General features: G+C 41.9%; 4 protein-coding genes across 12 annotated transcripts in view; 3 read left to right on the top strand and 1 right to left on the bottom strand.

The window, feature by feature from the left end:
• Nucleotides 1-29,317, top strand: part of kdm4ab (lysine (K)-specific demethylase 4A, genome duplicate b) — a 30,207-nt gene extending 890 nt beyond the window's left edge. Inside the window, exons 2-23 of one of the 2 annotated variants that reach the window (XM_028593151.1) lie at nucleotides 347-508; nucleotides 900-1,075; nucleotides 1,184-1,298; nucleotides 1,485-1,678; nucleotides 2,485-2,534; nucleotides 2,631-2,734; nucleotides 3,649-3,786; nucleotides 4,000-4,220; nucleotides 4,955-5,112; nucleotides 5,791-6,464; nucleotides 7,672-7,779; nucleotides 7,975-8,089; nucleotides 8,295-8,470; nucleotides 8,808-9,021; nucleotides 10,344-10,423; nucleotides 17,575-17,630; nucleotides 21,993-22,101; nucleotides 23,150-23,341; nucleotides 26,639-26,809; nucleotides 27,179-27,298; nucleotides 27,640-27,732; nucleotides 27,892-29,317. In XM_028593151.1, coding sequence (XP_028448952.1) covers nucleotides 368-508; nucleotides 900-1,075; nucleotides 1,184-1,298; nucleotides 1,485-1,678; nucleotides 2,485-2,534; nucleotides 2,631-2,734; nucleotides 3,649-3,786; nucleotides 4,000-4,220; nucleotides 4,955-5,112; nucleotides 5,791-6,464; nucleotides 7,672-7,779; nucleotides 7,975-8,089; nucleotides 8,295-8,470; nucleotides 8,808-9,021; nucleotides 10,344-10,423; nucleotides 17,575-17,630; nucleotides 21,993-22,101; nucleotides 23,150-23,341; nucleotides 26,639-26,809; nucleotides 27,179-27,298; nucleotides 27,640-27,732; nucleotides 27,892-28,029 — 3,543 coding nt within the window. In that variant the 5' untranslated portion in view covers nucleotides 347-367 and the 3' untranslated portion in view covers nucleotides 28,030-29,317. Of the gene's footprint in view, nucleotides 1-346; nucleotides 509-899; nucleotides 1,076-1,183; nucleotides 1,299-1,484; nucleotides 1,679-2,484; nucleotides 2,535-2,630; nucleotides 2,735-3,648; nucleotides 3,787-3,999; nucleotides 4,221-4,954; nucleotides 5,113-5,790; nucleotides 6,465-7,671; nucleotides 7,780-7,971; nucleotides 8,090-8,294; nucleotides 8,471-8,807; nucleotides 9,022-10,343; nucleotides 10,424-17,574; nucleotides 17,631-21,992; nucleotides 22,102-23,149; nucleotides 23,342-26,638; nucleotides 26,810-27,178; nucleotides 27,299-27,639; nucleotides 27,733-27,891 lie in introns of both variants that reach the window. The other variant, XM_028593150.1, reaches the window with a different exon arrangement.
• A 19,673-nt stretch (nucleotides 29,318-48,990) lies between these two features.
• Nucleotides 48,991-95,838, top strand: st3gal3b (ST3 beta-galactoside alpha-2,3-sialyltransferase 3b). 6 transcript variants are annotated; one of them, XM_028594074.1, is made up of 14 exons: nucleotides 48,991-49,312; nucleotides 53,804-53,953; nucleotides 56,744-56,806; nucleotides 58,221-58,283; nucleotides 58,776-58,817; nucleotides 60,132-60,174; nucleotides 61,752-61,844; nucleotides 65,458-65,567; nucleotides 72,456-72,519; nucleotides 72,610-72,705; nucleotides 73,503-73,689; nucleotides 88,198-88,344; nucleotides 90,014-90,163; nucleotides 94,826-95,838. In XM_028594074.1, exons 2-14 carry the CDS (start codon nucleotides 53,845-53,847, stop codon nucleotides 94,913-94,915), a joined length of 1,257 nt encoding a protein of 418 aa, XP_028449875.1. In that variant the 5' UTR covers nucleotides 48,991-49,312; nucleotides 53,804-53,844; the 3' UTR covers nucleotides 94,916-95,838. The 6 variants fall into 6 exon arrangements, with proteins under 6 accessions (XP_028449875.1, XP_028449877.1, XP_028449878.1 ...); XM_028594075.1 differs by lacking the exon at nucleotides 48,991-49,312 and adding an exon at nucleotides 49,486-49,802; XM_028594076.1 differs by lacking the exon at nucleotides 56,744-56,806.
• Nucleotides 95,839-103,555: 7,717 nt separating this feature from the next.
• On the top strand, nucleotides 103,556-135,764 carry artnb (artemin b). 3 transcript variants are annotated; one of them, XM_028594006.1, is made up of 5 exons: nucleotides 103,556-103,595; nucleotides 113,248-113,563; nucleotides 131,911-131,981; nucleotides 134,170-134,383; nucleotides 134,660-135,764. In XM_028594006.1, the coding sequence occupies exons 2-5, from the start codon at nucleotides 113,449-113,451 to the stop codon at nucleotides 135,169-135,171; spliced, it is 912 nt and encodes a 303-aa protein (XP_028449807.1). In that variant the 5' UTR covers nucleotides 103,556-103,595; nucleotides 113,248-113,448; the 3' UTR covers nucleotides 135,172-135,764. The 3 variants fall into 3 exon arrangements, with proteins under 3 accessions (XP_028449807.1, XP_028449806.1, XP_028449805.1); XM_028594005.1 differs by lacking the exon at nucleotides 103,556-103,595 and adding an exon at nucleotides 112,140-112,200; XM_028594004.1 differs by lacking the exon at nucleotides 103,556-103,595 and adding an exon at nucleotides 112,490-112,571.
• Nucleotides 135,765-140,056: 4,292 nt separating this feature from the next.
• Nucleotides 140,057-142,238, bottom strand: ptger4c (prostaglandin E receptor 4 (subtype EP4) c). Its single transcript, XM_028593195.1, has 2 exons — nucleotides 141,378-142,238; nucleotides 140,057-140,644 (listed from the first exon to the last, which is right to left on the bottom strand). The coding sequence occupies exons 1-2, from the start codon at nucleotides 142,236-142,238 to the stop codon at nucleotides 140,057-140,059; spliced, it is 1,449 nt and encodes a 482-aa protein (XP_028448996.1).
• Nucleotides 142,239-144,179: the final 1,941 nt, after the last annotated feature.

Raw genomic sequence — 144,179 nt, 5'->3', positions numbered from 1 at the left:
AGCGGCTGGTTTAACCAATCAGGGGCGGTTCTAGCTTTTCCCAGCCCTGTCGGTCCAAGCTAGCTTGTCATCCGCCATAGTAAAGAAACGTATACACACCGTTCTCTTAACACATTTATGATACACACACGTTACATACGACAGTGACATATTTAAGTTATGTTATGCATCGAGCAGTTGTCACTCAGGTTACCAAGCAGTTGGTATGTTGAAATGTTAATACTGTAAGCAACCAGTTTGGTAAATCTTGAAAAATAAATGTGCCGAAATATAAAATGTCAAGATCCTAATCCTAAATCGACATATCCCATCATAAAATCACAATTTCCACATTTATAACCTGCAGGAACTGCCATTGAGTTTTGGGATGGCGTCAGACGTAGTTTCCCAAACCCATGGTTCCAAGGGGATCATGACTTTTTACCCCACTGTTGAGGAGTTTAAGAACTTCAGCCGCTACATTGCATATGTTGAATCCCAGGGAGCACATAAAGCAGGCCTGGCTAAAGTAAGTACTGACATACTGCATGTGTTCACACAGGCCATATTCACAGCCATTGCAATGTTATGGGATCATTTTTATTTGCAGTAAAAAATGGTGAGCAAATGTAAAAATTAAAAACTAGCAATGGTACAATCATCAGTGACACAGTTCTGATGGCTACCAGACAATTGTGATGTCTTTAATAACATGTTTTTTTTCTATGAAATTATTTAGACGAGGCCATCTATTGTATACATTTGCTCTGATGTAACATACATATGTTCATACCAGCTTGCCAGAAAAAAGAAATACATTTATACCTCCCAAGCTTTGCTTGTGAATAATTTTGATAATAAAAAGAATGTAAAATAAAAAAATGTAAAAAATAAATCAATGTCCACTTTCCTCCTCCAAGATTGTGCCACCAAAGGAATGGAAGCCGCGAAGCTCTTATGACGATATAGATGACTTGGTGATCCCTGCACCCATTCAGCAGGTGGTGACAGGCCAGTCGGGCCTTTTCACACAATACAACATTCAGAAGAAGTCCATGACTGTGAAAGAGTTTCGCAAAATGGCCAACAGTGATAAGTGAGAAGTGCAGAAATTAAAGACATTTAAGTTTTTGTTCAGTTATATGATGGTGAAAGTAAATTTTTGGTGCTGGTACTAACTAACTATGTGAATGCCTTTTTATAGGTTCTGTAGTCCACATTATGATGACTTTGAGGAGCTGGAAAGGAAGTACTGGAAGAATGTGACATTTAACCCTCCCATATATGGGGCAGATGTTAATGGATCTCTATATGGCCCTGTGAGTTGACATTTCTTGGATGTTGTTGCTGTAGTGAATATTCATCATCAGTATTGATGGGCTTTCCTAAAGCTGTCTGTGTACCTGTTGACCTGATAGATAACGGATGCTGATAACATTACTTATTATTATCTCCGCTTCCAGTCTCATCTGTTTGCTCTTATGTCATCTGCTCTACTCCTGCAGGAAGTCAAAGAGTGGAACATTCGCCGACTGAACACCATTTTGGATACTGTTGAATGTGAAGGCGGCATCACTATTGAGGGTGTTAATACACCCTACTTGTATTTTGGCATGTGGAAGACCACTTTTGCATGGCATACTGAGGACATGGACCTCTACAGTATCAACTATTTGCACTTTGGAGAGCCCAAATCGTGGTAAGGACACAAACAATATTTTTATTTTTTTGTAGATCAGATGCAGAAACAAAGCTTTCGATTCTCACACATTCTTATATAGTTTTTATATTAATCTAAAATTGTTATGAATTAGGGCTGGGTTATATGGAGAAAATCAAATATCACGATATTTTTGACCTCTATCGATACCGCAACGATATTGTAGTGTTGACGATTGGTGCTTTCACAAAATATTTACACAATGAGATTTTTGATGAATAATCATCAGTAATATGGATAGAATAAACAAGTGGGCAAATGCAAATAATAGAACAGTCTGGTAAGTTCAGAAAATGACATCATTTTACTGTAATGCAGCCTTTAAAACCAGGAAAAGGCAACACTTATGCGACTAGATATTAGACGATATCTAGTCTCATATCACGATATCTATATACTATCGATATATTGCACAGCTCTATTATGAATTACCACTTCTGATTGAAACCCAGAGGAAACGTGGTTAGGGATATGTGTGCTGTTAGATCTGGATGTTTATACACAAGCTTCTATGTCACATGGAAATTAGTGTCAATTACATAAGTAAGGGCCCTTTTGACACAGAAAATGCAGGCTTCCTGTTTCATATTAGTGACACTACAGCACTGATGCAGCGGGGTGTCCTGTCCCAGAATACTTTGGTTTAAAAAGAAAAGTGGGATATGAGTTGAAAAATTTGGCTCTCATTCTTTTTCAATGGAGTGGTGCAACACACTGCATATTCTATACATAAATGTATAATATCCGTTTACTGTGACTAATGAGACTTAATTGAATATGTGCAGGTACTGTGTTCCTCCAGAGCATGGGAAAAGATTGGAGCGTTTGGCTAAAGGTAAGAAACAAATGCAATATTTTCTGTAGATGTATGTAGTATAAAGCTAATCACTTTCATGGACTTTTAACATTGGTGTGCTCTCCTTTCTTCTAGGGTTTTTTCCTGGTAGTTCCCAAAATTGTGAGGCCTTTTTGAGGCACAAGATGACTCTCATATCTCCCTCTATACTGAAGAAGTATGGCATTCCGTTTGATAAGGTATGTGTAGAGTATTATTTGTTTGTTGATAATTCATTCAGATGACCTTTTTTCTTTTCTTTTTTATTTCTTGCTTGTTTTTTTTTTTTTTTTTTTACTGATGCATTTAGTTATTGCACCATCCCTTTTGCTGCTGTTACAATTAGGTCTGCACGATATGAGGGAAATATCTAATTGCGATTAATTTGACTGACATTGCGATATGATTCACGATATTGAAGGGAATGATCATGTTTGTATCATTATTCTCATTTTCATTGACTAATATTAAATCTTAAAAAATTAAAATGATTATATGTAGGGTTGGGTACCGAAACCTGGTTCCACTATGGAACCAGTTCCTACGCAACCGGTAGGAATCGGATCGGATTAGAACGCAAATTTCGGTTCCTCATCTTCCACTTAATGTGTCGACTGAAATATTTTCCCTCTGTTGCTCCGAAACGGACGTAAAAATATAGTATCAGTTTTTCAAGAATCGGTTTAGGAATCTGAATCGTTTTTAAAAGTACCGGTTCGGCATCGGAATCGTAAAAATCCAAACGATACCCAACCCTAATTATGTCATTTTTGCGAGGCCCTGTACCAAACAAGAATGTTTTCTGTAGGATAGGATTTGTAGGCCGGGACGTCTCTGCAGCACCACAATACTTCATTCACAATGGTTTGACACATACTTTGCCTTTTAACAAATATTGCGTCCCTCTGCGATTTGGATATTGCACTAGTTCATATTGCGAATTCGATAAAATTGCGATTAATTGTGCAGCCCTAGTTACAATGCAAATGTCCCCACTGTGAGACCAATAATGGATCATCTTATCTTTTCTTCATACCCACTGAACAAACTAATGTATAAACTGCAGTTACTGATTTTTTTTTTTTTTTTTTTTTTTTTTTTACCTCTCCTTAAGATTACTCAGGAGGCTGGTGAGTTCATGGTAACTTTCCCTTATGCATATCATGCTGGTTTCAACCATGGTTTCAACTGTGCAGAATCCACCAACTTTGCAACAGAGAGATGGATTGAGTACGGCAAGCAAGCGGTTTTGGTGAGGATCGCCAAATGACGACATAGAAAACCATACTTCACCTAATTTAAATCAGATTTATTATTTTAAAAAAGAAAAAAAAAAAAAGTAAATGTCTAAATTCATAGAATCAACTATATGTTTATAGATGTACATGCAACAATATCACCTGCAATATTCGCCATTTGAATCAGTCTTTTTGTGCCCTTCGTCTGACGCCCTTCTTTCCTTTAGTGCTCATGCCGTAAAGACATGGTGAAGATTTCTATGGATGTATTTGTTAAAAAATACCAGCCAGATCGTTATGAACAGTGGCTGGCAGGGCGAGATGTGTCACCCATTGACCACACGCGGCCCACCCCAGAGGCGAGGGAGTTCCTGGGGGAGTCCTTTAATGACATCACCAGCAACAGTAACTCCGTGGAGAGCTGTGGGGAGGATGGAGAGCGGAAGAGGTGGGTCATTTACTACAGAAAAGAATGTCCTTCTGTATATGTGTGTTTTTTTTCTAAACGGTTTATATTGTAAAATGTTTAGTACATGCTTAGGGTGATTTTATTACTCATGGTTATTTTGCGCTCTCTGTTGGGAACACCCATGGGAATGTCAGCCTACCAGTTACTATTGGATTAAGGACCCAATTAGAGCAAAGCAAATCAGTACTTATTAGTCTAGACAAAACAAATCACTGCTTTTATATATTAAGAATGACTGAGATATGCTAATGCCATGCTTCACACTCATACAGTTAGTCCAATCTGAGTTTTCTCTCGCACGACTATTTTGCAGCGGCTCTGTCCGCCCATGATGATTCTGATTTGGTTTAAAGAAAACCCTTAAACCAGAGCACGTTTTCCTCCCATCCCTGAATGCTGTGTGGAGTAGCCGGACCCTCCTTCATCGCGCTTTGGAGGAGGGTCTGGCAAAGCGAGACTAGACACAGTTGCACCTAAAAGACTGCTTAGTACGACAGCCTTCTTCGTTGGTTTGCTAAAGGTCACTCAAAACGATCTAGCACTATCCTCATTTTTAAGGCTGTCTTTTTTTGTGTTTTATTGAATTCTAGTATTGACATTTTGTTGAGAGGCATACACCAAGGTTTCATCTCACAGCAACAGAAAAAAAACGAATGGGGCTCTGTTCTCTACTGTTTCCAATCCTCTGGCCTGTGTCTCTGTTTGGTCCACAGCACTACACAGAGGATAGAGACCAAGAGACACCGAGTGTGCCTGGAGGTGCCTAAGGAGGTTGTTCCCAAAGATGAAGATGTGGAGCAGTATGGGAAGCGTCCCAGGCTCAGCCTTATACCTCCACGCGCCATGTCACAAGAGGGCAAAAGAAATAAAGGTATGATCACCTGTGTATTGTCTTTGTCTTCTAGTTTCCTGTTGGGCAACAAAGCCTCTAATAACCGTTGTGTTATGGTGAAAGAAAATGAAGTGGAATGAAATGGCGCTTACCCACTGCTAGTACCAGCTCGGCTCGGCCGCGGTGCCCCGTCCTCCTTTTTCCAAAGCAGATTTATTACTGCCTCATGCGTGAGGCGAGTGACTGGTCGTCATAGCGACGCGGCAGGAAACTGCCGCGACACACACACACACACACACACACACACACACACACTCACACTCACACACACACACAGAACGTCAAATATGTGTTGTTTTTGATTCTCGGCATGTGGCTGTTGCCACAGCAAGAAGACACCGCTGGCTAAACTATTTAAAAATGGCAGGTTTGTTCAGGACACCCCCTTCTCTCGCTTAGCAATGATGACGCAGTGATTAGTAATGATTTTCTCCGACCAATCAGTAGTCTGCAGGTTTTCACGTCACCTTTTGGTATCGCTTCAGCTCGCTTGGAACCTCGACGGAGGTGATGCTTAAAAAAAAAGTACCTGTTAGCAGGTACCAGGGACTTTTTTTTTCCAAGTAGAGTCGAGCAGGTACCATGTAGTGGAAAAACACCAAAAGTGTATTTCCCCCCCCTCACCTACTAAACCGAGATCTCTCATTTAATTTACAGGCCCACCAAAGTTGGTTGTCACACCAACCAAGCTCACTTTATTGGATCCATTTCATAGGGGCTTGACCCAAAGTGTCAGTGATGCAGGACGCCCCCCACATTATACTAAGACTCGCGCCCCTGCGATCTCGTCTCAGTCCCTGCCCAGAAACGGACATCTATCAGTTTCCGCTGCACCTTCGTGGATGGAAATCAAGGCTCAGCCTGTCCGCAAAATGGGGGTAGCCAGCCTGCTCTTCCACAGGACCCTGAGCCCAAAAGACACTCTTCAAGTGCACAGCTACACGCTAGAAAGGCAGCAGCAGCCTCGCACACAGCTGCAGGTGCACAGCTATGCTAGAGAGCATCAACCCCGTCATCTCCAGCACAAAACCTGTACACCATCACACACACAGGCTCAGTCCTCGCCTCAGGCCCCAAGCTGTGAAAGGACGGAGCCACAGCCACAATCCAAGGTTACCAAAGCAGCACCGATTGAGTCCGAAGCACCGAGTCTTGTGGAACAGGACCAAAAGATGGACAAACCTAAAATGTCTATGCCTGTTGAGGCTCAGGCAGAAGTGCAGGAGCCTGAAGTTAAGCCCACCATCACGTCTGCTTCCTCTCAGACTCAAACACAACTCAAAGAGATGAGCAAAACCCAGATGGAGGCCCCCAAGAACAACAAGCGAAAGGTCTGTTTTTTTTTTTTTTTTTTTTTTTAATAGAACATACATTGGCAGAACACTCATACCAAAGATGCAACAAGTGTAATGTTAAAATGTTAGTCATTGTTTGCTCTCAGTACACTGTGTCACACACGTTTGTGCACAGGTTATGTTATATGCTGCATGCATTGTCTCTTTACGGTCTTTAACTTACCGTAACACCAACCTATCCAAAATGGCTTGTCACTTCTACATGTACCTTGCTCATAAAGGTCTTTTACACTTTACTCACACCAAGGACGTTTTTTTTTTTTTTTTTTTTTTTGTCTTCGTTCGATTAATTCGCACATCAATATATTTTTTTCGAACCATTCTTTTTGTCACGAGTACTTTCACAAAGAATGCAAATGTTACGCGGCGATAAAGCAACATAACTTTTTCCCCGAAACAAGGTCAATTTTTATTTACTTTTTTCTGAGCTTTCGTCACTTTCTCTCTCGTTTCACCGACATTGTAGATGAGCTGGCATGAATGTTTGAAACTTTTTAGAAAACTGTCGCAAATTCGAATCACTGCTGGTATGAATCTATGAACTCCTATGAACTCCGGACAATGTCTGGAGAATCAGGTATTGACGCACATTTGACGCACAACAGAATTGTTCATGTCAGCGTTCTCACTTACTGGAAATACTGGTTTAGGTGAGGTGTGGCGCCTGGTTAGAGCGTGCAGGAGGCAGGACATGACGCGGAATACACTATTTCTGCGTCTGCATTTAATGACCAAAGTTCCAGAAACTTGTCATCCCTCCATTGAGACATCTTTGTGTGATCTGCGTAAAAAATGACCCTTCTTATTTACCCTTTCTAGGATGTTTTCTTCTGATTTTGCGCGAGCCACACAATAGAAACGTCATCCACAAGCCCACTCGCTCGCTTTGCATTCTCCAGACAATGACCTGTTCTATTCACACATGGGCTTAATGGGACATTACACAGACTTTGAACTGGGGATCTGGCAGGTTAAAGTCTGTGTAAAGTCCGGTCCAACTGATTCAGGCATTTGTTTTCACTCATACAGCTCCTCTGAGCAATGTCTAGATCATTTCAGGGTTGCAGTGCATGTGTGAGAAGGGCTTAACTCTACTAACACAACAATTCTTGATCACTTTATCAGGCATTATTCCAAAATCTGCCCTAAATGTTCCATGTTATCCATGCTTTTCAAACTACAGAATAAGCCATCCCCCCTTTTGGATAGTGGCATCATCATCCTGAATGACACCGTTCCTGCTGCAAAACCGATCCATCATGAGGTGAAAGTGATCGCTCAGAATCATCACGTAAGTAGTTACTAGCTGTGACCAAATTCTCAGAGGGATCTATGGACCAAATGTTTATCTTTAAGATGTATGCATACCACTACAGAGCTCCCAATATGCCTCATTATTGTGAGACCTGTCAACTTATCATTTCAATTTGCTACAGATGCAGTATAATCCTTGTTTTGTCTTGCTATACACTTCTTGCTCCAGCAGGTGTCAGAAGAGCAGTCGTATTGCAAGTCAGTCGTGAAGAAGCAACAGAAGCAGGCACAGCTCTGTACGCTGCCCCGTCATCACCCTCTAATCAGAGAGGTGCACAGTGACGATGGTAAACGCGCTTGTTTAGTTGATCTGCAAAATGTAGTAGTATGTTGTGTGGTGCCAGTTTACCAAATGCAGTCATAATATTAAGGCTTGTTCTAATTATTTTCACTCCATTTTTTTCCTAAATCCAATTGCTTCCACCACCACCATCTGCCTCCTTCGTTCACACTTTAAAAACTCTGTCCCTCGTCCCATCATCCTATGTGTAGATGTGAACGTAGATGTGGAGTTTGAGCAAGAGGAGAAAGAGGAGTGGGCGAAGCCGCTGACCCAGCTGTGGCAGTGTCGGCCACATGACCCTCAGGCAGAGAGGAAGTACAACAAGAGCATGGGCCTGCAGGCCCCCTACTGCTCCATCTGCCTGCTCTTCCACACTTACCATCAGGTGACAAGCATGTTCTGCTTTTATGGAATTAGTTATTTAACGTTGTCATAGTTTTCAGCATTTCTTAAATAATTGTCATTCATGGCAAACCACCTCTGGAGCAGACACAAATTTAAGACATTTCAGAGAAAATGGACTGTGCAGAGCATGTGAGCACAGTGGAGCGGTGAGAATGTCCGCTCCTCGCACACGGAGCCCCCGCTCAAAGCTGCTCCGCTCGTGCGTTAATTTATCACTTGACGGGTTTGAATGTGTCTCAGCCAGTTCTGACTGGGGATTGGATCCGAAAGATGTTCATATGACAAGCTTCTGAACTTTTCTTTTTCCTCCCCTCAAGTCTGAGTCCAGTAGCGGGAGTTCCAGCGTCACGTTGTTGAACCGTAAAGGGGGCCGCCAGTGGTCCAAGCCGCTCATCCCTGAAGTGTGTTTCAACACCCAGTCCAGCAAGACGAATGATAACGGGGAGGGACAGCTGTCCAACCCTCACGTAGCAGAGGACGGGACCAGCCGGCTGGTGAGCTGTGCTCAGTGCTGCGTCCGCGTACATACCAGTAAGCCCCTTCTCTGTGATGAACAGCTATCTGTTAAAGTATTCATTCAAGGATTGTTGGATGAAATGTATATCTTGCATACAGCTCATTCAGATTTTTCGTTATTCTTTAGGAAACCACTACTCAATGGTTATTCTTAATCCTCTATTGCCTGAATTATTTTTTAAACGTGGTAAAAATGCTGTGATGTGTTTTTATGACTCTAGGTTGCTTAAATAATGCAAATGTAAAAAATTAATTAAAAATTAAGGGGGGATAGTTGGTAATTTGTTGCCATATGGCAACAACACACATTTGTGGAAAGTGCCAAAAATATTCATTATTTCTTTAAAAACATGCTTTTATTGAAAAAAATACCAAACAAATTAAACTTATATTTATTAAAATGTATAGCCCAATGTGTTTACAGTGAAATTAGTTTAGTTTTAATTGTAGTTCGCGATGATTATTAACACTGTAATAAGACCGCTATGTAAATATGTGCAATTCATTTACATTAGTGTGTAATTAATAACTCAGATAATATATTAATTACAAATTGGCTGGAATAACATAATAGAAATAAATAAAATTTTTGAATTGCAAAAAGTGTCAGAGTAGCTTAAAGTTATGTAACTCAATCTAAGCCCATTAGGCTGAATGGACACATTTCACTTCAATATTTGCACAATGTTGCCATATGGCAACAAATAAATTTAAGCCTTTTACAGAAAGAATATCGCATTTAACTGGTTTAAATGATGAAAATGTAAAGTTTACTTACCCCAGATAAGTTTTTTTTTTTTTTTCTCCTCAAAGAAATGCTTCCAAAATAAAAAAATCTACATTTTGGCTGATACTGGGAAGTGAGCTTCAGTGTGGCACAAATGCGGAAAATGGGCGTGCAAACAGGATTTCCTGCTTAGGGGATGTCATCAAATAAATAAATATTTACACAATTAAACAGAAAACAATGCATTTCATGTAGTTTATTGTGAAAAAAAAACTAAGAAAAAACACCATGCAATAGAGGGCTAAAACGGCTGTTACAGACAGTTATGTCAAACAGCCATCACTAAAGACCATAAATAGATTGTGGATGAATATGCAAACACACATGTGCCACACTCTTGTCACACATTATTCAACCAGTAACACCAAGAGCTCTTAAACAGCATTTACTTAAAGAGCTAATTTATGTCTTTTCCAATAGTCTGTGTTGGTCGTTCTATAGCCTGAACCCTTATTTATTTCTCTGAAGTAACCAGCCAAATATGAGCAATAACCATGCTGTGAAAGAAAGCATGTGAATGTGTGCCATGTTCTTTTCTGTTCCTGTTCAGGTTGCTATGGGGTGTCAGCGGATGAAGCAGAGCTACACGACTGGCTGTGTGCCCGCTGTGAGGCTAATGCCATCACCGAGGTTAGTTAATTGGGCTACTTTTAAAGCTATAGTGCGCAACGATTCTATATTAATGAACGTCCGTTACATTCAAGTCATTGCCAAATGAGTTGATACAAGGCTAATTAAGCCCATCAGCTCCACAAAACACTTTTCATGTTTTCTCAGTATGGCTATGTTTACTAAATGGTGTAGTCAGGCGACTTTCGCGCGCAGCAGCAGCAGCTCGCGTGAAGCATTTTATGTCCCTGCTGAGACGAGATAACTTCCTCTTCTGAAGAGTCCATGGTGTTTTTTAATCCTCCTTTTTTGTCCTCCTTGATTTGACGGGATAAATGCTACTAGCACTGCGTGGAGTGCGATCACCCAAGGCTTGCATTGTTGTCATTACTAAGAATTTCTCATGGGGGAGACAAACTACGCACTACAGCTTTAAAGTAGATATAAAATGACAATCCTACTAATAACAGACAAACTCCAAATAAACAGCTGCAGACTTGTTGTAAATTGAAATGTGATAAGTGCACCAATCTTTTATTTACAGTGATGAAATAAAGTATTTGAACACCCTGCTATTTTGCAAGTTCTCCCACTTAGAAATCATGGAGGGGTCTGAAATTGTCATCGTAGGTGCATGTCCACTGTGAGAGACATAATCTTAAAAAAAAAAAAAAAATCACAATGTATGGATTATTAACGATTTATTTGTATGATACAGCTGCAAATAAGTATTTGAACACCTGAGAAAATCAATGTTAATATTTGGTACAGTAGCCTTTGTTTGCAAGTACAGAGGTCAAACATTTCCTGTAGTTTTTCACCAGGTTTGCACATACTGCAGGAGGGATTTTGGCCCACTCGTCCACACAGATCTTCTCTAGATCAGTCAGGTTTCTGGGCTGTCGCTGAGAAACACGGAGTTAGAGCTCCCTCCAAAGATTCTCTATTGGGTTTAGGTCTGGAGACTGGCTAGGCCACGCCAGAACCTTGATATGCTTCTTACAGAGCCACTCCTTGGTTATCCTGGCTGTGTGCTTCAGGTCATTGTCATGTTGGAAGACCCAGCCTCGACCCTTCTTCAATGCTCTAACTGAGGGAAGGAGGTTGTTCCCCAAAATCTCGCAATACATGGCCCCGGTCATCCTCTCCTTAAAGTGCAGTCGCCCTGTCCCATGTGCAGAAAAACACCCCCAAAGCATGATGCTACCAATCCCATGCTTCACAGTAGGGATGGTGTTCTTGGGATGGTACTGATCATTCTTCTTCCTCCAAACACGGTTAGTGGAATTATGACCAAAAAGTTCTATTTTGGTCTCATCTGACCACATGACTTGGCAAACTTAAGACGGGCCTTGACATGTGCTGGTTTAAGCAGGGGAACCTTCCATGCCATGCATGATTTCAAACCATGACGTCTTAGTGTATTACCAACAGTAACCTTGGAAACGGTGGTCCCAGCTCTTTTCAGGTCATTGACCAGCTCCTCCCGTGTAGTTCTGGGCTGATTTCTCACCTTTCTTAGGATCATTGAGACCCCACGAGGTGAGATTTGCATGGAGCCCCAGTCCGAGGGAGATTGACAGTCATGTTTAGCTTCTTCCATTTTCTAATGATTGCTCCAACAGTGGACCTTTTTTTCACCAAGCTGCTTGGCAATTTCCAGCCTTATGGAGGTGTACAATTTTGTCTCTAGTGTCTTTGGACAGCTCTTTGGTCTTGGCCATGTTAGTAGTTGGATTCTTACTGATTGTATGGGGTGGACAGGTGTCTTTATGCAGCTAACGACCTCAAACAGGTGCATCTAATTTAGGATAATAAATGGAGTGGAGGTGGACATTTTAAAGGCAGACTAACAGGACTTTGAGGGTCAGAATTCTAGCTGATAGACAGGTGTTCAAATACTGATTTGCAGCTGTATCATACAAATAAATAGTTAAAAAAATCATACATTGTGATTTCTGGAATTTTTTTTTTTCGATTATGTCTCTCACAGTGGACATGCACCTACGATGACAATTTCAGACCCCTCCATGATTTCCAAGTGGGAGAACTTGCAAAATAGCAGGGTGTTCAAATACTTATTTTCCTCACTGTATGTATCAGTAAAAAAAAGAAATGTAATGCACTGGCCTTACATGTTTCATTACTGTCATATGTGCAGGTGTTTGTTTGTCTGATTAAGCGTGCCTACTAGTGAAACCAGCTGGTCTAGGAACAGCTTAGAGTGAAAACCACATGGTGGCACACGGTCCAACATCAAGAGTTTATTATAGAAGAAACGGCTGTATTCACAGCTCACTTCCTCAGATGACACACCAGTGCCATTGGTTGACGGTCACTGTCACCTCCATGTAATAACCTAAGATACACTTTTATTATCCCACGCAGGGAAATTTAAGTTTTTTAAATTGATGTGAATTGCAGCTGCTACAGCTGAAACCAATGTCCGTATCATGACTCATCTTTGTTTTATTGCAGCTCTGTACATAATGTACATAAAACGCAAATGTATCCGCACCATCTTATGAGGCTTATCTGTTCTATTAAAGTCGGTCCTTCATTTATCTAAAAGCACAATACAAACCGTTAAGGGTGTGACGAGATCTCGTTTTACGAGATCTCGCGAGATTAAAACGTGACGAGATTTCTCGTCGAGGTGAAAAGTTGTCTCGTGAGGCGATGTGATGTCAGCGTGATGGAGCGTGAAATTACTATTGAAGATCCCCCTGCAACTTTTAAATCATTTGTGTGCAAACATTTTGGTTTTCCTGCGGAAATAATAAACGGCGAAAGAGTGACAGACAAGACGAACACAATATGTAAACATTGTAAGAAAAAAATGCCGTATACCGCGGCTAACACGAGCACTATGCAAAAACACTTACAGCACCACCACAGCTCTCTACTAACTACTGCACCCGCGACGAAAACATTAAAAGGGCAAACAACTCTAAAAGCCTTTGCATCTCTGCAAATAATTGCCGTGCAAGAGCCACGGCAATAACAAGGGACATAGGTGTTTTCATTGCAGCTGATATGAGGCCATTTTCTGTGGTGGAAAATGTCGGATTTCGGCAACTCCTAAATATCCTTTGCTGTCTCCACTTGCCAAAGCATACCTTTCCATCCCTGCTACCTCTGTTCCAAGTGAGTGTGTTTTTTTCTACTGCAGGAGACATAGTTACTGCCCAAAGGTCTCAACTGCTGCCAGAAATAGTCGACATGCTTATATTCTTGAAAAAGAACATGACCATATCTTAGGCTGTTCTGTGTAGTTTATCTTATAGAAAAAATTGTTTCTGTTTGCACTTGTAGTTTTGAGAGAGCAGTACTTTGGTTATTGATACACTTACTGTTTGCATTTAAAGTTTTTCTGTTATTTACACATTTATTTTATTTACACATACTGTTTATTTTTTTTGTTCGATTTGTGGAAAGGAGTTAGATTTCTCATGTGAAATTGTACAAGGCAGAAGCCAGTTGGTAGAGTTTATACAAAACATTTTGCAGTGTTTGCACGTCCTTTACTGCATATGATTCATTAAAATAGTAAAAAAAAGTTAAATAACATTCATCATTAATAGTTGATTTCAAAATGCACACAAATTGTTTTGCATTTTGTGATTTTTCAGTTGAATAAAAAAACTATTTTCCATTCATATATTCATTGAGGATTTCTTTAAAAAAAATTTAAAATCTCGTCTCGTTCTCGTGAACCCAATCTCGTGATGTGTCTCGTCTCGGGGAGTAAGCGTCTCGTCACACCCCTACAAACCGTACCTTTTTACTAGAGATGGCCCGATACCATTTTTTGCTTACTGACGATACCTGAACTTGCGTATTGGCCGATACCGAGGACCGATCCGATTCCAGTGTGTCATATATTTTATGTTTTAACCCCTGTATACTAGGGTTAGGCGGTAATACGGTTTACCGCGGGGTCTTAAAAATAACAACGGTATCAGTTTCAATACCATCATAAAAAAAAAATGCAATGCACTTATATAGGAGACAAGGATTAAATATTAAATATAATTTATGTAATTATGTGTGGTTGTCATCACGTGACCGTATGGAGGAGAAAGTCGTTTCTTTATTATTTTTTAAGTTATGTTATTATTATTTCAGTATTAGTGTTTGGTATTCAGTTTCTGAACAGTGCACAAGCCAACAGTTTGGTGACGCCGTCTGAGCCTTACGTCATCATTTTTAATTAGTCACGGTAATACCGTATACCGCGGTAAAATAGGGAGGAGGTTTGACGGTATCAAAATTTGGATACCACCCAACCCTATACTATCTATCTACTATCTAGTATACTACTATCTATCTGTCTGGATGTGATATGATTTCTATCTTTGTTGTCGGTCTGGCTCAGGTTCAACTCTTTGTGAAACAGGAACAAACGCAAACCATGAACACCACAGAACTTTCTTTTATTCTCCTGTTTGACAGTCAGTTATAACGGAAAAAGAACGTAAATAAACTACTTTAACGTAGATTTTCTTTAGGGCTTTATTACGTGGTATCAGATCGGTGCATAAACTCTAGTACTTACTGATACCAATACAAGCGTTTTAGGCAGTATCAGAGCCGATACCGATCGGTACTGGTATCAGTATCGGACCATCTCTACCTTTTTACTGAACTAATAGTTTAACACAGACAACAACCGCAGCTTTTGTCACACTTGCATAATCTCCCACTTCCTCTGTTCTGAGACTGTGAGAGGGTTAACTGTTATTGTGTGCTATTGTTTGGGGGTTTGTTTGTAGAATGTATCTTTTAAATTTCCGTTGCTTCTTAGCATTCCTATCTGCTCAGAACAATAGCTTGTTGTGAAACATTCTGGGAATGTGGCCCAACTTTAGCACAAACCCCTTTGACCACCAGTGGGCAATGCTTCACTTTATATTTTCATTGTGACTTTTGCTTCACACTGTGTCTTTAGTAGGATGAAGGCTTCTCATGTTTCCTTATAACTATATTAAGAATTATAATTTATTTTATTGAAATATTGGAACATCGAGAGTTGTAGATTTCCGCCAAGGACTTGTAGCCATTCCTGATGTTATTAACGTGGCTAAGAACTTCATCGGGGCTCAGGATGCCCTCATCAAGTAGTTTTTTCCTCCCTGACAACAGAGCCAATTGGCTTGCTTTACAGGGTATCCTGTAATTTTTGTATAGTTTAAGCATCAACTAGTTAGCCTGGGTAAACCCTGACGAACTTCTGGCAAATTTGAGATTTGCTCTGCAAGTCAGTCAGGCGAAGAGCCCATTCAAACCCATTTCCAATGTCCTCAAAATTGATTGAGGCACCAATCACAATCGCTGAGGCGGGCTTTACACCAATCACAACCGTTGAGGCGGGCTTTACGCGAGGAGGATAGCGCAGCGACGGCGAGCAGCTTTTTGTTTACATTCAACACGACTGCTACCGAAGCCGTGCTTCACGTGCTCGGCCATGACTGGCGACGGGCAGGTCAGTCTGACATATGCCGGTCAATGCTACAATTAACTGACAACATAAGATATACGAGTTACAGTTCTCAAGGACGCACACACACACGGACAGAGACACAGCCTCTTTTTCGGTGTGAAGCGCGTATCTGTGCTATTCTCGCACATGTAGGGAACCTCGGGATTTTTAACCTGCAACATGTCAGCTGTTTGAAAATTCTTCAGCGTGTGTGCAGAAGATAACAAGTTTTGCAATATGCAAAGGAAAAAGTAGGGCGTGGAGGGACAACACACCGAAAACCAAAATCAAATTTTTTGTTTTAGTGGTATTTCTTTCCATGTACCCAAATCAGTTCATCAGTCAATATGGAGAATCACAACAAAACATGTCTCAGTTTTCATACAGCTACTACAGTAGTGTGCATAACACTGTTGGCTCCGCAAACAGACAGACATACAATACTGTATCCGGTACAGGTTACAATTACAGTTAAATACAATATAGGAAATACTAGACTTACCTGCTGCATTTGTATAGTGCTTAAACCTGAATGGTGTGTTTAATGTGTTTGTTTACCTGATGGCTGTGTTTCACATCATGATATACGTCTGTGTCTAATGTATACAAGTGTGTTTTGAAAATCACTGTGTGCTTTTTTTTGCAGAAAGTGTGAGGCTGACGTGCTTATAGTGGTGCACATCTGGGCCAATGTTTTGCTCCTTTAGTGTCAGGTTTTGATAATTATGTAATACTTTTAATTTCAGTGCGTAAGCAATGAGCAAAAACTGTAAAGCTCGGACCGATAACAAGGAGAGTTAAGTGTAACGATTGCGCGAGAGTTTAACTGCTGTATTTCCAGACTTTGACATTTGATGATATATGCACAGTATTAAAGACAGATATTTAGTTATTTACACTGTGTTCTGCAGTTATCTAATGCTAGGGTATTTGATGCTTTCCTGTATTCCATGCAGTTGGGCCGTCTCCTCCTCCTGCTCTCCGTAGCGGACAATGTGACGTTGAGACAGCGCCGATTAAATATTAAGAACAAGTTTTGATTAAAGATTTGAGTAGGATTTTACAAGGTGTTTATGAACAAGTATCACTCGGTACAAGCGCGAAAAGCACTGCTGGATTTAATCTTCATGGTAACGTGGATGATATGGAGGGAAGAAATGTACGTGAGGCATCAATACTTGAACATATTACGAGTAATCGTTCTTTCCACACTTACTTTACTTTCTGCCGTCTTGACTTCAGTTCACCACCTCACCATCTGCGTCGCCAACTCCCATTGTCTCCAAAATGTTTTTGTTTTTTTTATAAATCGCAACCATTTTCAGCCCTGTTTTGTGCGTACGCCACGTTTATAAATGAGACCCGTGGTCTCTTCACTTCAATTCCTGACAGAGTCCTCCTTATTGAACCTGTCAGCTTCTCTTTATATATTAGTGCCACTCGGAAGTTCGCTGATCTGCAGTGTTGTACGTTGGAAGGTTTTAAGAAAGCTGCCACACCAGGTACACTGTGGATTTGAGAGAAACAAAGGAATAGATTGAGCTTTAATTGCTAATGCTTATCCATGTTATCCAGTAGAGGAGACTGGGGTATCCCATCATATATTCAAACATCAGGATTTAGATGTGATGAAGATAAAAGAATGTGTTGCCAAATTTAGCATTGTTGTGTGTTTCTTCCTCTTCCTCAGGACTGCTGTCTGTGTTCCTTGAGAGGCGGCGCTCTGCAGAGAGCCAACAATGACAAGTAAGTCCTACCAGCAGACGAGCATCAAGCTTTAATCTGTGGATCACCAACTTTAAAGTGATATCATATGTATAGTACAGTAGTCATGGTAATCTGAGCTGGTCCCTAATTTACAACAGTAACATTTAAAGGTCCCATGACATGCTGCTCTTTGGATGCTTGTATATAGACCTTAGTGGTCCCCTAATTCTGTATCTGAAGTCTCTTTCCTGAAATTCAGCCTTGGTGCAGAATTACAGCCACTAGAGCCAGTCCCACAATGAGCTTTCCTTAGTATATGCCATTTCTGTGTCTGTAGCTATTGAGGAGGAGAGGGGGGGGCAAGGTGGAGGGTGGGGGTGTGGCCTTGATCAACTGCCACCTTTCTCGTTTGAAAGCCATGATACCAAATTCTCTGGGCGGGCAAAGCAGAGAAAGGGGAAGTAACCTTGCTCCTTATGACCTCATCAGGAGAAGATTCCAGATCGGCCCATCTGAGCTTTAATTTTCTCAAAGGCAGAGCAGGATACCCAGGGCTCGGTTTACACCTATCGCCATTTCTATCCACTGGAGGACCATAGGCAGGCTGGGGGAACGCATAGTAATGTTAAAAAACCTCAAAGTGAAATTGTCAAACCATGGGACCTTTTTTAAGGTGAAAGTTTAAGAATACTGATATACATCTGCAATGAAATAATGTTGTGATAAAATGTCATTTTTGAAAAAGGATGTAGAGGACATTAGACAGTGAGTGGTCGGTCTTATGTGGAACCCAAAGAGCTATTAGTTATAGGGAGAAGTGGAGTTTGGTTTAATGGGACAGGCAGTAAAGTGGACAGTTGGTTTGACTTTTTAGTTCTACCCACTAATGCAGCATGAGGGCACCACTGAAGATAGTGACAAGAAAAAGTGCTCAGGAAGGATTTATGTTTACTAAACAGCCCAGACATGGTCAGACCGGTTGGTATATAACAGATTGCTACCCATGCATACCATTCACTCTGCTTTGACCGCATTAAATGCACAAACACAAACTCACACCAACACACACAGTATCTGTGTGTACGTGCAGTTACGACACACCCCCAGCCCGTGGTTGCACTTTGCACACAGTAAGTGAACGTCAGTTTAAATGGCAGAAAATGCATTTCGACAGAAGCAACGTTTGCCAACATCATCTTGAATGGCTTATGACCGTGAGGGATTTTTTTGTGATTTTCTTTTTTTTTTTTTTTTTTTTTGTGCCGATACTCCACTATATCACGATTTCTTTTTACCTTTTTATTTATTCAGGGAAGGTTCACTAAGCACTTTATATTTTACTATATCTCATATATATTTTTACATAAATATTTTTTTCTACTACTATGGGCTAACAGTTAACATAGAAAAGATCAGACATACATTTAAATGCCCTCTGTAAATGCTAGTAGGGACAGTTTTTTACAACTTGATCTACTTTCACTTAAAGGGGTGATAGAATGCAAAACCGATTTTACTCTGTCATAGTTGAATAACGACAGTTCGGTGGGTAAATAGGACATACATAGAAGCTCAAAATCCCATTGACACCCCTTTACTATGAAAATCTCATATTTTGAAACTGCCGCTGAAAAGGGCGAATCTCAACAAAGCTGGAAGTTAACGTCAACCTCCCAAGACCTGTAACTTTGTCACTCCCATGGGTGTATTAAGAGAACAGTCACGCCCCTGAGATCAGGTAGTCACGCAGATCTCTGCTATTCCATTACAAAATTCACTTCTGAAACTTTTTTATGCGAGAAATCAACTATGTAAATCTCAAATATGGGTCGCTTTACGAAAATGGATGGCTAATTGCAAATTTTGTCCGACTGTGTGTCGGAGTTCAGCGCCGGTGCTGCCTGGGTTGTTGCCTCGCCGCCCGGCCTGCCTTCCTTCACAGACCCCGGCCTGCTGTGAGCTTGATTGAGCTCAGTTAGGCTGGCAGCCCACAGCACTCCATACCTGCGCAAAGTCGCCGTTTTTGGGCTAATGGACTACCAAACGCCACTGCTCTGACAGAGCTCCAGGGCCTGCAACTCCCCTCTTCCTGCTAGCTAAATGCCCGGTGTATGTGAGTGAGAGCACGGTCAGCAAGCTTGTTACGCCAGCAATCTCTTACCACAGGTTTCAGTTAAACTTATGTGTGTAATTATAATGTTTTGAGTTATTTAAACAAACGATTGGGGAAATAAACGCTGCTTGTCCCTGAGTCTCATTGATAGAGCCTGCGGCTGGATGTAGCTCTATCAATGAGAACTAGCTAGCCTACTCTCAGAATTCCTCTGAAATTCACTAATATTCATTAACTTGAAAACAAAACATTTAGCTAGGTAGATGTTGTATAAGTGGCGTGACGAAATTCAATCTGTAAATATACTCGAATTACGCCGAAAATGAAGCTAACTATCCGTGATTTGTAGCTAGCTACACATAGCTAGCTAGGATTGAAGGGACAGCCGCAGCTAACGAAACACCTAGTATTCACAAATATTCATTAATTTGAAATCGGACACCGTTGTTAGCTTTATAAGACATTTAGGTAGATGTTGTTTAAGTGGCGTGACATGTGTGTAACATGTGGTAAGAGATTGCTGGTGTAACAAGTTCGCTGACCGCGCTCTCACTCTCCCACACGGGCCATTTAGCTAGCAGGAAGAGGGGAGTTGCAGGCCCTGGAGCTCTGTCAAGGCAGCGGCATTTGTTTGTCCATTAGCCCAAAAGACGGGGACTTCCGGGGGAGCATGCCCCCAGACCCCCCAGAGAGGTAATATCCTTCTCTCCTTTTTCACCCCTGACCCGTTTTCATGCCTGAGTTATTTAAACACAACAGCCTTGTCCAAGAGTTTATGAAAAGCTAAACAATGCAAATGTGTGATTGTGACGTGTAATGTAAGGAATGTACCCTTCCAAAAAAGCTTCAGGCTCAGGATTTCTTTTCACTTTAAGCCCTGCCACTGTGTCCAACGTTACTAGCAGGTAGAGCGAGCTACAACTGACAGGGAGAGAGAGAGAGAGAGAGAGAATGTATTACTATAGCCAATCCAGTCTGCTCAAAGCGATGGTCTTTTTCACAAATAGGTTGCACCTAAGGGTGGAAAAAGTAGCTTCCACTTAAGGGGCCCTATCTTGCACCCTGTACAGTGCAAAGCCTGACGCAAGTGTCTTTGCTAGTTTAAGACTGACGCATTTGTCTATTTCCCATCCAGCGCCCGCGACTAGGATATTAGGGTGTGTGTCTTACAGGGTGGGGGGCGTGGCGTCACGATGGTGGCTCTCCATCGTGATGTCGGCCAGCCATCACGATGGAGGGATAACCCTACTGCCCCCTATTTATCAATTAGTGTCTCCTTTTTATAAATGGGTTACTACAGACTGGACCAAAATAAACAATTGTTTAACTATGCTGGATGTTGAGTAGTTGGTGTTCATCTTAGGGCTGCACGATATTTTGTTTCATTGTCTACATCGCCATGTGTGCATGCGCGATAATCACATCGCAGGACGTTGCGATGTTGACGCTACAACTTCTTTGCTGCTTGATCAAAAAGTCAGCTTTCACCGTTCTCCTTTTTTTACACGATTGTTACCGGCCGAGCCTTCCCCTTTAAGACCGGTAGCCATGTGGACAACGTGTGTATGTGCTACCGTGGACATTGACTAGTTTTCTTTTTGTCAAATAATTCTTTTATGCTCAAGTTGAAATCTTGTTTATTCATTTGTTATACTGATATTTTGGTCACATTTATCAATTCTTGAACTGGACACAATCTTAATATTAAAGATGTATCAATCATTTAATCTCTGAATATGTATTTGTCAATTTGTTATAATCCCATATTGTAAGTTTTGGTCTTTTATTTAGAAAAGCACGTTTTATATAAATGAATTTAGTAGAAGTCATAGTTACTACAAGAAGTTGTGGTAGTTGTAGTATTTTTCTAATGGATCATATGCAGACATTATAGTTGGGCTGAGATTTACTCCTTAGGTATTGAAATTGGGTATTGAATGACAAGGCATTTTTTGATACTCAATACTTCAGAGGCAATTCGGTCGGTGCCTAAAAAGTATTGACTTTGGTACCCAGCCCTAGTGATTGGCCAAGTCTCCTGTTGTGAGCTACGTTTTCTCATGTCTGGAAACGGTGCCAAGAAGAGGTGCAGAAGTCGATTATTATGGAATTTTTGCCCAATGACTAAAAAACTGCCTCCCCTAGCTTTAACTTGTAGGCCCAACTACAAGTCAGTGCCTGCACGCTATGTTTATTGTGTAACCACATTTCTTAATACATGCTCAACATTGCGCCCTGGACATTGAATTGTTTGTCCTAAATGTACTTTGTGTTTGCCTTTCACACAGGTGGGTTCATGTGCTGTGTGCCATCACCGTGCTGGAAGCTCGCTTTGTCAACGTCACTGAGCGAGGCCCCGTTGACCTCTCTGCAATCCCTCTGCCGCGCTTCAGACTGGTAAGACTCCCTACAGCTACAGCGCTCTGCTCTACTAGTTGCCCCGCCTCTTTGCTGAGTTTGTCTTATTCAAAAGCATCTTTAAATACTTTGATATAACTATTCATTGACGAACAGTAACTTTCTCACTAATACCATGACACCTATCTATGTATTCATGTGGCATGTTGAGTCAGGTCTATTTTTTTCACTTCCAAAGACTTTAAACCCGCACACAGATTGGATTCTTGGTAAACAGAGTTGTACTCTGATGGTGGCATCTGTTTGTGGCTCTCACTGAGAACACACATATAACACTAGTGAAACTGCTGTGGCGCCTGTTGGCTGTCCTTACTCTGTTTCACTTCTCACTCTAGCCCCTGTGTGTTTCTGAAAAATGCTTTCTGCCCACATTAGGGATGACACTTCCCATCGGTTATTAATCTCATGACCACACTGGTGTTACCGAACACCCCAGACATTTTACAAGAATACATATTCATTGATATCGCTCAATATCTGTAGAGTGCTTACTTTGATGTTTACTTTGTATGCCCGACCATCGGGTAACACCGCAAATGACGTCTACCGTGGCAAGCCTAGCCCACATTTTGATTTAGAAAAAAAACATGGCCATGTTACTTGCTTACTTGAAAATAATGTGAAAGGCAGACAGTACATGCTTGTGTATGAGTCACATACAAGCAGTCTGGGAATATTGCTGGACTTTCTTCACAAAGGTTGGCCTTGTCTCCATTGTTCTAGTCCTTGATCTCAATGGATTTACTCCTAAATAAGCCCATATGATGTCATAACGCCATGAAATGATCGAAAGGAAGTTGTGTAATTTCCCTCTTAACTTGTCTGTGTTCCAGTTCGTGTCTGGGTCTGCCTGCCTTGAACTTCCTTTGATAACAGTTTTTTTTTTTATGTGTCTCCCTCCCTCCCATCCTCCCCACTTGGCTTGTTTCCTCTCTCCTCCTGTTCTTCCTCTGCTTTAACCCGCCACTCGTGACTTTTCCTCTCGACCGCTGTTCCCTCTCCTCGCTTGTCTTTGTCACTCTGGTAGAAGTGTGCGTACTGCAGGAAACGGATGAAGAGGGAGGTGAATGGCTGCTGTGTCCAGTGCTCCCACGGGCGCTGCTCAACAGCATTCCACCCCACCTGCGCTCAGGCAGCTGGTATCCTCATGCACCCGGATGACTGGCCGTTCATAGTCTTCATCACCTGCCACAGACACAGAGCGCCCCTCTTACCTGAGGTAACCGTGCAGAAACAGTAATGTAAGACTCAGAATCAGTTTTATTGACCACGTATACTTACATACACAAGGAACTTGACTTTGGTAGGTGTTAACTCTCCATACATTCAACAAATAGACATCTAGTAGTAAACATTCAGTAGACAATAGTAATATACTGTACAATAGAGACACAGAGTACAATATACATATTGGCACATGTCAACATAATATACAAAAATTCATTTACACAAATGAGACATAATATCAAGACAAGTTCACGTGGAGGGGGATGTAAAGTGCAAAAAGTAATAGTGCAGAGTAGTGTGCAAAGCCTCTTTCCGACCAAGTAGTTAGGAACCAAGGAGTTATAAGAACAGTCCACTTCTAAACAGTTCTACTAACTACTCTCCCCCAAAACCAATTTTTCCCATTAGCATTCTCACTGGCCAAGTGGCCATAGGAACTGACCTTTTGTTATTATAATCACAGCCATCTAATCACCACATGAAGGAAAAGCGAAAAGACCCTGCCCTGAAGTAGGAGCTGAAAGAGTTACAGGAACTGCGGCCAGAGGAATTTAATAATCCCCAAATTGGTCCAGTCGGAACGCGGGAAAAAAAGGGTTCTAGGAACTAGAGGTGTTGAAATTAATCAAATAATCGATGCATCGAATCGCGGACATGGACGATGCTCGATAATCGGCAGGCTCATAATTGATTATTTCAGTTTACAATTTAATGTAAGCCTAACAACATTTCTGTTTACACATTTAGGAAGTGCCGTGTGCTTGGTGCTGTTTAATGTATCCAATTTATTTAATATTGGAGCACGGCAGAATGTTTTGTTTTTGAAGCTTGAGAAGCTATGAATTAAATATCCTATATGGCTTGAATAGAAAAATCGATTGGATGGAGATATCGAATTGAATCGCTGACATGATAATCATGAATCAAGATCAGTGAAGATTCACACCTCTACTAGGAACGTTATGTTCTAGGAACTGCAAAAATCCCTCTGGTCGGAATGCGGCTCAAGATCCATATTGGAATGATAAGCATGTAATGTGTAGAGAAGTGGGTGAGTGGAGGTTAAAGAGAGTGTGTGTGCGGGATGAATGAAATAGGTGTGGAAGGTCACATCATTTCTACATGCGTTACCTCGCAAAGCGGTTTAGATTTTGGGGTTTTCTTTTTGTGAGAAAGAAACCGTTGCTCTGTGTCTGATTTCACTGGTTAGTGCGGATAAGGTTATTTAGCTGAGAGGAAAGCCGCAAATTCAGAACTGAAATGACTATTTCTCTGATTTGAGAACTGACATGCATGTTGAAAAACAAGATGAAAAAGACAAGTTAACCCTGTCTTAACCTTTTGATAGTGTATTTTTTTGATCGCCTCTGGAATTCCCCCATGCTATTCTATTCCCCAAATGTTGAAAAAAATCTCGGTTCCTTATTGTAAAGAAAGTTCCCTTCCATGGAATCAGAGTTTGGTGATTTCTGCCACAGTGGCATAATGAGCAGGCCCAAACAAGAAGCTTAGTTATGCTGAATATGATTTGGATTCTGACTGAGTTTGAGAGTGTTACATCTTCTAAGGATCAGATTCACACACACTTTAAGTATGTCGGAGGTTTTGTTGATTATGCAATAAGGTTTATAATACATAGTTTTTCCAGGTGTTTGTGTTCAGTGACAGTTTGACTGTCATAATTGAAGCTTGTTTACACTACTGCTAAGAACTGCTATTTGTTATCGTGCTTTCCAGAATGTGACATGTACAGTGTTGCCCACATACATTCTCAATCTAACACTTTAAATTTCAAATCCACATGAAGCACTCTTCACATTGGCATGAATTGGATCCGGTGCACAGCACTTGTTGACAAAGAAATATACGTCCCTTTTAAAGCTGGTTCTCCCGTTATTTCCTTACAAGTGATGTAAAATGTAAAAGGCTCTTTGTTTTAAACGGTAGTGCTTACTCCACATAAAACCCTACGTTACATCACTTCCAGCCAACTTGACGGAGCAATATGAGCATCATTGAGAACGGCATCATCCAACTGTTTAAACCAGATATTCTCTAGGCCAGCTCAGCTGACTACACATACACCAAATCCGTCAGCATGCTAGCGTGTCGTTCATTACAGAGCCTGTTTGTAGCAGTTAGGCTACCGACAACGTTATCTTTGCTTCACCTGTTCTATCTACTGACTTTAGCATTTTGGACACGCTAGCTGTTACAGACGTGAACTAATCACAGACTGTTGCCCAAAACCCCAAAGTCCACCCCAAAGGGACTTACCATCTCCAACAGAAAACGCTGTTCACAAACTGCTCCAAACAGCTCTATTGTGGTCCAGCCTTTACTTCAGAGACAAACGTGCGTCACTTTGTAACACACGTTATAATGCTCGCCTAGCTGCTAGCGTGGCACGCCCTCATACTCTGCTTCTGACTGGCTAGTAGTCCTTACCTAGCTACTGAGCATGTGTGACTCCCAACAAAGATGGAACCGAAGTGCGATGCCTCACTCTGTAGCTAAAACAGAGAGCTCAACACACAGGGTGAAAAGAGGAGCTGCAGCAATGTGCAGTACGACATAAATATGGTGTTTTTTTGAAAATGAAACCATGTAAACATTTAACCTCTGAATACAATTATGAACCTGAAAATGAGAGTAATGAGCACTTTAAGTTGAATATAAATCTTTTTTTTTTCCCTCCATTTCATAAGATGAATAAACGCACCTAACTTCTCTCTGTATTATTGTAGATTTTTGACAAAGAGGGTCTTTGTGAAGGCAGTCTAATTAACCTTGCGTCTAAACTTCCAGCACTGCTTTGATCAGCCGTGCAGCACCGTAATAGTTTTAGGTTTTTGTACATGTTCATGCTGCTTGGATTCACTAATTGGGGGAGACAGACATCTGTTTGGTCCTGTCGAGAGCTGAGCAGTGACCAAATGAATGTTCACTGAATCTAAATGAACTTGCTGCAGAGTTGTTGTTTTTTTTCCATGCTCTTGTGGTATTAAGTTATGTGACTACAAGGCTGGGCTTGTCCGTGTAAAATCCTCAGCTGTAATGTTCAATTGAATATTGTACAATGATCACAGAGCAGCACAATTACTTGGGTACACATTACTGACCACATGTTGATTTAGTCATTACAATAGTTTGTAGCAGGGTTATCTTTATAGACTGTGTTGTTGATTCATTTTTTTTTTTTTACTACAACCACTTATCTTTCATGTGTCTTTTATTGCAGCGGAGTGATAAGCTTCTGTAAGCAATGCTCTGTTTCTGTTCCCCCTAGCGCAACGCGGCTTCCTTGCGCGAGCTGGCAGTCGGGCAGAGGGTGATCTCGAAACACAAAAACGCCCGCTACTACCAATGCGACGTGGTGGAGCTGACCACGGCAACCTTCTACGAAGTCGTGTTCGACGACGGCTCCTACAGCGACAACCTCTTCCCAGAGGACATCGAGGTCAATAGAATAGCTTCCATTCACAATTTACTGAAATGATATGTCAAGGGGTGAAGCGTAGTAAAATACATAGATACACTTAGTGAGACTTAAGATAAGATAAGATAAACCTTTATTGATCTCCAGAGGGAAATTCAGGTGTTGCTGCAGCACGTGACAGACAGAGAAGTACACGTACAAAATGAAAAGAAAAAAAAAAAAAAAAAAAAGGAATAAATATATACAACAAGTAAAAGTAAATTAACTCTACAAGAGCAAGTAAAGATGAGATACAGTACGTGACAAGTTAAAGTAAACATTATTCCCTGTTTTAGAGACGTTTCCTCATCCAGTACACAGCCCGAGTTCACCTTTTGGCTCTCTTTTCAGAACCGCGACTGCGTCCGGCTCGGTCCACCCGCCGAAGGTGATGCTGTTCAAGTGCGATGGACAGACGGGTTGATATATGGAGCCAAGTTTAAGGCGTCGCACTCAATTCTTATGTACCTGGTAAACCCCCACCCCCACTAATCTGCTCCTCTTTTTGTGTCTCACTGGCACTGTATCTGAAAGTGAAGTGCCTTTAATTATGTAGTGTCTTCTCTTATTATGTTAAGTGGTCTTTTAGAGCGAAATGATGCGGGACACAGCAGTCTGCTTATTATTGTTGTTTTCCCAGTTAAACACCTATATATGAGGTGATTAATTGCAGCATGTGTGTAAAGTGCTTAAATTGCAATCAGAATTCATGAAAACGCATGGTGAAGGGAATTTTCATTCACGTTATGTGTGTATTAGTGGCTTCAAGTGTGTGTGTGTGTGTGCGTGTGTGCGTGCGTGCGTGCGTTCAGGTGGAGTTTGAGGACGGATCACAAATCAGTGTCAAGCGAGACGACATCTACACTCTAGACGAGAATCTGCCCAAACGAGTCAAGTCACGAATGGTAATTTTCAGTTTTCTCCGAAGGTCTCTGAACCTTCTTTTTATTCAAATAAAACGTGTCATGAAGTATGCAAGGGGCGACTTCTAACCCGTACTGTCCATTAGAGATCTGTAGCACCGGCACGCACTAATTTCTCTGTCCGATGTTTTTGGTCCTCAGTCGGTGGCGTCAGACATGCGCTTCGAGCTCTTCACGCAGAACGACGTCAAACAGAACTCCAAAAGGCAACGAGTCATCAACTCCCGATACAGAGAGGACTACATTGAGCCCATCATTTACCGAGCCATCATGGAGTGACGTCCCGTTTCCGTTTCTGTCTCCTCCTGCTTTCCACCTCTCCTCTCCAAATCGTCAACCTGCGGCGGAGATAAGCAGCTCCAGATCTGTACTGCTGATAGGAACGACCAGCTTCCTCCTCATTTCTTCTTCTTCTTCCTCTTCTTCTTCCTCTTCCTCTTCCTCCACGGCCTGTCAGGCTACATATTTATGAAATACGGCTGGGACTTACAATGACTTTTGTGTGCATTGAATAATGTTCTTTGACCTCGGTTAACCATCACGCTCTGTAGATTGTGTTTTCTTCCTTCATGTCCTTATTTGATTTAGTTTCTCAGGAAGAAGCCATCAGTGAATTATTAAATATGGAAAAGGTTGGACTATCTTTAACAGGTTTTTTTATTTATTTTTTTCTCTACCGCCACATTTAGCAGCTTGTCACTTTTAGTGACATTTCTTCTATAAATTACCCTTTGCTCGTACAGATGTTATTTTCATAATTTATGAAATTTTTGCAGTGAAGACAAATTGTGCTTGAGAATAAGGTTTTTAAAGGAAGCATTAACTTGGATAAGCTTTTCGCTCACAAGGTTTAACGAAGGCAGAATTGGAAACTCTTAGCCAATCAGCTGTTGACTACAAAAACTATTTGATTAATCAAGAACTGTGTGAAGTCGCAACCCCAAAGAAATGAAATAATATTAGGTAACCTTTTGACAAATTTGACAATTGAGATTGTACCTATCACTCCCTCTGCACCATAAGTATCTCTTCCCATAGGTGTGTCTACGTGCGTCTACTGTGAAGATGGAAGGAAATTAGATCTGTTTTCAAGGCCCAAGCCTTACGTTTTAAAGGGCCAAGCATACTTTGGTTTTTCCAAGCGCTTAAGGTTTATTATAATAGTTGTAAGTAATGTTATTAATACACTTTATTTATGCAGTGAATGAGTTATGAGTGCATTGAGTTTGAAAAGAAAGCTATTTTTGTCACGTCCTTTTCACAATCTGTAGAAAACCTAAGATGTATTTTATATTTATTATATTGATTGGTTTTCAGACATCCTGTTTTAAATTTTGAGATATCGGGATTGGAGGGTGTGAATGCCAATCTGGCTCAGCTCCCTCCTTAGCAAAAAAAAAGCACTTTTTCCTTTTTATCTCCCGCCACAGGACATTTACCATTTTGTCAAAACATTGGCCTTCACTAAGATTTTTTTTTTTTTTTTTTTTGATGAAAGCTAGCTCTAGAGGCAAACATTGTAACCAGATACTAGTTTGATCCCAAATAAACGATACAGTGCTAAGAGGATCATTTTCAGACTTTGCTTTGTTTCTGCTTTTTGTGCAGAGGAATTGTTTCGGAGTTCTCAGAAGGACCTAGGCAAGTTTTTTTTTTTTTTTTAACTTGTTGAACTTGTTTCAACTGTTGGCCTCCTTAGGTTTCATTTGGGCCTTTTGTCTAAGGCAGCCTCAAACCTGTACACTCTTTGTGAACATCAACTGTTTGAGTAAAGACTGGTTAAGAAAAATAACTTTCAATTTACTTTATCTCACTTGAAATGAGCAGATCAAAGTGCTGAGACAGGCAGTGTTTATATTAGAAGCAGTCCTCCTGCATTTCTTTTTCTTGTATTTTTGAACTAGTGGTGTTGGATGTCTCAGCCAAAGGGCCTGTAGCTGTGCCAAAGCAGGACAAGTCTTGTTAGGTGGATGGCTACTGGCTCTCCGTATCACTGCAGTCGGTTAGAAGACATGTCAGATTTATTATAGCTGTATTGGAGTCTTACAAAAATGCGTTAAAAGGACAATTCCGGCACAAAATGAACCTAGGGGTTAATAACACGTGTTATGCTAATCGAATGTGACCAGTTTTAGCGCAAACTGCTAATTAGCTTGTAACGCTAGTCGTCGAGACGTGCGAAAGTAAAAAGAAATCCCTATTTCTATACCACTCGACTAACCAGTAACATAGCTCAAGCGCGCCGTTCGTCGTTCGACTGTTCATGACTGTTTTTGCAAGATGGCGCCCGCTTGTATAGTGAACACTACGGTCTTTCTAAACTATCTTTTTAATAAACTCTCTGTACACTTGCAAAGTTCTCAACACTTCGGTTTACATGTAGGGACCCTCATTATGCTACCGTGGAAGTGTGGTGCTATTTTGAGTCTTGTTAGTGGTATAGAAATAGCGATTTCTTTTTACTTTCGCATGGCCCCGACGGCTAGCATTACAAGCTAGTTAGCGGTTTGCGCTAAAACTGGTCACATTCGATTAGCATGAAAACGTATACCAGAGAACGGTCGACTCGGTTATTAACCCCTAGGTTAATTTTGCGCCGGGATTGTCCTTTAAGTTTTTATTTATTGACTGTAACCGGGCAGTTATCCTGTACATAGCCTCCAATACTTTTTGTGGTACTCCTCAAAAACGAAACAAAAGGGTTTACAGTTAAGCATGATAGATGGTGTTCATCTCAACCAGTTCAAAGGAACAGTTCACCCCAAAATCAAAAATACGTATTTTTCCTCTTAACCTGTAGTGCTATCCATCAACCAGGACTGTTTTGGTGCTAGTTGCCCAGCGTCAGAGATATCGGCCTTCTCTGGAACATAATGGAACTAGATGGCACTCAGCTTGTGAGGCTCAGAGCGCCAAAAAAAAAATGCATTTGAAAAACTCTACAGCGATGTCCCTTTCCAGAAATCTTGAGTGTCAAAGAAACTTTCACCCAGGACATCCGGGTGTGTCCTGTTTAAATATAAATATATAATCTACGAATTTTGTGGAACAAACTTATGACCGTGTAATACAGCCAACCAAATGGGGATGAATGGTGGCTTTTCCAGTAACGTACCAGCAGCCACAGTAATAACTAACTAAAAGCCATAATTTGTCAGTTGGTTGACTTTCAACTGCGAGGTCTCCAGGTCCAGGTCCCCCCCCCAAGGTATGTGTCCACTCACCACTTTTATTTAGGTAGTATTCATGGGAGTGTCAGTGTCATTGTAAGGGCAGACATATCAAGTCTGTGAATGATTCCTTTATTGTGCCCGTGCTCCGTAATAAGGAAACTGACAGTGGTGGATGAATTTAGTAACTGGTGCCAACACAAATAAAGGGATGATATTTCACTTTATTAAAGGAACACGCCGACTTATTGGGACTTAAGAAGCCTCCCTCTACTTGCCACAATTATTGATGGTAACGTAACCTTTGAACCTAATAGGAATACCGTTTGTATCGTGTCAGTGCATGCGCTTTTATCGCAAGCTCAGAAGTTTTAATGTTGACACCACCTTCTTATGAGAATGTTTCCCCTGGTTTTGATTGAGTCCATCCAAACATTCTCTTTTGTTTGTTGGTCGGGGGCACTTACTTACCTTTTTTAAAAAAAAAAAAAAAAAAAAACGAGCAGGTTGGAAAGTATTTTACAGGCACAAATCTAACTGACCTCTCCTAAGTCTACAAAGTCCGAGTCCTAAAGAAGGCCCCAGTCAATCCGCATCGACCTTAGTCAGCATTTGTTCAGTGAGTTCACGCTGCTTCCATTTATTTGCAGATAAGATTCATTGGATTTATCCGTCCCTGTTGTCATTTGTGTGATTGATTACTGTATGTGATGCCTGTATTACTGCTGGCTGTACAACAAAAAGATCTTCCCTCACAACTACATCAGTGTGTTAGAAATTGGTTGTTAATGTTAATGCTAAATAAGAGGGGTTTCTTTTGTAATATATGTTTTGTGTACACACGTGTATATCTGTTTTTCATATTTGCACAGACAATTTGCATAATGCAAAGTTGAAATCTGATCTTTACGGTGATCCCCTCTCTTGACTAGATCAGGCATGGGCTGATGCTTACATACTGTTTACAGCATCCAGCAGACAAGAAAGTCCAAGTCACGTCTCAAGTCTCTGAGCTCGACTCCAAGTCAAGTCTCAAGTCTTAAAGTCACTAGAGACCACATATTTAGCATTCAGGTTTACTTTTGTTCGGGCCTAGTTGTCTGAAGTTTTAAAGCCAAAGCTTCTGATGAATGGCACAGCAGCTGCCGGTGCGGTCAACCTGTTTGTTGTCTTCTCTCAGGTGTGGCCGAGCGCAGCAGATACGTTACGGGTTAGGGGTTACGTAGGTAGGTTATGCAGAGAGGGGTCATCCGACTTTTCCTAAAAGTAAAGATTGTTCATGAGTCCTGCATCTGGAGTCCAAAGTGTTTTGAGGACGAGTCTCAAGTCACGTCTGAAGTCACTGTGTGCGCGACTTAAGTGACTCAAGTCCGAGTCTCAAACTCGAGTCCCCATCTCTGGTATCCAGTGTACGTATCTCTACACAGTGTCTGAAAGACAAATAGTTTTCTTTTCTTTCACACGTTTGGTTAATTAATGCTTTGTGTGCACTGACGAAGTTAATAGTTCTTCGAAAATGTATTGAGGGAAATCACGTTTCCACCCTCAACTCTGAAATTCAACGAAATGCCTCTAAGGGAATTTTTGAACTGACTTGACTTTAAAGGAAATGCCCCAAAAGTGGCATTTCAGTTGTCTTGGTGTAAACTCCGTTGGTGTAACCTTACAATTCTGCTTACGGTTTGAAGGAAGTGTGTAGACAGGTTGGTTGTGGTCATTCACTTGTGGGCTGGTAGTGAGAAATGAGTACCGACATCCTGCCATCTTCACTTTATTGCAATACTTGCAGTACTCTCACTTTACTTCTTCCAAATCACTTATGACGGGAAAGAAAAGCCTCTGTGATGCTTCAGAGCAGTTAATCCCCCTGCTTTGATTTCAAGCCTTGTTGGTTGGCATTTTCTGGTTATTCTTTTCTCTCAGTCTCAGTTCTGGTCATGGTATCTGATGGGCTGATAAGTAGTTCCTTGGTTCCTCCTCTGGGGCAGGAGAGAGAGAGAGAGAGAGAGACACAGACACACAGACAGACAGACAGACAGAAAAGTTTGGACACAACTTCTCATTCAATTCATTTCCTTTATTTTCATGACCATTTACATTGTAGATTCTCACTAAAGGTATCATAACTATGAATGAACACATGGAATTATGTAACAAAAAAGTGTGAAATAACTGAAAACATGTCTTATATATTATATTCTAGTTTCTTCAAAGTAGCCACCCTTTGCTCCGATTACTGCTTTGCACACTCTTGGCATTCTCTTGATGAGCTTCAAGAGGTAGTCACCTGAAATGGTTTTCCAACAGTCTTGAAGGAGTTCCCAGAGATGCTTAGCACTTGTTGGCCCTTTTGCCTTCACTCTGCGGTCCAGCTCACCCCAAACCATCTCGATTGGGTTCAGGTCCGGTGACTGTGGAGGCCAGGTCATCTGGTGCAGCACTCCATCACTCTCCTTCTTGGTCAAATAGCCCTTACACAGCCTGGAGGTGTGTTTGGGGTCATTGTCCTGTTGAAAAATAAACGATGGTCCAACTAAACGCAAACCGGATGGGATGGCATGTCGCTGCAGGATGCTGTGGTAGCCATGCTGGTTCAGTATGCCTTCAATTTTGAATAAATCCCCAACAGTGTCACCAGCAAAGCAGCCCCACACCATCACACCTCCTCCTCCATGCTTCACGGTGGGAACCAGGCATGTAGAATCCATCCGTTCACCTTTTCTGCGTCGCACAAAGACACGGTGGTTGGAACCAAAGATCTCAAATTTGGACTCATCAGACCAAAGCACAGATTTCCACTGGTCTAATGTCCATGGTTTTTGCGACTGCACTTGGGGACACATTCAAAGTTTTCGCAATTTTCCAGACTGACTGACCTTCATTTGTTAAAGTAATGATGGCCACTCGTTTCTCTTTACTTAGCTGATTGGTTCTTGCCATAATATGAATTCTAACAGTTGTCCAATAGGGCTGTCGGCTGTGTATCAACCTGACTTCTGCACAACACAACTGACGGCCCCAACCCCATTAATAAGGGAAGAAATTCCACTAATTAACCCTGACAAGGCACACCTGTGAAGTGAAAACCATTTCAGGTGACTACCTCATGAAGCTCATTGAGAGAACACCAAGAGTTTGCAGCGCTATCAAAAAAGCAAAGGGTGGCTACTTTGAGGAATCTAAAATATAAGACATGTTTTCAGTTATTTCACACTTTTTTGATAAGTACATAATTCCATATGTGTTCGTTCATAGTTTAGATGCCTTCAGTGAGAATCTACAATGTAAATAGTCATGAAAATAAAGGAAACACATTGAATGAGAAGGTGTGTCCAAACTTTTGGTGTGTGTGTGTGTGTGTGTGTGTGTGTGTGTGTGTGTGTGTGTGTGTGTGTGTGTGTGTGTGTGTGTGTGTGTGTGTGTGTGTGTGTGTGTGTGTGTGTGTGTGTGTGTGTGTGTGTGTGTGTGTGTGTGTGTGTGTGTGTGTGTGTGTGTGTGTGTGTGTGTGTGTGTGTGTGTGTGTGTGTGTGGTTCGCTCCCTTTCACGGTTTTCGGTTCTGTAAAGTTCTTGTTATTTTTTCTTTTAATCTTTAACACTCCAGAAATATACTTCAGCATATGATATTTAGCTTAATTATCCACAATGTAGGATACAGTATTAAAAATAGTTATATTATCTAATCATGCACAAACTGAATTTGACTTGACTTTAAGCACATTATTGGGACATCTCTGAGGAAAGCTAGGTGAGATTTTGATACAGCAAGATGGAAGACATTGATGATTTCAACAAGCTTTTCATTTATTTGGCAAATGGTAAATGTACTTAGTTACATTCCACCACTGCACATACAGTAGGTACACGGCACAAACACCAACAACATGAGAGTAAATTTCATGGCTAATAGTTTTTTACACCAGCACTCCATCTCTGTGCAGCTGTGGCTCCCTCTAGTCCCTCTGTTAGGGGGGGATTATGGTCTGCAGCCGCCCCCCTGACCAGTCACATGCTAGTCAAGTGACAGAGCTCAAATCACTTTGTGCTGTAGATGTTGGATTCTCAGACAGTGGCGTTAACCAACACATTGCTGAGCTTGTTTCCTTAAAGCAGCAAATAGGGGTGTCTTTGACACACACACACACACACACACACACACACGTGGAGTTAATGTAATTATCATATACATCAACATATACAGTGCTGCTCATGACTATTGGAACCCCTGCTACAGTTGACCAAAAAGAGGAATAAAAAAAAAAAATCCTCTTTTTGGAAATTGATCTTAATGCCTTAATTGAAAAAAATAGGAAAATCCAACCTTTGAGAACACAAATTTTCTTTGTGAATGAAGAAAGTATCGTACATAAGCAGGCAGGCCAGTTATTTCATGGATCCAGGATACTATGCATCCAGATAAAGTTCCCTTGGCCTTTGGAATTAAAATAGCCCCACATCATCACATACCCTTCACCATACCTACAGATGGGCATGGTTTTATTTCAGTTAGCCTAATAGCTGGTTTGATTTGCATTGAGAGATGATCTTATGGAAAGTACCCCATGCCAATCTCTAAGTATGGTGATTTTGGCATTTTTTATATATACATCTATATCCTATTGTTAATCATTCATTATCTGTTTTACAGATTCATTATCACTTATGGATACTTGTTTATATACGGCTCATACATGCTAAATAGGGGGGTTATTAGTTTTATAAAGCTGAGCGGTGCAAATATGCAACCAGCATAATGGGTTTTGCACTCTTCTGCTCCAGCGCAATATAATTCAACTTCCCCACCAACATGTGACGTATAAGCCACATAAGAGCAGCAGAAACCTCACATGACATAAAACCACTTCGTTCAAACCACTTCCTTCTTCCTCCTCTTACTTTTCTCAAAAAGTGAGGCTATATAAATAGAAAGGGAAATCCAAGAATTAATCGATTAATTAAGTGAATAAATCGTCACGATTCCGTGAAACACTACCTCAGGTAACTAACAGTCAGGTAGATACAGGTCTAAGGTCCAACACTGGACCATGACAGTAATCAAAATATGATAAGACATGAGCAGAGAACTTTAAAAAAGACATGTCTCAACACCAGAGTTCATTGCTTTGTACAGTATTCTTCACGTGTGGCGTGTGGATAATCGCACGCCTGTGATTATCCACTCAATCTTAACTATTTGTTGATCAACAATTTCAGCTTTTTTTTTAACTAAAATATTAGGTAGGCCATCATTTCATATAAATGAGGTTTTGTTGTCCGTGAATTCCAAAAATAAGTGTAAAACTAATGGTAATAAATTGATGTTAGTGGTGAATCCGGTGGGGAAAAAGCGAAACAAATGTGAAAAAGAAAATAGCAACAACAACTTTATAAAAAAGAAAAAAGGGTTGATTTTCATTGTTTAACCGGTAGGACAACAAGTTGCATAGTCGACAGGAAGACAACCCAAGAGTTAAAAGGATATGACAAAGGATGGAAGGAGTGTCTAGCTTGTATGTGTTGGTTTGCAGCAGCCATGTGTCCTCAGTGACACAGAGTTTGCAGGCTGTCTGTCAGTAGAGAGATTTGGCTCCCTGCTGACCGCAGCATGTCTGTAAAGATGTGTCTGCACGTTGTTCATGAAAGGCGACGATGGATGAGGTTAGAGCGAAACACCTCCACCCACTGTTTCACTTTCAAACACCTCACTTCCTCTCTAAACTTTAACCTTATTTTCCTTCTCATGTTGGAAAGTCATACGACACAACCCCCAGGTTTTCCTCGCAGCAAAAGTCACAGAAAGGACATAAAATATAACTGAACGCACCAATAAATAATACAATTCAACTGGAGTGTAAAAACCTCCCAAATGTGTGGCTAACGGCTAGCTATCTTACCTGAAAACACAAACACACACTGTGTGTCCAGTATTGCATACTGTATTATTTTACCGTAAATAGTATGCAATTCACATACTATTGGTTTCATAAGAAGGTTTTGGACATGTACTAAAAAAAATCGTACGTACTGTTTTAGCCTACTGAATAGCACGTTAGTATGGAATTTTGGACGCAGCCTTTTCATCTAGCTACCTAGCTAGCTTTAGCCAAGTTAGCTCATGAATTAGGCAAGTTAGCGTTAGCCTGCTGTTTAAAATGTGTCAGCTACAGTTGCAAGTGCTTTTGTTTTGAATGACTCCTAGAAAAAAGTCTATCTTCAGGTTTATCAATATTTCGTTTCGCCCCCAGATTTTCTTGGCAGCAAAAGTCACAGAAAGGACATCAGATATAACTGAACACACCAATAAATAATACTGATTCAATTGGAGTGTAAAAACCTCCCAAATGTGTGGCTAACGGCTAGCTATCTTACCTGAAAACACAAACACACACTGTGTGTACAGTATTGCATACTGTATTATTTTACCGTAAATAGTATGCAATTCACATACTATTGGTTTCATAAGAAGGTTTTGGACGTACTAAAAAAAAATCGTACGTACTGTTTTAGCCTACTGAATAGCACTTTAGTATGGAATTTCGGACGCAGCCTTTTCATCTAGCTACCTAGCTAGCTTTAGCCAAGTTAGCTCATGAATTAGGCAAGTTAGTGTTAGCCTGCTGTTTAAAATGTGTCAGCTACAGTTGCAAGTGCTTTTGTTTTGAATGACTCCTAGAAAAAAGTCTATCTTCAGGTTTATCAATATTTCGTTTCGCCCCCAGATTTTCTTGGCAGCAAAAGTCACAGAAAGGACATCAAATATAACTGAACGCACCAATAAATAATACTGATTCAACTGGAGTGTAAAAACCTCCCAAATGTGTGGCTAACGGCTAGCTATCTTACCTGAAAACACAAACACACACTGTGTGTCCAGTATTGCATACTGTATTATTTTACCGTAAATAGTATGCAATTCACATACTATTGGTTTCATAAGAAGGTTTTGGACATGTACTAAAAAAAATCTTACGTACTGTTTTAGCCTACTGAATAACACGTTAGTATGGAATTTCGGACGCAGCCTTTTCATCTAGCTACCTAGCTAGCTTTAGCCAAGTTAGCTCATGAATTAGGCAAGTTAGCGTTAGCCTGCTGTTTAAAATGTGTCAGCTACAGTTGCAAGTGCTTTTGTTTTGAATGACTCCTAGAAAAAAGTCTATCTTCAGGTTTATCAATATTTAGCTACAGTTGCAAGTGCTTTTGTTTTATTATGATAAACTCCAAAGTTAAGTGTAGCTAGCTTGTGCTCAGTGTGTGACATAGATATATATGAGTGGGTGAAGCATACTGAGAAAAGAAGTGTGGAAAAAAGAGAGGCATAGACTACTGTAGAGAAAAATACAGCGGATGAACTAGCCTATTTGTGACAAAAAAGTGGGACACAGCAGCAACACAAGTAACGTTAACCTCTTCAAACATTACATAACAATACTTGTTGGAAGTTGCTCTAGAAAAACTAATGGACTATATTATACTTGTGTTTATTTAATCATTTAATCATAGTATTTCTCTAAAATACTGTAGCCTACTATTGTTTACACTTATTACCACAACCAGTTTTATTTAATTGTACTCATATTTGCTTTTGTAATTAATTTGTTTTTAATTGCCAGTATGTGTCATGTGATTTGCCGTTAAGTGTAATGATCTTTTTTTCTAAAAGACCATTGTTTTTGAAAAGTCACATACCCATTGAAGAAATGATCAGTATCGTTGAAATTGTAATAAAAAGTATCGGTATCGAATTGAAAAATTTTGTATCGCCCGATCCTTAGCGTAGGTCCATATGTGTTTGTGTTATGTGGTGAATGTGAAAATGAACTGCTACCTCCTCTGTCCGCTCTAGCCACTGAAAAGAAATAAGCAGAGAAATCAGGCCAATTACAAAAGCTGGTCAGTCTGACATTGTGTTAGTTACTATACGATTACTATTCATGAGCTCGCCCAGTTGCGCTGGGTAAAGGATGCTGATAGCCAGGCTCTCATTGGCTAGCTGTTAGCCAATCAGAGTCAAGCAGCTTAGCTCGTTAATATTAATGAGAACTGGCACATACTGAGCTGAGTCTTCCTGCAGGCTTTCTATACCACGCTAGAATGGCTTGAAACAAGGTAACCAAGGCACTTTTTTTCCACAAAAAAATGTTACAGAGTCCATGGTAGGCCTTCAGACATTACCACAAAGTCATGAAATACGTGTGGCAGGGCACCTTTAAAGAAGAAAATCTTTCTAAATGACTGGGATATTAACTCATTAGCTAGTTACTGTAGTTGCAGCTGCTGGGTGAAGCTACTGTAATTGTACTAATCTGTTTACAACATAAATAGAGAGTTTTTTTGTGCTGAGGCTAATGCACGGGTGTCATGGGGTGTGTTACTTGCAAAACAGGAACCATTATCCTTCCTCAGTGAAACTACTTTAAAGAAGAGCTGCCTTTTAGCTGGTGTTAGACAACAATCACTGCCTGTAGTCCAGTTACAAAGCAATGATTTTGTATATCTTTAATCAAACATGTGATTACTGAAAACAGAAAATTGACTGTAAACTCTCTTAATTCAAGTGGTTGGTTTCACTGATTTATAATAGGCCAACATTTTACTCGGAAGATGATTTTGGGAACTACTTTACATCAAAAAGTAAGGTAGTTCCTGGTATCATTTGCATTCCTTTTACTTTGTCTCCCTGCTTTCCCTGGTTAAAGATACTGTCAAGGTTGGAGGAATAGCACATCTGGACCCATGTTAAGACCAAGAGGCGGCAGGATGATCTTTGAGAGTTATTGAGAAAAACGGTTTAACACCAAAAGTGTCCAGAGGCAGGCAATAGAAATCTGATAACAAGTAGCAGGAAGACACTGGGGAAACTAAACACTAACAAAATTCACTAAGACACTACAGGAACAATACAAAGTGGGAGGGACAACAAACTGACAATGGACAAAGGGAGAACACAGACTTAACAGGGGGGTTAAGGGAGACAGGTGACATGAAGGCTGTAAAGCATTGAATAAACTCGCCATTCCCGACCTGTTGCGTGACAGTGTGACATCATGGGAGCACCGTAACTATTTATACTTGCGCGTGGTGGTCGCGACACTAGCTGCAGTCGTCTCCTGAACAGAGGAGTCGTCAGAGATCGACGTCATTTTGGCGTCACATTGTCGCGCGACAGGTAGGGAACGGCGACTGTAAAGAGGCCTTTACAAGGCGCAACATCAGGGCAGGACAGTCGATCCCCCCCAAAAAAGGTGGGAGAACGCACAAGGCAGAAAGTGAAGTATCTGAAACGAGACAAGAGGTGAGAATACAAAACATATCAGAAGTTACGGCTGCATTTGCACTCACATTAATCATTAGCACATCAGAGGCGGGGCGGACTTTTCTACCGAAAGCCCCTCAAGAGGTGAAAAGCAGTGACTGGGGGGACTTGGTTACATAACCCCACAGTCTGACAGCAGCACTCCAGGTCGGAGCAAACTGGAATTACTGCCAACCTCAGTGAGTAAACGTATGTGTCTCAATTCCTTCATTCCTTCCTGGGCTGATAGTGTTTGCTTTTAGTCTGGCTCAAATTGTATTAAGCCTGCATCAATCAAGAAAGCAAGGAGTATTACAAGATTAGTGAACCTAAGTAACCTAAGTTCCCAAATGTATTTCAGTCTTTTAGACAAGTGTATCCGCCCCCCCCGTCACATAAACTTTGCAGCATTTGTGGCTGCGTTGCTGACCTCCTGCAGTCCTACAGAGACATCAAGTATGTGCATGTAGGATACACACGCGCACACATGAGGATCTAAAAGTGTGCGTGTGTGTGTGCATGTGTGTACTGAGCGACAGAGACCGAAAGTCTAGATGCGCAAGGGTGTGAAAGCATGATTTTATGATATGATTTGACACATTGACAGTAGACTGTGTACGACTAGTTTTCCCATATTGTCTCATGAGCTCTTTTTTTTACTTTGCTGTTCATGGCATCGTATTTCGTGTGCTGTATAATTCAAGTATATTCTGTTGTGTTACTTATTCGCCCGGCTTTATTATAGCACATTAGTTTTGATCTTTCCTACATCATTACTTATGATGCTGATCTCGAAGCTAATGAAGGAATGAACTTGATGTGTCCTGTTGGAAAATAATTTGATTTTATTCCATACAAACTATATGTATGTATGTAGGCTATGTACTGTGCTGCTTTTGAGATCATGTACAGCACTATCTCTGTTTCATAATGGGACTTCCTGTTGTTGCCAGCTCATTAAGCAGCAGACGGCAGCAATCTAAGCCTATAGGTTTCCCCCAGGCCCTACTTTACCACATGATGGATCGAGCCCATAATCGTCTGAGATATCTTGTGTCTGCAAGCACGCAGTCTTTCCCTGCTAGAAATATATTGTGTGATACTGTTGCTACCACAAATAAAATGCCAAAGTGGCCACATTTTTAAGGTGATGGGGTTTTTGAGAAAGATAGGCTGTTACAAGAGTTTTTATTCAGATGATAAATTGATGTTGAAACCTAATCTGGTTAACACGTGGGCTGCATGCCCCAGATATTTGACCTGATGTTGCTGTTTCACTTTGTGGTGTGTTGTGTTATGGCTGGAAGGTCAAATAGTTTCCATGTTGCAAATGTCATGATAATCAGGATTTGTTGTTTTTTTGCTTCAACAAACACACTACTCTTATGCCTCACGCTCAGTGTAATGAAAGCGTGAGTAGTATGACTGGTGTGTGTATTTCATATTTTCAACAGTTTGACTTTTGATACAGACTCTTTTAAACATTTCTATATTCAGTAGACAGTTAAATGCACGTTCGCCTTTCCGCGCATCAAAAGTTCAATATACTGCATGCAAAATACTATAGTAAATAATAAAAAAATAATGTATATGCATGTATTTATACACCCATTTAAAAGACTACTATCTGAAGTTAAGCACACAATCTAGTCGTTGCCAGTAATTGTACAACGGTTTAAAATCTCACAAAATATCGGTCCAACGTTGTGTTCATTTTCAGGTTCATACTTGTATTTTGGGTTTCTACGAGAACAGGTTCACGTGCTTTAATGTTAAAAAAAAAAAAAAAAAAAAAAAAAATACTGTCTGTCTCAGTATACCTGTATTGACCCTCTGCAGGGGCGTAGCACAAAATTCTGGGCCCTGTAGAAAGGCATTTTCTATGGGCCCCTCCCCCGCATACACAGCTATTCATTCTAGCATCTTTTTTGGCCCTCCTCACATGAGGGCCCTGGGTACTCCAGTTGAGCGTTTTGATACTTTTACATTATTTATATAGCACCTCGACCTGCTTTATAATCAAAAAATACAAAGACCATGGAAAAATCACTTTTTACAACATCGGATCGCCAACATCGCCACATCCGATCCCCAGACATGTTATGAAATGGATAGCGAGACAGCAAGTATTTCTTCATGTGACATGTCAGAATAGTTTACCATGCCTTTAAAGAGTAACAGACCAAATCGATTTTCCTAACTGTCTTGTCATTGATTAACAAATGTTTGTAGATAGTCCTTGCTGCTTGTGGTTACATGGGGAACATCTGTGATGGGATCATTTCTGTTATTTAAATCCTCCCTGTTATTGATTACTTATTGTTTGCAGAGAGTGCTAAAAGGACAGTGGCCACATCAAATTGTCTCTTCGGCTTTCCTCTCTCTGAAGAGACTGCTCTGTGTGAGTGTTTGATTATTTATTCTGTCATTCAGCGGTAGCCTACTTCTGTCAGTCTGTTTGATACTAATACTCTCGATTAAGGACTTGACAGCCACAGAAAAAAGGTAATGTGTGTTTCTACCTTTGGGTATTTAAGGTCATAAACCACAGAGACATATTTCATTAGTAGGAATTGTTTTTCAGTGTGTAAAAATAATTAAAGGTGTCACACAAATTCATATATAAAAGCAGGGCAATATCTGTGTTAAAGGAAGACATCTGAATGCCACATTCTCACCCCAGAGGCACTGCTCAGCTGATCATATGCCGATAGTCTTACCGACAGTCTTATCAGACATGAGAAGGGTGAAAACATTTTAAATGGCCTTTCAAGTATTTATGTCACATTATATCATCCTAAAACATATTTCCAGCATATAGACAGAATGTTTATTTTTTCTGTTTGCGTGGGAATGTAATCTTTCTCCTAAGATACAGTATCGCCACGGGATAAGCTCGAAACAAAAACAGGAATTATTCATGGGCCAAGAATGAATCCATGACCTTGGCCAAATGGGTCTTAAAATAAGCTCTGTGGTGACTCTGTAAACATTACAGTCCTTAAGAAAGCCATGGAAAGTCTATTTTATATGTCCAGTAACTTAGTATTTTACAATTTGCAAATATTTCAGTCATAGACTTAACACGACTTAACATACACACTTTTTTGCAGGAGTTTAAGCAAGCGGGTGAAATTGTGTTATTTATTGTGAGCTTCAGAGGAGCTGGTAGTTCTCCCGGCTGTTGCTTCACAATCAACATATGTACGTGAGAGGGGTGATCTCCAATTCTCATCCAGTTGATTCCCAAAAATGTCAAACTATTGCTTATAACATTTTCCCATGAAGGATAAAGTATCTATAAACAGCACAGAGACCTAAAAAAAAAAAAAAAAAAAAAAAAGTCTGGTACGGCTGTCTCTGACTTTATCTGTTGATTCATTACTGAATAACCAAGACCTTTGCTTTCACTTGAATAGACATTACTGGTGTTTAATGAAGTCATGCATGGGAGAGAAAGAGAGAGAGAGAGTGGGTGTAATTGTTTGAATGGAAAAGAACAGATAAACCATGAGGAAGATAAACAGAGAGGGAGTAAAGAATGTGAATGAGAATATCTCCTAGGGTTGGCATTTTTAAGTGTCCAAACTTGAAAGGTGACTATTGCTTTGCACAGTACATGCTCATCTCGTTGACTGCCATTTAAAGGTGCCTTTGGTTAATTATTAGGATCATTAGACACAATGGCCAACTTCTCTAATCGTGCTATATTGCCATATTGCCCTTTCATTTCATTGGGTAATCTGTATTACTCTCATGTCTGTATGCCAAATATGAAGCTAGAGCTAGCTTATCATCAAGAATGCAAGCTGGAGGAAACGGCTAGGTCTGGTAACAAAATCTGCCTACCGGCACTAATGGTATATTATATCTGGTTTGTTAATGCTTTATAAAACCAAAATGTATAAACGTCAAGTTGTGATTATACTGCACTATACTACGCAACCAAAACTTGACTTTTTCTTACATTTTACAGAACCAGGCTAGCTGTTTTCTCCTGCTGCTAGTGTTTATGCTAAGCAAAGCTAACCACCTCATCAGCTAGCTCGGCTCTAGCTTCATATTTAGCATACGGACATTAGAGTGATGTAAATCTTTTCTTTTTATTACTTTTGGCAAGAAAGCAAATATGCGTATTTCCTAACAATATCTGTGTCTAAATTAAATTAATTTGCAGTTACTTAATATATATAATAACTTACTAGTCAGTTCCATTACAGTTGTGTTAAAACAGTCCATATTTCTGGACATGTTGATCACTGAGTATGAAAATAAATAAGTGACTGTGTTAACAGAAATAGCAGAAGTCCATTTAAAGAAACGCAAACCAAATGTTTGTTTTCTATGAAGTGCCATTACCTAATTTTTTTTTTTGCAAAATTAAAAGGGACTTTTGTTCCTTCTGATTGAAGAAGAGTGACAATTATCTGTACATGTCTAAGTGTGTCTTTAGCTAAATAAAAGGCTGTAGTCAAGATGGCGCCTGGAATAGTAAATATATAGAATAAATGGGAAGCGAAAGTGCTGTCCTTACGGGCAGTATTTGTTCAGATATATCAGATTCCCATTAGCACTTGTTTATTTCCTGCTGCCGATACTTCATCTATGATTCAGGCGACAACGATCAATTATTTACTTTGCCACAGTAACGTCTGGCTCTACTCGTGTAGGACTTTCACTCAGACAGATTGAATGATCAAACATTAAACTAGTCTGTTTAAAGATGTCAGTTATTCTGTTCAGCAGTGAGTACATTCTAGATGCTATTCTTGATGTACTGTACTAGTAATGAATACACTTGTTAGTGGTATGGCTCAGTGGAATTTGTCTGCATGTTAAGTAAGTAAATATAATGTGATGTAGCTTGCAACAGAGGTGAAAGAGGTGAAAATGCAGATTAAGTTCCATTAAAGAGGGATTATTTACTCAGCCTTGTGGATTGTAGGGGTAACAGGTGACTGTAGGCGCAGATTTTATCAAGGGGTTTACAATATCTGGTGAGCTTACTTTCTGCAATTGAGCTTTTGCACAACTGTTGTCTCCCAGTATTATCACTTACAGGTCAACTACACAGTATTATTAGAGCTCGAAGGACAGAAATTGCCACAGTTAACCCTTGTGTTGTCTTCCCGTCGACCAGGAAGCTTTCTGTTTTTCTGGGTCAAAATTTAAATTTACAAACTTATTTTCAACGTTTTGGTCGTCTTTATCGACACTTGTCACTTTTCTCAATGTTTTTGAAGATTTTTCCGACGTTTTTTGTCATTTTTTCCCCCATTTTTTACTCACTGTTTCCAAAGGTTTTGTCAATTTATATCTGCGCTTTGGCGTCCCCCCCGCACGTTTTTGAATCTTTTTCCGACATTTTTATCACTTTTTTCAACGTTCTTTTATCGTTTATTTTTTCAAACGCTATGAAATTGAATCAAAAACCCAAATTCAATGAAAGTAGTGAACTGATCATTTATTTTACTTGTGAAGAGCGTTGTATGGAACCATCCAAGTTTAACCATCCCAAATTTCTGATATAGAAGCTTTTTGAAAATGGGTCAAATTTGACCCGAGGACAACAGAAGGGTTAATACAAGCACATGAAAGGCATTACATTTTCCTAAACATTGTTTCACTTGTTTCCATCACCTGCTGATATATTGTACATTTAAGCTCCTGGAGTGGGCTTAAGTGGAAGCTTTGACACAGCAGAAACCGTCTGACTACACTCTGAGATGAAATGCCACTGAGGTCTACACTTGTTTGTGATTTGCCAGTTCGATAATAATTAGAGAATTAGAAGAACCATCGTAAAATGACTGAGTCACGTTTCAAACCCAGAGAGATCAAATGAATTTGGATGTGGCTTCATCTTGGCAACTAGACTCAGGATGTACAGTGAAGCGAATGCATTACAATTTGTGGAAGTGTAAAAAAAAAATAAAATAAAAAACTCAGTGCTTTTCCCTTCAGGGGTCCATCTCTTTACTAGGAGACCAACAAATAACTGTGGGCTTTCCAGACGTGGTTAGGGAATGGAAAATTTCGGCTCCTTGCATTGTTTTCTGTAAACATTCTTCGAATTGTGAGGTAAACAATTGATTGAATCTGTGTGCCAAAGGCCATGAAGTGCAGCCAACTCACCAGGAGTCCCATGCCAGCTTTGAAAAAACATGACAAGCCTATGATCCTGGAAAAACTTCAATAGGCTTATGTGTCTGTGCGTATATCTCAGAGTTTGTTTGTGTATGTATTTTATTCTCCAGGATCGTGCTAATCTCCTGACCCCAGATGGAGAACAGTGGGTGAGCAGATTGTATATCCTGCTTGATTTAATATTCATAGATCGGTATGCTACTCTGCCACACAAAAATGGAAGACTGCACCCCCCCCACACACACACACCCCCTCTTGTACCTTGGCTCTCAGCCTAACAACTGCTTATGTAGGATACAAGGCCTTGTGAATGTCAGGGCACAAATAAAACCATAAGATCCGAGAGGAAAACTGAATTAGCAGAGTAACCCGAGCAGGTGTGACGAACAGGACTATGGATCTGCTGCCATACAACAATCTGCTCTGAGCAGCCACATGATACTGTAGGTCCCACCTGCGCTAAAGGATGACATACAGGGTGTGCAACATCTTATCAGAGCAGAGTATAAGTCATACTTTGGATATCATAATATGGCTTAAGTTTGTTGTCATTTCCTGTTTTTAAAGGCTGCATTATGGTAAAATTATGTAACTTCCCAGACTGTTTTAGCTGTTCTATTATTTGCATTTAACCATTTAGCCATTATGTCCACATTATTGATGATTAAAAATAAAAATAAAAAATCTATTGCAATATCAAAAAAAAAAATCATTGCAATATCAAAATCGATGTATTTGGTCAAGAATATCTGATTTTCTCCATATCGCCCAGCCCTACTTATATTCTTAGAAGCTTGGTAAACACAGGCAGTATTCAGCAGTGATTGTGTGTGTGACTATACCTGGGTTTCTCTGACTTCATGATGACCGAAACTGTAGAAACCGCCTCCTTGGATACAAGCTATTTAAATACACTCAACAAGAGTCCAAATAACAGGATGTGACAAACAGCTTATGGCTTGTGGATAAAAACACTATCATCCTGGAAAGTATCAGAATGAATCATGTAGCAAAAGGGCTTACACTGTAATGATTATTTGTAGTCCTCGAAGGGATAATTAGAGCTTGAAACATTTCAGGAAAAGCACTCCAAACTGGTGCAGAGCCACCAAAGACAGTCACTGGTTGTATGTGTTTTCTATAGTTAAGACTATATAATGGTATATATGGTCTGTTGGATGTTGATATCAGTGGTGGAAGAAGTATTCAGATCCTTTACTTAAAGGACAATTCCGACAATTCAAAATGAACCTAGGGGTTAATAACACATGGGTAGCCTACCGAGTCGACCGTTCTCTGGGATATGTTTTCATGCTAATCGAATGTGACCAGTCTTAGCGTGAATTGCTAATTAGCTTGTAACGCTAAGACTGGCCACCGAACAGCAATGATGTTGTAGGGTTGACAACTGGTGCTTTAACAAAATATTTTCACAACTAGATTTTTTTTATTTTTTTTTAATCAATAATGTGGACATAATGGCTAAATGGTTAAAGGCAAATAATAGAACAGCTAAAACAGTCTGGGAAGTTACATCATTTTACCATAATGCAGCCTTTAAAAACAGGAAATGACAACAAACTTAAGCCATATTATGATATCCAAAGTATGACTTATACTCTGCTCTGATAAGATGTTGCACACCTTGTATGTCATCCTCAAGCGCAGGTGGGACCTACAGTATCATGTGGCTGCTCACAGCAGATTGTTGTATGGCAGCAGATCCATAGATCTGCGTGTTATAAGAGTTACGACTACTAGCGTTACAAGCTAATTAGCGGTTTGTGCTAAAACTGGTCACATTCGATTAGCATGAAAATATCTGAGCACGGTCGACTCGGTAGGCTACCCATGTGTTACTAACCCCTAGGTTCATATTGCGCCGGAATTGTCCTTTAAGTAAAAGTACTGATACCACACTGTAAAAATACTGCATTGAAAATATTACTTAAGTAAAAGTGTATCATCAGGAAAATGTAGGCTACTTTAAGTTTTAAAAGTAGAAGTACTCAATGCAGAAAACGTCTCACCTTTTAGAAACTGAAAACGATAAATACAGTTCTGCCAATCATTTCAGCTGGACTGGTAGGCCTTAAATATATTGGTAGTTTAATTTTATAATAAAACATTGTATTGTGTTAACTACATGTGTGTTGTGTGCAACAATCGTATTTGTAAAGTAACTAAGTAACTAAAACTGTCAGATGTAGTGGAGTAAAAAGTACAAGGTTAGAGTAGAAGTAGAAAGTGGCATGACAAGAAAAGACTACAAGTAGCTCAAATTTGTACTTAGTAGGCCTACAGTATTTGAGTAAATGAACTCAGTGACATTTCACCACTGGTTGATTTAAAGACCTTTGAGAATTTCAGAAAATGCAACCATTAAAGCATGCCATTTGTGCAGCTTTCAATCAAAAAAGAAAAAATAGTTCTGAGACCACATACCGGCAGTGCAACCTGCTCTACTACATTTTTGCATCCAGTAGACTATATAAATGCTACAGTGCCAAATACCATGCAAACTACATTGCGATGCTTATCAGCCGACGTGGGGTGAGGAAACACGCGAAGAACCAGGTTAAAAGGTGTATTCATTGAAGCTCTGTTAAATCGGGATGGAGCATCAGAATTCAGGGAGATACCTCATGTGACTGCCGCTGACAGAAACTGTATCGCTGTACACTGGTGACATTGTTGATGGAGGGTGTGTGCTTTTCCTTCTGTCAGTCTTGATTTGACTGGAGCTGGTGGAAACCACGCAGTCAGACTGGTCGTGGCAAACGCGCAGTCAGACTGGTCGTCTTGTGCTTCCAGAGCCAGGGCACTTTCACAGATTCATTACGATGGCTTGGAGAAGAGGGAGAACGCGGTTCTTTTATCGACCGATCCATCATTTCAACTAAGGTTGGGATTGTTTCTGAACCGAGGACTCAAGAAGAAAAGGAATAAAAGGTGATGTCTATAATTAGCCTAATCAATTTGGAGATGACAATGAAACGTTGCTACGCCGTGTTTCAGTCGACAGTGATGGTGGTGGTTCATTTTGGCAAACCGGGGGTCCGTGATTGTAACCTCCGCTGGATTACCAGAGCATTGTTATCTTGTCAGACTTGGACACACTCCGCTGTTACATACTGTCATTTATCCCACATGTGTGGACTGTTTCGGCCATGGATTGCGCTCGGTGCTGTACCTAAGCTTGACTGGCCAGAACATTTGTTGGTAACGCTGCGGGCCTGCCGACTGGATCAAGGCAAATTCTCCACTATGCCAACGTAGCGTTGTTAGCATAGCGACTGGCTAAGCTAACGGTTCACCGTAGCCGCTTGATATTCGCTCTCGTCTTTTCTACAGTTAACGTACCTGTTTGTAATTTATCTGGTTATGTCCGTATTACAACTTAAGCGTAAACAGAACCTTTCGAAGTAAGATAAACCCTCAGGTAAGCTTTAAGTAACGTTATACGTTGTAACTGGATAGACTGAGGTAACGTTAAAGTTATAGCGTTGATTTATGGGACCTCAGAGTTCCGTTACGTTTGTCTTGCTAGCTGCTGAACTTCCTTTGCCATAAACTTAACGCGTAGCAAAATTGGTTAACTAGCTAGCTAACGTACACGATTAGTTACAAGAAGTAGAGACCTTCGACATGGCCTGAAAAAAAAAAATATATATATATATATATATAATGCTTTTGTAACCGTGCATAAGAACTCGCGACCGAAACCCGTCACAACCACTGATGTTGTGAGTCAAAACCAAAACGCTAAAGTTATACGGTGGGACTATTGCCAACGGTCGTAGTTTTAGCATTTTTTCTGCTGCCTAATTACATTATTTACTCTTTTTTTCTGTTCTTGGATAAATATACGTTTGTAATTTCCATTTCGTTTTGTAACGTTAATGTTGGACAATGTTCTGTCGCAACTTAAGTAACGTTAGTTGATTTAGAAATGCAATATGGAAATGAACCCTATGTTTTGACTTGACTCCCAGGAGTTGCAACTGGTCTTAGCTGCATGCTAGTGCACGTTTGGATACATTGTAGTGTACTACACAGAAAATACTGTAGAATGTATTCCACAGGTGTCTATTTTTCGTTTGATTTGTTTTCCAAGCCAAGTCAAAAAGAATGATCGATCTGACCGGATGGCAGTTTGTCAGTTAACTTTTAGATTATTAACAATTTTCATTTTTATTTTTTTTTAGTTAACTTTTTTAGAGTAATTGGTTTATAAATTGTAGGCCATTGTATGTAAGATAAGTCATATACTATTAACCGGTTGCATTTTATGTGAGGGGATAAATAGAGTATTAACAAGTTGCATTTTTACAGTTTTTTTACAATCACTTTGCTACTAATTTCAGAACCTTGATGTGATTTTTCAAAAACTTTAGACACAAAACTCAAAACAGTCATCACTTGTAACACAGACTGTCCAATGTTCAAAACATTAGATTGTGCATTCATATCTCTAAAGAAGTCTTGCACTTGGACAATTACTGGTTCAAAAAACAAATATATTGTGAAATACAATTGAAACATTACTTTAGATCACCCACACACAAGCTACCCATAGTTTCAATGGGTCATCGTTTGTACAGTCATTAAATATTGTAGTACAAAATAGGTGATACATGTTTAATTATGGTACTACAAGTAAATACATCCCTGTAAAAGTACTGCAGTAGTAGAGAGAATACTACAGACCAATGTGGCATAAGTGTATATATATATATATATATATATATACAAATTCTCATTTGCAAGGACAACACACACACAAAAAAAAAAAAAAATATATATATATATACCATACCATACCATACCTAGAGATTGGCATGGTTTTATTTCAGTTAGTCTAATAGATGGTTTCATTTGCATATAGAGATGATTTTATGGAAAGTACTCCATGCCAATCTCTAGGTATGGTGAAGGGTATGTGATGAAGTGGGGGGGCTATTTTAATGCCAAAGGCCAAGGGAACTTTATCAGGATGCATAGTATCCTGGATCCATGAAATAACTGGCCTTTAAAAATAAAAATCTGCCGGCCTTTATGGGAATTTAACATAGGGGTGTACTTATTTATGCCCCCTGTATTTTAAGGAAGAACATTTATTTATTTACGATACATTATTCATTCACAAAGAAAATTGGTGTCCTTAAAGATTGGATTTTCCCTCATTTTTTTAATTAAGGCATTAAGATCAATTTGCAATAGATGGTTTTTTTATTCCTCTTTTCAGTCAACTTTAGCATGGGTGTCCTAATTTTTTCACATAACTGTAAATTATATATCTCAATCATCAGTAACAAGTTGGCAGAATTGGACAAGCAATTCCAAGGGCCTGAATCCATACAGTGCAGTACTGTAAATACTGTAAAGAGTCTGAAAAGTTGGTACATGGTACTATAGAAACAGTGTCTGATAAACAGTAGTATATTACAGTAAAGAATGATGATGAAATATTACATCCATAGATGATGTAGTCTAATTGGTTCATGATCCACGCTAATTGGTGACATGTGAATCTCGTTATCTTGAAACTTTCATGATCTAAACATGGAATATTGTTTGTCTGTTTCCATACAATTATGCATTAAGAGTAATGCAACAGTTGCTTATCATTTTGAGTAGTTGTATCGATTGATAGTTAGATGATTGTAATGGAATGAATAGACAATTCTCTAAAATGTAATGTGTGAATTGCTTTTTGAAATAGTAGTACTTTGATGTTAAGTTGTGTCATATTGAACAGGTGATCTTTGTTAAATGAACAAATGATATTTGGTTTATGTGCATTGTATCCAAGCAATTGAAAAAAGTGTGAGAGTTTTGAAAAATGTGCATTTTGATCATTGGTTGTGAGTTTTGTGTCTAGAGTTTTGAAAAATGACATCAAGGTTCTGAAATTAGTAGCAAAGTGATTGTAAAAAACTGTAACTTGGTGGACAGCATGAACCGCTCATTTGAAATGCATGGTTTTGCAGATGTATTATCTGAGCTCAACTCTGCTCACACGCTATTTGCACTCGCCTCTATCAGTTCTAAAGATGGCACAAAGATGCCCCAGATGGAAATGCTGTGTTTCCCAAAGCCCAAGATGACTACCTCAAATGTCTTGTTTTGTCCAAAAACAGAAACCAGGAAATACTCCCATTTAAGAAGCTGGAATCAAGAGAATTTTGACTTTTTTCTTTTTCTTTCTCTCCTAAAAATTACTCAAACTGATTTATCGATTACTCTTTGCAGCTCTAATTAGGTCGATCATCTTTTAACTGCCACCCAATTGTTGCTTGCAAATTATTCTTGGATGACTTGGGTTGTGTGCAATGAGATTTTTCTGCTATGTCTGTTCTAATTCTGTACAGAAGAATATGCCTGCACGTTGTGTTCTTGCATGTCAGACTCCAGCCCCAATCAGATCACATCTGAGACATTCTGTCCAGCATTTTGTGTTCCAAACGGGCCTGTTTTTTTAATGAAAGCTGTTGACTCAAGATAAGATAAAAAAAAAAAAAACATATCTGGGGTTGAAAGCAATTGCACGGTGCTAGGTTACAGTTCCTAAAGACGGTAGAGGATTCGAGCTAATTCGCAGAGTTTGTTCAAAACAGAAGCCAGGCCACACAGACACACAGATGACCAATGGGTTGTCTTTCCTACTGTCAGGCGACATGTAGACTTGACAAGATTACTGTGTGTAGCACGACTTGTTTTTTTTTTTTTTTTGCCTGAAGCAGGTTAACTGAGAGGTGAAATTAAGTGAACGTGGCAGTCATTTTTGTGTCACCGTTAACTGAACTAACAACAATGAAAGGGGAACTTCAACCCCCATCTTATATCTGCCATGCTGTCTGCAGTAGTGAGGGTGTGGTTTCCTGTCAACTACTGAAAACATTTGGAGATGGCGGTTTTTTTAACGGATGCTTTGGACCACTGATAAGTAGCAGTGTGTAGCCATCCTCACCACTGAAAATATCAAACACCACAAAAACTGACTTTCTGCTCCCCCTACTGATAAAGTTTGTGTAATTTTTTTTTGAGTTGATTCTTAGCAAAAATCCCTTTTTGTTCTTTCACAAATATGTGCTGGTGTATACCCAAAGGGAAGATATTTCCGATTTAACCTTGTTGGAGTCAGTCTTTATGAAACTACCTTCCATGACATTTACCTACATTATATTTTCTCTCTTTTTCTTTTCTTTTTTTTTTTACATACCTCTCTTAAATCATCCTAGTTCATCCAACCTGTCTTCCATGTAGACTCCACCTCTACTTCTCTCAACAATCCCTCCCTGTGCGTGTTTTTCTTTGCTCTTACTGTATGTTATCGCCTTGCTGGTTTTGTCAGTTATCTTTCCCTGCTGCAGACAGATGAGTTTCTGTTGCGGGATGTGTAACCGCTATGTCCCTGACTGTACCCTCTTGTCATTTCAGGTGCTGGCCTGGATGGTGTGCCATGTGAATGACTGAAGACCATGAAGCCCCCACACAAGCGGCTGCTGTTCATCTTTTGCGGCATAATGGTCCTGGTCTTTATTTACTACTCTTCCTGGAAGCTACGTCTAGTATGGGGCCTGAAGCCTCGTAAGTGACATCTTCAGTCCGACTGTTTTGCATCGTTGAATAATCCCCTGATCATCCATCTGTCACAGCACCCTTGAAACCTACTCGTTATTGAGCAAACGTATTCAAAACCTGTCTGTGTTTTGCCTCTGTGTGCTGACTGCCAGTTTAACAGTCTGTCTATTTCAATCTGTTTTCTTTGGGTTTTATTCTACATTCTCTCTGCTGAACCGTTAGTATATCAAGCTGTGTGTCGGTGTCTCAAAACCTGTCTTGTCTCTGATACTAAATTAGTTTTTCACTCCCTTCACCAGAGCACCGGATGTGGTGGGGAAGAGCTTAATCAGATTTCCGGGTCCAGGCAGTGTTAGTTGCAATGGCATTTTAAGATTTCCACGCTTGGATGATGAAACAGTTCCTCGAACTGAAAATTCAGTTTTGCAATACCCTTATCTGCACACTGTGAAGGCACGTCTTCCACTTTCCACTTACTGTAAACATACCATTATACCGTAGGTCATACTGTGTGGGCACCGTGAAACAGCTGTTAAAATCCAGCAGAGGGGGCTAAAAGATTTCTCAATTTTTTAACTTTTCTTTTTTGCCTGGGCATCCTACAGAGTATATTTTCTAGGAAAACATTCTCAGGGAGCCACCTTTGGCACAGAAAATGGTACAAATGTCAGTATTTTTTTTATTTCAAAGGTTCTCCTTGGGGCTTTTTATTCCTTCTTATAAGATAGTATACAGGAAAAGGGCGAGTGAGAGGGGACAATATCATTTAGACATGTGTCTCACGCCTTAAATGTTCCGAAACTCTTACATGGTGATGTCAAGTTACAATTTGCCTACACTGGGCCCAGTACTATTTCTGTAAATTCCTCCTTGGCTCAAATGTGAGGATGGTGTCTAAAGATCTGAATATACACTGTGCATTATGAAATTGATGAGAACATGTATTATTGATGCTTAAACAACCGATGGGCTTCTGAAGCAGTCAAGTTGAGGAGCTGAACATTATAAAAAAAAAAAAAAAGAAAAAAGGAATCTCTGTGAGAGAACTTATTGTGTAAAAGTCGGAACAAAATGTCTTATTGGATCAGAAGGATTATGCAATGTTACCTTGTGAAAGGGCTAGTGAGTCAGCACGGAGTAAGCTTCAAATGTGATAAGTCATTTCTGATGAAGTTTGCTTGAATATAGAGAAGTCTTTGAGTAAGACATCCGTCCAGTTTTGATGCCGGGAAATTATGTTACACCGTAGGTGCCCTGAAACGGCTGTTGACGTCCCGTTCTCCACACACCGCAACTTAGTTTCTGTCAACCTTGGCATTTCAAACAGTCTGTATTGTTGAACTTGCTCTGCTCCTCTACCATACAGTATTTGATGTACTGTTGCGGTATTAGGGCTGGGTATCGTTCCAAAATATTTGATACCAATACCAATACCATGACTTTGATACCGATTCCTGAACGATACCTTTTTTCAATACCAATTTTCTGAAACAAAAAGAAATGACTGCATTACACGTTACACAAATCTTATTTTTCAGCTCCTATTCCGTGAGCTCTCTCTCATTACCGTCTCTGTGTAACGTAGAGTTTTTCCTGCCTGCCGTGTAACGTTAGACAGCCAATATATAAGATCTTGGTAGAAGCATGCTGCGTGCTTATTGGCTCACTGGCGCTGGTGAGATTAAGGCTGAATCTCATTTCTCATTTTACCCCTTATCCTTACCCCTGCCCCATTGTAGCAGTTCCACTGCTGTAGACCTCTGTTCACAGACAACGACAAACACACAGGGAGGAATATTTGCCACCGCCAGCCACAGGCCAGGGCCAGCCGGCCTGACCTACTTAGTTGAACACTTGGTTTTACATGTAAATGGTGATTTCAGATGTATTATGTAATGTGGACGTGACTTGCATCTAACCTATTTTACACATTACTTTTTAAGTTTGTGTTTTGAGTAACCAAGCTGTTCCAGATAGATTGGCCTACACGTGTGGTGGGCGACTTGTCCTCTTCGACATTTGTCAATGTGGTGTACAACAGTTGCGACACACTTCAATTCAGTTTCCCAACAGCGTCGTCACTTATAATAGCTCACTTTGTTGCTTGTAACAGGAACATAACCCAAGGGTTTTAATCACACTTATAAACACACCAAACTGCTAACATTTGTGCCAACAAGCCATACCTTTCAACCCTGATTTCTTTCAACTTTTTAAATATAAACCACTGAAACATAATTTTGTTGTTGTGACACACATCAAGCTGTGGTCTCTGTGTATGTCTTTCAAAAACAATAAAATGAAGAATGTTGTTACACTGCTCATAAATCTATAAAGATATACATGAGCTTTCTAAGTGGGATTCCTATTCCCCCAGTCATTTTCACTGCTTGATTAGCAGTAAAGTCAGCAGTCGCTCAAGTAGCGTGCTCTAAATGTTCCGGACCACAGCTTGGTTTTTAACATTAGGGATTGCCTTCTCTTGTGGTCATCAGTGATACTCCTATTCCAGTTTCAGCTGTAATGGAGTTTGACGCTTACTAATTGGGGAATTGGAGCTGCCAGAAGCCCTCCCATGGAGACGCTGTGTTGTGCTTGCAGCCCATTCTAAAAGAACTTCACAGAGTTTTACATTTGCAGACAGGGTTCAAAATTAGTACCATCTACCAAGTCAAATGCTGGTAAAATATGTAAGTGGCTGGTCTATACACTCACCAGCCAAAAAAATCCAATGGTAATCTATTGAGTGGCTGTGATTTTTTTTTTTCCAGTGTCTTAACCCCCTTTTGTTTTCAGAGCGTGATGCAGCAGAGACAACTGTAGGCCTGACTACAGGGGCTGATGTGAAAAGAATTACAGGTAGAGGCCATCTGCCTATTTATCCTGGGTGTCCACTATTGTCAAGCGGGTGATTTCTTCTTTTTTTTTTTTTTTTACGCTGGGCTTTTGAGGTTTGTCTTCATGGACTATAAATCTCTGCTAACAACAATACAAGCTTTCCATTTCTTACCGCTTACATCTACCTAACACCATTGTTTGATCACCAAAAATGTTTGTGCTTATTCCCTCATTCAGTTCTCATAGGCAACTTTCAATATACCACTGCCATGATGACCTCAAAAACACAATGGGGGGTGAGGGGGTGCGTGGCCGGGTTGGCTCAGTGGGTAGAGCAGGCGCACATATACTGAAAGGTTTATGCCTCGACGCAGAGGTCCAGGGTTCGAATCCGACCTGTGACAATTTCCTGTGTGTCTTTCTCCCCCCGCCTCTCTCACCCCTTTCTCACGTAGCTGTCTTGTCAAAATTAAAGGCGGAAAAGCCCCCAAAAAAAAAATCTTTCATCTTTTATATAAAAAATAAAACACACAATGGGGGTTTTTTTTTCAGTTCATTTTCCACCTCATTGGGCTTTCCGCCATTTCCATTTAAGATTGAGATTCAGCCAAAAAAAAAAAAAAAAAATAAACCATGAAAACCTTTTGAGTGGCTAGTAAAATTTGAACATCCACAAGCCATTTGGCTGGTGGACAAAAAAGTTAATTTTGGACCGTGTTTGCAGAATTCGATGCAGCCTTTTCGTCACAAGGCCCATTCGTCCTCGTTCTGTCTTTGAAGAGGGCTTTGTAGTCTTCGCCGTGATAAATCATCAGCGTCGGGATGAAACGGCACGGCAGCTGTGCTCTTGATTGTTTCAATAGAACTGAGAGGGACCTGTTGATATTTTTCTCTCTGAAACCTGTGTGGGGTTTTTCTTTGAAGCTAACCCCTCTTCCTGATCTAAAGTCCTCCCGCTTTTTTTGTTTTTTTGTTCAGTAAAACAATGTGAATGATTAATCTGAAAGGAGATGTGGAATAGAAATGTGCAGCAGTTGCTGAAATCTTAATCGAGCTTAATAAACGCGGCTTTACGCACGCTCGCACATCATTTTACTGGAAGAGTGAGAATCTCTTCCATTGTTCGGTAAATCTGTAATAAGACAGCCTTGTGTGATATTGTTACTATATGAATGGCACTGCTGTAATGGTAGAAATTAGAGGATCAGCATTCAACCTTTGTGATCTTTTGTTTCTTTCTGTCTCTGTCTGCCTTTTGTGTGCATCTGTTATTGTGCGTAGCCACCAGCCGCAATCTGGGTTTATGCCGAAGCTGATGTTGAAAACGTATATATTTTCCAAAGATTCTGAGTACTTTGGTCTTGGTTTATAGTTGCTTCCACAGCTCCACAGTGCTTTTTTTTTTTCCAGTGTCTCAACCCCCGTTTGTTTTCAGAGAGTGATGCAGCAGAGACAACTGTATGCCTGACTAAAGGGGCTGAAGTGAAAAGAATTACAGGTAGAGGCCCTCTGCCTATTTATCCTGGGTGTCCACTATTGTCAAGCGGGTGATTTTTTTTTTTAATTTATTTTTTTTACGCTGGGCTTTTGAGGTTTTTCTTCCTGGCCTATAAATCTCTGCTAACAACAATACAAGCTTTCCATTTCTTACTGCTTACATCTACCTAACACCATTGTTTTATCACCAAAAAATGTTTGTGCTCATTCCCCCCCACCCCCATTCAGTTCTCATAGGCAACTTTCAATATGCCACTGCCATGATAACCTCAAAAACACAATGGGTGCTTTCTGCAGTTAATTTTCCACCTCATTGGGCTTTCCGCCTTTCATTTAAGATTGAGATTTAGTCGGTTTTAATCCCTGGATTTTAATTCTAACTTCTCCTCGTTCTCCCTTCTCTTACTCAGTCATTTCTGACCTTTCCAGTTGGCCAAATTCTGACACAACAGACTGAGCTCAAACAGGGATAACTGACCATTTTGTGTTTCAGAGTTGGGAACGGACATCCCCGTGGGACGAATAGTAGGCCAAGGTACATCTGCAGCACCCACCTGTCGAACCCCCCTCACCCATCCTTGTTGTCCTTCCGCCATTTAAAATGACATTTAAACACCTTATTTGTATTTTTTTATTTTTATTTTTTTTAAACCCAACAATACTTCAGCAGCCACATTTGGGTTCAGAAATTAGACATGTTTCCAAAAAAAAAAGGTCAGTAACACATCTGGTTGACAAAGTTGGCCAACAGAGAGAGCGACATGTTTTCAAAGTTAATTCAAGTTGCTGTAGTAATAAAGTACAGAATTTGGTACCCATGGCAACTTGAGGAGGAATTGCACACGTGCTCAGTCATGAAGTGGCAGTGTGATCCAACACTGCCCTCTGTTGTCATGGCCCGGTAACAAACTAGTTGGCAAGAGAAGCAGTCTGCAGGAGTTTTGGTGCATTACACAGTACAGTAAGGTTCCACGGACCAACAGTTGTCTTACTGGTAGGAACCTGCCGCTTTGATTTCTCCCAAACTGTTGCCTCAAATTGGCCTTTATGCTTTATGCACACACACACACACACACACACACACACACACACACACACACACACACACACACACACACACACACACACACTCTCGCTCGCTCATCTTGGCTGCCTTGGCAATGTCCCCATTCTCCCAAGCAGTGCTCAGATCCTCCCCTAACCAGCCATCGCGCATTCCCACTGTCCATTTCTTTATCTTTCTCCTCCAGCTTCTCTGTGAAGACGAGATCCGCAACCACAGGAGTAATGCCACGCTCTTCCTACTTTCAACTAACGCTCATGTTAAACGTAGTCCTCCGTCACTCTTAATTTCAGCATTTTACTGACAGAAATTGAAATATGTTAACCATTTGTTAGTCTGTAAGTGCTATTATAGAATATAAGACATAGATATCATTAAATGAAGCTTCAAATTTCTCCATAAATATTTACCTCTGTGCTTCTCTGTCTTCTGCCTCAACGCTTCACCAGGCACCTATTGGCTGCCCCTCTGGTTGTCCATAGGTGATCTCTAACTTCTTTTCTAACTTAATTTTTTTTAATTTTTTTTAACTGAACAGATTGTTTTGGCTGGCTTCTCCCTAATCTCGCTTGTTTGTCACAAATGCTTAATTCTAATGCTTTCTTTTTCTTTCCCATTTGTCATTTTGTTTTCCCTGTGGCGCGCAGGTTGTTTACAACTACAGCCGATGAGCTGCTAGTTGAAATCATGTACATTGGACGAACAGCACTAATGACCCGGTTATATAAAGTGCCCACCATGCCGTACTGTCCGTACTCCATTTCTCTTCTTGTCTTTCTTTTCCAGTGTATGATGAGCAGGGCTTTCTGCTGAAGCTGGACAAAAAACTGTGAGTACATTTCTGTCATTAAATGTAACCTGTGTTTAGCAATTCTCGACCATGTACTGCGTGGGGGTATTTTCTAACTTGTTATGTTTAGAACAGCTGAATTCCCAGTTTGACTTTGGCTCCATTAGTTTAGATATGTTTTCCAGCTTGTTCCACTGCGTGCATATCCACGCAGGTTCTTGTTGACCAATTGGGGAAACGTGAAAACGTAAACCTTGGACCAATTAACCTCATTTGATTCTTTGTTTTCTTTTTTTAAATAAACCCATTGCATCTCGTTGGAGTCCTGAGAAAAACCTGGCGACAAATGCGCAGATTGAATTGGCGGTCTGAGTAATACATTAAGAGATTTGTGTGAATTTAGATGTAGTTGGTGTTCTCCCCCCCTCCCCTCTCCAGAGCAGCTGTAGTTTGTCAGGGAGAGAACATGCTACATTGAGTCATTACGCAGCTGTCATTGTGTCAGCGTGTCCGTTGAGATGTGTATAATTCCCTGAATTGGTTTGACACTCTTGCTCTAAACTGCCACGATAACGCTCCCTTCTCCGGGCCCTTCCATTACCATGCAGGCAACAATCATACGCTCCCATCACCCCCCCCCCCCCGCCCCCAGATCTCACAGGACACGTCTGTCGGCACTCTGCGCGCACACTGTAAGCACCGTGTCAGCACAAACTTTAAGGTGGTTTTCACATGGGCTCAGTTGATCTAATATAGCTCCTTTTTTTTAATGATATCTGCGGTGTCATTAATTACTCCATGAGAGCACTTGCATACAATAGTGCAATTCATCTTAAAGCTAGTAATTAGTTGTAATTTCTTCCCGCTGGTAGTCTGATGGGAAAGTGCCCCCTCTAGGTTTAATTCCCACCAAATCACTTGCATCTTGAGGCCAATTAAGGCCAAGCTGCAAGTGGACAGCATTCTAGCATACTGAAATACAATCAGGTTCAGGTTACTTTATTTGTACCCGTAGGTAGATTTGTTCTGCAGCGAGAGTGTGACGTCCATCACGACACGATACTGCCAAAACACACCAAAAACTGACGAAAGTACTCAAAATCTGATACAAATACTCAAGGTCCCGCCAATCTGCACATAAGAGAGAGAGCGAGAGAGAAATAAATAAAGGAAATAAAATAAAATCAAGATAATATATCGGCATAGGAGCTTCAAATTGTGTACAAGCAGGCCCCAGTCAAGCTCCTTCTCCTGCCAAATGTGATTTCAGGCCTCACACAGTGAGTGTTTATTTGAGCTAGATTCATGGCGTACATAAGGTTATTAATGACCATGCTAGTAATCGGGAGGTTCTAGTTTTAGAACTGCCAGTGTGATTATTTGAACAAGGCCCCTCTGCTTTGTCTTGCCACACGTAGGCGATCCGCTGAGCTGTTGCTGAGCTCTCCCACTTCCTAAGCCAACCCGTTTCTTCTTCTTTTTTTTTCTCTGTATCTCTCCATCAGATTGTTTGACAAGCTCAGTTTTTTTGAGGCTTTGAAATGTGTCAGTGTAATTGATAATCGGTTATCCCAATGTGTCTGGTTAATGGCTCCCTCCGTTCTTTTCATGTACAGGCCACCAGAGTGGGTAAACAAGTATGGCAACCTCAGCGAAGGAGTGTGCAAGCCAGGATACGCAGCAGCCAAGATGACAGACATCTATCCTAAGTGAGAAGGATTGCCCTTTCTTTGAATTTCACATAACTGTGGAGGTTTTTTTTTTTTTTTTATTTGAACTTGCTTCAAGAACTTCATATACAAAATTGCGAGCTTCACAAACAAATCATTTTTAATTGGGATGTCAGCGGGAGAAAAGCTAAAACTGTCACTCTTGCATACCGAGACGCATGATGTCACCCCTCAGGCCAACTTGGCCGTAAGGGTTTTGAGTCAGAAACAGAGAAGCCCCCACATTCCTCTCCAATCTTCCCCAGTTTGCAATCATGTTTCTATCATCTTCTCCCCCACCACAAAACCCGGACTGTGTCCTTGTGATCCCTGTGTTACACAAAAGAACCTCTGTCGCCCGAGTACAAGATCTCCCGTCTTTCTCCTATCGCATCCAAGAGCCTCGCAGGCTTTCTCTGTGAATGACACCAACCCAGCTTCCTGTCCTGACTCATCACAAGCCCCGTGGTACCCAGCCCACACAGTGCCCACGATCCGCCGCAGCCCTGTTCTGATGTCAGTGGCTCTTTTGATTTTTCTGTTTGCCGCCCATCTCGGCTCAATCTATAGGGCATTGTCCCAGCAGCATTCTCGAGCTAAGCTAATAGAGGGGCAATTTACCGCATTGCGGAACAATAGCCAGTGGCCCTCCAATGCAGTACTTGAGCTAGTTATGGAATAAATTTGCCAACCCATTTCAAACGAATAAGTATTGAACCCAATGTATCTATTGCCTATTGTGTCCTTGGGTCAGATCTGACCCATTTTCAAAAAGTTTCTGTATCAAAATACATTGTATTTATATTTTAAAACAAAATAACGTGGATTGATAATAGAACGTTGAAAAACGTATGAAGAAACTGTCAAAAAAGTGACAAAAACATTGGAAAAAGTGACAAAAACGTTGGGAAAAATGTTGGGAAAAGTGACAAAAACTTCCGGAAAATCTTAGAAAACGGCAGGAAACGTGACGACAACACGGGAAAAGTTTAAAAAAAACGGCAAAGTGCAGAAAAATTCAAAAAAAGTGACATAAGACGACCAAATCGTTGATTTTTTTTTTTTTTTTACATTTTGACCGAGAAAAACCAAAAGTTGCATGGTTGACAGGGAAGACAACACAAAGCTATCCAAACCATATGGAATTATTTTTTATATATATAATGAATAAACACGCCGCACTGTCCGCTGTAAATTGCAACGCTGCTTAACAAGACAGACGAAGCAGTTTTTGTGAAATTTCCCTCTGCCCATCTGAGAGGCTACGTGTGACTATGTCTGCCCTCTTAATGACTTCCACTAATCAGCCGCACGTGTCGGATCAAAGTGCTGCACCACACGGAATACCCAGCGGGAGCCCACTGATTGCTGCCACCTTCAACCCAGTCACACACAGGTCAATGAGCACAATTAACGCCGCACTTTCTGTAAGCTTGTGTGTACACCTATGTGTTTGTCTAGACAATCTTGCAGTCTGTGATTTATCACGTCCTGTGTGACAAGGAGTCCACCAGTTGACATCTTGTTTGTCACCCCGGTCTGTGTTGTTTACCAGGCAAAAAACAAACCGATATTAAAAGTCCTCGTTAGCATTTAGTTTGAATAGGTGTGGCCTACAGTTCAGCTGTTAGAGAAAACCTACTTAACCCCTAGCAGTGAGGTCCTCTCGTGGCTCTCCCTCTAATCATCGCCTGCTTCCTCCGTGTTTGTCTTCTGTGGAGCCCCCTGCCCTGCAGAATCCAATTTATTTTACTCCCCTCCGCTTTACCCAAAACTGTTTGTATTACAGTCCTAAATCAAGTGTTGGCAGTGAACTTGAAGCGGCACGGTTATGAAAATATTGCCCATGAGAGATGGACCTAGCGAAGGAAATGAGCACAATGCATCCCTGCCTGTTGGCTGTTTTGGGAGCCCTCACTTTTTATTTAACAACAAGCAGCCCCCTGTCTCTCCGCTTTGTCAGGATGTCAGTGACGGACTGTCGGTCAGGGCTCAGTGACTTGCAATGGTCCGGTGTTATTTATAGTCCCTTCTGGCCTCCGAAGTCCTGTCTTTAGTGTGTGTGTGTGTGTGTGTGTGTGTGTGTGTGTGTGTGTGTGTGTGTGTGTGTGTGTGTGTGTGTGTGTGTGTGTGTGTGTGTGTGTGTGTGTGTGTGTGTGTGTGTGTGTGTGTGTGTGTGTGTGTGTGTGTGTGTGTGTGTGTGTGTGTGTGTGTGTGTGTGTGTGTGTGTGTGTGTGTGTGTGTGTGTGTGTGTGTGTGTGTGTGTGTGTGTGTGTGGTACATAACTGCCTCTCCTCTCGAGCCCTCTCTCTGCCTTCATGTTTTAAACCTGGAGGATAACGAGTGTATCCAAGACTGATTAGGTCGCTTGGAAGAGGTTTAGGCTAACCGGAAGGCCTCCCAATAATGTCAGCCATGTTTGGTCATTGCGCCTCAGAGCTCCACATATCTCTTGTGAACCAATGGCAGTGTTATGGGAACAAGCTATCCAAGATTCCTGCTGAGAAACAAGGGAGTGTGGCGCAGCTTGTGTGTGTGTCCTCTCCTGGTTCTAGTTACTGTAGGCTGTGGGAGCCATAACTTATGGTTGGTGTGTGTGTGTGTGTGTGTGTGTGTGTGTGTGTGTGTGTGTGTGTGTGTGTGTGTGTGTGTGTGTGTGTGTGTGTGTGTGTGTGTGCCAACCATCAGCCCCTCAGCAAGATGCAATAGTTATGTTGCTGGTGGTCTGGTTTCCGCTAATCTCTGTAACTGTCTTCTATTATAAACAAAAATAATACACAGCAGCTCAATAGTTCTCTCCAAGGCGCCGTGTGTGTGGAGTTCCATGCATGTTAATGCCAAAAAAGACACACACACACACACTTGACAGCAGGTCATAAAAACACACATTCATCCTGGAGCCACACTTGCAGAAGTGGCACGTAGCCCAGCACTTTGGGTCACAGGCGTGACTAAGAGGAAATGGATTCTTTTGATTTTAGAGCTGCAATTAATCAAAGGAAGAAAAAAAAAAGGACACACTCATACAGGCACACCAGATAAGGAAGAGTCAATGCTGGAAGTAGTAGTTCATGGGGCATTAAAAACACTGGTCACAGACATGTTTTTGAATATCAAACTCAATTTGTTTTTAATGTTGCACGATGACTTGCTTCACACTGGAGCAGTTTAACATGTGCTCTGTTATGGGCGTAAAACAGAGTTCATCTTTTAGGCTCCCGTTTTTAAAAAAAACGGTGTGTCAGCTGTGATTTAGGCCCGGGTGGAGAGGTTGTGTTGATGGGTTATGCACTGCAGCCGCCTTCTGTGTCACTCCCTGCCTCTTAGACTTTATCATCCGCTTAGTTTTTAGCTTCCTTTGCTTGTTTTGGGAGGCTTTAGCAGGGGAAGTAGGGATTCTTGTCCGGTTAACGAAAGTGGAAAAAGTGATCTATTTATTTATTTATTTATTTTTTAATCACTTTGCGGCTTAAACTTTTCCCCTGAAGCAGGGATTAGGGGAAGCCACAGGGTCTCTCTTTGGAGAAGAGAAAAGGTGTGGTGGGGGAGAATGCACAGCAAAATAAATAATTTCTCTTCCTCCTTTCTGTTTCTTTCCTGCGTCTTGTTGCAGGTTCATGAACCCAGCACCCATGTTTCTTGATCGGAACTTCTTCAAAACTCCTTCAAAACTTCTTTCAAAAGTCAGCAAGTACTTACCTCCGTTTGGATTCAGAACGCAAGGTAAGAACGGTTCATTCTGTTACCTTCCACCAGTGATGTCTGCTCCACATTTCTTAAACCACGTGGTCAAGGATGGGGTCCATCAAAACATAAATACTACAATTAGGGCTGGGTCATATAGAGAAAAATCAAATATCACGATATTTTTTGCCCAAATACCTTGATATTGATACCGCAACGATATTGTAGTGTCGACTATTGGTGCTTTCACAAAATATTTACACAATGAGATTTTTGATAAATAATCCACAATAATGTGGATATAATGACTAAGTGGGTAAAGGCAAATAATAGAACAGGTACAACAGTCTGGTAAATTCAGAACATGATATAACATTACTGTAATGCAACCTTTAAAACCAGGAAAAGACAACACTTATGTCATATTACGATATTCAAAATCTAAGACGATATCTAGTCTGATATCATGATATCGATATTATATGTGCGCAAGCTGCAGATCCGAAACCATAAATAAAATGATAATATGCCAGTATTTGCCATAATTCTTACTAGGCCTGTCACGATAGTCAATAATGGACTTATTGCACGATTATATGGAAATGAGCTCGGTAGCTTTTGGTGATGCAATATATTGCAATTGATAATTTTTTATAATTGAACATAAAGAGTATATTTATTTTTGACATCCAAATGAATTGTTCCCAACATTTTAGCCGATCGCGCCACCTTTGTCACCTCATCTGCTTTCTGTGTCGGAGGCAGAGCTCAGGCAGCGTCTCTACACACACACACACAAACACACACACACACACACACACACACACACACACACACACACATATGTGTGTGTGTGTGTGTGTGTATGTATGTATATATATATATATATATATATATATATATATATATATATATATATATATATATATATATATATATATATATATATATATATATATATATACACACACACACAAACACACAGTGTTGACTTTGTTTAAAACCAGTGGCAGCGAAAAGAGGCAACGCAACAAACCTAAAATCTCACCTAAAACATAACCATCCCACCCAGTTTTTCAACCTGGGAACAACAGCCGCAGCTGGAGGTGGAGAGGGGTCTTCCAGACAGTTATCGGTTACAGATGCTTTTTCCCCGGCAGCGCAAATGTAAACCTGACCGCACAAAATGGTGCCCCCTCACAGATTGTGTATCTCGCCATATAGCCAAGAATGCCAGTGTTCTGCCACTTTTCATCTTTTGTTATTATTGCAAGGCTGATGTCTATGGCAGAATATATTCTGCCTCAGTGTGTGTGTTGCTCTTCCTTGACCTGAGTTGAGAGGAAGTGTGATACAGGTGATCATCACAGTGCACATTTAGTCACCTTTAGTGTTTGCCAAAATGATGCCATCATAATAAGCAATCACATGCTGCTTGCAATGTAATGCAATCAGGAATTGAAAACGGCTGCTATCCTCTGCTGTCCCACACTGAAGATTTTAGAACCCATGGCTGAACGGCAGATTTTTTTGACACAGTGGTTTAGGGAGTCCATCAGGACGGGTTGGGATGGGTTCCATTTTGGATCTGGTTCCTGGTTGGCCAAGTGCTCAGGTTCATTAAGCTATTTGTTAAGATATCGCTCCTCGCTCTTTCCTGTTAGCAAAGAGCAATGGAAAACACACAGGCACATTAAAGGTGCTGGGTGACCCTACTTCTTGTTGACGTTCAAAGTATTGTCAAATAAGCTCGCCCCTCCCTCATCCTCATCCCGTCCCATCCCCCTCCCTTCCGCGCACTAATACATCCATGGCACTGACCCCCCAACCCCCACCCCCAAATCCTTCTTGTCGGTTATTGGCTGGAACTCTGTTTATGTTTCGTGGTGCAGGTTGGCGCACTTTGTTCTTGTTGCTGTTTGTGGAGCTTGGGCTGTCTACAGCTTTTTTTTTGTTGACCGTGTATTCAGTGGACAGGCAGCTAGCGGACAGTGAGGAGATGTTTGCTGTATGTGACAAAAAAATGTTGTCACATAGAGCACCTTTTAATTATGTAATGGTTTAAATGAGCTTTGGCTGTTCGGTTAATGTGATTTTTGCAGCTGGTGTCTGTAAGGGAAAGGACACATCGTGCTGTAACACAGCTGGACGCAGGTGTGACTTTTGAAGTTCAATACTTTCTCTAGAGAAACCCTACAGCTGATCCCCACATCAAGTTAAGATTCCCCCAGTTAACGCTTGAATTGATACATCAAGGGATTAATCTGATCAACTAAAGATTTAGAATCTTCGATATTTGGAGTAAGTCGCAGGTGAAGAACAGTCAGCTACAGCTTGTTCATTGATTGATCAATTAATGAACATTTCAGATATATATGCTGCTCATCTACTAACCTGCTATATGGATTATTAAATACATTTTTACCCCTTGCCAGTTTTTAGCCCCAAACTCTGGCTCAGCCAGTGTTCTAACCTTCTGACCAGGCTGAAAACAAGGTTATTATTTTAAGTATATAATACTCGTATTGTAACATGCCCATAGCTCAGAATATATGAATATTTTCTAGTCATTTTTTTAATTTATTTACAATGTAGGCACTGTAGGCTTCCGTGTTTGTCATAGTAACAACCTTATCAGTGATGTCCATTTGTCTTGCGGGATGAATTCTAGCTTGGGACCAGGGAACCCGTATGTCTCCCAACGCTCCGACTTTAATGTTTCCACACACAGTGCTTGTACTTGTTCCCTGACCTTAACACACTCCAGCACTTCAGATATCAGACAAGTACACAATGCCACGGGAACTGAAGAGATAACATTACAGTTGGCTTCAGTGACGTGCTCTGTCACATATTTTCCAATACTCGGTAGCAGAAGGTACAGTCAATGTTACCTTTTGTGCTCTGGCGAGCTCTCCGCTGTCATACGAACACACACACACACACACACACACACACACACACACACACACACACACACACACACCACACACACACTGTCTCAGCCGCTATCAAAAGAGCACTCCCTGTGCGAGTGTTACACCTGGTTTCTGTTTTCTCCACGGACTGCGATGGCAGTGGGGTTTCCCTTTTAGTGCTACTCATGTGGAGAGATGATACGTGTGGAACTTGAATAGAATGTCACAAAGGATTCCAAATTGGGAACACGGAGTGGCGGTGATGAGCGGCAGGTTTATTTTTACTTTACTTTTTATTCTGCCAAGAGGTATCTTTGGCACACATCAACCACAGCAGCGAACAGTAAAGCTGTGTTGATTCGGTCTCAGAGAAAGAAAACTGTGTGTGTGTGTATATGTGTATATATATATATATATATATATATATATATATATATATATATATATATATATATATATATATATATATATATATATATTTGAGTAATATACTATATTTTGAGTAATATACTATATTTTGAGTAATATACTATATTTTGCATCAATTAATAGCCTATAGCCTATATTTTGCATCAATTGTTAAATATTATTCTCACTGTATATTATGATGTTCTCTCTAAATGATATCGTTCTGCAGTCCAAAGTTATTTTAGGTAAGCTGCTTACACGATGTTGTTCAGCAGCCAGAGGTTTATATACAGTTAAAAGAGGCATTTTATTTTTATTCACTCAGTTTGACAAATTAGGAGAAAATTTCAACATTTTCACAGTGCTTTGAATTTGTTGGCTAAAGGAATTTAGCTAACCGAAAAAGAGGCCTTCATTCAATATTTCCCAGCAGTTTATGACAGATAATTGACATTTAATTTAGCACAGTGCAGATTGCACTAATGTTTTATTTACTTGGCTTATGTTGACGCAATTATGTTCATAATCCGAGCATGATGTTTACACAAGCGCTGCCTCAGTCACATGGTCACACTGTTGATGGGAGCGCTAATTCACAGCTTTATCTTCTTTGTAACACGAGGCAAGCGCAGATGCACAAGTGTATGCATGAGTACATAAATATAACCATTATATAATTTGTGTAAACCATTTGTAAAATATAACCTCAGTCTTATAGAGCTTTGCCACAACATGGTGGATACGTATTAAAACTGTAACTTGTATCACTTTTTACAGCCACCTTGGTCCCTAGATAAATTAGTCAGTAACACTTTACTTGAAGGTGTCTACATAAGAGTGACATGACACTGTCATGAACACATGACGCTGTCATGACACATGAACCCTAACCCTAACCATAACTTGTCATGACAAAAAACTGAATGACACTTACTAAAAGAAGCATTATGTCATAAACGTTTATGACTTCTTAATAATGTTTATGACCGTGTCATGTCACTCTTATGTAGATACCTTCAAGTAAAGTGTAACCCATTATTCATACTGTAACGAATATTTTTTTTTTTCCTTTTTCCCGTGGCACTTGAATGCTGATTCAAAATCCTATTAAAGTACAGGCCTGACAAATACCATTCTCTCATCGCATTGATTCTTTTGGATTGTTTAGGCTACACGTTTCCCAACAATGCGTCTGTGTTTATGCGTTGCGTGATGCTTCCGACCTTCCTCTGTGCTAGCGGTGAAGATTTTTTGTCAGTTCATGAGTTCCATGTCGGACCAATGTCTGGACCTCCAGCCGTTCGTCTTCGGCTCTACCACGAGACATACTTTGCTGAAATGTTTATACCGGGTACTTATAACAATTAGCTTCCATGTCGTCTTCTGGAAGAGAGTCGTGCCCGTTGTGATTTTTCACCCGCTTGGATGCAGGTGTGGTCCTCGGCCTTGTGTTTATGCTGCTCGGGGTGATGCTTGACGCCAGACATCGACACCACATCCAAACAATGGGCTGTTGCTCTGCTCGCCTCTCCTCAGCAGGTTAATCATTAGGATCGTTAGCCAGGGTGCACAGGGCTGCAATATGTCTCACAGACGGCTCTGAGGCCCCCAGTCTAAACTCTCTTGTTCTCACTCTCCCTTTACTCTCACTTTGGCTGTTGCTTTGGCCCCCCTTTGCAGACTATGTGCTATATGGTGATTATATTAAGTTAAGTAGAGAGGGCAATGAAAATGTCTTATATTTTTTTAAACGTATGACGCAGGAACTTTTGTTTCTTTTCTGTGTCAGGGTTCTCCTTTCCATTATAAGACTTAGGCACAGCACCCAAGACGTTTTGGGCCACACCACCAAAACTAAATGACCTTTCTAAGATCTAATAATTGTAGTCGGTCCCCAGTGGACTTCTTTAGCGTTGTCTTTAAGCTTTTTGAGCGTTATTTATTTATCTGCCCTAGCTTTTCCAACTTTTTGTACACTTTTTGTAATAATAATAATAATAATAATGGTCTGAAATGATGTGAAATTGCATTTTTTTTTTTTTTTTTTAAACTTATTTTCTTGGGGGAGGACCTCCAAACCTCAAGCCAAATACATGCACCCGAGTCTTCCACGGACTCAGGGAAAATACTGCATGTTGGATGTAAATAAAGAAATGCTGAACTGCCATCACTAACTCCCAAGTAGTCCTTCTTTGGTGCTTCCGCGTCACTACAAATGTAACGTGGATCAAAGATAGTAACAACTATAATGGAATCTGCTCATTTAGGCTATCATGTTTATAAATTACAAGTTTTAGAGGCCTAAAATAGCCAGGTAAAGAGAGAAATCTCTGTAATATCTAATGCTGGAAGCATGACCGTAGCGGAATGCCCCGAAGAACATGGCAGGAATGTGTGCTATGGCTAAACATACCTGTTTCTCACCCTGCGATCAGACAGGGGCTGGCCACGCAGGGAGACGAGCTCGACATCGCCCACTGAACCAGGAGAATGTGCTTGTTTGAAAACGGCATTCCTCTCTGAGTGCTTTTATGGGAGAGTGTCTAAATACTCATGCATACCATCCTGAGCGCTGTATGTCTGTTTCTTGCAGACTCACTCCTTAAGAACACAACAGGTTTTTTTTCTCTGCGTAATCCCATCACCAGTATTTCTGAGGGCTGATTGCTCACTCCTTATCTGTGACTGACAAAATGGACAGAGGTGTCTAACTGTCTTAGACCACCTAGATTGCTATAGCTCTCGTGGTATGTTGACGTCCTTGGCAGTTTCTTAATCTTTTTAAAGGAGCAATTCTCTCAGTCTCGGCTTTCTTAAATATTTCAATATGAGCGCACTCTAAAGGTGTCGGGATATACCGGTATTGAAGATAAACTTCATATTTAAAAAAAGAAAAATTAAATAATAATATGGTAACACACACATGATATCCTGTAAATAATCCATTTTATTGTTTATCAGTTCATCTGGTTGCCTTTTCACTAGGGGTGTGCAAAAAAACAGATTAACATTCGTATCATGATTCAAGCTCTACCTATTCAAAATCGATTCATAGAAGTTTTTTTTTTTTTTTTTTTTTTTTTTGTAATGGCGCGTATACTATTGTCCTGAAATTAGTTTAGCTCGCCATTCCCATAGATGGCGCTGCGTCAAATTCACACTGACGCCTGGGCACTCTTGTCATAATCAGAAGAAGAGCGAGTGCAGCGGAAGTAGTTTAGTCGGCGCGAACATTGGCAAACCTCACAGAATTATTCAACCTGCTCCATCCTCATTGAAGGCGAGAGTTTGGGCACATTTCGGCTTTTATAAGCTCGAGGGGAAGACGGAACTTGATAGGAATCATGCTATATGCAGGCTTTGCAAAGTGAAAGTTAAGTATTTTGGTTTCCAGTCTGAGCTGTAGGGCGAAATCAAATTGCCAGCAGATCGGGCTGGGTTTATCCAGTTTACTCCACCAGTGTATTAAAACACAAACTAAAAAAAAAAAAAAAAACTTTACCAACAAGTATTTACATTTAGTACGCTCCATGTAAGAAGTGCAGTGTCGGTCACATCATAATTGTCCTTTTTTTTTTTTTTTTTTTTTTTTTCTCTGCAGAGAGAATCATAGACAACATTTTATCTGCCACGAAGAATTACGGGCTTGGAGCGGCGCTGGACAGGTAATTATCGCTGCTCGGACACATCAACAGGAAGTCCTGTTTCATCTATCCATCACTTAAGTGTTGCTAACTGTCCCTCCCGCCCTGCAGCCTCAGCTGTAAAAGATGCATCATTCTGGGCAACGGGGGAGTCCTGTTGAACAAGTCTCTGGGCCCCCGTATAGATGACTACGATGTCGTAGTGAGGTAAGATGACGGCATAGTCAAATATATAAATATATGAATGTCTGAGCAATTTGTCCCTCCAAGCAACAGTATTGTGTATAATGTACAAGGCAAACCGGTACCAACAGGATGGAAACAATACCATTTGTGACATTGAATATATCCTAATTAAAAGAACATTGTATTAAAGGGCTTATTCAGCAGTTGATGAAGTATAAATAAATAAAATCCCAGGTCCCTAACTTCAGTGCCGTGGGCTTTTCTTGTTCACTAAGGGGCCTTTCACACCTGCCTCATTAAGTTCGGTTGAAACGCACTAGAGTTGGTTTTCCCCACACTGGGATGCGCATCAAAAGCGGGCCAAACAAGTGTACCGAGACCTGCTTGATGAGGTGGTCTCGGTACGCTTTCAACTAGTGCTGGGCGGTATACCGGTTCATAGCGTATACCGGTATTAATTTCCCTAATTATATGAATTTGTCATATGCCGTAATACCGGTGCATTGCCAGGGCGAGCGCTCCAGCAGAGGTAAACGGCGAGTGATTTTGAGAACAAGACCCCCGTTAACTGGGCACCTTTCTCAGTCACGGTAGTAACTTTATAACAACAATTAATAACCCACAACTAACTCTCTTCAACAGGATAAAACACTATAGCGCACAACAATTTGACATAAACAATTTGTAACCCTAATAATTGCACGTTTACAAATTGACACTGCCGACCGGCATGCTGGGTAACATTACAGCTGCTAGCTAGCCAGGTAGCATAACAATGGGTGTGAAAACGCCCTGAGCCATTTCTTTTGTGCTGGCAGGTTGAACGAAGCTCCAGTGAGTGGTTATGTCAAAGACGTGGGGACCAAAACCACCATTAGGATTACCTATCCAGAGGGAGCCATGCAGAAGCCCGAGAAATATGATAAAGACTCACTTTTTGTTTTATCCGCTTTCAAACCCCTGGATTTCAAGTGGCTCAAACAGATGGTCTTCAAGGAGAAACTGGTAAGGATATTTCAAAACCGATTTAAGGAATGAAAGTGAAAATCTTGAACATATTAATAAACACACAACACCGAAAGATGCAGGAAAAAACATTCTACCATGTGTGCAGGGTCCAAAATGAACAGTCGCCAAATGCGTGGGCGACACAGACACTGGCGCACACACCAAACACCAGCCGCTACCTTCTGTTTACTGATAGCTAGCGTTTAACTCAGGCTAATTAATTAGCTAGTAAGTGCCGATTTTTGGCAGCCAGCCTTCCAAAATAAAGCACAATGAAATCAAATGTCAAGTCTCAGTTCACCCGGGAGGCTCGTGACACACTTTGCGCACTCCGTGTCCGCCGACAGTTGTAGGCTTGTACCGGTGTTGATGATGTGTGCATAGTCGGACACATGGCGGCCACTTTCCTGAAACCGCTTGCGGATCTGACAAGTCCACAGCGGCCCGCGGTGTGCATGTCTCCAGCGCCTCCACCTGCAGGTTGTCAGCTGTGTGTCTGCCTGGTTTACTCTCGGACGGCCGATTTAACTCGCCGGTCCTCATCAATGTAGTTTCATGTGTCCACGTAGCTCTCCACAAGCAGAAAAAGGAGGAGCTTAAAAAGCAACATGATGGTTCAAAGTTAGAACTAACATGTCAATTTGTAAACATAGTAAAATTTAGTAAAAATAGGCTAACGATTGTGTCATAACCACGCAACTTACTGTCGCATAGTAGACAAATTACCGTATAGTACAAGAGAAGCTCGCAGGCAGTTTCAACTCACATTAGCTGTTTAAGTTTAATTACTAATGTTAACTAGCATTTTAGTTATCAATAATTAGCCTGTGCCCATGTTATCTCCTTACATATACCTACACTCTCCCTCTCTGGAAGATTGGGAAAGGTTTGAGATTTCTCTTTGCACAGCTACCAGAAGACATACAACCCGCTGGTCTGGTGGATGTCCTCCGGAGGACAGGTCATGCCTTTGCGGGGAAACATTTTTAGTTTATTTCCCCCTCAAAAATAGGTAATTGAGCACTGTAGTGGTTATGACTATGTAACTACATGGAAACGCGATAAATGTCTGTGGCTTGCACAGTAATAGCATTACTGAAGGCTAGCTGTAGCTTGCGGTTTGTCTGCCTGTTGCCCCGCTGTCTGTCTGGTTCTTTCCAGCTCTTGTGAGGCTAGTTCTTCGTCTGTATACTCGGGTTCGAATAAATAAGGACGGCCATCAAACTCAAAAGCCTCTTCCATGTGTTCAATATCTTCTATATTCTCCATAGTCGCATTACTCCAAACTTCTTCCCTTGTGAACACCTCCGCTCTTCACTCTTCACACACTACACTCCGATCTACACACTGCTGTTTACCTTTTCCTGCTACAACTGAATTCCCACGGGACTTCAGCTAGCCTTCAGTAAGGCTATCACTGTGCAAGCCACAGACCTCATTTATCGTGTTTCCATGTAGTTACATAGTCACGGATATGGTCATAACCACTACAGTGCCCAAACCCTGGTACAAATCCTGAAAGGTTGTACACAGACAGAATTGCTAGACTCCTTTTTTCTTTCTTTCTTTTCTTATTTTAACTTCATTCTTTGAGAGGGATGCTCCTATCTAATATGGCAAACCAGAATTGGGGAAACCTGCTCTATTATACCAGCACAGCTTTGTGACTTTGAGGGAGTGGCTGTCAGCTGGAGTTTTTACAAGGTGACATTTGTCAAAATTCCTGTGAGTAAGGGAAGGGGGACAAAATAAAGAGGAAAGGACAATAGCGTTATAATAGGGGATGAAAAGGACATACAATGTCAAGCTGAAGCTAAGCAATGGTGTGAAGTTGGATTAACGGTTGAGAGAATAAAGGAAAGCGAGATGGAAGGGATAATGTGAAATAGGGGAAAGGGATAATAGCTGGGGAAAAGAAAATGAGCAGTGGAAGGTAATAGTAAAGTAAAATGGAGGAAAATGGCTCGCTTGGCTGGCTGATGGCCCCTTTAGCCTTTGATAGGGCCCAGATTTTTCTGGTGTGTCAGAAGGAGAGGACAGTGGAAATGGCTGCTCGGGATAATTGATCTGGCCCTTGGCGTCCGACTCAGCCCTCTTTGATCTGCCGAGGAAGGAAGAATGTTTCTCATGGGTTAACAATCAGGGAACAAAAAAAAAAAAATCTGTGTTGTGTGGTTGGAGCTTTGATGATAATATGAAGGAAGAGAACTGACAGATGTGCAAAGATCTTGCGCAAGTCTTTTTTTCTGCAATAGTTGATTTAAGTTGATTTAGTCTTTATAAATACAGTATATCACACTATGTCAATTTTTTCTGTGCAATTTTGTCCACATTGCATGACATTAGGGATAATTTGGATTCCTTTGTGGTACAGCATTGTAGATCAGCAGAAGCTCAGAACAATCAGACAAAAATACATAGACAAACATTGCACACATGTCCCACAAACCTTTTTTAGCCTTGCAGTGTTGGTCAGTTTAAACTGTTCTGGGCCTGTTGGGTGTGATGGGCTCTGTTGCTTTTTCTCAGGCCCGTTATTGTGCCGTTAGACTCTTATCGGAGTACGAGTTTAAGTTGGTGTGTCTAGATGGTTTATGAACTACCCTATGTCTCCTTCCTTATTTTTGTTATAGTTACAGATGCAATAGGTAGCAGGTGCCTGGGGAATTGAAATGGACATTTAGATTAACTAACTTAACATAGCATTTATGTGCTGATTCAAGTGCTTGTTATTATACACATCCTCCCGGTTACTGTTGTGAGTTACTTGCTGATTACAAATGAGCACTTCAGAAGAATGCACAAAGATACAAGGACAGGCGTGTAGATTTTTGAACATAAGTAGCATAAAAGCAGAGATGATTGCTAAAATGATCTTTCTTTTAAAAAAAAGAACTGAAGTTGTGTTAAAAGACTGTTATGCTAACTCCACTGTATCGGACTCACAGCCAGCACAAGCAGTGCAAACAAGAGAGTGCGTTGAGTTTTCTTGTTTAACTATATTTGTGGGGTCCAAAAACTGGGAATACAGTGTACTTGTGTGGTCTGGACAGTTTTGTAGGGCCAAAATGCTGGACCCCACAACTTTAAAGGGCTGTTTGAGGGTTAAGACTTGGTTTTAGGGTTAGACTTAGGTTATGTTTAGGTTAGGGTGAGGAATAAGGTTAGGCATTCATTTAGTTGTGATGGTTAAGGTTAGTGTGTGTGTGTGTGTGTGTGTGTGTGTGTGTGTGTGTGTGTGTGTGTGTGTGTGTGTGTGTGTGTGTGTGTGTGTGTGTGTGTGTGTGTGTGTGTGTGTGTGTGTGTGTGTGTGTGTGTGTGTGTTCGTTCTGTGAACACTTCTGGATACATTTCCAAAGACACTAGCTCATTACTATTTTCTTTCCACATTACCACACAATATGTATATAAATCAATAAGGGTAACTTGGTTCATACTTAAGAATATGCAGCAGGAAATCCTAACCAAGGAGCAGCAGCAAGCATCCCTCCCTTTGCTTGATATCCATTTAGTCCATCCCAGAGGGACATGTCATGCAACTTAGGAGAGCTGTCCTGAGCTTTCTACGTCTCTTGGTCCAGCAGGGGATTTCTTTGTGTGACCTGCGCACTCACAGCCGCAAGGGATGCAAAACCTTTTTCACTCTCTTTCTGCGGTTATGAAAGAAAGTGTGTTTTTTTTTCTTTTTCTTTAAAAGGTTAGTGGGTGGTGCACAGTTGTTGTGCAGCCGCAAGTGACTCATCCTGAGTTGCAAGAGTGCTCGACTATCCTCCGCTATAGTGGGCTTTTCAAATGCCTACAGCGCAGCTTTGGATGGCTGAACCGAATACAAAATAGCGAGGCAATTTCCCAATCTGTTATTTAGTGTTTTGTACACTCTCACAAACACCCACACACACAAGTCCAGATTTGCAAACTTGACCTTGGTCCTGGCTTGCAGACGCAGCTCTCTCTCTCTCTCTCTCTCTCTCTCTCTCTCTCTCTCTCTCTCTCTGTCTCTCTCTGAATGCGTCTCGTATTTTAGCTTGGCGAAGCCCCTTGACTACATATGCGATTACAGTACCGCAGCATCCCAAGGCTCCCAGTCTCCCTAATCCCTCATTACCACATGTCTACGTGATTACGACTCAACTTTGTCACTCTGCTGTAAAGTCCGACCCCACATACGCAGCCGTCTGGTTGATTGCCCGGTTACTTTCTGTTTACAAATGCGCTCAAACACAATTTCCACAATTGTCGATATTCTCTCTTTTTTTTTTTTCCCCTCTCTTCCTATTTGTGTAGTTTTCGATTTTTGCCCTCATGCACAGCGCGCACTCATGCTTCATGGACACACAGCCGCAGTTGTTTGTATATGCGGGGATATTTTCAAACAGAGCCAGTGAAGGATATACAGCCGGTGGTAAACACGGGGTTCCAAGGTAGGAGTGCCGGTGTTCTATCTCTCCTGTTTGTTTACAGGAGCTTTCCCTGCTCTCTACAGGCCAGAGAGATGCATGATGGATGGAGACAATTTCAGGAAGAGAGCACTTCTCCTTTAATAGAAATACAACCACTGGGCCGCTAAAATATTTTAAAAACATTTTAAAAACATTGCACATCTCTTAGGCAGTGCCAGCAATTGAGCAACGAATTACCAAAATAGCCATTTGCTTCACATCTCAAATACCCAAATGCTCTCCTTCCTGCTAGAATAATGCGGCGAAGCATTTCCTATTGTTAATCTCTGCGTAACGGTCAGGGCTTTCAGTTTATAGACATGTAATTTCAGCCCCAAAAGTTTATGTAACTCTATCACTGAGGGTGCATCGTGGGACCGAAATAACTGCTATATGGCTTGTTTTTAAGCCCAAACATCTGTGCAGAAGCCCAAAGTAGCATGCATACATGCATTCATAAACATTTACATACTTGTAAACATGGATTTTGAACATGATCCAAGTGACTAACATAGGGTCCGGATGTCACTGATTACCATGAGCTTAACGTTTCAAAAATGAGTCACCTATCTACCCTGCAATGATTAACACTCAGAGCTGTACTCTGGGTTCCTTTTTTTTTTTTTTTTTTTTTAAGTTATCCTATGGATCGGTCTTCATATCAGAAACAAGGAAATTAATTTGGCGACGTACGTCAACCCATTTTCACTCCCGCTTGGTCAGTGGCTCTCAGAGTCGCACACTGACGCAAAGTGGGACTGCTGTGATTGGTTGCAGTCGCGGGAAACTCCGGTTATTGGTCACAATTGTGAGTCAAACCTAATTCATGGTGATTGGTTGAATTCACATGAATTGTTGCGATCGCAACATCGCGAAATCCTGGAGGGACTGTTTAGTATAACAAAGTATTCCATTCAGGTAAATGTGCCCATCTGTTGGCGCTTGATGGGCTTGAGTTTGCCAGCATATTTATTTTTTTTAACCTCCAGTACCTTTTTAAAGGTTATTCTGGAAAATATTCTAGACCGTATTTGTCATTGTTTTGGGTTGTTGTAATAATAAACATTTGCATTAAGCATGTTGATGCGAGCATTAAAAACTTGTTAAAGATCCCTTTAAAGTACCCATATTATGAAAAAATCACTTTTTCTGGGATTTGGGGTGTTCTTTTGTGTCTGGTGCTTCCACACGCATACAAATTTGGAAAAAAAAAACATGCATGCTGTTTTGAGTGAGATACGAGTTTCTGAATGTGTCCTGCCTTCAGTCTCCGGGTGAACTGGTCAAAATCGGCACGGCTTTCTACGTCACTAGCCTAAACGAGGGGCCTAGGGGGCTAACCATTAGCATGCTAGCGCTAGCATGTTGTAGCATGTAGCTCGTTCTCAATGGCAAAACACTGCTACAACACACACAAATTCACCCTAATCTACAAAATAAATTGTATAGAACTACTTCCATGTCCCTGTTCTGCAGGTATTCCACGCAAAGTTAGAAGTGTGCCCTCGTTTAGAAGAAGTCTCCCGGTTAATCCTTCCTCGTACAGGCCGAAAAGATGTTACAGAAGTTGAGAGGTCTCACTCTGTAGCTAAAACAGAGACCTGACACAGGGTGAAAAGACAAAAATTGGTGTTTTTGGAAAATTAAACCTGATACCTTGAACCTGATAATATGGGCACTTTAAAGTACATTTATAACAGATAAAAAAAATGTGTGATTGATATGCGATTAATTGTAATCGTAACTATGGTCAATCATGCAATTAATGCGAGACAGCATTTGTGTATTAATGCAAGTTTAAGGAGAACTGACTCAGAATAGGTCACTACAGAGTCATTAGTTTTTTTAGTGGGATACCAGCCGGCCCTGCTAGTGAGACCATGTTGCACATACAAGTCTTTAGGGTCACAGCGCTGTCAAGTTGGTACTGTTTTAACGTTGGCCGTCATGGGAGTGTGGAGACGAAGCTTTCACACACTTGATAACCTTAAGAGAGGCCAGGACAAGAGAAACCACCATGACCTCAATGAGGGCAGAGGTCTTGGTATGTGTCAAGAGCAGCAAATTGGCGAATGTGTCAGATTCCTGGCTAACAAAAAAGGCAATAAAATAACCAAAGCAGTCCAGATTTTGAACTCTAGGATTTTAGAAACTGTAATCCTCCTGCCGTGCATCTCCGCATTTACCAGCGGCTTGGGAAAACCTCTCTCCTCTCCAACATTCTTTCTGAAATGGTTCCTCTTCTGTGAAGCACTTATGTGGTGAGATGGTGCAACTTGTAAACCCAAAGGTCTAAAACATGTACACAGTGCTAATGACCTCCAGAACAACCCTTTAATTGTGATCGTTAGCAGTTCGGGGCTGCCGTTTCTCTTTCTAAATTTCGGAATCCACTCAACTTGGCTTGAGTCATCGACTCATCCTCTCTCCTTAACCACAAACGCAACAACATCCTCAGGCAGCCACATCGAGCCAAATCGTATGATGGCTGCCTGTCAAGGAAGGAAGGACGGACATCTGTGTCAGTCCAGCCGTGTTATGAGACCACTCTGGAGAACACACAAGAATAGGTCCAAACTTTGAAATCAGACCCTTGACTGTATCTGGTGACAAAATTGTCTGGCTTTGCTACTCGTGGCCGACCGAAAGCTGAGGTTTGTTTGTGTTTGTTTACACTGAAGGGCTTTAAAGCCACCTGCAGTAACCCAGCAGATGTGAAACTGTTGTGTCCTATCCTCTCATATTACGGTTCTGTTCAGTGCTCCACATTTCTACACTTCTCACTCCGTCCCTCCGGGGAAGCTGTAAACTAAGCCGTCTGCTTCATATAAGGCATAGAAAGATTTTTAGTTTGAAGGTGAGTTTAAGTTTCACTGGCCACGCTGAAACCAAACCACACAGAAAACCATAATCGCAAAGGCTGGGTAAGTCCAGGCTCCAAACCAAGCTGTTTCTCATTTAGGCATTTACACACGTTTGTGTCGTTAAGTGCAATGGTTTATTTTTTTCCCCAGTTTTCTGCAACTGGAAAAGGATGCACGTCGTCGTGTTTATGCCCTGCCTAATTTAAGCCTCCCATCACCTCTAAGCCCATCAATCTGTACACAACGTTATTTGCGCCTAGATGTTTTGAGCAAATGTTTTTGCATTTTCAGAATGCTGTACACTTTCCATTTTAGCACTCATTTTCTCGTTACTCTTTACTTTTGCTTGGCTCGGTCCACATCACTTTTTCCATCTGTTTGATCCCTCACTCGCCTTGGTAGTAGTAGGTCTTCTCTTCACCCTCTGACATTGTCTCGCTCTAATCCTGCGCTTTAAGCTCCTTAGGTGGTGGTTTGTATATTTGTGATTTTCCTACAGCTGGGAAATTACAAGACAAATACACAAAGCCTTTGCAAAGCTTCTGTTGTAACTGACAACAATGACATAGAGAAACAAAATGCTTTTATGGTATTAGTCTACTCTCATTGATGCAAAAGGTTGTACCGTTAATGCATCACTAACAATTGGGAAGCAAAGCAATGTAAGGGGCCTTTTCTATGTTGTCATAAGAACAGATAATGGCATTACTCCCAGAAATCTCCAAGATGTCTATAACGTATAACAACATATAATGAGACAAAACGTGCACTAATTCACATTTTCTCTTGCGCTAAATTTGGATGGAAACCAATGTCAACACAAGTGAGGTGTAACATCTCGGTTTGCTTTCTTCTGACTGAACGATGTAGTTCTCGCTACAGTACATCTCCTTCCATTGCCCACCCTTAACTCTCCCAGTTCAAGGTTGTTTTAACAGGTGCTTTGTTGGAGCACGAAACCTTGTGTGCACACACTCAAATCTAATAATCTGGACCAGTTTTAACCATAAAGCTGTCGCAGGAGAAGGGAAACTGCATTTTCCTCTCGGACCACTGCTCAGCAACAGCCCGTGTGTGTGTGTGTGTGTGTGTGTGTGTGTGTGTGTGTGTGTGTGTGTGTGTGTGTGTGTGTGTGTGTGTGTGTGTGTGTGTGTGTGTGTGTGTGTGTGTGTGTGTGTGTGTGTGTGTGTGTGTGTGTGTGTGTGTGTGTGTGTGTGTGTGTGTGTGTGTGTGTGTGTGTGTGTGTGTATTCGTGGGCTCCCGACAGCTTTGTGGGGCCAGAATGCTGGACCGCACAAGTTTAAAGGGCTGTTTGAGGGTTGAGACTTGGTTGTAGGATTACGGATAGAATTAGGTTAGGGTTAGGCATTTAGTTGTGAGGGTAAGGGGCTAGGGACTGCATTATGTCAATGACGGGTCCCCACAAAGATAGTGCCACAAACCCGTGTGGGTCTGTGTCTGTGGGTGAGCGAGTACGTTGTGTAGGAGCACTCTGCAGCTTCCTGTTCTGTAGCGGTCAAATGCCACTGGCGTAGAGGTTAGCAGTCAGTCGGCAGTGGAAGCCACATCCTGTTCCCTTGAAGGCTGTTTGCTTTGAGTACTACTTCTGCACTAGGGTCTTTGATGACCATTTTGACTGTTGCTCATAATTAACAAGTGTGTTTTAACCTTTATTTTTTAAGATTGTTTTTTGGGGGCTTTTCCCTTTTTATTATATAGTGACAGTGGATAGACAGGAAAGGGGGAGAGAGATGGGGGGATGACGACCTGTAGCAAAGGGCAGCAGGTCGGCTTCGAACCCGCGCCGCTGCAAAGGACTCAGCCAGGACTGACCACTCTGGGTGAGCTAGAGGCAGCCCGTTTTAACCTTTTATTCAACTAGATAAGGCTTCTTGTTAAAACTCCCCTTGTATTCTTGTTGCACAGTTTAGTATTCATACCCACAAACAAAGTCTTCATCACAGTCTCTCTGCAGCTCCTCTGCAGTAGTAACAAGGGTGGAGAACTGTCCATCCTAACTGCTGCAGGTTTGAGTTGGTGACCTTTTAATGTAAGCAACTTCCCACATTCCTAAACTCATAACAGCACCCACAACCCCCCTCCCTCCTGACAGGCCCAAATCCTTACATATGAATTGCTCTTACATTTCTCAAAGCCACCTGTACTTTGCCTGTTGTCTGAATGTCTTCAAAGAGATCCCCACCCCGTGACATTTGTGTCTATGTACACGTCGGGTCATTGCCGCATAAAGCGAGGGGCGTGTGTTGTGTGTCCTTCGCTTCTCGCTTTCCTAGAATAAAGAGAAAAAATGTACACTCTTTTATTCAGCAGACACACACACACACACACACACACACAAACAGCACTGCTAAATAGATTGCTGGCAAACACAAGCTGTGTTGACAGGAGAGATGAGCGGCTGTTCCTGTCGCAGCTTGCCGTAGGCACAGAGTCGGGCCCACGTTCAAAAAGAGCCGCCACTGTTGAAGCCACAAAGCCAGCAGCCTTGTTGCTACTGCCTCTGCCAACACACACAAACACACATACACACACACACACACACACACACACACACACACACACACACACACACACACACACACACACACACACACACACACAGAGTCGTGCATTGCTGTATCAAAGGCAGTCTGTAGGGTGCTCGACTATTGGAACAGGTGATTCCCGTTTACATCTGCTGGCCCAGGCGCGTAATCACTAACGGGCTCACTGGCCCATCCAGCCAAGTTTGATCAAAATACGTTTTGTTATGAAAAATATTCAAATGTATGAAAAAAAAAAAAAAAAAAATAGTAACAGATCTAGTTGTGTGTGTTTAATGTGTCTTCTCTTGTGATTGAAATTAAACTGTTTAAACCATAGAATAGGGATCAAACAATTAGGAAGCCTCCTTCAGCAGCCTAAAGTTAACTAGATGGCTTTTTAGACAATGTACCATGGATGTGTTAAGCATGTACTGTTAAAAGTTACTGCGACAACATTGGCTTCAATTAAAGTGGTATGGACCGTTTTTCTTGGATAGAATACAGTGTAAATAAGGACTAGCTTTTCTGCAGCATGTGCAGACATTTCCCCAGCGGAGCTGACAGTCCATCAGCCAAAGAGGAGTTTTGTTTTGAGTGCTGGCCCTCACAGAGGTAACCTTGAGTAAAACAGGTTTCATGCTTCTTGCGTTATTATTTTAGTAACCTAGTAACCTTCCTATTTAGTAAGAAATCGTGAACACTGATGATGGCTTCTGGCTGAAAAGCGTTTGGCTTTTGCCCACATTAAATAAGAAGATAACTTATCTGTTGGTGACAATTTTTTTTAGTTTTCTTTGATCCTGTCACTGCCGTCGACTCAATACACTGTCTAAAGCTGCTTACACATATAGCCGATGGCCGACCGTTGACATCTCTATAACAGCAGGCGGCGCTAATCTGTATTGTTGCCCAGGAAATGAAAACTGGCAGCTGATTGGACAAACGCGTCACATGGGTTTGTTTTCTCCGGAAATTCAAAGCCAGACCGTCATGGCGGCCGTTCAGAATACGATCTCATATTGTACTAAAATAGTTCACTGAAACATGTTTCTGAGAACATTTTAAAGCCCATGTTGCAGGTTAACCACCACTGTTGATTAATAGGTACATATAGCACTCAATATATGTATATCATTGTTAAAAATGTCTCCAAATAGTGTTAAAGGCCAGTTTTTGTCGTTTTTGGTATTATTTTTTTCCCCCGCAATTCGGTGATGACGTCACGTTGGGGAGACGTGTATCAGCCTACTAGAACTATGGTGACTGACTGGGATGAGGAAGAGGGTTTTTTACTGTCCGTGAATAGCACCAAGTGAAAGTCAATGTTTTATTTATATCTAGTGACGGTGATCATGTCGTTAGTTCAGCTAAGTACCGGTAAACTAAAAATACAAGGCATCATGCTAGCTATGTGCTAACTTGCCAGTCCCACCTGTGAAATCCCCCGATGGTTGTAAACACATAGATATGATTGATATCATGATTAGATATCTCATGTTTTGATGGTAGCCTACTAGCTCCAGTAACAACATATTTGCCTGGTGTTTATTTATTACTTGGATGGGGATGCTGTTCAGCTTTTCACAAGTTTAGACAGCTAGCTAACGCTACGCCGACGTTTCGCTAACGTTAGCGCAACAGCGTTAGCATAGCCGGCTAGGTAAATATTACAACTGCCTTCGGAGTTTCCTATATCTGCGTCCACGTTGTCAACATAAGACTTGTGGCGTTAGTGCTCCTTTTGTACCATAACTCTATTGAATGAAACGTTAAACTTCGCTCCCACGAAATGGTTTTTGTTAGTTACACACAAAGGTAACTGGCTATAGTTAGCCTGTACGTATGTTAGCGGACATTAGCTAACGTTGCATAGCCAGCAAGCAGCTTCGGCGAGCTAACACATCCATGTGTCTCCATTTCAAAACATCACTGCATATTGACTGCTTTTAACAGCAGAGGTTGATTGTGGGCAACATACTGTCGTGGTTAGCTTGCCGAAACTACTGCCGATTGCCGAAGTTGCTGGCTGGCTACGCAACGTTGGCTAATCCCGCTAGCATACGTACAGGCTAACTATAGCCAGTTAGCTTTGTGTGTAATGTTACAAAAAAAACACCTTTTTCGTAGGAGCGAAGCTTAATATTTCATTCAATAAAAGTATGGTACAAAAAGAGCACTAACGCCACATGTCTTGTGTTGACAACGTGGACGTAGCTCTGAATGCAGTTGTAATACCGGTATTTAACTAGCAGTCTAAGCTGACGCTGTTGCGCTAACGTTAGCAAACGTAGGAGTAGCGTTGGCTAGCTGTTTAAACTTGTGAAAAGCCGAACAGCATCCCCGTCCAAGCTGCCTTTCACTTCCCCTCCAATATTATTATACACATAATAAAGACACATTGACTCGGTCGAGACCAAAAGCCATATTTTGCCAGAGCAGTGTCAGAAACCGTGACCGGGACAGTGAACCGAGACGGGGCTTTCGCCTCCCCAACGTGACGTCATGCAATGCATTGTGGGGGAAAGGAGAAACCACTGTAAAAAAGTACTACTTTTTCGTATTTTATTCCGTTTTGTGATATCCATTGTATTTGATGTTGTTGGGTAAAATCGTTAGAAAATAAACCCTGCAACATGGGCTTCAGTTGCTGAATCTGTCTTCGTTTCAGCTCAACAAAGGTCAGTTTAAAAGATTTTCGTCAGATTTTGAGAGACTCTAGTCACCTCATTCCGCTCCCCATTTCCGGGTGAGTCCCGACTGCCCCGCCGGCAACTGAACATGTCAGGTCGGCCAAAATAAACGCCGACAGCCCCCCAGACTGACGACGGCACGGGACACACCGAACAGATTTGCGTCACTGACCTCGCCAGACTGTCTAACAGCCAATAATCGGCTAAGTGTGTCCCGGCTATTAGATTTGGCGCTTTGCTGGCTACTTTTCATTATATCTTTCATAATTCAAACAATGCTTGGCTGGAAGTTTTCATTTTCTTTTACCGCTGTTAGCGCATTTGCTGCTCATGATCTGACCATATTCCTGAAGCAACAATGCTGTTATGAATGCACAAAAAGGTTATGTTCCATGTGCGATTTCTGTTTGATGTAGGCTATTCTATGTCATGCAGTATGTAAATGCCTTTTCTGCTGTTTAGGTTCATGTTTAGTTGCCACTATGTGCAATAAAATGGTTCATTAAATAACCGTGCTGTGCAGAGCCAATGCTGCAGGTTCTGCCGGTGCAAATATATTTTAGCCTGGATAGGTTAATATCGACAGGTTTTTGTCTATATTGTCGTTACAAACGTTTTAGACTGAGCTTTGTTGGTTGAGCATGTTGTAGACAGTACTGCTATTGCCGTTGTAAAGCAGTATGTTGGAAGGTAAAATTGTTGCTGTTTTTTTCAGTTTGTCCTTTTTGCTACCTGTACGTCTTTTTTGAAAATGGCCCACTCACCTTTTGTACTGGCCCACCCAAAATAATATTTCTGCCTCCGCCACTGTGCTGACCGTATTGGCTTCATGCCTTTTTAGGAAGTGGCACTGTTAGGTGAGTCAGTCACGCACTGCTAGTCAGTTGCACAATCGTTGGGTCTATCATTGGAAGTAAGGCGGTAAAGGGGACTGATTTGTTGTAGGTATAATCATGGCAATTAGCATAACGTATAATTTTCAATGGTACCTTTTTGCGTTCCTTGTACTAAGTGGGGGTTCTGGCATGACTGAGTGGAACAAGTGTATTTCATCAGAGTTGCATAATATTATTGAGATGGCTCTGCAGGCCTGTCCGACAGGTTGCCCTAGCGACTAATGATTACCTTGTGTAATAAGACCGGAGGTGTCGCAGAACACCCTCAGGTCAAGGTGTGATTTGAACCATTTCCTTTTTAAATGTCATATTTAACCATGGATGTTTGATAGAGACACTGTTTTGGCTTTTGTGATTTTCCCAAACGCACGATAAGGGCAGATACTTAAAGTGCTTATATTATGCTCATTTTCAGGTTCATAATTGTATTTAGAGGTTGTACCAGAATAGGTTTACATGGTTTAATTTTCAAAAAACACCATATTGTTATATATTATAATTGGATTGGAATAACTTTGTTCCCGGAGACAAATGAATGTAATACCAATATTTTGCTTAACAAAGAACCTTCATATGAATGAGCCCCTAACTTTTTTTCACTTTTTTTCAACAATAAACCCTTTTAAGAGGGTTAGTTAAGCACCCGGCACTCCAGGGCAGCTGCACCCCCTCACCCACTGCTGGATTCTCCTCCTACCACGAGTCGTAATTACTAATGTCCTGCGAGCCCCTCACCCCGACTTCATCCATTAAAGGCCCAGAAGCCATTTCCCTAATTAGAGCTAGTAGGGGTCTGGCTTCTGGTTGGCCTATTGTGTTTTATGTCAGTGTTACAGAGGATAATCTCACTTTGATGTTGGCTTGGTTAATTGCAGTTAGCTGTCCACCGTGGAGGTGGCATCATGTGTATGTCAGTTTTGTGTTCTGTGCACACGTCTCTGGCCTTGCGAAGAAAAAATTAACTGCCCAGTATTTATGTTGAAAACTACTAATGCATAATTTTTCTGTTTTTCCTTCCCCCCCAACCCCACCCCTCTATGTTCCTGTTTATTTCCTTGCCAATACCTCAGAGGGGTACAGAGGGATTTTGGAAGTCGGTGGCTCGCAATGTGCTTCAGGAGCCAAACGAGATAAGAATCCTCAATCCCTACTTCATCCAGGAGGCCGCCTTCCAGTTCATAGGCCTGCCCTCCAACAATGGCCTCATGGGCAAAGGGGTAAGACAGACATTGTGCCGAAATTATCATTATTAATAACGGCTGGGACCATATGTTTTGTCCCGATTCCATTCTTTCGCGATACATGGGTTCCAATTTGAATTGTATTGTATTTATTTCATATGTAAAGAAGAACATAAAATGGATTTTTTGTTTGGGGCAGATATGATGTAAAAAAAACAAACAAAGCTATGGTCTTTTGGATGGAAGAATAAATACAGATGTTACATAATCTGCTTTTTCTGGAGGCATGAAAGGCCTTTGGCCTTCATTTTATCAGGTTTGTCAATCACGTAACAGACCAGGGATCAGTTCTACCAAAGCTTTGGATTAAAAATGTACTTTTTGTCAACTTTCACCACCTTTTCTTAAGATGTATATGATCTGCTCTACAGTTGTATTTTACTTTAGTATGATTGTTCTTTAATCTTGGTTTCTGGAGGTTCTTTACCTCACAATGGCAGCACCACCTCTACCATTTTAAAAATCAAAAGCGGGAGAATGAAAGCAGATTAAGAGGAAATGCCAAACAATTTCCAATTGTTGACATTGCCGAAATGTCGACTAACCTGCTCCAACTCTGGCCCAGTCTGATTTCTACAGTACTCCATTGTTTTTATCCAATGTTAGAAGTTGATGCATGTGCTTTGCTTTGTCTGGACTTGAGACTGCTGAATCAGGTCTTGACCAGAGAACATTTTGTTGGAGAAAGAAGACGTTTTAGTTGGTGACCAATGGCAACCATAGAGAAAGAGAGAGTGTGTGTGTGTGTGTGTGTGTGTGTGTGTGTGTGTGTGTGTGTGTGTGTGTGTGTGTGTGTGTGTGTGTAATATTGTTAGAGAATTGGAGAGACATGAGGAGGAGTGGATCACCGTAACTCTGCCCTCTGGGGCCACCAGAACACCCCTGCATGAACTCCACTCTGCAACATGTGTTCAACATGTGTGTGTGTGTGTGTGTGTGTGTGTATAGTGCTGTCTCATACGTACAATACAGGCTGCAGGGTTGTATGATTTGGCACATTGTTTCCCTAGAACACTTTCTGACCATCATAGTTAATGTTTATATATGTGGAAATTAATGAGGAGGCCTATTTGTTATACTAGTGTTTATGTTGAGTGTGTTTAAATGAATGTGTATTAGAACACACAGTAGGGGGTTGGCCAGCTGCTGGTTCAGCTCCACCTACCCTGAGGGCTGCAAATCAGGGTAATGATTTAAATGGGGCCTCCCTCCGTTCTTTATTCTGCACCCACTTTTTTTTCCAACACACACTCTCCCCCTGTTCTCCAACATCCACACACACAGCCCCTGTACCCCCCAGATTTCTGGCTGCCCAAGGCGGTTAGGAAGCACAGTTCAACCCTGTAGATCAGTGTGTCGTAGCAGGGGTCGCGTCTTAAAGGTAATAGTTAATCACCGAGTGCTCAAAGTCAGTTAGCAGCAGAATAGCAGAACAAAGGTACAAAGGAGGGAGGAAAGCAGATGCATAAAAGGCATTGAACATCTGTCTCTAAACCAGGGTCAGAAACCATGATCGGTTTCAAAATTGAAATATCAATATTAATCCCTGTTAGTCTACATCATATATATATTTTTTTTCATCAATGACTGGTCCTGGTTTGAGGGTGATGTTCTAACGGTCTTCATCTCTGTGCTTTTATTCCAGAACATTCCAACTTTGGGAACAGTTGCTATAACGATGGCACTGCATAACTGTGATGAGGTGGCGGTGGCTGGTTTTAGCTACAACATGAACACGCCTAACGCACTTCTGCACTATTACAACAAGACTGTCAAGATGTCCGCCGTTAAAGAGGTGAGCTTTCTGAGCACAGCACTCATTTCTGGTGTGTTTTGGTCAAAAAAGTACAAATCTGTCAAAGTTGGCGCATTTGTAATTATGAAGAAATCTGGTGTGAGAGTCTCTCCATGCTAATGAGAACAATATTATCTGGCTTCTCCCTGGCCACTGAAGAATAACTGAAGAAACAAATGACTGTAATCTTTGATGAAGAGGGACCACCACTCCTGTGGAGGAGAGGGAGGGGAGCGGTGAACTGGCCTACAGCCAAAATACATTCACTACAAAGCCTTCACTGTTTAGCCTCATGGTAATATTAGTGTATGGATTGTGCATGACTTGGACTTCTCTCAGCTTTTGTGTTTGCATCCAAAGATGCTTTGAGCTTCATAGACACGGTGGCAAAATGTGTGTGTCGTTGCACTAAATGGATCTGTCTCTGGTGCTGATCAGATCCTTGTTGTCGAACAGATGCAGTTATTGACATAAAGGCAGGCGGGGAGCAGGGTTTCCGCGGGGTCTTAAAAAGTCTAAAATTTCCAAATCAAAATTGTAGGCCTAAAAAAAAATGCTCTGTTTTTTTTTTTTTTGTATTACGTGGTGTTTTAGTTCTTTCTTTCGCTAGTCCAATTCGCTGTATTACGACGACAAATGAGACCAACATGCAACTTATATTGCAGCCAATCAGCTTTCGCGTTATTGGCGCGAGTCTCTTTCTGATTGTACCACAGACATAAAACTGATTTTATTCTTCAGCTTTGGGGAAAGTTCAGCGATACTGGGCTGAAATTTTTTTTTTTTTAATTTAGGGCTTAGTTGATTTTGTGATAACAGTTTTAAATGTCATTCATCATGGTCTCAAAAAGTCTTAAATTTGACTTGGTGAAACCTGCAGAAACTCTGGGGGAGGATGATGGGAGGGAAAGTGTGCCATGTAGAGCATTTTCTGTTTATGATAATTGTACCATCACTTAAAATATGCTTGTTTGGCTCAGGTTTTTTTTTTATTATTATTTTTAATTTAAACAAAATGTACCTGGTACATTGTCCTTTTTGTATCATGGCTATGTACTAGTATAATCCTCATATCCGAAGCCTTTTTTGGAAATGAATGAAACCTGGTTAATAACATTGGGCCTCATTTACCAATATCTTAAGTTTTCTCTTAAATATGTTCTTAAGAAAGTCCCTAAGAAAAGTCTACGTCTGATTCATGACGTGTTCTTAAACAGCAAAATTGTTCGCAGGTGTGTTCTTAGAATGATGAATCCCAGTGTCTTCGTAAATTGACAGCTCGTGCCCGTTGCTCCTACAGTATTCAGCATAGGTAAACGCCCCGTTAATTCCCATAAAAGGGCATGAGATGGCCTGGCCGTGTCGTGTGCACACTTAGAGAAATGTCGAAAACACGTGGCAAGGACGGTGGAGGCCTCGACTCCAAAAGAAAAAAATAACTCAAGTAATTTTGAAGTGGAGGTACTGCTGAAAAACGAGACATATTTAGTAGCGTCAGCAGTGCATACTAAGCAGCAAATCACACCGATGCATGGAACGCAATTACTCATTCAGTGAACGCTGTATCCGGAGAAGGGCACAGAACCGATGAAGTAGAAAAGAAATGGTTTGATCTGAAATCTGAAGCCAAAAAAAATTACTTCAAAACATAGACGATACTCCTGGCATATAAGTCGTGTGATCAATCACTTATCATTGGATGGCTGGGTTCCCCGTTAACATAACTGATGTGAATTGAAGGCAAAGCGAGGCAAGTTTACTTATATAGGCCTAGCACAATTCATACACAATGGCAATTCAAAGCGCTATACAAATGAGCTGTAGTGTGTATTTATTAAAACAAACAAACGTATAATTACGTGTAAAATAATTAAAATAATAAGTTACACAATGGAGAGAAATGTTACATTTTAAATTAGAACCGACGAAAACCCTTGCCCTTGAGTGTGCACAGATTCTCAAATTCTCAAATCCCAAATAAGAAAACATTGGTGAATGCCAGAATCTGTGTGACAACTGCGTAAGTGGGGTTTAAGAACACAATTGTTCTTAAGAACATTTGGTGAATGAGGCCCATTGTTCTTTTCTAACACCAGAATACAAGTGACAAAAACCAACTAAACTCAAATGTTAACTAAATCAAAATAACACGATGGCGAAGATGTAGTCAAATATACCTACGGTAATAATGTTATGGCGTAGAAATGTAGCTGGCTAAGGTATAAAATACATAAGTAAAAATAAATACTGTGGTGGTTAGTGTGTTTTAATGAAGCACAGTGCTGTGCATATGTTACACATGATGATTTTGAACTCCTCTTGTATCCTCTTACCTTAGGAGTACTGAGGACATGACCCTAAAAACAACACTACAACTAAAAAGAGCAACTCTGAAACAAAATGAAAAGTAAAACCAAAGAATGGAAACGTCAAAAGGTTAAACGTGTATTTTCCCCAGATTGAAAGTGGCACTGGTCCTTCATCAGTCACTGTATCAACACGCTAACTGTTAGTGCGTCGTTGTGAACAATCCTTTTTGTAAACGCCCTCCCTCCTCTCCATCCGTCAAGTCTTCCTCTCGGTGTTTACACTGAAAGCCAGCGGAATCAAAGATGTCACCCGTGTGCTGACGTGCGTAAACTATGAGCTCAGTATGATGATAACCTTTGTCTAAACTCCCAGTGAACCTTTGGCATTAATTATCATCATCTTCATCAACATTGTCATCATCAGCCACACATGGCTAATTAATGGGAATACTATTGGCTTTTTTTCGTTTGGAACACTTTCAACCACGGTCACTCCCTGGGGCTGTTTTTGATTTTCTGGAACCACGTTGATTTGTCCACGTGTTATTCCACTGCTTTGGTTTCCTATCTGGATGGATGCTTTAAAGCTCCACGGAAATTGGTTAATTAGGCGAGATGCGCAAAACTTGATGTTAAAATGTCCCATACGTGAACTAATGCCGTGTGACGCTACAGAGGTCATCTGCTGCGGTGTATGAGATGGTATCTCAGAGCTGATCAAACTTATTGATGAATTGATTCAGCTACAGATGATCAATAACCAATCGACACGGTTCTATCGTTGGCTAACTTTGACTAATCGCCAGTGGGGGTGCAACGGATCACAAAAACTCGGAAGCTAACGGGAGGCTAATGTTACCTGCTGCCAAGTATATAACGTTAGCGTTATCCAGCATCACGAGCAGCTTCCGCTAACGACTGTTTAGACTATCTGTCCAATCAGAGTTTTCTGTTGCACGACTAAAACAGCTTTTGAACGTTCCTTGAAAGTTCCTTCCCGAGGCGGTTTGTCCAGCGCTTAGCACCGCCCATGAAGATTGTGATTGGTTTAAAGAAATGCCAATAAACCAGAGCACGTTTTACTCCTATCCCAGAATGCTGTGTGGACTCATCAGACCCTTCCTCCGCAGCGCTGTGGAGGAAGGTCTGGCAGTGCGAGACTAGAGAGAGAGTAGACCAATAATTCTGTTCACTCATATAACAGCATTGGCAAATCCCCAAACCATGTGACCTGTAGTCTCGCATTGCCAGACTAAGGTCTCAACTACCAACTGCCGCTGAAATTGCGTTGTGTCTTTTCACGGCAACCCTTTCCTTTAAGTAACGGCGACCGTAAAATTGTCTTTTATTTACACTATTATTATGGTTAAACTTTGCAATTAATCCACGGTTCACATGCATTCGGAAGTGTTAGTGTTGAACCGTACAGACCACGGATCAGCTATGATCCTTTACACCACTAACCGCCAGACGGCAGCCGTGGCGTGACGCAAAAAGAGCCACAGACCGCAAACCAAACATTAGCTCCTCCTCCGTGCCTCCCTCTCCTCTTGCATCCACCATTTGGAAAACTGCACTCCTGATGTCAGCTAGCAGGCTAGCTAGCTAATTAGCTAGCCAGACATACCATAGCGAACATTGTAACTATTTACCTGTAATATGTGAACATCACCCAGGTTAGATGCTAAGTGGTGCTGGTCCTTATCCTTCCAGGGCACTGCTCACAGCGTCCCTGCCCCGAGCAGCTCCGCGCTCTGTGGATGTCAGTTGGACTTTACGTTACAGCCTTGTTTCTTATGTTCATTTCCAGTAAAACTGTAGCTCATTGTTCCTGCTGTGACCCATCACGCAGCGGTAGGAGGTCGGACCCAGTCAGGGTTGCAGGAGAGTCTTGAACCAGCAGGATAGGCCAGAGGCAGCTGCAGGGCCCAACCTCCTGTAGCGCTCCACTTTTTTTCCGCCTTTCTGTTATTCCCTCCTTTCTCCACCCTTTGCCTCCTTCATTTGCTTTCTGGCTGTTCCTTTTAGTCTCTGCATCCCAAAGCACCACACAGGAATCGCCGGCTCTGGTTACATGTCGGCCCACTGGACTGAATCCTCATAGCACAGCAGGGAGGAAAGCTGACCCGGTGTGGCTTTACTAATATCAGTGCACACATAACCACCCACACGTATAGACGCTGGGAATAGCAACATCCTCCACTAACCTACAGGTTTAGTGCATATAGCAATGCTTTTGGAATATGTGCTCTTGAATGCTAATCTGGAAGTATTCTCACAATGATCATGGTTATATATATTTTTTTTTTTAATCACTCTGGATTTGTTTTTTTCTTTTCCAATTCTCCCACAGTCGTGGACACACAACATAGCCAAGGAGAAGGAGTTCCTCCGCAAGCTGGTGAAGGCCAACGTCATCACAGACCTGACCAACGGGATCTGAGTTTACACCCACCCACCCACTGGTCTCCTTTTGCCTTTCCCCAAAGAACTACAAAACAGGATACTGAGAAATGGATCATTTCTGGGAGAAAGAACCCTTAGAATCCAGGTGGCCTGCACACTGTCTGGGTTTTTCATATCAAAGGAGATCATTTAAAAAAGAAAAAAATCAAATAAATACAGATACAGGAGAGTTTCTGTGGAGAGATGCACACATGTGCCTTCTGAACCAAAGAGTCCTGCTGATTGAAGCAGGAAGCGGAGGGGGTGTACGCGGGGACGGACTGGATCTGCCCGGTTCCTGTCTCTTAATAAAGGGACAGTTGGAGGAAAGGCCCTGTCGGCCCCCGCGGGTCAACGTTTACCACTTCAACCCCCCCGCCCCCCCTCCCGGGAGAATCATCTGAATGAATTGTAAGGAGCAGAAATGACTTGTCGGCATACAGATGTCAGGATTGAGCTTGACTCAACGGCTCACTTGAAGGGACACAATTGACCGGAATGAAAAGATGGACTGTTAACGGGAGAGAGCGTGCAGGATGGGTTGAGTATTAGCAGTGCCAAATGTACCTCGTTAAGGGGAGAGGCCGCTTCCTCCTCCTCTTTGCTGCCTGAATGTATTCACGTCCCTCAGTGTAAATATCAAAGGTTTTTACTGTGCTTTTAACAAGCTGCAGCAGCCCCCACCCCGCCATTTGTCCATTCATTCATTCATTCGTTTTTGTACTGCCTGACCAGGGTCCGAAATTAACACTTGCCAAGCCAGTTGACGGCAGATAAATCAGCGAGGGTCACCTGCCATACAGAGGTTGAGTGTTTGAAGTAATCTACAGACCTCAGTTTTTGCAGTTTTCTCTGTAAAGTCTTTGTAAGGGAGTCCCAGTGTCTCACAAAAGTGAGTACGCCCCTTCACATTTTAGTAAATATTTCATTATATCTTTTAATGGGACAGCACTGAAGAAATTACACTTTGCCAAGGGAACTTTATCAGGATGCATAGTATCCTGGATCCATGAAATAACTGGCCTTTAAAAATAAAAATCTGCCTGCCTCAATGGGAATTTAACATAGGGGTGTACTGACTTTTGTTGCCAGCGGTTTAGACATTAATGGCTGTATGTTGAGTTATTTTGAGGGGACAGCACATTTATAGCACAGTTATACAAGCTGTATACTTAATACTTAATTTCTTCAGTGTTGTCCCATTAAAGGAACACGCCGACTTATTGGGACTTTAGCTTATTCACCGTAACCCCAAGAATTGGACAAGTCCATACGTACCCTTCTCATCTCCGTGCGTGCTGTAAGGCTGTCTCACGGCTCCAGCGGCAGCAGCCCATCACAGAACATGCAGGTGAATGGTTCCAGCAATCCTACTGCTCCAAATTGTGACAAAAGTGTCACAGCGTGTACAAAAAAACAACGTAACATGAGACACAGCTATCTTCTAACTGTAAACAAACCGGGAACTATATTCTCAGACAGGCTTGCTGCAAACCAAATCAAGCCCAAGTAGCAAAATGAATATAGTTCCCGGTTTGTTTACGGTTAGAAGACGGCTGTGTCTCATGTTACATTGTTTTTGTACACGATGTGACTCTACAAATAACATGTAAATAGGAACATGTTGGCGTTATTTTGTCACTTATTCGGAGCAGTAGGATTGCTGGAACCATTCACCTGCATGTTGTGTGCTGGCCTGATGCCGCTGGAGCCGTCAGACAGCCTTACAGCACGCACGGAGATGAGAAGGGTATGTATGGACTTGTCTAACTCTGGGGGTTACGGTTAAGGCGGAGCAATTTTATCAATTCTGCGATATAAATCGATATTTTTTTCCCCCAAGAAAGTATCGATTTTTATGCCGCGAGTATCGATACATAAGTCCCATTCAAATCCCCCGTGTTTGCAGGAAGAGCGATTTGGTCAGCCAGCCGCTAGTGTCGCTGTAGAGCTGCCAACGTCAACTGGCGGCCCGCTGCCAAAGCTTTTAGTCTGGCCCCCAGAATAATCATGAATTCACAAAATGTAAAGAGGAAAAAATGCGTTCTGTTATTTATCATTTCAAGCCCCCTGTATTTACATCTCTATTCACATGCCGGGATTCTGTAGCCTACAGCGTATACCTCTACGCACAGTCTTGGTTCTGGAACCATACTCCTGGATAGGGGTTGGACTCTTTTCTTCTCCGGAGTTGCCCAGGGTGTGAGGCGCCGGGCGGGTGTGGGGATACTCACAAGCCCCCGGCTGAGCGCCGCTGTGTTGGAGTTTACCCCGGTGGACGAGAGGGTCGCCTCCCTACGCCTGCGGGTTGTGGGGGGGAAAATTCTGACTGTTGTTTGTGCATATGCACCAAACAGGAGTTCGGAGTATTCGGCCTTCTTGGAGACCTTGACTGGAGTCCTGCATGGGGCTCCAGTGGGGGACTCCATTGTTCTGCTGGGGGACTTCAACGCACACGTGGGCAATGATGGAGACACCTGGAGAGGCGTGATTGGGAGGAACGGCTTCCCTGATCTAAACCAGAGTGGTTGTTTGTTGTTGGACTTCTGTGCTAGTCATGGATTGTCTATAACGAACACCATGTTCGAACATAGGGATGCTCATAAGTGTACCTGGTACCAGAGCACCCTAGGCCGAAGGTCAATGATCGATTTCATAATCGTTTCATCTGATCTAAGGCCGTATGTTTTGGACACTCGGGTGAAGAGAGGGGCAGAGCTGTCAACCGATCACCATCTGGTGGTGAGTTGGGTCAGGGGGTGGGGGAAGACTCTGGACAGACCTGGTAAGCCCAAACGTGTAGTGCGGGTAAATTGGGAACGTCTGGAGGAGGCCCCTGTCCGACAGACTTTCAACTCACACCTCCGGCGGAGCTTTTCGTGCATCCCTGTGGAGGCTGGGGGCATTGAACCTGAGTGGACAATGTTCAAAGTTTCCATTGCTGAAACTGCGGCGAGGAGCTGTGGTCTTAGGGTCTTAGGTACCTCAAGGGGCGGTAACCCACGAACACCGTGGTGGACACCGGTGGTCAGGGATGCCGTCCGACTGAAGAAGGAGTCTTATAACGGGGGATTGTTGTCGATTTCACAGGCGGAAGTCACTACAGTGGCAAAGCCCCGGGGGATTGATGGGATCCGTCCAGAAATGCTCAAGGCTCTGGGTGTGGAGGGGCTGTCCTGGTTGACATGCCTCTTCAACATTGCGTGGAAGTCTGGGACGGTGCCAAAGGAGTGGCAGACTGGGGTGGTGGTTCCCCTTTTTAAAAAGGGGGACCAGAGGGTGTGTGCCAATTATAGGGGTATCACACTTCTCAGCCTCCCTGGTAAAGTCTACTCCAAGGTGCTGGAAAGGAGGGTTCGGCCGATAGTCGAACCTCTGGTTGAGGAGGAACAATGCGGATTCCGTCCTGGTCGTGGAACAACGGACCAGCTCTTCACTCTCGCAAGGATCCTGGTGGGAGCCTGGGAGTATGCCCAACCGGTCTACATGTGTTTTGTGGATTTGGAGAAGGCGTATGACCGGGTCCCCCGGGAGATACTGTGGGAGGTGCTGCGGGAGTATGGGGGGAGGGGGTCTCTACTCAGGGCCATCCAATCTCTGTATGACCAAAGTGAGAGCTGTGTCCGGGTTCTCGGTAGTAAGTTGGACTCGTTTCAGGTGAGGGTTGGCCTCCGCCAGGGCTGCGCTTTGTCACCAATCCTGTTTGTAATATTTATGGACAGGATATCAAGGCGTAGTCGGGGTGGGGAGGGGTTGCAGTTTGGTGGGCTGGGGATCTCATCGCTGCTCTTTGCAGATGATGTGGTCCTGGTGGCATCATTGGCCTGCGACCTTCAGCACTCACTGGATCGGTTCGCAACCGAGTGTGAAGCGGTTGGGATGAGGATCAGCACCTTTAAATCTGAGGCCATGGTTCTCAGCAGGAAACCGATGGAATGCCTTCTCCAGGTAGGGAATGAGTCCTTACCCCAAGTTCGCGAGTGAGGGGACAATGGAGCGGGAGATTGGTCGGAGAATCGGCGCAGCGGGTGCGGTATTGCATTCAATCTATCGCACCGTTGTGACGAAAAGAGAGCTGAGCCAGAAGACAAAGCTCTCGATCTACCGGTCAGTTTTCGTTCCTACCCTCAACTATGGTCATGAAGGCTGGGTCATGACCGAAAGAACGAGATCCAGGGTACAAGCGGCCGAAATGGGTTTCCTCAGGAGGGTGGCTGGCGTCTCCCTTAGAGATAGGGTGAGAAGCTCAGTCATCCGTGAGGAGGAGCTCGGAGAGAGCTGCTCCTTTGCGCCGAAAGGAGCCAGTTGAGGTGGTTCGGGCATCTGGTAAGGATGCCCCCTGGGCGCCTCCCTAGGGAGGTGTTCCAGGTACGTCCAGCTGGGAGGAGGCCTCGGGGAAGACCCAGGACTAGGTGGAGGGATTATATCTCCAACCTGGCCTGGGAACGCCGATCCCCAGTCGGAGCTGGTTAATGTTGCTCGGGAAAGGGAAGTTTGGGGTCCCCTGCTGGAGCTGCTCCCCCCGCGACCCGACACCGGATAAGCGGACGAAGATGGATGGATGGATGGATCACCTGTGTAGACTGGCATAAACATGTAGAAAGCGATATTTCAATCTGCTCGGTCCACCGCGGTGTTTTACGCAAACACAGCTCTACTCTGCAAATAGCGAATAAACAAGCTAAAACAAAAGCTGTTGGTTTTTAGTCTAACTGTTTATCTTAGGTTGCCGGGAATCTGGAAATTTTGACAAATTCTTGTAAACCTCACTGCTGGCTGAACAAACCAAACTCTCCGCTAGAGCAGACAATCTGGAGCTACTTAATATGCACGTGAATGACGCGATCGTTATGTTCCAGTGATGATGATGATGATGGTTGTATTATTTTGCAACAACATTGTTTCATTGCAAATGAGGCATACATGACGAGTGCATAGCCTGCTTATCAGTCCATTCATCATTAAAGCTGGGCTTTTGGCTTTTCCACGTTAACTTTTCGCTTCAGCGTCTTTGACAGTGACATGTTTACCTGACAACAGCCTTTCTTTCTGCAAGCATTTTCCACCAATCAGGATGCTGCATACTACAATAATGTTTCCATAATCACAGACTTTAACCATCACTCCTCAGTGAACTGCCTCCTAGTCTGAGATCTTTTTCTAGTTAAAGAGCCAGTTATCATTATGGAGTTTCCATGTTTTTTTAGGAGTTTGCTCACACTAATACATGTTAAAAAAATAGTATGTAAAATATGCGTATTAGGTATAAATTCATTTTATTTTCTTTATTTGAAAGTCCGGCCGCCAGAGTGCTTAGAAAAATTCTGAAAAAAATGTAGTTGATGATCCCTGCTTTAGACTCTCTGTCCAGTCAGAGACATATATTGTGTAATTGATGTTTTCAGTTCAATTAATTAAATCCAAGTAAATGGAACACTCACAAGATGTCACCAAAATCACTCGGTCCCCTTTAAATCTTTCAGAAAATCATGTAAGTGTATCGAAATATATCGAATCGTATCGTTGGCTGAATATTGTGATATATATCGTATCGTGAGCTGAATATCGGGTATCGTATCGTGAGATTAGTGTATCGCTACAGCCCTAGTTACGGTGAATAAGCTAAATTCCCAATAAGTCGGCGTGTTCCTTTAAAAGATATAATGAAATATTTACTAAAATGTGAGGGGTGTACTCACTTTTGTGAGATACTGTATATTGGAGATTCTTTAAAGGTGTGTGTGTGTGTGTGTGTGTGTGTGTGTGTGTGTGTGTGTGTGTGTGTGTGTGTGTGTGTGTGTGTGTGTGTGTGTGTGTGTGTGTGTGTGTGTGTGTGTGTGTGTGTTTGTGTGTTATTTATTTTCAGATAATCTCTGGCAGGTGAGGCCAAAAGTTAAATCCGGACACTGCATCTCTGTCTTTTTGCCCCTTTTGTAAATCCCTCTTCCTCCCGGACTCATCCAGGAGAGTCGGTCTATCAGATCCCGCCTCCGACCTCCTGTTGCTGCAGATTTTCTTGTTCTGAAGTAGTAGTGAAATCTTGGATTGCAGAATATAAATATATATATTTTTGTTTCTTGGATAATCTTAATTATTTATTTTGTATTGTTACTAAGTCCCATTGTTTTGGTTACTCACAGGCAGGCCTGCTTTCTGTTTTTTTGTTCAGAGAAAACGCAAAAGTTTGAATTTGTGTTTTTTTTTTTTTTTTTTTTCTTCGATATCACCACCGGGTGTTTCCTCAGACTGCATCATCCTTAAGTCTTTGGCAGGAGCAGTGTTATGATTAAGCCAAATACAAACCGATTTAATTAATGGATTCAGTAGGTAAGGTCAGATGCCTGTGCTTTATGCAGCTTACGTTAACGATGGACACGATGGCAAATGTCTTTTGATTTGAGAGAGTCAACGAGGTGACCGTTGCCACACTCGTGCTGATCAGGCCTTTGCACTTAACAGACGTAGCTTCTGCTGCCACACGCTTCAGTATTTCAACACTGCATGAACATACTGTCAAGTGTTCAGTATTATACAATCAAACATTTTGCTTCTCCTTCTGCTCCCCTCCAAAAGACAATGTGAGAATGTCAAAATTGCATCTGTTTTCCTTTTTTTTTTTTTTTTTTTTTTTGTTTTATCAAATGAATGCGAAAATCTCTTTTATATAGTGATTGTGCATTTAAATACTGCTTTACAAAGCAAGGTTGTTGTTGTTTTACAGAGGATTTCAACTTTTCTACTTTTTTCTACTTCTTTGGAAGTGGATATTTACTGTACATTGTACACACGGATAAACTTCCATTACTCTCAATCGGTAAGCTGCATCTGTTCTATGTGCTCCACGTGTTCCTGTTCTTGATTAGTTTTCACAAACGCCGCTCGGATCCTGCAGCAGCGCGTCCTACCTAGTCTCTCCAGAAAGGCTCCACTGGGTTTTTAATGAAATGGATCCCTTTTTATTGTGGCAACTATAGGCCCCGTTTGGGACTTTTAATGAGCAAAGGTACAGGGAACAGCCGACCATTGCACTAACATGAGGCGCTCTCAGTGCCTTACACCTCATCACCGGAAAACTGTAGCGAAGGGGTTTGAGGGCAGCTGGTCCAGTATGTAAGATCAGCTCTAGGTCAGGACGGGTCTCGTCTCATTTCTGTGATTTTTATTTATTTTATTATTTTTTTTTTTTTTTTTGGGACCAGTCCATTTCATATGTGCACTGTATATACAAATTATACAGTCTACGAAGTCCTGAAAGCCCATACTGGTTGTTTGGTATGTTTTAGCCCATACATTATCAAGTGTATTTCAAATGTTGGCTGCTCAACGGCAGCTGTCATAATGCAAGGAACGACCAAATTAACTTTTTGCTTGGTCGATGGCTGCTCATTGTCTGCCGCAATGCTAAACAATACTACAGTTTTCGGCAGCTTACTATTAAAGGGGCACTCTACTGATTTTTACACATGAAGTTCAGTTTACTCGTTGCGAGGAGTATTACTCAGCCCGTAAGAACTTGGATAATGTCTTCTGTGTCTCTGGAGGGAGCTTTCTAAAGTCTTAGAAAATGTAGGATAAGTCAGGATATCTTGCTCTCTGCTGCTACGATTTTGATTTGATTTCTTTTTTTTTTTACATAATCCATCTCTTGTGAAACCCCCTTTTTTTTTATGGAAGTGCAATGCCAAATCACTGGAGTACCTCTTTAATGCTTGAATGTTATAACATATCTGAATGCAAGGAGAGTTTGAAAGTGGTCCCTTCTGACGGCCACGGGGCCATGTCACTATAATGTGACTAGACAAAAATAGAACTGTGAGACTTGTCCTAGATTACAAGTTAGATTTATAGCATACTAAAATCATTTGAAGGCAGTGGCTGCTCGAAAAAGCAGAAAAGAAAAATCAATCTAAAATCTCATTGTATGTTTTGGAAGATGCTTATTAATAATGTAAAATATGTGTAGTTATCAGGATAAAACGCACCAAATCACCAGTATGGTCGTTAAAGCGTAGAGACTAAGCAGACCCTCAGTTGGAGTTTCTCCTTTTTTTTTTTTTCTAGCTTTTGAATTTTTACGCATGCTGGAGGAGTCCAAATGGACCCAAATCGCCTCTTCTTCATAACCTGTTCATGTTAAAGCAGAATGTATTCACTTTTATTATTTGTTTTTTTTCATTTACATTTCATCATCATCCGAAGAAGAAGGTCAAAGTGATCAGTGGGAGTTTGTTTTTTGATATACAGTTATAAGTGGCTTTCTGCAACTCAATAAATAAGTTTGTAATGGAACTTTGCCTGTGCATGTTTGCATCTTAGTCCAATTGTGTGAAGCAACTGGATAGATTTGTCCCCCAACAGCTCAACTGTTGTATTTTGTATTTGCCTTTTTGTATATACATATTCCTGTACACTGTTCATTTTGTGTGTGTTTGTGTGTGTGTTTATATATACTGTATATAGTAATTATTTTGTAGGTATAAAGAAATGGACCAACAGATCCCGTTGCTCTGGACGGAGACCAGTGAAGGATATTAGAAGCACTTTTCCGCGCAGACTCCAACTGAGCTTGAAGACGTAGATGTGACGTGAACAACCTGTCTGAAAGTGTGAAGTCTTCTGGTAGCTGTGCCAAGAAAAAATCTCAATCATTCCCAATCTTGCAGAGACGGAGAGCGTAGGTATGTGTAAGGAGATAACATAGGCACAGGCTAATTATTGCTAACTAAAATGCTAGTTAACATTAGTAATTCAACTAAACGGCTAACGTAAGTCCAAACTGCCTGCGAGCTTCTCCTGTACTGTACGGTAATTCCTCTACTATGCATAAGTCGCGTGTTTATGACCCAATCGTTAGCCTATTTTTACAAAAACGTCTGCTACGGAGCCATAACGTGAGATATTTATAGATTGTCGTGTTTCTTTAGAAATAAACACTGGACAAATAGTGTTTGTCCAGTGTTTATATAAAAAGTCTTCTAAACTCTTCAGATGTGAAGTTATTCGCTGTCAAAGTGACACCAAAATGAATGGCAATGGGATGGGGGGTGATGGCTTGTTTGCAACAAAATGGCTACGTGTTGTGGAAGCATGGCTTACCATTTTATCTCAACAGACATGCAGTACTTTGGTCAAAATGTGCCCGCGGGTGGCCTGAACGTCTTTGCAGGTGGCTTTTCAAAGCGCAGCGTGGCCTTCGGTGCCACGTGCAGTTTAAGGTGGCCTCTGTGTCACCGCAGCATACATCAGGTATTATACTGTCTGTACGGTCTGTGTGTCACTTATTCTACAAACTGCAGAAAGCTCACAGCAAAGATGATGGAGGGATGGAACGGAGGAGCGTGGAGAGAAGGGGATTTCCTCTCCTACTCTGTATCTCCTACCTGCAGAGCCAGGGGAAATCATTTTTCAATCCTCCATCCACCAGACTTCCTCCCTAATGTACTTTCTTTTTTTCCTTCTCTCGCGTGTTTATGTCTGTCCCACTCCGTGTCCTTCTCCGACTCTCACTTTTCTCCCAAACTCCCCTCCGCCCACTCCTCCCTCATTCTTTCCGTTTTGCTGCGTCTTACTATCCCTGTGCCGTGTATTTCTTTCTCCTCACCTGCTCAACTCTGAGGCAGATCTTGTTTCATTGCTGTTGCCATGAGGGACCCATTCAACACACACACACACACAATAAACACAGGCTGTTCAGCTGCAGCCGTGAATCTCTCACTCAATTTTCACACACCACAACGTCGCCATAAACCAGAGGAGCGTTGCTGAGAAGCAGCGAGAGCAGACCGTCCAGCTGTGGCTGCTGTAAGTCAGTATTGGTGTGAGGTGAAAGAGGACGAGACCCCGAGGGGGCCCCTTAAAGCGCCGCTGGACCGTCCCATCCTGCCGTTAATGGGGTGACAGAAACTTTCGGGCCTCCACAAGTCACGCCTCGTCGGTTCACCAGAACCACCTTCGCTCCGACTACTCTGATATCGACAGATTCCCTGACCTCCGCTGGGTGGGATTGAAACGCTCGCTCCCTCCCTCGCAGCGGGAGTCAATTCGCCACCTGGGATCTACCCCGAGGCAGCTGGCCCCCGACAGGCCCGGCTGTAGGTCGGTCATTGACGTTTGTCCGGGCAGACCCGAGCGTGAGCACGCCTGCACCTCTTCAGCCGATGGGGCCTTTTATTCTCGGCGACAGGTTTCCCCGCCCCACCTCCTCTCAGTAGGATTGGAACGGAGGGGCCATGACCTCCGGGGTCTGAAATTTAAACTCCTCGTAAAATGAGTTGGAATGGGGAGAGAAAACACCCATTCAGAGAGTGTTTTTTTTTTTTTTTTTTTTTTTTTTTTCCCCCCTCTGTTTACTTAATGTCAGGTCAGCTGAGATGAGGGAAAACAACATTCCCTTCTTTACACTGGGTCCCACACTGTGTCAGTTCACCTTTTGTCTGCGGATGGGACACGCCTACGGAGCTTCTGTGCACCTGTATCGCTCCAGTGTCTCTTCTCGTCCTGTCAGCCTCTAAACACGTAGCGTGCAATGAGCGTTTCCAGTGAATTATCATAAATCTAGTTTCAGAATGACACAAAATAGTTTCAAAGATGACATTGACTTGTTAAAGGTCCCATGACATGGTGTTCTTTGGATGCTTTTATATAGACCTTAGTGGTCCCCTAATACTGTATCTGAAGTCTCTTTTATATAGACCTTAGTGGTCCCCTAATACTGTATCTGAAGTTTATTTTATATAGACCTTAGTGGTCCCCTAATACTGTATCTGAAGTCTCTTTTATATAGATCTTAGTGGTCCCCTAATACTGTATCTGAAGTCTCTTTTATATAGACCTTAGTGGTCCCCTAATACTGTATCTGAAGTCTCTTTTATATAGACCTTAGTGGTCCCCTAATACTGTATCTGAAGTCTCTTTTATATAGACCTTAGTGGTCCCCTAATACTGTATCTGAAGTCTCTTTTATATAGACCTTAGTGGTTCCCTAATACTGTATCTGGAGTCTCTTTTATATAGACCTTAGTGGTTCCCTAATACTGTAACTGAAGTCTCTTTCCCTGAAATTCAGCCTTGGTGCAGAATTCCAGCCACTAGAGCCAGTCCCACAATGAGCTTTCCTAGGATGTGCCATTTCTGTGTCTGTAGCTATGGGGGGGGGGCGGCAAGGTGGAGGGTGGGGGTGTGGCCTTGACCAACTGCCACTTTGCTCGTTTGAAAGCCATGATGTCTCTCTCTCTCTCTCTCTCATGGGTGGGCCAAATTCTCTGGGTGGGCAAAGCAGAGAAAGGGGAGGTAACCTTGCTCCTTATGACCTCATAAGGAGAAGATTCCAGATCGGCTCATCTGAGCTTTCATTTTCTCAAAGGCAGAGCAGGATACCCAGGGCTCGGTTTACACCTATCGCCATTTCTAGCCACTGGGAGACCATAGGCAGGCTGGGGGAACGCATAGTAATGTTAAAAAACCTCATGAAGTGAAATTTTCAGGCCATGGGACCTTTAAAGATCATGTTTTCCGTGTTTCTAAGTCCGTCCTGCTGCGATGGAAGTTACTAAGTTAGAAAACACTTCTCAGTCAGCTGTGTGACCTTTAGGATGAATTATGAGGAGGAAGTACAAATAATTTTTTTTTTTTTTTTTTACAACTTTGGCAGCCAAAGTGCATTTTTCTACACCTTGCTCTGAATACAGCAATCAAATTAAAATAAATAACTGTCATCATAGTTGCTGGCAATATTGTGTTTAAGAATATGATAATAATAATAATAATAATAATAATAATACCAGCTTTATTTTTAGCCAGCTGACAGCAATGTTATTGTCTGCAACGAAGTTATTAGTTTAATGAATTGTAACAGTCAATCGTCTAAGTCAAATGTCTAATAAGTACTCCAATACTCCTTGGGTCTAAGTCTAGGTTGACAAAATAATATCACCACAAGGTCCATTTAGTGGCTGTTCTGGAGCTTTCAGTCATATATCAGCTGTAGTTTGCCCAGTTGTCATGGCATTGCGGATGTTCACATTTTCATTTTTTTGTGTCTGAGAACTTGAAGGAATTCTCGTCCATGTTTGGGAGATTGAGATTTAAATTGCTTGACCTTTGAAGTTAGTGTTCTGGAGCTTTTTTATTATCATATAGCGTGATCTTCTTCAGCAGATGGAGTTTGCCACTAAATGGACCTTGTAGTTAAATAATTTTTTTCAATGGCTGCTTCCAAAGAAATATAATTTGAATATCCACAGTGCAAAATCATCTCCTGATGTAGATTATGGGGTATAACCAAAAGCTCCGGAACAGTTCCTAAACTGACCCTTTGATGAGATTATTTTGTCAACCAAAATGAGTGAGAAGTCTTGTCAGCTGTAGGATGGATTCAGATATTCATGTCCCCCTCTCGATGATTTGTACTAACTTGGATGATGCCTTCACTGTCCATCTAATGCCTAGCCTGACAAGCCAGACCCACATCAAGGTGTTGGGTCTGGGAACTCACCGTTGGCAGGGCTCAATTTTCAAATTCCCTCTGCACGCAGTAGGATAGCGCTACAACCAACCAGAGCAACACTAGTTGATAGATTAAACTTTTGCCAAATCCGGTCGACAAAACCCCGAACACATCTTCAGCCAAAACTGATTCCAAAGGCCGCTGTTCGCCAGCAGCAGCAGCCATCTTCTTTGTTTTCAAGTCGCAGGGAATTCACGCGGAACCGTCGCAACTCTGTTGTCATTGTGTTAAGCCCGCCCACCGACTCTATACACGATGTGATTGGCCTGACCAGAATTTGGTTTTTCCAGCTCGCAAGCCAACGGAGAGTTGCTAAACTTTCAGACATCTCATAATCCGACAATTCGTGCTTGGGAACGTAACCGCCATGCAGCAAGGCAAGGCAGCTTTATTTGTATAGCACATTTCAGCAACAGGGCAATTCAAAGTGCTTTACATAACACATTAAAGAGCAGTTAGAAGACAATTAAAAACAATTTAAAAACATTAATAAACAAATTAAAAGCATTAAAAGACAAGAATAAAATTGATAGTGCAGTATAACAATAAAAGTTACAATGCAGTATAAGAAATTAAAGTTAATAAAATAGATTATTTAAAGAAAAGCAACCTCAAAAAGATAGGTCTTTAGCTTAGATTTAAAAGAACTGAGAGTTGCAGCAGACCTACAGGTTTCTAGGAGTTTGTTCCAGATATGTGGAGCATAAAAACTGAACGCTGCTTCCCCCTGTTTAGTTCTGACTCTGGGGACAACGAGTAGACCTGTCCCAGACCACCTGAGAGGTCTGGGTGGGTCATAATGTAGTAGCAGATCAGAAATGTATTTTGGCCCTAAACCGTTTAGTGATTTATAAACCAGTAAAAGTATTTTGAAATTCTTTGAGGCACTGGAAGCCAGTGTAGAGACTTCAGTACTGGAGCGATGTGATCCACTTTCTTGGTTTTAGTGAGGACTCGAGCAGCAGCGTTCTGAATCAGCTGCAGCTGTCTGATTGATTTTTTAGGGAGACCTGTAAAGACACCGTTACAGTAGTCAAGTCTACTGAAGATAAAAGCATGGACAAGTTTTTCCAGATCCTGCTGAGACATAAGTCCTTTAACCCTTGATATATTTTTAAGGTGATAATAGGCTGATTTTTTTTATTATGTTAATGTGGCTTTTAAAATTCAGGTCTGAGTCCATGACTACACAAAGATTTCTGGTTTTGTTAGCAAGATCAATTTATTCCTCTGATTTATTGCTTTGTACGACTCTCCCTCTCTTCATTCCCTTTCTAGCTAGCTCGACCACCGCTGACTTCTCTCTCTCTCTCTCTCTCTCTCTCTGGCTCTGAGCCGGAGAGGAAGGCCAACTTCGAACACGGTTTACACAAACAGTTAAGCGATGCGATACTAACATACCCTACCTTTTTAATATATACTGAAATGATTTATTTTAGCTGTACGTCCTTAAGATAAGACTGAAGCCAGAGAGACCTACTGAAGTTTCACCAGTGCACACTGTAGCTCCCCCCATCCATCCATCCATCCACATAATAACGCCTCTAATCAAGCCATATGCCGACACTTTGCTTTATGATTTGTTTGGATGAACAGTGATACAACAAATCTGGAGGACGCCTGCAGGAACGCAGCTTCGAAACGCTCTGGCGAAATGTAAATTGCTGCAGATTTATCTGCGCTTCATGCGCTCGTTTGAGCTAATGTGGAAACGTTGTTATGGAGTTGACTGTTTTGCAGACAGTGTGACTGTTTTTACAGATTTGGCCTGAGGGCTTTTGGACAGTGTGCTGGATGAGGGGAGTTCCCACTTGAAAAGTGCAAACAAACGTTTAAAGCTGGAACAGGCCCAAGAGGAGAGAAAAAAGAAAGAAAGAAAGAAAAAAAAAAAAAAAAAAGGCACCTTTTAAGATGGAGAAAGCACAGAAGAGACGGAGAGGAAGGACCTGTGACCTGTGCCTCCAGAAGAAACCGGAGAAACCTTGGAGGGAATTCAAAATACACTTTAACTGGACATCACATCTGGAGCAGTCCCTCTCCCTTCAGCATCACCACCCAAAATCCAAACCACCCATCCTCTCCCCCATCCAGTCCTGCTGAACTTGGATGGACTCGGCAGCTCCAGTGGCCCAAACCAGCACCCTGTATCCATGGAAACGAGGTTCATCCCTAAGAGCATGAGTAGCCTACTTTCAGGAGAATAGTCAACTTTCTACAGACCCCAAAAAACAGCTTATCTAGTTGAAAACAAATGTCATAAATTCAGTTTTACATTCTTACAAGGAAATAAAATATTCCACAACAACCATCATGTTCCGGCAGCTTGACAGACTCTGTGTGTGCGTGTGTGTGTGTGTGCGTGTGTGCGTGTGTGTGTGTGTGTGTGTGTGTGTGTGTGTGTGTGTGTGTGTGTGTGTGTGCGCGTGTGTGTGTGTTCTCGTTTAACTAAAAAAAACGGGAATACAGTATACTTGTGGGGTCCGGACAGCTTTGTGGGGCCAAAATGCTGGACCCCACAAGTTTAAAGGGTTGTTTGAGGGTTAAGACTTGGTTTTAGGACTAGGGTTAGAATTAGGTTAGGGTTAGGGTTAGGGTTAAAGTTAGGCATTTAGTTGTGATGGTTAAGGTTAGGCTAAGGGGCTAGGGAATGCATTATGTCAATGACGAGTCCCCACAAAGATAGTGCCACGCACTGTGTGTGTGTGCGTGTGTGTATATGTGGGTGTGTGCGCTGATGATTTATGCGTGTTGTGCTTGCACAGGGTTTAACTGTGGATGTACAAACAGTGTCATGCTGCAAATCCCTCTCACAATGCCGAACAAGTTCATCATCATTGCTCACAGTGATGGATGATGTAGACACACTTATTAAATGTGTTGCCCTGGTTGCCGTGCGGTGCCGTCTGCCGAATCACTGATTCATTTTTATTGAAGACAGTTTTCACTCCGGAGGGCATTACCTGATCTTTTTTTAAGAAGTGGACTGGTATTTTTTGGCAGCCAAGTTAGTTTGATGTGTGTGGTAATGTGTGTTTGAGGAGCCAAATGGGCTCGTTCTGGGCAATGCTAGGGAAAGAAAAGTGTTACAGAGCCATCAGTCTTATCTTGGATGTCAACAAGTCACAAATGTTACTTTTGTATAATCCTAGCAGGTCTCCCCCATGTTATTGCGCCCATCCTTATCTGATGTAGAGCTGCAAAGATGAATTGGTTAGTTGTCAACTATTTAATTAATCGACCACTATTTTGATAATTGATTAATCGGTTTGAGTCATTTCTTAAAAAAGAAAAGTAAAGATTATTTGGGAACAGTTAACTGAATATCTTTGAGTTGTGGACAAAACAACATTTTTGTGCAAAACAACTAATTGATTAATCCAGAATATAATCGAAAATAATTGTTAGTTGCTGCCCTAATCTGACAGTGCATTCCTGCGTGTCATGCACCGCAGCTGTGCATTGTCGCCTTGTCGGTCGCTCCTATAAATAGCACTGTGGCAGAGACCGAGGGATCCTCCCTGCATTTGTCTCTGCCTCGGCGCGGAGAGTGGGCCCGGAGAGGAAAGCTAATGAGCTATTTACCCAGCCTTTGTGCTCGGCGGGCCTCAGTGTTTGCCCTGCAGGGAGTGCCTCAGCTGGAGGGCCTTTCCGTGCGTCGGTAGGTGGGTGGAGCGGGGTGGCAGGTCGGAACGGGACAAACCTGCAATGGTGGAGGGGTGGAGAGTGGCGGCGAGCTCCGCCGTGGAAGGTGTGTGGTTTGTGTTGCAGTGAGCAGGGGTCTGGGGGGGGGGGGCACTCACTTTGCCCATCCTTCAGGCCTGACAGCAGGTGACACAGTCTGGGACAGAGGTCAGGGCAGGACTGACTGGGCAAATATATATGAAGCAGGGTGGCAAACACGCATGTGTCTGTGTGTGTGTGGGGGACCTACAGGTGTGTGCAATCAATCATGCATGTGCACATGGAAGGATTTCTTAACCGGCCTAACGGGCACAGGCCCAGGGGTCAGTAGGCCTCTGGGCCTCTGTTTGAAGTGACTGTTCATTTTTCTTGTTGGAAAGTCAACCAATAAAGAGACACAAGACAACCACAAAGACATGCTAAACGATTACAAAGACATAAAAACGACTAGGCCTACAAAGAGGCACAAAATAACCGCAAAGAGATACAAATTGAATACAAAGCGGTGAGTCTTTTGTAGTCCTTTTTATGCCTCTTTCAGTCTGGGTGTTTTGCTCTTTTGTAGCAAAGGTGGAGGGGGCCTTTTACATGTCTGTGCCCAGGGGCCCAATTGTCTCTTATTGCATCCATGCATGCATGTGTGTGTGTGTATGTGTCCATGCTTGCGTGCGCTCCTACAAGTGGAATATAGTGAAACCCTCCACACATTTTATGAGCCAGAGTGTAAACACTAAAGGACAGATGTCACTCGCTGGATTCTTCCACTGGAACCCTTTTCCAGAAACACTCCATGACTGTCCTGTGTGACAATCCCATCCCTCCCTCCCTCCCTCCCTCCTTCCCTCCCTCCCTCCCAGCGCAGGAACAAAAAGACATCTGAGCTATGTGGATGGGGAAGAGAAATCACAGCACTTTGTAGAGCGGCCGCCGCGCTCCGGTTTCACAAAGTCCCTGACAGGCGGAGCGGCGCGCTGTTTTTACGCATAGCCTCCAGTCCTGCGAGGCATTGTAGACATTGTTCAGCAGCCGTGTGGTAGACTCCTGAGAAGACACCGGAGCGCCACGGTCTTCTGACAACTGGATACCTGAGTCCAAAAGTAAGAGAGTTTAAGAAAAACAGCAGCGCTTTGCTTGGAGACGCGGACTGTAGCTGCGTAAAGGCGTGACGCATGGACTTTTTAGGACCTTGTTATGCTAAAGAAATACATATATTTGACCAACAGAGCTGCGTTTTCTTCAGGTTAAACTTCACAATTCAAACCCGCGCTTGAAAGATGAAGGGAAGAAGACTTTTGTCCTAAATTAGGGGACCGCGCAGAGTCTCTCGTCGGACGTTTTGATACTCTCACCGACGTTGACTTTACTTTAAAGTGACGCAGGAAATGTTGTGAGGAAAAGTTTCCCGCGGTGTTATTTACCCATTAACCATACAAGCTGTTTGAAGGCAAGACTGAACAGGTTGCTGGAGGTAAGGAGAAGGGGAGTCATGCCTGAAAAACTGGCTTCATTTCACTTAAACGATGGTTGGACGTGAGTCACTAGGGAGACGGCACGAGTAGCAAAAAGAGGACAGACATTTTTTACACTTGGGACTGTTTGACTGTCCGTCCTGCTCTCTCGGTAACCGCGCAGCAGTGTTTATGTCCCCCGCAAGCAAACTTCTCCCTAATTAGATTTTATATAGGCTTCCCTCTGCATTCCCCAGTCAGTTGTAAAGTTTATTTTCCCTGACCTTCCGTCTGCAAAATGTTAATCATAACAAGTCATTTGGTCTCGTATTCTTTTTTTAAATACAAATTTCTTTTAAAAAAAAAAAACTGGCCATACGTCTGAGAAACTTTCCAGTACAGTTGGACGCGTTTCAGGATTTTTCTGAAAACAGGATAAGAGGTGACGGATGAAGAAAATGAGCCACGATTAATTTCACACGGAGGTGTTTTGATTTCATAAAGCACTTGCTTCGGGAAGTTTTTGTTGAAATTGTGTTTATATAAAAAAGTGAAAAACGATCTCATCCAGTGGTGATATTTCGCTCAAACTTTTAAGAGCCATTATACAACTTGAGGTAATATGGATAATATGACTTGAGCTCGCAGTTTAAGAAGTCTGTATTCACCATCCACCCTCTTCTTGTTCTTGTCCAGGGTGCTGAGACTCTGCAAGTAGCCGTGACAGGACACCGGCCAGAGAGGAAAGGGATTTTGGCCCGCGTAAATAACTAAGAGGAGGAGGCGCCTCTCGCGTTGAAGCAGAACCGCTTTAGATGGATTCTTCATGTTTGCTTCAGCCTCAGTGGAGACAGCCTGCTCTGAACACTTACAAGCCGTGACAATAAGGCGTAAAACATGACACATCGCGCTGTATGGATAGCCCAAAACATGAGCTGCGCCCTGCGTGGAAGAAGCGGCTCCGCTGTCCTCTCCGGTGCGCGCTTGGAGCAGAATGCGCACAGGACAGCTGGTAAGGCTCCATTCACATTCTATATAGGGATTTAAGACAATGCCATTTAGGAGAATAGTGTTGGCTATCTGTGTGCGTAATGTTGCTGTGAAAGCAGACTCTTGTCTTTGTTTGCTGTGACAACACTGAAACTTCGGTTTGATGTTTGATTTCTTTTCACATCCGCGGCTTTTTCGCTGAGCTCTCAACCTCCCTGCACGCACCTGCCAGCGGTTTTAGGCTCCTCCGACTCTGGGGCTCATTGGGAGCTGGATTCAGTGTTGGACATTTCATTTAGTGTTTATTGGGAGCGTTTGGGAACTGCAGCCAGAGGGGAGGATGGTTCGTTCTCTGTTTCATTAATGTGAAGTTTTATGATTTATGGACTGACATACTGAAAATACTTACAAGGGGCCAAGAGTTGACTGAATTTTGAAAAAATATCAATCTAAATGACAATGATGTGCGCGCGCGTGTGTGTGTGTGTGTGTGTGTGTGTGTGTGTGTGTGTGTGTGTGTGTGTGTGTGTGTGTGTGTGTGTGTGTGTATGTGTATGTGTATGTGTATGTGTGTGTGTGTGTGTGTGTGATGGATGAGGAGGAAAGTGGCAGTCAGGAAGTCTTGTAGTGTGACCCTCTGTGGTGGGCTGAAAATCTAAATATCAAAGTGCTGGACACACACACACACAGAGACACAGACAGACAGACACGCACACACACAGCTGCATCCATTTCCCTCCTCTGCAGTACCTCTGAGGGGATCAGTCTTATAAGCTTCAGGTGCTTTGACGTGCTGAAAGTCAAGCACAATTCTTTTCATTCTCAGATGAAACGTTGTGTTGATTGTTTCAGCTCCGTGACCATGAACACACTCTGAACTCTGGATTTTCTTTCTTTCTTTTAATCTTTAGCGCACTCACAGCTCCAGAAATTGGTACTTTCCTTTCCAAATTGTGCAATTTGTCAGGATTTGTCCTCTCAAAGATGTAAAAGAAAGTGCATGATGCATCAGTGAACTTCCATACTTACTCTCTGACTCAGTGTCCCAGTGACTCACTGAGTCATGTACATACAATGTCCCTAATGCATGCAGACGAGGCTCTCAGTCTTTCAGAGGCCTGCCGTCCTCTGATGTTCAGAGTTGAATCTTGCTTTTTAAATTTCTTTTTTTTTCTCTCGTCTGTTCTTCACATCTCAAAGCTGGCGTACTCGGTGTGTGTGTGTGTGTGTGTGTGTGTGTGTGTGTGTGTGTGTGGGGCTTGGGCATCACCTGAGACATGTCACACATCCCCAGCGGGCTACCTGTAAAATGGGTGAAAGCTTGTCGTGAAACAACCTTGTTGTTCTTGACTCGTGTCGTTCAAAATCGCCAGTTTGTTCCCAGGCTGAACATGAGAGCATCGCCTCTGCTTCAGGCATCTCGCACTCCCCCGTCACGCTGCCACAGCTTTCACTTCCTCCAGTCAAAGGTCACGGGGGTCAGCGGCCCTGCCGAGGGTCAGGTACAGCGGGCCGGGACGCGTTCTCTTTACCAGCAGCCTCCCGATGATGTGTGGTCTGGTTTGTTTTAACTGGCATGTGGCTTTACGAGAGCTAGCGTGCCGTTTGTTGCTGTTATGGCTTTAACTCTCTCCGGCTCTCTCTCTCTCGTGCTGCTCTGTGTTGCTATACTCAGACTCACAGAGAGCCCGTTGAACGCTCGTAAAGTAAACGACAAAATAAGTTATCGCTATTGCCACGCATTGAAATGGAAGCATCCTTATGGATATGTTTAGAGCCATTGAGGCTGGAAAACGGGCTGTTTGTCTTCCTCGCCCACTGGTCTTCATTACTCACGGAGCTTTCGGTTGCAGAGCCCAATACCTAAATATTACTTTCATGTATTTCATTAAAGACTGAGACAAATGGGGCATAAAGCCCACATATATTTAGAAGACGCAGCTCTGCAAGATAGCATCTTTCTTACTCAATTTGCCAAGTAAAACAAATAGCCTTTCTGTTTTATGGACACTTTCTTACCAAAATAAAAGGAAAAACATGTTTAGGTGTTAAAAAAAAATCTATTAAAAAAAATGACTCTACCTCCTTTATGTTCACTTTCCACTTCAGACTGTTTCTCTTAAATCTTACATGGCAACGGGATGTTTGAACAACTAAAGAAATATTCAGGATTTTGCACGAAAACCTACACTTTCCAAACCCCCCAAAAACATCCACATACACTGTAATAAATGATTGTAAATTAGTTAAATACAGTGGTGCTCATACGTTTATGAACGCAAACTGTGGCTCAGTAGTAATGTGCTGTCAACTAACGAAACTATAATCTGCAAACACTTCACCATCGTTTAAATGTTTGTCAATTGCCTTTTTACCCCCCCACCCCATCTGACTGCTGATGAACTCCTTTCACCACATTCTCTGTGATGCTTGCCTCCTAGATGTGATCATGCGCTGTGTTGTACATTTCCAGGATCAGTCAGACTCGTAGCACTTTATAGATTGTTACATAATAAACAGCTGATTAGGTCTTGTAATATTAACTTTAATTGTCCTGTAAAAAAAAAAGTACCCACTAGAGAACAACAAAGACGGAAACTTCCAACGTAGAAAGTCGGAAGGGACCTTAATGCAAAAGGTGAAAGGTACGGATTGCGGAGTAGGCACAAGATCATAACTCTGGGCAATCAGCAAACAGAGTGACAGGCTTCAATTGGACAGGTCAACCGATTCAAGCTCCTTCCATGTATCAACATTCAATGCGGTGAAGTATTCTCCAGTTAAGTGAGAGTGCAATCCTTTCAGATGAGTGGAAACCTGTCATTAAATTGGATGGACGTGTTTGTTGAACAGGGAGCCTGGTCCTCAGCTGTGTGTGTCTCTCAGCCTCGCTGTGTAACGTTACTCTAGTTGTTTTGTCCCCAGCACTAATGGAGAGAGTGCAGCCAGAGAGATTGATTATGCAACCTGGAGTGCCACAGGGCAGCTTCAATCTGGAAGTGCTTAGAGTACGCAGCCAACCACAGTGATTCCTTCAGGGCAAATTGAAGGAGGCATGATCTGACAAAAAGGAATTTCAATTTGTTAGATGTATTCCTTCAGACAAATGCTTCCCAAGCTACTTATGTTTTCTAGGCCCTTGCTTTTGTAGCGCTGGACAATCTGGTGCAAGTACGCCGAGGGGAAATAATTTCTGTCTCTGATCTTGAATTGTTTTGCTGTTGTTGTTTGAGCACTTTGGCTTCTTCAAGTTCAAATAGCTTAAATTATTTTCGAACAAAGCGGCAGTTAATACTTTTCGGAGCCGCTGATGAAACGTAAAGCGGACTCCTGTCCTTATCGTGAAATCTCCCTCCTTAGAACAACTTTTTTTTTTCTCAAAACGCAGAAGAATGTTAACTAAATGAAATTAGCAGGTCAGATTCATTAATCATGGCGTCTGAGGGCTGCTTTGAACTATCAGGCCAGGTCATTAAACCCAGTCTGTCTGGGGCACGAGCGGGCGACACGGAAACACTTTGGAGAGCGCTGGTTCGCCCACAAGACACACTAATAATGACCTGTGTGTGTGTGTGTGTGTGTGTGTGTGTGTGTGTGTGTGTGTGTGTGTGTGTGTGTGTGTCACAGATGGACACGTTTCTGAGTGCTACTCTCGGGCTCAGTGTGGGCTTAATTTGGAGAAATAACAACATGAGAAGGGAGCAGGAAAAGGTTGCGAGGGTGGGAGAGGGGATTTCAGTGGGTGATTGTGTATGTGTGGTTTTGTATGAAAGGTGAGTGGTTCTGTGTGTGTGTGTGTGTGTGTGTGTGTGTGTGTGTGTGTGTGTGTGTGTGTGTGTGTGTGTGTGTGTGTGTGTGTGTGTGTGTGTGTGTGTGTGTGTGTGTGTGTGTGTGTGTGTGTGCGCAAAGCCACTCTGTAGTGACAATACCAGTTTGAGTGTTTGAGAGAAAATAGGCACGAAGAGAATCCGAGAGTGTTTTTGATCTATTCCTCTTCGCCTCTCTTTCCCGTTCTTTCACTCTGTCCTATTTGCGGCCTTTTTTAAGCGCCGCCGTCCTCACAAACGCCGGAAAGTGAAATCCTACCTACCCTCTGATCACCGCTCCAACACAGCTAAAATGTGTTCCCATTTAAGGTGAAGCTCACCCAAGCGCTCTCTGTGTGGCTCCCTTTTAAAACCAACTTAATCAGGCAGGAATTTGGGTTATTAGGGTCAGGGACTGTTGGGAACTGCCTTAGCGAGAAACAAAGTGAGGAAGAGAAGAGCCGGTGAGGACACAGATGTGTCGCATCGGGAGGCTGTCTGTATCTCAGTACTCGAGTGGGGGCGACCAGGGCGGCTGGTGATGCTGTCCCGTATGATTTACCTGATTGGGTCACAAGACGCTTATAAGTCTGTTGCATTGTGGGTTTCTATGTGGCTAACTAGTCCTACTTAGCCAAACTTTTCCAGTGACCCTGCACGCTTAATCTTGTACAGGCCGGTGTACATTGTGGAAGTTCCAGCTGATGTGGAAACTCTATAGAAGGTTCATTACACTTCTTTACTGTTCTGGAAACATCGTTGTGGCCATTATTCCTGTTGCTAATAATTGTATTAACCAATTTAATAGCTGAAGAACTGGGAACATTACTTTAAAGTGCCCATATTATGCTCAATTTCAGGTTCATAATTGTATTTACAGGTTGTACCAAAATAGGTTTATGTGGTTTCTTTTTCAAAAAAACACCATATTTTTGTTGTACTGCACATTGCAGCAGCTCCTCCTTTCACCCTGTGTGTTGAGCTCTCTGTTTTAGCTACAGAGTGAGACATCGCACTTCTGGTCCATCTTTTATTTATTTTTTTTAAGTTTATTATTTGGCCATTTTAGGCCTTTATTTTGACAGGACAGATGAAGACATGAAAGGGGAGAGAGACGGGGAATGACATGCAGAGTAAACCTCTATATATGGACGCCCGCTCTACCAACTGAGCTATCTGTACGCCCGCACTTCTGTTCCGTCTTTGTTGGGAGTCGCACATGCGCAGTAAGTACTGCTAGCCAGTCAAAAGCAGAGTATGTTTGGAGCAGTTTGTGAACAGTGTTTTCTGTTGGAGATGGTAAGTCCCTTTGCGATGGACTTTGGGCTTTTTCACTTTGTAAACCTATAACATGCACAAAAAGATATTTAACACAATAAATGTGTAATATGAGCACTTTAAAGATGTACAGGACAACAAGCAGGAGCAGTCAGACACTGATACAGGTTTGAAAGCTACATTCATTTAAATTTTTTTAAATGAATGTTTTTTCGGCAGCAGAACAAGCTGTAAACACAACAGTGACACAGTTGTTGCGGCAACGGTGTTAGGAAATTATTGCCTGAGCAACAATGGTAGTTCATTTAGAGTCGTGACTGTGTCTCTCTCTTTTACTCTCCTTTTAGTCCCCGTTTTTGTCTCCTCAAACTCTGTCATAGCTGACTATTCCACTACGCCAAATACTCAGCTATGTTCACCAGCTAGTTGCTACTATGTGTCTGTCTAAAAACGAGGCTGATGGGAGCGTTGAGAGTAAAGCAGAACAGTGAAGTTTGGGTCCTAAAACCAAGACAATAAGCTTAAAGATGCTACAATGCTCCATGAAGCTAAGAGAAACCATAAAGAATACTGATTAGAGCAGCTTAAAACCAAATCCTAAAGCGAACTACATGTACCATATTTGAAAGAGGAAATAAAGGCGAACAGTAAAATAACGTACAACACAAACTATCCAATAAACATCCGTCATAGTTTACTGACTTACTATGGTTTTCTGCTCACACAGTTTTATTGTGCAATCATGGATAATTAGGGACATTTCAGGTGTGCACACTTTTGGTTTTACCTTCAGACATAGTGGTTTAAATAAGCCTGTTAAACTGTTGGCTTGCTAAAACCCTCCTGACTATCTGACTGCTGGTGTTTCTTGCCCCATGGGACCTATTTTTTTTAGCCAATTGGATACCTGCAATTCAACTGGTGAGCATCTTATAACAACCATTAAAAACTAGAAGGGCACGTGGAGAGCGCAACCCCCCGCCAAAGCCAAATGCCATATCGTCACCTTCCTAGAAAAGTAATTTTTTTCAAGTTTTTCAGAAAACACAAAAAACTAAGCTGCCTAACTCACATGTATTAGATTCTTCCTTGGCCCATGCCATTCCAATAAGTTCCATGAAAATCGGGCCAGGCGTTTTTCTGTAATCCTGCTGAATGACAGACAAACCAACAAATCGATGCTGTCACAAAACAAGCTAAACGACATAATCTGAGTACATTGTAAACAGTTTCAGGTAACTCAGTGACTGTAAGCCAGTTAGAGTCATGCACTGTTGAATGAGAAGAATGATTGTCAGTTTTATGAAATGGTATTGACGGATTGATAACAACAGCCATGATGATTAGAGGGAAGCCAGAGCTCCTGGCAGGAGTTGACACAGTATCTACCAACATTTGCCAAATTTACCAGAGATGTAGTGAATAGTAAGTAAAGAAGAACAGCATGTACAAACTCAAAGGGAAGAGTTTGAGTTGCGTATGTGATACCAACTGAGAAACATCAGTGGAGTGTCTGAGATATCTGAGCAGATAAATCAAGATCCTAAAATCAAGATCCTATCATTGCAGGACTCACAGCTCCATTTAATTGCCAAATACCTGAAAATCCCTGTTATATATCAGTCAATTTCCTCTGCTGTGAGCTGCATTACAGTACAGCTCTCTGGGGTTTGTCTCTAGCAGCTACACAGTGAGAATATGTTTCCTTTAGCAGAGCCAGGTGGCTTTGGCGGCTCAGACGATGACAGCAGCTCTTTCTCTGTCTCAGTCTGTCGTAATAATGCCATCAGAGTTGCAGCCCGAGGTTAACGTGCTGGTCACAGACGGCACTTTAATGCCCCGCGGAAACCTGCATTTTATCGAGCTTGTTGTGACCCGCTGATCCCGGGGCTTTGATGACCAGCAGTAACTCTCCGCAGCACCTTTTGGCAACTCAAACCTGCATGTGTGAGGGAGTTAATCCAGAACTGTTACACTTCAAACACACTATTCTCCACTAAAAGTGCTTTGTTTATCCCACTGAAGAACCATTAGGCACGTTCCTCTGGAGCTCCTCTCTTTGGTGTGAAGAGAAGGCTGCAGGGTCAGTGGAGTAAATCGCTGATCACTCAGGTTTATCATTAGGGAACCAATAAGTTTACCTCCTATAGCTACTTTTAATGAAGTCCAGGTTGGACTGTTTAACCCTGCAGGCAATGCTTGAAAGAGGTATTGTTCTCCATAATCGGTGGCTAGTTATCGATGCACAAGCAAGATAATCACTCTAATATTAAAGATGTATCTTAAAGCACATCATTGACATATTATCATGTTATAAAGTTGATATGGTAAAAAATATAATTAGTTGGAGTCGTGTGTCGGCCCACCTGATGAATGGAAGTTCAATATTTACTCTCCTTTTTGCTCTGTTTTGGTCTTCATCATATCATGAGGGAAATATCTCGGTCTTTAGCTGCTAAATGCTCAAACTTTGTCTGTTTGTTAAAAACAGCTGCGGCTGTACCATAGACTGTACATAAAGATGGACGACCCATCTCCACTCCTTCCCACTGTTCAAAAGGGAAGCCAAAATATCCTGGATACCGACGCTGCTTTGTAATTTCGAAGCCAGAATCTGCGCAGTATTGGTCGGGTGGTGAAGCTGCGTTGTCAGCTAGGTAAGTCCCGCTCATGCACCCGGACGACCAATCGCAAGTCAAACACTTGAACAAACATCAGCGTGATCAGAACGACAATCTTTGGGGGAAAATGTATTTGACTTGTACTTTGATTTTTTTAGTTTGGCCCATGTCCAAACCGCTAACATGGAGGTGGCGGGAGTTATGACCTACACTGCAGCCAGCCACCAGGGGCCGATCGAGATGTTTTTGGCTTCACTTACAGAGTCTATGCGTCAACCATGGATGTATTGTGCTTCAGACCTGGATACAATGTTCATGACGGAGCCCCGTTCATTCCATCCATGAGAGTTGCTGAGTGGCGCAAACGGCAAAAAAGTTGAAATACCACAAATGGCCACTGGACAAAATTAGCGGAACGGCTGAGCACTGTTCTCTGAGGGCTAGTCTATATCCACGACGTTCCACTTCCAGGGCTGCTCCGTTGCCGGCGGAAATTACGTCGGATTTCACTCATTAAGGCCGGATATCCGTTACCTTGTGCTTCCTTTGTGTTGGCATTTTAAACGCCGGTGGATTTCTGAAGACTATGGTTAACTAGGGTGACCAGATTTCCTGGAGCTAAAACCGGCACACTTTGCGCGTGACCGTAGTGTGTTTGTGCACGCACACGCTTTTTAACGTGAACATGTGCCAGCCCTGTTCAGACACAGACAGTAACTTCATTATTTTGATCCTAGGCTGCTCGTCTAATAATGTGTTTTTTCCTGTGAAATTAACAAAATTGTAGTAACAGCCTTTTTCAGTTTAGTGTGAGATTTATGTTGAGATTTTTTCTAAAAAAGATTTTTTTAAGTGTTATTTATTCCAATAACAGCAAAGTAATTAAAATGATTTATTGAAAATTTTGAGCATTAAACACTTAATTTCCTGCATTCTGGTGAATTGTTATGCACCTATTTCTACCTTTTTCTGAATCAATGTATGCTGCAAATATCTTTATTTAAAGAGAAACAGATTACAATCCAAATCTAAAAACATAATGGAATATATTGCAGTAAGGCTGTCAGGCATTCTGTATTGCTTTCAACTATTTATTCTCCGTTGGATGGACTTTTCTAATTATATCTGAGTCAGCACACATGTAGCCTATAGGCATCATTTACTCTTACCTCCTGTTTTGCGTCTTTTGTTGGTTAAGTAACCTCCTTAATGTGCATATGACAATTATTCACCTCAATGATACATTCATTCATTTTAATTTATTAAACCCCTGGACTGTAATATTTCAGATGTTTGAGCAAGATTTATTGCTCTTGTCCAAAACTTTGTGCACATTCAAAGTATATAAACACAGTAGTATTCTCTGTGATTTGGAGGAGTCGTGATATTTTGAGTAAAATAAAGTGATAATAGGCTATTACAAGAATAAAATATTCTATACCTGCACCATAGTCTGCTGTGCATAGCGTGATTGCTCTGCTGATACGGTAGATCTCAGACCTTCTGACAGACACAGAGCCCCGTTTGGGGGCTCTGTGTCACGGGAACTTCAGACTAAATCATTAGTATTGCGCTCCTAAACTTTGTGTTGATGGCATCACTGTATTAGACTGATTTGGCTACGATTCCTCCGAAAACTTCACCCCTTTCACAGCTTTCCTCACGGAGAGACGGTTGCTAGGTGATAGCAACAAATACAGCATGGTTGGACCCCGCACGTAGCTGCCCGTTCTATTCGCCTCGGAAAAATAAACTGGACAAAGTTACATTCGGGGCTACACTCAAAACATTCGGGGCTGAAGACACGGCAAAATCGGCTGACACCACTCCTGGTGTAAACCGGGACATTTTAGCGTCCCGACAGGCTTTTGTCGGGACTCGGGACAAGCAATTAAAAATCGGGACTGTCCCGGTCAAACCGGGACGTCTGGTCACCCTATGGTTAACTGCTCCTCAGATCTCTGCAGGGTAAATCCAGACAGCTAGCTAGACTATCTGTCCAATCTGCCTTTTTCTACAAGTTCCTTCCCGAGGCTATTTTGAAGAAGCACCATTGCTCCCTCCGGTGCTTAGCGCCGCCCAAGACAAATGGGATTGGTTTAAAGAAATGCCACTCAACCAGAACATGTTTTTCTCCCATCCTGGAATGCTGTGTGGACTAGCCAGACCCTCCTTTGCAGTGCTGTGGAGGAAGGTCTGGCAATGCGAGACTACTGGAGGGCTGGCTTCAACCCCTGGGCTGTACGTATAGGCACAGTGGTGCTTTGTGGTAAATGCTAACTTTAGCAGGTGTCCTATGTACCATCTTCACCATCCTAGTTTAGCATGTTAGCATGCTAACGTTTGCTAACTAAACACACAGCAGTGCAGCTGAGGCTGATGGGAATGTCATTTTGCAGCTGTGTGATTATAAACCAAAAATATTGGACAGATTGAAACATTGACCTGATGGTGGTGTTAGACAAAAAGTCAGGAGATCCTAAAGTTCAGTAGGATTCATCCTCTGGGGACCACGGACATCTGTACAAAAATGTTTCATATTTGGTGGATCAACCGACAGGTTGTCAATGATAATTGGAGGAGTCCTACCCAGCTCAGCCGGGCCCCGTCCATATTATCTGTTATTTACAGACGGTCAGCCTGCTCCTGACAGATTATTCCTCTCAGCCCACCAGAGTTTCCCTCCCTGCATGTTTCTCTCTCATGCTTTACTGGCCCGAAAGGATCTCCGACACCTACAGGCTCCGATGTTGTCAGTCGGTTAATAAAACCTCCTGGTGGAAGAAACACAGAGAGGGGTAAGGTCACACAGATTCCCTCCTCTCTTCACCTACCCTCCTCCAGGCTGTGTAGTGTCCACACCTCTGATTACCCTAGCCCCCTGTGTGTGTGTGTGTGTGTGTGTTCTTGTTTAACTATATTCGTGGGATCCAAAAACCGTGAGTCCAGTATACTTGTGGGGTCCCGACAGCTTTGTGGGGCCAAAATGCTGGACCCCACAACTTTGAAGGGCTGTTTGAGGGTTAAGACTTGGTTTTAGGATTAGTGATATAGTTAGGTTAGGGTAAGGGTTAAGGTTAGGCATTTAGTTGTGATAGTTAAGGTTAGGGTAAGGGGCTAGGGAATGCATTATGTCAATGACGGGTCCCCACAAAGATAATGCCACAAACCTGTGTGTGTGTGTGTGTGCGTGTGTGTTGAAACTGTGTGAGAAACTGACAAGGACGGGGTGTATGTATCTTGTGTGAAAAAAATTACGAGAAAAAGGAAGCAGAAAAAGGAGCAACAGACCGGAGAAACACCACATGTGTGCACATATGTGTGTGTGTTCGGCTGGGGGCCTCCCCCACCTATCTGAACCGAGGCATGGGACCTGCTATCTGTTTCTCATTTCGCCAACACTCTGTGGTTTTCCAGCAGTGACAGGCCTCAGAGTGGAAACTGGCACTAACGAGCAATTACATCCTGCCTGCCTGCCAGGGATTATGGGATTACAGACTGACCGGGCTTCAGTATGCGCTCTCTTTCTGCACTCTCATTTTGCCATTCCCTGGCTTTCCCCTTTGTTCACCTTATCTCTGCTTTAAGACCTTTCCCATTCAGCGGTTCAATTATGTTTTTCTCATTTTTCTTTCCCCTTGACAATAACCCATTCTCTATTTTTAATTCTCCTCGCTCTTATCATGTGATTTTTTTTTTCTTTTGTTATCTCATTCTTTCTATCGCTCCTCCTCTGGTATTCTCTCCTCTGACTATGCGGCTGCCTTGCATAGTTAAAGCATGCTGTCGTTAACCGCTGAAGAGTGAAATTGTTTTGGTGGGAAAGGGGACGAGAGCACATTTAATAAGAGAAAAAAAGACATTTCATGTGAACGAAGCCATAAATGAAGCCTGATGGAAATGAGAAACAGGAGGAAGCAGTGAGAGTAAAGAGAAAGTGCAAAGAAAACATGACTCCTTTACATCATATTAACATCTAAAAAAGGTTGTCCCAGAGGACTTTTCATACACTCTTCCCTCAGAAAAGGATTAAAAAGAAAAACATTCAACAAGTCAGATTTTGAGGCATTGCCGTTACGCCCTGAGGCCTCTTGTATGACATATTTCTGAAAGATTTTAAATTTCGATAAGGTTAAAGAGCTGTGGATCGCTACAAGCAAGATTAAAGTTACAAAACAAGTTTTCCACACTGCTCTGGATGCATATATGCAGAGCTTTGGGGCACATGAAAGTACAGCAGGCATCATCACGTTTTGTGTCTTGCAGGTTTCTCTGTCTGGTAGTGATCAGTCGGCTCTCCTGGTGTTCTGCCTCTCTCTCCGGCATCTCCTCTTACACTGCAGGTGTCTTTTATTGAGCCAGCGGTGATTTACTGTACTTTTTTTTTCCCTCGCTCCTGCAATCAGGCACCGCCGTAGTGACAGGTTAAAGCTGCAGGTCAGATCATTTCACGTATACGTGCACGCGCGCACAGCAGAGAACAGAGCGTGTCTCTAATAGGATGTCATTATCGGGGAAGTTTGGCTTTTTAGAGGGGAGGCGAAACACCGGAGAGCTCGGAGCTTTCTTTTCTTTTTTTTTTTACAAGGTGAGAGATTTTTGGAAGGTCTGTGGGCAAAGCTCAGGTCTGAGGATGTAATAGTATACAGTAGGCACCAAGATCACTAATCACAAACACGTTTTGGCAAGTCGCCCTGCTGCTTCTTTTCTCAGCAAAGATGTGTGTCCGTTGAGAAAAAAAAAGCAGGATTAATAAAAGTCTGAATTACATCTTTGAAAGTAATATACATGGACTTGTTGCATTATTTATGCAGCCTTATAATGGCAAAGAGCAGTCACAGTAAAGTTGCGAAAAGGGTTTGAAAGTTCGAATGCTCTTAGCCAAATGTGTAAAGGATATTTAAATTGAAGGACCTTAATTTGCTGCCTTTAGGTCTGATTATCAATCATTGTGACAGACTTTACATAACTCTTTGTTTGGACAATAAAGGGCACAAGGAAAATGTTTTCGTGTTTTGTCTTTAGTTTTGTTGCTCATTTGAACTTATGAGCTAATTTAATAAATTCATCTTAAGTAAAATACATTTTAATAATAATGGGGACATCATTGGAGCCAGAGGCTGCAGAGACAGCAGTTAATGCTTCTCTGCTAAGCTAGGCTAGTTAGCTTCCAGCAGACCTAGTTTATTTAGTTTTACTCCGTTAGGATTAGATTAAAAAAGGTAGTGTAAAAACTGAATGAAGATGTTGGAGCATGAAAGCCTATTGAGCTACTTTGCAGGTTAAATAAGCTTTAGCTAAGGCTAACTCACCAGCTAGCCTTAGCTAGCCTTTAGCTGTCACTGCAGTTTGGTTTTTACCTCTGTTTTTCTGTTTTCTATTTCTTGCTAATTTTACATATTTTCCGCCCCAAATAATCACACATTTCTACGACATCTACTGTAGACTCTGTATGGTAAAAAAGATGTAAAAGAATTTAGATTCTGTTAACTCAATTCAGTGGTGATTCTAGGATCAGAGCTTTAGGGGTGCCTGGCACCCTTTTAATGTACTTTTTTAAACGTTATTCTGATGTGCATTTTATCACCATTGTGGACCGTCATGGTAGAGGAAACACTGACTTATGTAACTATAAAGACTTAACTTACTTTAATGCGGCGCCACAGGGCCATTACTACAAAGGTGAGGCAGTATTACAAATAAAATGGAATTATGCAAATATTGAATAAATCATCACATTAAAAGATAACACTGTGGAGTCCACTACAATGAATGAAGGCAAGACAGAGACTACCATGGCATTATAACCATGTGGTCTTAACGTTACCTGTCCACTGTCTCTTTCTCTGTTCCAACGCTGTCATGCTCTCTCTCCTTCCCTCCCTCTCTATCCTCCTCTCTCCCTGTCTGTGCTGTTAACCAAAAGACAAATACAATAAACAAACAATGAGTCTTTATTATCTAATAAGAGGTATACATTGATCCATTTATGACATTACTCTAATTGAATATTGGGTTACTGTGGGCAATGAAGTCACATCATTTTGCCCTTACTCTCTCTTTTTAAACTGGCTGTTTTTTGTGGAGAAACAAAATCAGATATCCATCAATGGAAAAGCAGATATTTCCAATATGCAGCATCAAAAACTTACAAACTTACAGATGTGTGCGGTTTTGAATGAACCAGGCGTTTAGATTATGGGTTCAGTTTCCTGATGCTGTGATTTTCCTAGAACAGAACTCATTAGCTCACAATAGATTATTTTACACAGTATTGTCAAGTTCAAATATTAAAATGTCTGCTGTCAACACATTGGAAATGGTTACCATGAGGCCATATAATCACACGTGAATGGCTCAGTAGTTTGTCACATCCAATTTCTACAATGCCAAGACTTGGCTACCACAATTTGCAGAAAGAGGGAAAGGGAAAAAAAAAGGGATAATAATATTAGCATATTTTCAGTATTTCGATCATTATTATTTTCACTTCATGCAGAACTCTAAACCTACCTTACCTAGGCTATGCCTAGCTGACATGTGTCAGACCTATACAGCTCATTCAGATATCTTGATGTGAGAGTTTAATGGACCCGTTTGAAACTAATCATGCCCATTTAGTTTTATTAAAGTGCTCATATTATGCTTTTTGGCTTTTCCCTTTCCTTTATTGTGTTATATATTTTTGTGCACGTTATAGGTTTACAAAGTGAAAAAGCCCAAAGTCCACCCCAAAGATCCAACAGAAAACACTGTTCACAAACTGCTCCAAACAGCTCTATTGTGGTCCAGCCTTTACTTCAGAGACAAACGTGCGTCACTTTGTAACACACGTTATAATGCTCGCCTAGCTGCTAGCGTGGCACGACCTCATACTCTGCTTCTGACTGGCTAGTAGTCCTTACCTAGCTACTGCGCATGTGCGACACCCAACAAAGATGGAACGGAAGTGAGATGCCTCACTCTGTAGCAAAAACAGAGAGCTCAACACACAGGGTGAAAAAATGAGCTGCAGCAATGTGCAGTACGACAAAAAGATGGTGTTTTTTGAAAATTAAACCATGTAAACCTATTCTGATATAACCTCTAAATACAATTATAAACCTGAAAATGAGCATAATATGAGCACTTTAAACAGCATCGCTGACTTTACGACCACTTCCCAACATGCTGGCTTGATGTGGTTGACACCTACCTTTTTGGATGGATGTGGAGTTTTAGCTGATACAAACACAGACTTTTTTTTTTAACAATAATATTTAGAGGTGCCAGGATTGACCTAAAAATCGCCCCTGACTCAATTTACCAAATATGTTATTACTGCATAAGGTTGATATCAGATGATGGATGTAAGATGAAGGTCCAAATGCTGGCAAGGATGAATAAAAACTCTCTTAATATCCCTGCTTTATTGCATAATGCTGCTGCCCAGTGTTCATGATATTCAGTGAACAATCCCCAACCCTGTTCTTTTACCTCGTAAATGTCCCCCAAACAAAGTCCAAGTCCGTCCTCTCCAAGCACTTAAACAGTATTATGTACTATGTGAAATCAATTCAGAGAAGCAGAATAAACTCTGGTTAAACTAGCCGGCTCTAGCTTTATGGGTTGGATGTGCTTCAGGTGGGCTTTCCCACTTAACTAACTGGAATAACAACTGGAGCGCAGAGGACCAACAATGCAAATAGAAGGTGACAAGAACTCCGCTCTGCCCGCTGCAGACATCCACCCCGATGGACAAACCAAAGGCTTTAATCAGCCAAACGAGGAAGAAACACATGCTCGGCTTTCTAAACACACGCTGTTGGATCTGAAACTGTGCACACGCCATCAGTAGGCTTGTGTCAGTCTGGAGCTCTTCAGGACCAGTGTCCCGCTCCCCCTCTCTCTCCACCCCTCGACTCCCCCGCTCGCCTCATCCCCGAAAAAGGCTGCAGGCGTCAGGCTGGAAACAGCTCCAGAGTGCCCGGAGTGAAATGAACCAGCAGACAGGCCCGCGTTGACTCTCAGCTTGCTGATCTAAAAGGGGCTAAAACACTCCCAGCTGTGGCGTTAGGGACGCCGAATGGCACCTCTCCTGAGACCCCGGCCAGGATCTGTATTCCTCCGTCCCGCCTCGCACTGCTGAAAGGTTTTAAATCAGCTCAGAGACGGAGGGAGATGGAGGGCTGAGGAGGCAGCACAGTTTGGTTTTAGGTTGCAGCGGTGGCGTGCACTCTGTCTGTGTGGCTGATTTATGCTGACTTTGTCTGCCCTCAGCGTCTGTAACTTTACTTTCCCTTCCACTGGATGGCTTCAGCTGGAACAAGCAGGATTGCATAAATGCATCAACAGGTCTTATCCTGACCTGTGATCTGTAACCTTTTGTCAGTCTTCCATGTCATTGCACAGACAGAACTGCTTGGATTGTTTTGGACTGTTATATAAACATGGTCCACACACATATCGGCGAGATCTACAAATACATGCTTGAATACGTTACGACGGGCGCAAAGCATTGCTGTAGTTCAGCGCCGAGGTTATACAAAGCATGTTAGAGATGACAGATGTGGTTTCAAAGATGCTGGAGATATCTGCGGGCCAGAGCTTTGGTTCAAAAAATTCGACATTAGGTCCGAAATTAGTGCTGAGCTGATGAGTTAATTAGCAAGCAAGCACACCAACTTTATTTGTACAGCATTTTATCAAAACAGAAGTACTTTACAGGTGAAAGAAAGGTGAAACTGAGTAAAAGAGGCAGACCGAACAAGAGCGTACAAACAACAAAATAGGGTTATGGGAAATTTTAAAAGAGGCCAAAGGAAAGTGGGATTTACAATGCTTTTTAAAGACGTGCACTAATTTGGCTTCTTTGAGACTCTGCGGGAGGCTTGGATCTGCAAAAAATCCTGCCCGTGGTCAGAAGGGCCCCCCTACAACTCTTTAAATGAACTGAATCAATCAATCAATCAGTTCCAATTAAATGCATCAACATGTTTTGAACTAATGGTTGGATTCTACTGGGCTCTGGGGAAATTGTGATGGCCATTTCTCACTGTTTTCTGACGTTTTATAGACAAGCTGGGGGTCCCGATCCCCAGAAGGGGTCACAAGATAAACAAAGACCTATATCTGCTACACACATGTTTTTCAAACTTGTCTTTAAGGTTTGTTTTTTCCTTGTAAATTGTAAAAAAATTATAATAAAAAAAAAAAAGGAGAAAGGAGAAAAACACTCGTTGGTTGAACTGGTCACAACCAGTAAACTTACTGTATGCAACTGGTGATGAGGAGAAGTAAACATCCCCTCAAATACATTCTCGGAGAACTTCTGCTGTAAATTGTACAAGCTAGAAACAACCCTCAAATATTTTTTACCATGCACCAGGTCAATGTTTACCAAACGTTTGTGTAAAGCACTTCTACTGTACATCCATGGCGATTAGGCATATGTTAAAAGATCGATATCTGGATTTTATTTAATCAATATCAGATCACTCAAACAAAGATCGGTTTTAATTGGAAAATCGATTATTTTAACCCAGCCCTATGGGCAACCACCGGACCTAATGATTTGCCGAAAAACAACGAAGAGATGGCAGTGTCTATTGGTTGGTCCACCACTTTGGTGCAGACTGTCAACAACCATTGGATGGATTGCAATGTAATTGTTACAGATGCTTATTGTGTCCTAATGACTTTGGTGATCCCTTGACTTTTCCTGTAACAATACTTTTCTGTAGAACTGATGCAAGATAGATGAGAAACGAATGAGTAAAGTTACTTCCGTTACACTTTACTTGAAGGTATCTAAATAAGTCATGAATGTGTCACAAACGTTATAAACAAGTCATAAACGTTTATGACATAACGCTTCTTTTAGTGTCGGTTTTTGTCATGACAAGTTATGGTTAGAGTTAGGGTTAGGGTTCATGTGTTCATGACAGTGTCATGTCACTCTTATGTAGATACCTTCAAGTAAAGTGTTAGCGTTACATCTTCCGTTTTCGAAGTACGTGATGCTCTGACCTCCGCTGACCTTTTACTTTTTTTGGGGGGCCAACAAAAGAACCTGATGACCTCATGTTACGGGATGTGTGGCGGCCAGCACAGTCCTCCACACTGCACGTACCATATATAAACATCTGCATTCGTGACACTTCTTATCACCTGTCCTGCATCTCTGTGGTTTTTTTGTCTGGGACCTCCGCGAAGTGCTCTGGCTATGCCTGGTTCCCCCTGCTTGTACCTCTGCCACAGGAATAACCCTGAAGAATGCCTTTGACAAGTGTATCGCAGATGCTGCCTTTTGTTGGCGGACTGGGGTTGTTTGCATGGATGTAAGAACCGACAAGCCGACGCTGGCCACGCTAGCTGGCAGCAAACACTGGTCTTTTACTGAAGCAGCAACAAACACGCCGTTCTCGTGCATTGAGGACGTGATTTATGTGACATGTTGGCTTGCTCAGGGGCCCACAGGACTGTTGCTGTTTTGTTTTGTATTTACAGTATCTGGACAATTGTGAATGTATAGACATCATATTGCCCGCATGTTGTGTCTTTAGTTTATGTTAACCTTTCCAAAGGGAGTTCTGGGAGGAGGAAAGTTGACAGAGTCAAGCCTTGTTCTTGTTCTTACATTCCTCTCTTTCTCTCTCTCTCTCTCTCTCTCTCTCTCTCTCCAGGTGGGACCAGATGGAGGGTTCGGAGAAAGGATAGACAGGGGATTACCTCTGTAATGTCAGCAAAGGCCAAGGTTTGTCACAAACAGTACGTTGTTGTTGCCAAAAGAGCACCCTGAAAATGTCCATTCCTCCTTCTGCTTTTTCTTCCTCTTATCTTCTGTCACTTCTTCTACTCTCCATCTCTTCCACCATCTTCGTCTTTTTCTCGCTCTTTGTATTTGCTGTTCTTGCCTTATAATGAAATGACCATATCTGCAAGAAGCCTAGCCTTATCATCTTTCATTTCCACTGTACAGGCCACTTTAAACCAGAGAATGAGTTATGTCTATGTATACATTCTTAATGAAAGGCTCAGAACTGATTTTTTTCCATCAAGCCATGTCAGGGCATAAGCTTTCATTGCTACATTCTAAGCCAGTGGACGAAGTTTGATCCAGAGCGGAAAGAAGAACGCCGAGATATTATGACCTAATGAGTTTATTAGACTTTGATGAAATAGGCTTAACACAAAGTGCTGTAGCTCATTTCAAGAGCTTTTGAAGAGCTGTATGTTTTATGTGCTCTTATACGTATCATCTCATTTTCTTTATCTGTTTTCATATCTGTAAAGCACTCTGTCAACTTAGTTTTGTTATTAAGTGCATGGTCGCCATGGAAGCAAAAGAACAAACATAAAGTTCCTCTGGTGGTGAACCTTTTTCTTTGTAAGAAAAACAAGAGAGCTCAAATCCAACAGCAGAACTGTACGCACAACTCTGTCATTTCTAACTTTCTAGAAATAGCTGAGAACAATGTGTCATCAAATATCTACTTAAAGGGGTGATAGAATGATTTTATAGAGTATTTCACACTGTTCCTTATGGTCTCCTAATGGGGTATGTAACATTGGCTGGGCTGAAAATGTCCTGGTTGATATTTTATTGGCCCTTATGCATCCCTGTGTTTTGGCCCTATTTGTAACAAGAGCTTTTCTTCCAAATATGGTATGCTCGTGAATATTTAGATGAGCTGCGCGCTGATTGGTTGAGCGAATCCCCAATACACATACATTAGAGAAGTGACAGAATCTCATATTCCAGACACTGCAATGTTTCATTACCAAATTCACTTCTGAGACTTTTTTATGTGAGAAATCAACTATATAAAGCTCAAATATGGGCCGTTTTACGAAAATTGAAGGCTAATTGCAAATATGGTAAGACTGTGTGTCGGACTTCAGCGGCGGTGCTGCTGCCTCGCCGCCCGGCCAGCCTTCCTTCAGAGCCCGGCCTGCTGTCAGCTCCGTTACGGCTGGCAGCCCTGACAGAGCTCCAGTGCCTGTAACTCCCCTCTTCCTCCTAGCTAAATGGCCAGTTGTGTGATAGTGAGAGCGCGGTCAGCGAGCTTGTTACACCAGCAATCTCTTACCACATGTTACACACAATGTCACGCCACTTAGCTATACAACATACACCTAAATGTCTTATAAAGCTTACAACGGTGTCCGATTTCAAGTTAATTAATAATTGTGAAGTTTAGCTAGGTGTTTCGTTAGCTGCGACTGTCACATCAATCCTATCTATGTGTAGCTACAAATCACAGATAGTTAGCTTCATTTTTGGTCATAATTCGAGTATATTTACAGTTTGAATTTCGTCACGCCAGTTATACAACATCTAACTAAATTATTATAAAGCTAACAACGGTGTCCGATTTCAAGTTAATGAATATTTGTGAGCTGTAAGGGTTTCGTTAGCTGCGACAGTCCCTACAATCCTATGTGTACAAGATTGCGGCTAGTTAGCTAGCTTCATTTTTGGTCGTAATTCGAGTATATTTACAGTTTGAATTTCGTCACGCCACTTACACGTCTAACTAAATGTTTTATAAAGCTAACAACGGTGTCCGATTTCAAGTTAATGAATATTTGTGAGCTGTAAGGGTTTCGTTAGCTGCGACTGTCCCTTCAATCCTAGCTGTGTGTAGCCAACAGTTCCACCATGTCGACTTTATAAGGTGATACATGATACATAAATGTTGTGTTTACAGCTTGTTGCCCTGCCAACGAGTGGCCACATTTCAATTAATGCTGGTAAAAGAATTATTAATTTGATAAAATACTAAAAAGTAGTACTTTGAAAGTAGTTACTTTCAATGGCCTGGTGGCAACCCTTGGCTTTATTTATTCATTATGCTAACTTTTAGCATGCAAGAAAGTCAGTTACAGAGATCCCTCAGATTTCCCTTTATCAGCTAACATGTGACTTCTGTCTGCTGTAGGTGCTGCTGTGGGTGCTCCTCTCTCTGCTGCCTCTCGTGGAAGGAGCCCATATGAAAGCTGGTGCTGCTGGTGTGGGCTCAGACTCGGGCCATGCCGCCGGCCTGCTGGCAGGCCAGGAGGAACGAGAGCTTCCTGTGACGCTGCCAGAGGTGTTGGAGGACGAGGAGCAGGAAGACGACAGTGACCCTTACTCTACTTGGCACGCTCTGTATGGTACTAAAGCTCTCATGAAAGTGTAATTTACAGCACATCTGCTTCACCAGACAGTATTAGAGTGGAAAGAGGGCATGAGCTGTTGGATCTGCTTTGTATCTGAGCCAGCAAAATATATTTACATAAGATTTAAAGCGTGACAAGTAATTTTAAGTTAAAAGGTAGAAGTAAAATTGTAGATTTTGCAGGATAGTTTGCACCCTATTACTCATAATTTCTTGAATAAGTATGTATTTTCATTGTAGCTCTACCACTCCTCTTTCCTCTCCATTTTAGACCCCTTTGTAACAGATGAGGTGGATGACCATCCCAGTAGTCGCTGGGTGGGGCGCTCGCCACGCTCCTCTGACCCCTCAGAACCTCAACCCAGCGGATCACCAAAGAAAAAGAAGAAGAGGAAGAAGAAAGAAAAGGAGGAAGGGGAAGAGACGGGAAAAGCCGACAGAAAGGGTAAAGGTAAGAGCAGGCAGCCCAAACAGAGCAGCAGGGACTGCCGTGTGGAGAAGAGAGAGATGAGGGTTCGGGACCTGGGCCTGGGCTTTGACTCCGATGAGATTGTCCTCTTCAAGTTTTGCGTGGGCTCCTGCCAGTCTTCAAGAACAAACTACGACCTGGCACTGAAAGCGCTGCTGGACAACGGCTCGCTGCCCCGGCGCACCGCCCGCAAGGTTAGCAACCACCCCTGCTGTCGGCCCGACCGGTACGAGCCGGTTTCCTTCATGGACGCCCAGACCACGTGGAGGACCATCCAGTCGTTATCAGCTGCCAGCTGCATGTGTATGGGCTGAAGACACCAACCAGGGAGAAGGTGGCGAGGACGGGTGTCACCCATCCTGAACAGAGAGGAGTCAAGGGGCTCAGGGTGAGGAAGGCCTGGGTACAGGGAAGAGCCGGAGGGTGGGCGCTGTAACACACAGAGCAAGGAAGTGACAGAGGCCACTTGTTGGTTTCCTGTGGTGTATTTCCTGTCGAGGAGGAAGAGTGCAGCTGGATGATTCAGGTGAAAAGGTCAAAATCAGAGACTGATGGAAAACGCGGATGCTAGATCGGACCCGCCAGGCACGTCAACGTCACCACACGAGCATACTGTGCAGGCGTCAACACTTGGGCTTCCTGTCCATCATTGCAGCCGGACATTGACCGTAACGGAGTATAGCGGCACTTTCTACCGGTATAAATCACCAATAAAGGCTTCTAAACCAAAAAACGACACAGCTGGACATGTTCCAGAAGCAAATGTGATCCCAAATTGAGGAGAAATTAACGACATCTGCACTAAGATTACAGGTTTCCCTGACGTTAGCCTGTTGCTGTAGCCTGGAAATCCAGACCCAAATCCGAAAGATTAAGGGTCTGTCGATGAGTAATGAAAATGGCCCAACTCGAGGGCCGGCACCAAGCATGCATTTGAAAATCTCATTGCACGCAATTGGATAACACTACGACCAATCACAACAATACACGGGGTGACGTAGCCCCATACACTTAGCTACCAGCGGAGCTAACTTGTAGATTAAATTCTTGCCGTATCCGGTCGGCAAAACAGCAAAAAACGTCCTTCTTGCAAAGGAAGGATTTGTGCGCCGTCTTCTGTTCCTCTTTTAGATAAAAAGCCAAGTCTAACTCGTTCATATTGGTGGCCAAAGCCGTTTCAAACAACTGGTGTTCATCCGTAGCCATCTTGCCATGTTTACTAATGACTTCGATGTCGCAGTTGTCATCTGTTTTGCTCGTCTCAGTGTATATCAGATACACCGATGTGATTGATGCAGCTTGGCTACAAGGGCATAGTTAATGAGCATCATTACTGAATGCCAGAGTGACTCGCTGAGCAAATTCAAATTGTTCTCTCGCGAGAACTCTGGATTTCCAGGGTGCTGTTGCTGCATGTAGCAGTGAAATGACTGTTACGGAGTTTAGCAGCAAAATCACAAATAAAAGTTTCTAAACTAAAAACTACCACTCGCTACCCACTACACTTATGAACAGGTTTGTACAATACAGTACGAAAATGTAGGCACACCGATTTGTATGATATCCTACAAAATTAGAGAGCACCGGCTACAGAGCTCCGTGGTATCATCGGCAGTTGGTAGTTGAGTTTAGCCGCCAATACGTAACTGGTAGCCGGGTACAGGCACCGCCAGATGACAGTCCTCTCAGGTGAGCGTCATGTGGCGATGACAGTTAAGTTTAGGCAACCAAACGACTAGTTAAGTTTAGGAAAAAGATTGTGGATTGTATTAAAACACTCCCGAGGAACAAAAAACATGTTCCCTGGGTGAAATTCTTTTGTTTTGTCTTGAAAGCACTGTGTTTTTTACGACCCAGCCGTCCACGGCGTTCTTATACAGCGGCAATCACCGTGGTGCGTTCAGCAATAAATACTTACGAATTACAGTGCATTGCTTTTCCTAGCTAAATCTACTAACAGTTCATGAGAACAGCCTGACTCGAACATGTTCCAACCGGAATGTGATCCAAAATTAGGGAGAAATTATTAACCGCATCGGCAAACAAGAGCGTTGAAGCCTAAATGTTTCCTGTGTTGACGTCAATACGTGTAGTGGGTCCGATCTAGCATCCACCGAGGGGGAAAGTCACCAGTGAATCACAGTCTGGATTTCTTGTTGCGTCTTTAAAACGTGAATTGTTTTCAACTGCATAACTGGTATCTACTGCAGGATACTCCAGACCAGTTATTATTACACATAAAAGAGACTCCATATGTGAACATGTTTTGATTTTATATGGGCGAGCCCTGAAGACTGAAGCTCAAGAGATAGAAAAAAAAGACTCAGCGAAAGGACTGACGCTGTGTTTATATATACGGACTAAAGACTGATATGATGTTCACCATCACTCACAGTGAAGCTAGCATCCTCACAAAAGCTATATCACTTCTTTTTTTCCACATAAAAACAGGGACATTACATTGTGTCATTTCTATGTTCAGGTGAACTCCGCCAAATGGATGCCATGCATCTTCATGTATTACTGTATAAAAGTAACGTATATTTATTTCTGATAAATTATTTATTTATTATAGCTTCATATGAGAGCTGTTTTTTATTAACTCTATGTTGTAGATAAATATCTATTTATTGCCGAGATTAAGATTTCACGTTGACAGTTACTTCGGCTCGCATACAGTACAAACATTTGTTTTGTTTCATTTTTTACTATACCTACATTTTGTGCTCAAATTTACATTAATCATTAACCTGGTCTGGACAGCTGATTCTGGGAAGAATTCGATTGGATTTCAAAAGACATTTCTCAAACTAATTGAGTGATTTTATAAAACAGAAACACATTCCAAAAGCTCAGATTTGCTCTTTAAAAAGAAATCCTAACAACCAGAAAGAAATTGACCTACATTGAAATGATGTGGTATACTTAAAAAACAAAATTTAAAATTCTGAAGTTCACTTCACATACTTGAGTCTGACAGCTGGGTAATGATATCAGCTGGTCCACAGTCAGTCTCAATGTCCAGAATGTATGCAGCAAACAAGTGAAGCCTTTATACTACAGGTCCTCAACATTTCTCACTTCAATTCAAGTCAGTTTATTTAAGAAGGGCACAGTACAAATAATTCAAACGCATGATTATACATGGGTTAAAAGTGACAGAATTAGCCAAAAGGCTATTTTTCATCTGTAGTCCCCTGACCTCCATCTTAAAGTGGTGATTTCCATTTAGTTACACACTCCCAGTAGTATGTCACATTATTATTATTTTTATTATTATTATTATTATTATAAAGTTTTCTTTATTTTTGTATGACATTATCCTTTAAGGGAATAAAGTTTTTTTAATATACATCTTGTTATCATTGTTTACTTCACTGATTGCAGAGCCTGAAAATGACTTTGGGGGGTCTGTGAGCAGGATCAACACCACTACCTTTTTTTATGTTGTAGAGCCACCTGCTGGTCTAAAATAAACAGCAAAATGTGAACCTGTGGTCTGCAGTTTGAACTGAAAGAAGCATCACTCTCCTGCCACCTGTCTGCTCCACTAAAAAATGTTTCCCTTAAAGATCCTTTCTTGTTCTTTAAAATAGCAGAGCAGGGAGAGAATGCAGCAGTGTGCTGTCTCTTTGGTGTTTTTTTATTTCTCTGCAAAGACCCACCGGTCATAGAGCCTATTTTCTTTTTTTAAAGGTGATATGTTCACGTTGGCAGTTATCAAAACATGATATGCAAATGTACAATATAAAACAAGACTTATGAGGTTCAAAATGTCTACATTCAGTTTTCCCTGCATCGTGCAACACAGACGGAGTAAATTAGCAGCATGTAGATTTAAAAAAAAAGAAAAGGAATAAAGAAAGAAGTGAGAAATCAAGTGTTACAACACATAATCAATAAACATGTATTGCAAATGGCACATATGGATTTATACAGTGTATCAAACTCTTAGAGTGTCACACCTTTTATTTGTACCCATGGGGTATGATTATGTTTTCTTGGAAATTGTCACAATTTGTCTTTGCACATTCAGCAGAAGTCCTATTAGCAAATCAGATTCCTCACAATTGGAGCTATTGGTCAAATGTAACTTGCTAGGGGACACTGGAACAAAATATGTTCAGCAGCTTTTGTAACAGCACACATAGTGACACCAAAAGTATATACAGTATGTATATACTTTTATATACGCAGTACGCGTGCAGCTTAAAGCTAGCCTGTAGAAGGTTGGGATGTTTTTCAGGACTCCACCTGAATGGAGACATATTGTGGTTGATATAAAGAAGATGTTGGAAATGCACATCAAATGTTGTCCTTGTCTTAGATCCTCAAAGTGGATCACTTAACCTAAAAAAAAAAAAGCCTAAAATAAATGTAAATTTAGAGACTTTTGTGCAGCAGGTGAACATATATGTAAGGCAGATGTTTGACCCAGTGCTGATGTTGAGATGATTACAGTCATAGCAGCTAAGTGCTGTTTCAAGTGTTTAATTCATTTAAGCTGATATGTATGGGAGCAAATAAGAGACATAAGTATTTGAGTTTTAACAGCCACTAAATACTTAATATTGAAATATTTTACTTTAAAAACCATGTATCTGAATTTATTTGTTCTGAATTCAGAATTCCTCAAAAAATTAATAAAATAGATTCAGATTACTCAAAATCGATTGGTCAAATTCGGATCCAAAATTCAAGTTGAAATAATTCCAACCCTATGTTTTGACAAATGAGCAGAGCCTTGTCGTTTTTTCCTGCCAGTCATCTTTGAGTTTTAATCTTTGAGCAGCTTTCTTGCATCACATGACTGACAGACCGTGCTCTGATAGGCCGGAATTCGGTTCTATTGCATTCCGGCTGGATTGCCTATCCTGTTTTGGGTAGCCCAGATGTTGCTATGTGAATTATTTCAACTTGAATTTTTGGATCTGAATTTGACCAATTAAATTTGAGCAACCTGAAGATATTTATTTTTTGGAAATTCTGAAACTTGAATTTTGGTTTTTATTATTTGCTTCCATAGTTATGGCTCTTTGGTGCTTCAGAACCATCAAAAGTGATCTCATAGGGTGGAGTTTATCACTGGCAGCGTTGCTTTTTCTCAGTGGAATTCGGCTACCAGTGTGCTGTGCAGATGAAGCAGCTGACCGACTTTGAAACATTTCTAAACTGATGCTGGCACTTGACAAATGTCCATCAAAGGCATTTCGCTGACTGACATGAACTTGGTGTGCTGAAGGTGCAGGTGACAATGTCCACTTTTCTATAGTGCGCAGTGAGGAGCTGCGTCGCGCGGCGTCCTGGAGCCGCCCCCTCCTGTCTGCAACCGGCTGCTAGCTCTTCTTCACAGCCGTGAGTCGCGGTCGACTCGACGCTGAACGGGTGGAAGTTGACCTGGGCGGTGTCGTACTCCCACCCCTGCCTCATTGCGAAGTCTGTGAACGAAGTGTTATTGTTGGACACCTGGTGTTCCACGTCGTTCCTGTAGCTGGCTGTGCGTAATGACGCGTAACTGGTGGCGTTGCTGTTTAGAGACGGAGGCGAGTGTTGACCTCCTACCCAGCCAACGTTGTCACTGCGACTGTCCTTAACTTGGACCACGCTCCTCTTCAGCTTCTCGCAGCCCTTCAGCAGCAGGTTCTTCCGGCACAGGATATACACCCAGGGGTCTAAGATGGGGTTGAATGAGGCGAAGCGGATCGCCAACATGTCGCTGCGGTAGTCAGGCCTCCCCCCAGCAGAGACATATGCAGGGTCGTATATCTGGTTCACGAATATTCGCACCTTTCAGATAAAAAACACGGTCAGAGAATGTCTAAGATAAGTGTTTTAATAAAAAAAAATACACTAGAGAGCAATAACTACAATAGAATAGAATATAGAATATAATACACTTTCCCCAAGGGGACATTTGTCTTGGGCATAGTGCTACAATCTGTTGCCTCACAACACAAACATGTAACAGAAAAAAACATTCTAAAAACAACCTAAGATCAACATAAAATCAACATAAGAACTAAATGTACTTGGCACGCACCATGCCCAAATGTTGCTAAACAATAGATCAGGGGTCTTCATCGTTTTTTAGGCCAAGGTACTCCCAGCTGAAAAAAAGATGGAGCAGGAACCACTTACGTTATATATATAGTTGCATATTAAACTGGGTCTACAATAACATGTAGGGTGGCCTAGAGCCTTTTTATACTCTTCTTATAGTGCATACAATACTAAGCTATTCAAATAATAATTGTTGACCTATTCCTATATTTATACATCATGTTTTAATGTTAAAATGTGGCACAGTGAATCCTTAAGCTTAACTGTATCTGTGGATGGCTACCTTACCTATGTAAGTGTTCAGACATATATTTGATTTGTTTTTCTTCTATTTTTTAAACTTTCGAACAACCATTTGGCAACTCTGGGGACACCCTAGGGGTCCCGGGCCCCTTGTTGAAAATCTCTGGAATAGACAGCATAAATGGAAAACAAATTAAAATAAAGCTGTCGCCCTTACCACTAAAGGGATGGAGCAGACCAGGAAAACGATGGTCATGAAGATCAGAAGCCAAAACATTTGCATCTCCGCCGCGGAGGTGACCAGCGGCAGCCGGGGGAAGCGGCGACGCGATCCTCCCTGCTCACACAACTCCGTCCTGACTATCCCGATCCTCTGGTTCATCCCCACCAGCGACCTGCACACCGCCAAATTACACAGAACGGTCACTGCGATCAGCAGCAGCATCACGCCGCCGTACAGGAAGGAGTAGCAGGCTCCCAGTGGATCCATCGCCCTCCAGTCCAGAAAGCACCAAGTCCCGGGAAAGTGCCTAACGTGCTGCCCGAAGCCAAAACTGGGCATAATGCACAGTACAATGTTAGCCAGGTAGGTGACCAGGAGCGCAAAGCGCGCCATTGTCCGGTCTATGTGCTGGGAGTAGAAATAAGCGTGGTTTATGGCCAAGTATCGTTCCACAGCCATGGCGCACAGGATGGACATGCCTGCCGAGCCGAAGAAGAGCATGGAGAAGGAGAAGAAGTGGCAGAGCAGCACGCCTCCTGGCCAGCGGTTAGCCACATATGTGGCGATCACCACCGGGCTGGTGAAGCATGTTCCCAACAGATCCGTGATGGCCATCCCGCACACCAGGGTGTAGAAAGTGGTTTCCTTCTGCTCCTTTTTGGAGATGCACAGCACAACTATGGCGATGAGGTTCCCAAGGACTCCCACGGCGAACATGGTGGCTGAAATGACCAGAGACTTGGACTCCAGCCGGAGCGCAGGGAACGCACTTTGGTTGTGGCTGAGAGAGAGAGGCGGCAGCGGCTCAGAAACATTCGTGTCCAGTTCTCCAAACGCAAGAGTGCCGTTGATCATTATTATAACCAACGATGCACAAGAGTTGAAGTGCAAGAACTTTCTGCGTTGTTCCGAAAACTTGCTCTGGAAATATAGAGTGCTGCTAGGCATTCTGTAAAATTACATGCTGTAAGCTGCTTTTTTCGGACAGAGCATAAAGTGCATCACATTGAAGTGCTTCTTGGGTTCAGCTTCCAGCTGTGTGTATGTTTCCTGATGCACCCTTATGAAGGTGTGCCTGCCCGGTCGTGTTTACACCGCTCGGTGCTACGGGTATTTAAGCTGTGTGCTGATGTAAGGGGAGTGACGTGCGGGCTGTGAACGCAGCGAGCCTGGTTTCCCAGGAACACGTTTCTACAGCCGAATGATCAATATTCATTACTTGTAATGCTTGTCATTTATCAGCCTCAGAGGTAAAATGCAAGCAGCTCACTAAACCCAGGAGCCCACATCTGATATCATGTAGCACGAAGAACTTAAAAACCTTCTTTTGTAAAAAAAAAAAAAAAAAAAAAAAAAAAAGGCAAATATATTTTCTTTCTTTTTCTTTGCTCCACATTTAACTTCCATAATAAACTACAAGATCTTTTCTGGATTGCTAGGCTAAATATGCAATATGCTCCATTATTGTTAGAATGCAGGATTATAACTAGGCCTACCTGTGGCTCAATAAGGCTGGACGGGTTTCTGTAGAAAACTAAATCTAGTCTGTGTAATATGGTCCAGAAATACAAGTTAAGGGATCACGATGTCATAAGCCCCAAAATTCAGCACCAAGGTCAGCGCCTTTAACACAACACCAGGAACAGAGACGGTTCTCACGCTGCTGTTTGAAGCCACACACTCGACACGTAACCATTGATTGATTGCAGTGTGTCAGATTAAGTTGCAATCGATGGCACAACACAGACTATTGTTTCAAAGACGCATGACGTTGTCCATTTAATTCACCAAATACTTCATCCATGCCAGTAAGAATCCATAAATGGATCCATTAAAGGCTACCAATGCACCAACAAATACATAATCCCGTTTGTATCTGATGTCAAAACAAAACAGAGCACACAGGATGGAACTAAGAGCCCACAATGCACAATGCAGTGATCTTTTATATTTTTTCTGCTGCTAAATTCTATATATTCTACCTTACTGTGAACCTAACTTTTAACAACCAGTGCTCTGTTACAAGTCTACTTATGCCATGTCTTTTGTTGGCTGTTGTCTGTCCTGTCCCTTGTCTGTCTTAAATGCTCTACTTTAAGTAGTAATTGCACTTCATGTATAATCTATAATGTGTGTGCACTAAATGTAGCCTGTCTGTCGTTTTTATATATTTTAAATGTGTAACACCACCTGATCCATGGTGAAACGTTGTTTCGTCTCACTATATACAGTGTATGTGGTTGAAATAACAATATAACCCACTTGACTTGACTTGAAAAGGAGGGGGGGGGAAGATTGTTCAAGAGGATGATTTTTATTGAAAGATCCTCTCCCATTTGTCTCTCCCAATCGCCGATTCCGAGTAGCCTTCGGTTTTATGGAAACACTGACATTTCCATAAAACCGTTCCATACTGTTTTGTTTTACTGCTTTAGTGTAGTGTTAGGTCTGGGGAAATGCCATCCCGGAGACATTTTTGGCCGTAATACCCCAAATTTGGTGGCCTCTGGCACATTCTAATGTCACTATTCCATCATATACGCTGATCTTAAGTATTGCATATTTAAATGGTTTTTCCTCCTTATAATTTTTTCTCTCTATATTTTTTATCATATATTATTTTACTATTGCCTATATCTATATGAGTCGATCAATCAACTGACACAACCTGAGTAACGTCGCCTACTTATGGTGCGTTCACATCAATGACAGCGGGCACCGACATGGAAAGTGCAGGGACATAGCCAGGGCTTTAAATTAACTTTTTTGATCACCAGCAAACATGGCTGGTAGATT

Source organism: Perca flavescens, chromosome 12, assembly GCF_004354835.1.
Source record: "Perca flavescens isolate YP-PL-M2 chromosome 12, PFLA_1.0, whole genome shotgun sequence".
Taxonomy (NCBI): domain Eukaryota; kingdom Metazoa; phylum Chordata; class Actinopteri; order Perciformes; family Percidae; genus Perca; species Perca flavescens.
This window is presented reverse-complemented; position numbering and strand designations above follow the sequence as displayed.

Coding starts and splice junctions, on each gene's coding strand:
- st3gal3b (XM_028594074.1), top strand. CDS start 53,845: ATGAAGCCCCCACACAAGCGGCTGCTGTTCATCTTTTGCGGCATAATG. Junction 56,807..58,220: donor TGATGTGAAAAGAATTACAG/GTAGAGGCCATC, acceptor GTTTGTTTTCAG/AGAGTGATGCAGCAGAGACA. Junction 72,706..73,502: donor GACTACGATGTCGTAGTGAG/GTAAGATGACGG, acceptor TTGTGCTGGCAG/GTTGAACGAAGCTCCAGTGA.
- artnb (XM_028594006.1), top strand. CDS start 113,449: ATGACACATCGCGCTGTATGGATAGCCCAAAACATGAGCTGCGCCCTG. Junction 131,982..134,169: donor TAATGTCAGCAAAGGCCAAG/GTTTGTCACAAA, acceptor TGTCTGCTGTAG/GTGCTGCTGTGGGTGCTCCT. Junction 134,384..134,659: donor TACTTGGCACGCTCTGTATG/GTACTAAAGCTC, acceptor TCTCCATTTTAG/ACCCCTTTGTAACAGATGAG.
- ptger4c (XM_028593195.1), bottom strand. CDS start 142,238: ATGATCAACGGCACTCTTGCGTTTGGAGAACTGGACACGAATGTTTCT. Junction 140,645..141,377: donor TCTGCTCCATCCCTTTAGTG/GTAAGGGCGACA, acceptor TTTATCTGAAAG/GTGCGAATATTCGTGAACCA.